Source organism: Vanessa cardui, chromosome 14 (genome assembly GCF_905220365.1).
Source record: "Vanessa cardui chromosome 14, ilVanCard2.1, whole genome shotgun sequence".
NCBI lineage: Eukaryota > Metazoa > Arthropoda > Insecta > Lepidoptera > Nymphalidae > Vanessa > Vanessa cardui.
Window position 1 is genome coordinate 1,960,094 of NC_061136.1, and position 144,179 is coordinate 2,104,272.

Genomic DNA, 144,179 nt, shown 5'->3' on the forward strand with positions numbered 1-144,179 from the left:
AATACATAACAAAGTCATTTTTAATTCGTATGTGTCTACCTTACAATAGCATTCGTTCTTATTATGATTGTTTTAGCGACCGTTCTATAGACACAATAATTTATTTAAAAAAATCTTTTAATTGTTTGACTAACGCTATTAAAAAAAACTGTAAGACTGGTCTCTGCTGTTGTCATGGATTAGACGCCAATTTGTGCTCAATATTAAACGCATGTCTACATCATAATAAATGTAATCATATGTGTTTTTTAATCGTTATTTTGATATAGATCTACTGAATATAAAAAAAAACAATTAAAAAAAGAAGTTCGAATTTCGAAGCGGATTGCTGTTGTCAAATTTTATATCATACATAGTAAATTGAACCCAAACACACATATATGTCATTTATGGAAATCAACAATCTTCACGCTTTTTATCATACTTTATTTTTTAATTATATTTAAGTTTTGGGCAAAGAAGTTGTCGTTACTACAAAATGAAAACTCAAGGTATGACATAAAATGTTTTTACGTTCTAGATCCGTAAAAATCTACAGCGGTCATGACTGTGATATGTTCTTTTAAATTGGGGAAAAAGATAAAAGTCGCTGGGGGCTAGGCTGAATGCAGTGGACGCTCCATTAATTCAAATGCCGGCTGACGTATAAACATGATTTTTTTTCCGGTCGTGTAGATGGCCAGAGCTATGATTCTTTTCGCTCTCTTTTTGTTTTAGCTTCTGAAAATTTGTTTTGCGCTATTCCAAATTCAAAAACTACAGATATCCATCCTTAAAAAAATACTTAGCAATTCAACTGGCATGATGATTGTGAATCTATGTATGTATATTTACTCGGTGGTAGGGCTTTGGGCTAGCCCATCTGCCCTAGGTACTCAGTATTTTTCCGGTATGAAGGGTTAGTAAGCCAGTGTAACTGTAGGAACAAGGGAAAGCTTATATATCACATTTCCAAACTTGGTAGCGCATTGCCGATGTAAGGAATCGTTAATAATTCTTACAGAACCGTTGTCTATGGTGGTGACCACTTAATATTAGGAGACTCATTTCTATCATAAAAAAAAGTTATTTCAATGATAAATCATGAGTTCATCAAAAAATCAGTACTCATAATTATAGCTTGTACATTTAAGTTACTCAAATGTTATTACCACCCGTACCATAAATTATTAATAGTTGGTATCGTAGGTTTCATAGATATTTGAATCAGTGTATACAGGCACGCAAATATCCAAAAGTAGCGTGGATGAAAGTAATGGTTATCTTGCAAAAACATATCACACATTTTTATAACTTGGTCACCTCCAGACGCATGGCAACAGACAGCAACTTACCCATTTGCCTGATCCATTTTAAAATCAAAATAGTCAATTTTACTCTCTAGGATTTCATAAGGTTTGTTATAAAGAAGTGTATATTTTTTCCGTATTTACTTTGTTTCTTTTTTTATGGAATAGCTTGGTGGACGAGCATATGGGCACCTGATGGTAAGTAGTCACCATCACCTATAGACAATGACGCTGTAAGAAATATTAACTATTTCTTACAGCGCCACCAACCTTGGGAACTAAGACGCTATGTCCCTTGTGCCTGTAGTTACACTGGCTCACTCAGCCTTCAAACCGGAAGAGAACAATACTGCCTACTGTTGTTTAGTGATAGAATATCTGATGAGTGGGTGGTACCTACCTAGGCGGGCTTTTACAAAGCCCTACCGCCAAGTAAAATTTTAATAAACACAATAAAAATTTTTGCATGCATCGATTTCATTCCTTTATATCATATTAACTACAAAAATTATTGAGAGGATATAATAAAAAAGAAGAAATATATAAAATGTTCTGTAGAATCAAAACGGCGTTAATCATCATAAACAAGTATAAAGATAAAGGCTTTTTATACTTGTGTTTTGTTATGTGAATATAGTTCGAAAGTTACTTCTTCACCCGAGTAAATTTCGGACAAATGCTGCCACAACTGTAATACATGTACCAAAACTTTGTAAAAGGGATTTATCTGTATCCAAAATATCTAAAGAAAAAGTAAAACAATGAACAGGAAATTCAGCTCGATTTATTTGTCACATGACATTAATTTTTCTTTTTATTTATTGCATTAAACTATGTAATTTATTAACCATTAACAAAAATATAAAAGTAAAGTAAAATAACAACCTGTGAATTACCCACTACTGGGCTAAGAGAGGGTTTGTAGAATGCACATGTGGCAGAATTTCGATGAAATTAGACACATGCAGGTTTCCTCACGATGTTTTTCCTTCACCGCCGCGCACGAGATGAACACATATAAACACAAATTAAGTACATATATATAGTGGTGCTTGCCTAGGCCTGAACCCGAAATCATCGGTTAAGATGCACACGTTCTAACCACTGGGCCGTCTCAGCTCTCCAACGTGGTACGATTACCCATAGTCTTTATCAAAATACGGAAATATTTATATGAGTTACGCATGAAAGATTGCGTCAAAGCATATAAACAAAAACATATAAAGAATTTAGATAATTTACACGATCACTACAAATTATAAAACGAAGTCTTCTAGCCGTATCTATCTGCCTACATGTTCGCGATAAACTCGAAAACCACTGAAAGGATTTACATGAAGTTGTTATTAATAGACAGAGACAATTAAGATTTTTGTGTGAATTAGTTGAAATAGAACGACAATTATTAAACATTTCGGAAAAAAAACAACAAAAAATATACATAAATAAAAGGTAAAAATATAAAAAAAATTAAGTCCACCCGTGCGAAGGGAAAGACCGCTAGTATAAATATAAAAGCATGAACAATATAAATAGAATATTAAATTGAATATAATAATGATTTAAATCACGACGATAATTTCCGAGGAAAACCGCTGCAACTATTGTGAGCGTAAACACGAGTAGCCTTTATTCCCTCACTCAGATAATCCGATAGAACTGAAAATCCAACACAACTGTATATAATTCAGAAGCAAGACTCACGGATTTACTTGCTTACTGAGACACGGGACTGTAAACGCTGCCAACTTGCAGACTTCTGGCTGATAATGGGAATTTCATGAAAGAAAATCGCAGTAGCTTCTTATTGGCTCAAACAGATATTTGAACGCAGAAAAATTTACCATTATATAAATAAATAAATATTCGACAACATCACATATTACTCTGATTCCAATGTAAGTAGCTAAAGCAATTGTGATATGGAAAATTAGAAGTAACGACGCTACTACAAACACACAGACCCAAGACAATATAGAAAATTTTTCTGCATCGACTTGGCCGAGAATCGAACCCGGTCGGAGTGGAGTACCCATGAGAACCGGTGTATACACTACTCGACCACGTCGGTAGTCAATATGAGGGACTAGTGCCATAATAAATAACAAAATTATAAATATAAATATTCTATCCCTAGCTCGGGTAAATTTTGTTAGTTTCAATAATTTATGTATAAATATAATATTATAAATCTGAAAGTTACTCTATCTGTTGCTCTTTCCCGACCACACCGCTGAACCGAATTTGATGTAATTTCGTATGGAGCAAATTTGAACTCCAAGAAAGACTTTTACTTAGGCAACTTTGTCTAACACATGATAACCAACACCCTAAGACACGAGCGAAGCCGGAACCGACTACTAGTTTAGTTATAAATAGCATAGGATTGGGGATTTCTTTAAAGAGTCTCAGTGAATAGCACTAACTAACGCCTACATGATTTTATGTATAAATTCCTACACAACAGCAACAGCAACAGCCTGTAAATTTCCACTGCTGGGCTATATACCTCCTCTCCCTTTGAGGAGAAGATTTGGAACATATTCCACCACGCTGTTCCAATGCGGGTTGTGGAATGCAAATGTGGCAGAATTTCAATGAAATTTGTCACATGCAGGTTTCCTCACGATGTTTTCCTTCACCGCTGAGCACGAGATGAATTATAAAGACAAATTAAGCACATGAAACAGCGGTGCTTGCCTGGGTTTGAACCCGCAATCATCGGTTAAGACGCACGCGTTCTAATCACTGGGCCATCTCGTCCTATGTATATGAAAAATTTATATGCATTCTTGCATAACCTTTATTATCCATTATTATTTCTGTTGCTATCATTTTCCTTCAACTTTTCTTGCATAATGTGCGCCTGAAGGCGACAATATTTCAGATTTGTCCTGACCTTAAAAGCTTCGGTCAACGATCTCTTAAAAGACCTCTTTGTTGTCCGACTGTTCATCTATATCCCGTCCTAACCATTTTTCTCAGGAACACGTAAAGGTATACAATTTAAATTATACCTTTATATAATTGTAGTCTGAGGTCGGTTTGATCCATGAAAAAATTAAACTCTGTGCATATAATTGAGAGATATGGCCATTATGTCGTATCTGCCATACATTCGCAAAATTAGTAAGATTCATAGTACGGGTTATATAAGAAGCTTTCTGTTGAACTAGAATCATGAAAGGCAAGAAGTTTTTACCATGTAGCACAAATATAGGATAAAAACATAAAACAGTTTTGATGTTACATCAGTGTATGTTTGTCTATCTTCCTGATGGTATGAATCTGTCAGTTTCGGAGTCCGAATCGCACTTGCCTGATTTTATTCTATTCAATGCAATTTTTATCTGAATAACCTATATTATTAAGTATATATATTTTAAAAGGGTAAAGGTTTAGAGAATACTTCGTATTTGGGTTACTTTGTATGGAGATTTTTTTTTTATTTATAGACAGTCCTTGAAAATATACTGTAGACATACATACAATATACATATTGTATTCTTAACTTTGAGCTGGATTTATCCATACAAAATGAAATCAAAGATTACCAATTTTGCCTCCTAACATTACGTTTAAAATATAAAAGGCAGACAATTTGATTTTCTCTTTACGGATATGATATTTGATTCATAACACCTAACATCACTGTTATTCTGGAAGAATTCAATCCGTATTCCACTTGTGAAATGTTGAAACCCACTTTGCATAGCTATTTCGATTCATGTCATAATTATTAAAGTCGATATCACATATCACTTTTATTCACAGTTATCTGCCAGTGAAAGTCCTGTCAAAATCGGTCCAGCCGTTCCAGAGATTAGCCGGAACAAACATACAGACAGACCGACAAAAATTGTAAAAAATGTTATTTTGGTATATCTACAATCCAACTTTATTATATGTATAGATTATTTGAGCGTGGTGTATAAGTCGTTTTGTGATACTTGAGTGACGCGCTGGACAGAAAGAAAGGCTTCTAAATTATTATTGGCTTCAATGATAACGGTAATCAATCCACGTTTAAAACAAATGAATTTTCCATTAGTCCGTAAACAGAGGTTATTTTCAGATATTAATTCAGAACGCAAAGAGTGTGGTATTTTTTCAATAAACGATGTATAATCGAGGCTCGATATCGGAAAGCATAAATTAACATTTTATTCAGTTTTAAACGAACGAAAAAAAAAACCTTAACAAAAGAAACCCGATCGACCCTTCATCAAATACCAGCAACATTTCAAATGCAAAATAAAATCGACAGATTTCCAATACAACTCGTTCATTTGGTGTACGTAACGAAAAATTTTGCACGATTAATTTAATTTCTCATTCGAAAACGGACGATAAATGGACGAAGTAGCACACGACCTGTTCTCCCATAAAAGCCGTTTAACGATTCATTTTGAACCACAAACGGTCATTTACAACGGACAATGCTGTTTAAAAATCACACGTTGGATGTTACGTTGAAATTATAACGTTCTTTTTTTAAAATTGATGGATAGTGTTGTTTGTTTTAGTTTTTTACTAAAAAAACAGCCTACTTTTTCATCTAGATAAGGTTTGTTAATGCTGTTATTATGCTTTTTGCTTTACACAACAGGAATAAATTGGTATTGGCATTATTATTTTTTATCACACACACACATGTACACATTAAGTGTTTGAGTAAAATCTATACACTACGTAAATATTTTAAATTTAGGTTTCCAAAAGTTGACCTATGGAAAACTGAGCTCTGATAATTGACGGGTTCATATTATAATCCCCATAAAACGATTCCGTCTTAATGTACATGACGCCTAACTCCTTACAGCTAAGCCATATTAATCAGCACTACAGTAGCAGATTCAGAAACATCATTAGCGTTGCATTTGAGCTAACATAACCTAGCTTAGTTATTACAAGCCAATTAATTCCCAGCTAATTATTTAGAGTTCGATATAACATAGCCTTTGTGATGATAATTAAAACTGATCATTCAACTGTTTACACGAGCTGCCTAAAATTATTCTGCCATCGACACGCACTATTAGTCTAGAAATGTTTGGTGAATTAATTTGTCATTAATTCAAGAATCTATATAATTATGAAACCATGAATATTTATCCATATTATTTTATTGAAATTTATTCATTAATTTATAAAATAAATCTTGTTATTTTGAGGGAAATTTTGCCACCAATTTTTAAACTTTAAGATAATGTCCTAGCGTGGGTATCTTTGCCTTTCACCAAACACGCGTATTGCTTGTAATTATTTACGCAGACTCAGATCTTGAATGCATTTTATCCTATTTAATAAAATATCAGAATGTCGCATTTCTTTATTTCGACCATCAAAAATTAAATAAAAATATAATTGACTCAAGCAATTCCAATTGCACTGTAAATTCCAACTAAAACATCGTCAACACATTCAGCAGTAGAAGCTCCTGAATTTCTACCACTTACACACTATACTCTACTTTTACCAATTAAAACATTTATGTATCTTGCCCGAAAATTAAGAACTTCTATTTAGTACTTTAGAATCATCTTTGTTCTATTTATATTATTCTCCATCCATCCATTAGGTATTATTTAATCTATCAATACATATATCATAAAATATTTAAGCATAAAGCTTAAACATTTTTAAATATTTAACACAAACAGAATATTTATATTTCATATAGGGTTATGCGGACCAAAAACTTCCTTCAAAATATTTTTATATGAAAATAATAAAAAAGCAAAAATACACCACACGTTTGGTAAAATGTGACATAGAAAAGCCATTTTTCAAATTGAAAGAAATGAAAACTAAAATTCATTTCGAGCGAATATTTGACTAGAAATTGAACGCTGGACCTGAACATAAATACCAATTCCTACCGCATCATATATAACTGATCGGTTTTGCTGAATAACTATTTGCTGATGACTGCAAATCTTGACTATCCAGATCTTGGATTAAAAAGGAGGTAAGAGACAAAATATACATTAGCAGAGCATTATATTACTGATATTAATTTTTATGATATAGTTTGAATGTCGAAATGAGGCACCTGATGGGAAGTCACCACCAGCGTTGGGACCAAGATAAAAAGTCCCTTGTAGTTTACTCACCCTTCAAACCGGAATACGAAATACTGCGTTCTGTTGTTTAGCGGTAGAATATCTGATGAGATGGTGGTACTTACCCAGACGAGCTTCCAAAAAAGTCCTGCTCCCAGTTACATATAAATAACATAATTTCAATTCAAAGGTATTTCTAAAAAAATAACGATTATTATCATTGTCACAATCATCTTAATCAAGTTAATTTATATTAATATGAGAACGTAAAACTATTTGTAAATTATAAAAACGTATAAAAGTATAACACGTTAATTATATTCAACAATTTTAACGGACGGGCTCTTACGTCGTTACACCGATAAGCAAATAGTTTGGCTTTGCAGCCGTGGGAACATTATTAACTTGGCTTGATTCTAATATTGCCTCTTGGGTAAGGCCAATAATTATTTTGTAATATACTAAACAACATAAAACTCTAAATTTGTTGTGTATACAATAACTCTAAGTGATAAATAACTCTTTCTTTGAATGTTCTTATATTAACCAATTCTAAAAACTTATTTTTTCTTCAAAGATTTTCTAAACCATTCGGAAAATAATGGAAGCAAAAATACGTTCTCGCAGACACCCTTATGAACAAAGTCGCTGAGCCCTCACGTAGGCGTACTTGGATTCCCCAAATTATGATGCTATCAACACAAGCAGCTATAATACCGGTCGCATTACACATACTGGAACAAAAATTTTACCATTTCTGTTCGTCAAAATAACCAACCAGAGTTAGTTTATACCCGAGCGAAATTACGCGGATAAGAGCTATATTGTCATAAAAATGTCCATAAAAACAACCAAAAACAAAAAATAAGTTTTTTTTGTGATAACTTTTGTAAACAAAACACTAATATTTAAAGCTAAGATTGACGTTCACCAATTGTATTCATGTGCTTAATTTATGTTTATAATTCATCTTGCTCATGTTCATCGTGTTTGCCAGTGAAGGGAGACATCCCGAGGAAACCACAAGATGAAATACTGGCACGTCACAACCAACATTGGAGCCAAGTAATGGAAGTTCCAAAATAGGGGAAAATTTACAGATGGTTAAAGAATGTATCGGCTTAACTATTTTATTATATACTAGTAATGCATTCAATGAAGCATGCCTTCACGTTTGTTTCAATCTATATTTCCATGTTATAAACGTCAAAGTAACTCTGTCTGTGGCTCTTTCATGACCAAACCGCTGAACACAATTTGATGAAATTCGGTATAGACCCAACTTCAACTCCAAGCAAGGACACAGGTTACTTTTTTGACTGACACATGACATCCATGATCCATTATTATAGACGATGCCATCAAAACATAGTCGTCTTCAACCGAAATATTCCAAGAGCCAATGATGGGCAGACTTACGGTACTGAACTGATAGAATATAGGTAGAATAATATATATAAATTTCAGCTTTGCTGAAATAATGTATCTTTTTGTCAAATTTAAGTAGCTTTGAAATTATAAAAAATATAGAAGCGTCCAGAGTAAGTGTCCGCCATTAAAGTTTTCTACATATATTTTTATATATTTTGAGGTATCAAAAGGGCAAACTCGCTGCGATTACGTTTTGAAAGTAAATTTTTATGCTTTTCGACTAAATGACTCAAAGGAACCCTTGATGGGAATAGTGACCCTCCATTTTACCAACAGCAGGTGAAGCAGTATACCTGGCAGTAATATGGAGCTTGCTACTAATAATACCGTAAGTCTGCCGTTTACTGGCTCTCAGTCCAACAGTATAATCAAAGCAATCGTCAAAATCTAAATAAAATCAACTGATGTGTAAGTGCAAAGTTGAAATATGAAAACGAGTTGTTTGCACGGAATGCAATAAATTTGGTGTGAGCGTTGCTAGCGAACTTTTAAATCGCATTTCCATCGTATACAGATGATGTTCATTTACAGTTCCAAATAACCGCTGTTTTCGAAACTTTTTTATTTCGACTTTTATGTGAATAATCAGTTTTAATGAGATTTATATTCTAGAAAACATTATTTTACTTTGAATGTGATCCAGTTTCTGGTTTTATTTAACTACGATTTCGAATGAAGTGTTTGTCCATAAAATAGTATAGAATAAATAATTGTACCCTCTGATCCAACAATAACAGCGTTTAAATTTCACACTGCTGGGCTAAGGCCTCCTCCCCCTTTTGAGAAGAATGAGAAGGAGAAGAACAGTTTGGAGCATATTCACCACGCAGTTTCAATGCAGGTCGGTGGAATCCACATGTGGCAGATTTTCAATGAAATTAGACACATGCAGGGTAGTGAGGACACTATGATTTCCTTCACCGCCGCGTTCAAGATAATTCAAATGAATATTCAGTGGTGCTTCCCGGGGTTTGAACCCGCAATTATTGGATAATATGCACGTGTTCTAACCACTGGGCCATCTTGCTCTGTATTCTTCGTCAAGTATATAAAAATACTGATGATCATTTTTCTAGATAGTATCACAATAACATAGATCACAACAACATAGCTCTCTTATAGCGTCATGCTGTCTCTCTTCCATTTCATTATTTGTTTGTGTGTGTATATTATGTAGGAGTAATAAAAGGTTAGTCACCTTAAGATCTATTTTCGTGTGCTCAGTATGAGCGATAATTTGCCTTACCGATAGAGAATGACATATTGCGTCGCAATGATTTGATGTTAAGTTCCAAAAGGTACTAAGAGTTTAAGGTTTTCTTATATAATAATAAATAAGATGAATATATATATATATATATATATATTTTGATTTACGTATATTTTCAATTTCATCTACTTTATCGAATTCTATATTTCATCTACCGGCCTTTCCGTGACACATACATTATTTTTAATAGGTTCTCTATTTATAGCCTTTTGAATACATTGCTATTTCGCATACAATTCTATTTCAAGTGTGTTTACAGTTTAGTCAACATTACCAATTTAAAGGCGTGCGTACTCACATTAGGTAATCCTGTATCCTGGGTAGCGATTTTATATTCAAATTCTATGTTTAAAAGCTTTTGCAACGAAGTAAAGAGGCTTAAATGATTAAATTTGTCTTCTAGTGTGCATTTTATTGGAAACTGGGTGGAACTGGATCAAACCGGTTTTAATGAGACTAGAGGAACATTAATTATTAGCTTATAACCGATGACGTAGGTTAGGTGAGAATACTTTTTGAATTTGGTAACTATTTCCTTACTGTTATTTGTACTTAGCCCTCTTGTTGACTGCGTCGTAGTTATGAAGCTGTAAATTTCAAGCCCATGGGGCAGAACCCTGTGTTAGTCTATTACAAAAAAAATGCCAAAGACCCTATATATCACGACAGATAACAAGCAATTAAAAAGTATAGAATAATGAATTTGATTTTGATTTATCTTATATATATGAGATAAAATAAATAACAACAATATTATGTACGTAAAAAAACCAAGTTAGAGATAAAATGGAGGACATAATGAACATCAAGATCGATTTAAAAACCAGGTTCACTATTTTCATGATATAAGTAATGCTTTATATTGTATCTTCAACAAAGAACATTGACCACAACATGTTCCAAAAAATATATATATATATATATTCTAAATTTGAACTTGATCGATAGTTTTAGTGTATCTGTCCGGGAAAAACAGAATTACTGGCATCCCTATTACACAAGGAATCCCGACACATTTGTAAGCTGTCATCTTGCCACGCACGTTGATTCCCTTACTTGGCACGAACTTGACACCATCTTGACATGCGTGGACTTACGCGCTCTCCCTTACATGACGTCTCTTCCTGACTTGACATTTATCAGATTAGCGGCGCTTGATACGGCCTTGTCAGTATTTGGTTTATATTAGTTAATATATAAGACCCCCAGGTGTTATCGTGTACTATCAAATGTTTTGAGAAAGGTCAAATGTAACTAGAACTGTCTGTTATAATTAAATGTTTATATTATATGATATTTATTTATATTCTAGTTATGTATATCTGATATTTAAATTAAAGTAAGTGCGTGGGTAAATTTGAAAGTAGCAAACTGAAAGGAAGCAGTTTATCGTGGCATGGAATATGGAAACGTAAATGTCGTATTGGAAGAATGTGAGGTGTAAATGTGGCTCAAAGTTGAAAGTACGAGTGATTGTATGAGAAATGACACGTGCAAGAAAGAAATGAGAATATGATAGTGAATGGAAATATATGGAAGAGACGATATACGCACTGTCAAACTCAAAGTTCAAAACTCAATATATTATAATCAAAATGATTTCCGATTGTTGATAATATACCGATAATAATAGGTGTGAAACTAAAAATAAATTTTAGGCATTATCATTAAATAAGGTTGTCTTTATATAGACCGAAAATCAGCAATAGACAAGAGATCCCATTTTTGAGTATTGAACCTTATACAATATGTAATTAAACTATAGTTTGGAACTTAGTTGTCAGTTCTTTCATCTTTGCTGCTATTGAATAAAAAATTGGGGTTATTTGTTGGATGAAATTAAAACACACAATTCGACATATAATTTGTATTAAATCAACAATATCCTTAGTCTTTACATTCTTTGGTATAATTATTAGCTCATTTAGGTACAGTTAACTATTTTTAATTTCCCCTTATCTCTTGACCAGAATTGAATACATCTATTTCATATCTATTTTAATATTTATAATAAGTGTTGCTTCAATCCAGTAAGGCGTATAGAATAAAGAAATAATAAATTTAAAACAACCAATCGGAACTGTATAATCAAGGTCATAGAACGAATAATAGAATCTTGTAATTTGATTGGTTGATTCGATTTTCTTTTTCGTTCTATTACACCTTATTGGAATGAAATAGCACTTGAGTACACGTATGATCATTATGCCTATGTATTGTTAGCCCACACAATAATGTGGAGCAGTAGGAGGATTTGGCACGCGTGCAGTTTGGCTCCAGAACCAGGCGACGTCACTGCAACAGAGAAAAAAAAATTGAATAAAATTGAAGTTGAATATGGAATGTAGCCGAATTCGCTTTGAAGTTGTACCGCATTCTGATCGTATCGATAGATTTTCTGCAGTACGAATAATTCATTCGAGTGTCGTTTTTAGAACAAACATAAAGCTGACTACTTAAAGACATCACATGATACATTAATATTTACTCATTAAAACTTTTAGCTTATTTGAACACCATGTAACATATATGGTTTAGTTGAGTTAAGATTACGTCTTAGGTCCTACTTACACTTAAAATAAATATTTATGTTACTGTATTTACATTTTTGAGGCTAGAATAAATATTTTGTCTGAAGGTTGAATATCCTAAAATAATATGAAAAAAATAAATGTATATATTTGCAACGTCACGTGACATTTTACAAATACAAAAAAAAATTGTTACAAAAAATGTGTATGATTTAATATTACTTTTTTTAATTTTAAAATAAATGACTAGAACAGTAGATAATGTATGAAATAATTCCCAGTTGAAAGCTAGTTATTTTGTTCGTTATTTCATTGTATTTATATTTAGTATATAGTTATTAAAGCTGTTTACCTATAATATTTACCAACTACACAAATACTACTATATAAAACTATACATATAATGTGGAATGCAATAATATAAACTAATCAACATATAAGTATTATTGTATAGCGATAAAAAGTCATTAACAAAGCAACATGGCGGCGTGATTTCGAAATTCTTGTTCCAAATAAAAATAAATATGGACGACTGGCTGAGTCCGTGACATTGTCTGCGACGATTGAAGAATATGACTCAAACCTTTGAAACACTTGCATTCACACCTAAAGTTTTACTTAATCAAAGTATAAAAAAAAAACGCCTACGTTCAAACTTGCTTCGAACCAAATATATTGGCAACCAATTCAGTAGTTTAGGAAAGACAGAAACAATTAGACAGTTCGTTTTGCATTTATATAATTAGTATAAAATAAAAATGACGGTATATTTAATGAAGATTCATAAAGAATTTTATTATTCAGCTTTGGTGTTAGGGCTTTGTGTCTGGGTAGGTACCACCCACTTATCAGTTATTCTACCGCCAAACAACAATACTCCATATTGTTGTTTTCCGGTTTAAAGGATGAGCCAGTGTAACTACAGGCACAAGGGACATAACATCTAGTTCCCAAGGTTGGTTGTATTGGCATTATAAGGATTAGTTAATATTTCTTACAGCGTCATTGTCTATGGGCAATGTTGACCTATTCCATAAAAAAAGTTATTATGAAACTCAGTCGAAGCTTACAATAGCTGCCCTGTTAATTCTTACAATGTAGTGACATGAGCCAAGTTAAAATCATTCCCTAACAGCGATACTTTGTACGCAGAGGAAATTGTCTTCGCAAATGAGGCGGGAGCAATAATTTACTGAGCCTCAATGACCTCTTTGCAACCAGTAATATTATTACTATGGCTTCCTGTTCATATATTTGCCATACCATTGAGAGACTTATTTATCTGATTATAAGTATCACTTTTCTGTATTCCTAAGTTATTTTCTTGATGGACGCCATAAACGAATATGGTCGCTAGTAATGTTACTTTGTAGAACGTAAGTGCCTATTACTGAATGTTAGATATTAATCGAATAGTACTTTATGATTCTGGAATGAATTGTCGTCTAACGGCCATATCGCCATCTTATATATGTATATTGTTTTTAATACGACTTATTATAAAAAATGTATTTTTAATTTGGAAGTATTATCTCCCATTATTATTTTGTAAAATTACATGATTTTTTTTTGTTCAAGTTAAGTGTTTAGTAATATATTGACGCCATAATTATTATATTTATTATATGATGCACATGTATTATTAAATTATATTGATCTATTTATGTTCTTCTAGGATTTGTTTTCTTCGTTTGTTCGATTGAAATCAATATATTGAAATCATACTTAAATAAATCATCTACAAACATAAAACATCATTAAAAATAATGACGATTATTTCCGTTTTATTCCAAAACTGATATTTCATTTGCTGACTACAACAGTGTAAAATTACACCATTAAATTGATTGAAAAGTACAACAAAAAAAAATGAGATTTTTTTTTTGCTTTTAGAGCCAAATTCTTTTCAAAACAACATCAAAACACTTGTTTCATAATAGGCTAAACAGTTTTAATAAAACTGAAGTTAAACAAGCGCATTTAAAGGTTATCTAGGTCAACACAGGATTTCTAGGTAGGTCTTAATTATGGCCTTCGTTTATAAGCATAATGCCTTTTAGTACTTAGTGCCTCTGTTGAAATTTAACAATAGTAATATTAAAATCGAAGCCAAAGCTTTTGTCTCCGATCTCTTTTGCTGGGACATAGAATGACCTTATAACTCTGGATTTACTACTTCAATTTTAATACTATAAATTTCTAAGAAATAGATATAAAAGGACAAAAGGAGAAAGTAATTTTATAGATAGGTGGATAATCCTTACTAATCATGATTGTTATAATATGCGACCCTATTATTTTTTGGTGTGTAGGAAACTATAATTTCGTATTTGAGCATCATATTTATTATTTTACATAACACTTTTAGCTATCTACGTTGAAAAAGAGTAACTACTGAGTTTCTTGCCGGTTCTTCTCGGTAAAATCTACTTTCCGAACCGGTGGTAGCTTCACTTAATTGTTAAATGACGATTCAAAGGTGCTTGTAAATGCCCACTTGAATAAAGTTTATTTTGATTTTGATTTTATCTCTTCTATTTCGTAAGGGTAGTATCAAATATCTTAATTCTAATTTACTTTATTCGAATAGGTTTTAATAAACGTAATTTTATAGAATTATATTGGAAGTTAAAGTACCACTGATTTAAAATGTATATACCGAGAAGAAACAGTAAGAAATTCTGTTCCAACATTTTAGATGCATTATATTAGTTTAATACAATTAAAATACATCTTTATAAGTGGAGGGTGACAGAAGGGCTGGGTCGTTTTTTATCCATAGGATCGGAATTGCGATTCAACGGGGAAATGCTGCTAGCATTCTTAACACGATTCCACGCTGTCAGGATTTATATAGTAAATAGTTTTAGTTAATATTTGTATGTATTTAAGCATTTAATGTTATTAATTTTTATGTTAGTAAGCTATGTTGTATATATTTATAAGATTTCAAATAAACATAGTTTTTTTAAAAAATAAATAAATCGTTATATGTGATATTTTTGTTCATGAGACAATATTATAAATATGAAACCTGATAAATAATCTCGTCTGGAAGTCAAAAATTTTGAATATATGTATTATGCGGATATAATTAGTAACAGCCTGTAAATTTCCCACTGTTGAAATAAGTCCTCCTCTTCCATTAAGGAGAGGGCTTGGAACATATTCCACTACGCTGTTCCAATCCGGGTTGGTAGAATGCACATGTGGCAGAATTTCGATGAAATTAGACACATGCAGGTTTCCTCACGATGTTTTCCTTGACCGCCGAGTACGAGATGAATTCTAAACCCAAACTAAGCACATATATATATAGTGGTGCTTGCCTGGGTTTGAACGCGTTCTAACCACTGGGCCATCTCGGCTCACATCTCGGATATAATTATTACATAAAAAAAAGAATTACCTCTCTCTATTTTGGGGTCACTGTTAGCTGAATACAGGGCAACGGCTGAGTTGTCCCGATATAGGTCCCCCACTTTGGCCTCGCACCTGAGGATCGGCGCCCCTCTCTCGTAATGCGCCGGCCATAACTGGATCTGGACATATAGCTCCGATCGGAATAGACCTTCCGGAGCTGGCTGTACTTGGTACATTCCTGGTGTTACCTGAGAACAAAGTTTTGAATTTAATAGATATTACATTACATGGAATAACCTTAACCCCGAAAGTGTATCAGTTTTTTTGGATTGTTTTGATGTTAACGGGTAATAATTTTCTATCATAAGTATTTTAAGCTGATGTAATTTTGTGATGATTTTGGTCGATGATTCATTCGACCGCTTGAATGTTAAGTAGGCGAACTTATTTTAATACAGAAAATATGTCATATAAAAAAATCGTCTGGCTACCCACTCAATCTGCCACCATATAGAACTACTTGGCGTTGTTGTGTTCCGATTTGAAAAGTGAGTGTCAGTTTAACTACATTACAAGGGAAATGACATCTTACTTCCTTAAACAATGACAATGCCCATGGGTTTTGTTGGCTCCTTATCATCAGCTGGTCATTAATATCACTTAGAACATTTTGATGTCCATTACCCATTTTACCCTTCGGGTGCCTGGTGGGTCTGACAGACCCGTCACTTCAAAAAATCAACGATAACTTTTAAATTTTTGGAGCAAACCCGCTGCACTCCCGAGTAGCTTCGCGATACAAACTAACGGCTATTTTGACAACTCTCCCGCTGTCCACAACGTACACCCATCCGAACAACACGCTTTTTATATGCGTTTGGGTCTCAGGGACCCGACCAGGCACGCGGCGTAACTTTTAATCTTTAAGCTATTATTTTTGTTTTGGCTCTTTAATTTATATTGGGTGGTAAATTATTTGTAGAAAAAATATGAATACAGTTATAACAGCTGGGCGATTAATAAATGATGAAATTCGCCAAGCTTTAGAGAGAAATTTTGAAGAAAATGAAGATGAGGATGTAAATTTTGATGAAAGTGAATGTGAGTCAGACACATGATTCTGATGATGACAACGAAGAAGTAAAAGTCTATAACGAACCAAATAACAGTGATATCATATACACAACCAAATGAAAGTGATTTATATGTCCCAGCCATTATGTAATTTTGGTCACAGATCAATATATAAACGTCTTGATTATTATTTCTGGATTCTCAACACTACTGGCATGAACAAAAAAGTTAGTAATATGTTAAACAATTCTGATACAATTACAATTAGAAGGAACTTTATAAAAAATGGGCGTGATATTGACTGCTCCACATCAGACTAAACGATGTAATAGTTGAAAGAAACAAAATCATACAAATACTTTACGTAACAGAATCAGCTCTCATTTAGGGGAACCCTCAGAGCCACCATCCAAAAGACATGATGCTGGTAGAAAAATGTCATGTTATGTCTCAAGTCTAAATACATTACATACATCTCTTGCACAAGTCATATTTGCTTGGAACACGCAATTTTCGTTTGCGAAAATTGTCACATAAATACTGATAAGTTATAAGCAATACCTTTGTTACTTTTAGATCAAAATATAATAGTTTGTAAGTTGATTAATTAGTGTCTTAAATTAATGTGAAGTCTGATTGTTGGTCACAATTAAAATGTTTAATATTGTTGATTTAAACATAAGTGTTTATTTTTATTACGTAAAATTAGAGTCTTTTTAATTTTTTTAATATGACTTTGTAGAAGAACTTTATTTCACTTTATTTTTAATTCATATAACTAAACAGCTCTAAAATAAATATAAACACATTATTTGGCGTTCTGACTAATACAATAAGTAAAAAACAAGCATTTTGTTACCGGGTCCCACAGACCCACCAGGCACGCCATGTAAGTTTTACCCACCAGGCACCCGAAGGGTTAATGCTTAATTACTTAACCGATAATCATGAAATTTTACATACAAACACAAAGAAAAGGACAGAGGATACCTTTTATCTCCCATCTCTTTCAATTGTTGACGTTGAAAGAGATGATAGGCTAATGCCTATATCCATTTAAGCTTAACAAAAAGTAAGCGTTGTATCATTTAATGTCAGGTTCTAAATAGAATGTTCATTGCATTATTCAAAAGTAAAACAGTTATTAGGTAGTCATATTTTTTTTTTTAGAAAAAAGGTTTTATATAAAAGAGGTTTAACGCGTAAAAGTGTTGAATAATATATAAAGCAAAAATTCTCATCCATAAAGAGATCACAGTGTAAATCCTCTCACGTACCTAATGCTAACAGCTGATTATCTAATGCCTTATATTTTCTCGGGAACTTTAAAAAATAGGTAAGGCTTGAATAAATATTTTGTCTAAAGGGTAGACTTCAAATTAATGTGAAAAAATTAAATGTAAATAAAAAGTAAATATATGTATTTGCTAACGTCACGTTACATATTACAAATTTAAAAAAAAATTGTTACAAAAAAATGTGCATGATTAAATATTACTTTTTTAAATAATACTATTTATGAAGTATATTAGTAATAATTAGTAAGTAATTGTAATTTTGAAGTTTAAAAGAAAGCGACTAGAACGGTGGATAATGTATGAAATAATTCCCAGTTGAAAGCTAGTTCAGTTAGTCAGCCGAGATGGCCCAGCGGTTAGAACGCGTGCATCTTAACCGATGAATGCGGGTTCAAACTCAAGCAAACACCGCTCAATTTTCTTGTTTTTAATTTGTCTTAATAACTCATATCGAGCTCGGCGGTGAAGGAAAACATAATGAGGAAACTTGCATGTGTATAATTTCAACGAAATTCTGCCACATGTAAATCCACCATTTAAGCAGCCCAGCTGTGAGAAATTAACAGGCTGTTATTATTATTTTGTTCATTCAGATGTCAATTTACGATCCTTGTTTAATTCCACAAGTTGTATCTGCTAAGAAATTTCTGTTCCAGAGCGCTGTTCAGCACTCGAAATCGTCGCTATTACATCATTACTTTTACGGGCGTATTCAGTAAGGAGCTTAAAGTTTCCTTTCAATGTTATTGCAATATTAAATTTCACCTAGAGCGTTATAAATAAATAAATGTAATTTTAAGCATTATATATTTATAAATGTAATATTTATTTATATTCCCGTACTTTTGTGCTTATATAAAATAAAAGGTTTTTGAAATGCCTTACTGAAAAGAATTACTAGACTATATATAGATACTTTTATCAGATGCAGCCTTTTCATGAAGATTTAAGTATATAACATTATTATGAAAGTAATACTTGATAATTTTGCTCGCATTCAAATTGTAAATTTAATATTTCTGTAATAAATGTCTTTTTGGACTTTTGTATTCAATAATGTTGATATAAATAGATAAAATAAAATTAAATGTATTTTGATAGAGGATAAAAACAATCTTATTATTTTATAATATACAATATATAAAGAAATTTAAAATGGCTTGTAAATGAACATAACTGGATATCTGAAGTTACAAGTCAAATCGTCGCTAGCTATTTCTTCGATATAAAATAAAAAAACTCATCTTAAGTATACATGATATTCATTATAAATTTGTAGATTTAAAAATCAAACACTAATATTATTTAATTTAAATAAATCGCACTTGTTTTTAGTGATATTTTAACGATTCATTTTGGGAGACATTTTTACTGGATGTTTTAATTACAAAGACGCTCTTTTTTAAAACGATATATGTTCCTACTAAGTCTAAGATAAATTCATTTTTTCGTAAAAACTGATATCTCTGCATATCACACTAGTACAAGAAGTAGAAGTATATTTTTATTATTTGTTGTTCCTGAATCATTTTTTCTACAGTAATCAAAGAATAGTTAGTTATGAAATATTATACACGTGTGTGCGAAAATATATACTTGTATGTGTCAATGATGTATTCTCACAACCTCATATATCGGTGAGGGAGCAATGCTATAAGATTAAAAGAGCAATCAGGCACGGGGTTAATGACTCTACTCTTAGAGAGCTACTGAAGATTTGATTTGATAGAATAAGTTAACAAAACTTGCTGATCAAACCAGAAATTCAAACCCAATACCTCGGGATCTGCACCCACATATGCTAATAAGGTATTGAAAAGAGACAATTTTATTTAAGTAATAAAACATCAAAAAGTTTGCGTTAATGAAAAAATATTGTTAAAATAAAACTCTCCTCCAGCAAATAGCATTTAATTTGACGTCCAAAGTCCAGAGCAACGGACTTTATTCATTAATTATGATAAACAGACTTCCTAAAGGTCGAATACACGTTCTCACTGAAAGCAACGTAATTTTGTGCTCGTGTATCGTGTCATAATTCTGTATTGAAAAAGCAAAATTAAAGCGATTCCATTTGGTCATTACGCTATTATGAAATTTTCGTAAACAGTCGTGAAATACCAATTTTTTTGTTATATATGAAATAAAAAGTATGAAATAAGTAAATATACGAATTTAAAGAATTGTTCAATATTCGTCAAAAATTAGACGATAATATTAAAGTCCAGTTTAGCTTAATGCTTCAATATTTCGTTTGTTTAGAGTTTGACTTTGTTTGGAAAGTTCTCTTTAAGTCGTTATTAGTGACATCTTCCAAGTTAGAATCATATTTTACTCTTAAATACATATTTATTTTGAAGTCTCTAAAGAGAATCATCTTATTTTGAGAGCGGATTTAATGTTGTTCTCAGAGGCCGTAGCACTGGTTATGCAACTCATTATCTATGATAAACATTTTGAAGGCGTTAAAATTCACCAGCTATCTTACTCATTTTAGATTTAGTCAAACTAGTTAACTCGTTCGTAGGAAGTAAACATTTTTTTGTATCTATAAAAACACAGACACTACATGTACATCAATGATTTATACACTCACACACACACACACACACACACACACACACACACACACACACACATACACGCACGCACGCACAGAGAGAGAGAGAGAGAGAGACATGCACTTTGTAATGTTTTAAAAGTTTGTTTATTCATTGGTTGCTTATATAACACAGCATGTTATGGAAGAGTGGGTGGGTCCTCTGACACGAGATGTATCATGCTCACTAGAGAGACCCAACCTTCAATATGCTATGTACACTGCGGTAAAGAATAAACAAATAAACAAAAAGAGTCATAGTCAAGTCAACGTCAAGAATCTTTATTCGATATCAAAAATCTACCACAGGTTCTGAATTTAACATACTTTTGTTATTTGAAACAGCCTCAAGGTGATCATCTTGTTTTCAAGGTGAGCAATCAACTAAAAAGTCATTAGTGTTGTAATATCCTTCAGCACACAAAAGCTATTTAACGTTTCCTGTGATCCTGTTACTAAAACGTATAATAGCTGGCAGTATGTATATATGTTCAATTATTAGTACATGACAAATCCTAAGCGAAAAAATTACGACAGTTACAATTACTCCTAAAACGTCAAATAAGACAATGTACTTGTGTGTTACTACTATTCTAAGACAATGACGAAAAGACGTAAGAACCACATATTCTGAAGGTAATTACATGTAATTTGTATGTAATTTATATCACGTTTTTCTATCGAGCTTAAACCTTGCCGGTTGAAGGTATAGCTGACCCTAACATCACGTTGGATCATTGCCAAGGACTCAGAGACAGAGAATTATGTTTCGTCTATTTATCTTTCATACGTGGTATATTCAACCTTTTACAAAAGAAACCTTTTCGTACTAGCACCACTTTGGCATAGGAACGTTATTTATGCTGAATATAACTCTTACTAATGATTAAACATTTGTAAGGCGAATGTATAAAAATATTGGTAAAAGGATATTAGATACGCTTTCGCCAAATCACAAGACGACTTTTAATGAAAAGAATATTTTAAGATAAAAAAAATATTTATTTTCTATTCTAGATTTATGTTGAAAAGGGATAATCAGTTCTTTATTGGTAATTCACAGTAGAATCTACGTACCGAAACCATGGTTGATTTGCCTTTAATACAAATCTAGAAGTGTGTAAAAGCTTACTAGAATAAGGTTTATATCGATTTTGAATACTACAATTAAGTTATTTTATCGCTATCATGAAAAAGGTTACCGAAGGTTTTGAAAACTTATAAATATCACCAGTATGAAAAAAAAAGGTTAGTCTGTAATATAATATAGAAAAGTAACTGTTGTTTAATTTATGTTAATCAATATTAATGACGAAGGTATTGTAAGGCTAACATAGTACGCTATTTTGAATATCTAAAGCGCAATTCACAAGCACTTAATTTGACGCTTACAGACCGTCCATTGCGGACGAAACTCATTATCCATGATAAACATAGCCTATACCAGCGTCGAAAATGTATCATCATTCAATCCTATGCTATAATCTTTGCCATATTCTGTAATTTATTTGACAATAGTTTCACGTGTTATTGAGTTATCAGCTATATATTTAAGGCAGATCAATTGATTTGCAACCTTGTCAAACGCAGTGTTTTTCAAAGCTGAAACTTTATTTAATTGTAAATGAAATGAAAAATATGAAAATATTTCGTAATGAATTTATAATAATTCCATTTAAATTTATTTAAGCAATAGCTAATGTAAAAAAAGTGTATTGATAAGGTTTGTGAAGTTTGACATTGCAAAAAATTAAAAAAAATCTTACTCTTATAGATGTTTGTTACATAATCACACCAAAACAGCTGAACAAATCGAAATGAAATTTGGCACAAAGATAGATTACATTTTGGAATATCATATAGGTTACTTTTACGCCGTAAAGATGTTCCAAACATCCGCATACTCTACCCCCCCCCCCCCTCTTCCGCTTATAAGCGGATGTGGTCGCAGATGGACTGTCAGTAAATACTCTGAACCCGTAACATTATAATATGAATGACTAAATCATAAGTGATGACACTAATTTTTAGTTTTAGTTTTCAATAAAAACACCTCAGCCAACAAATAAAACAGACGAGAGACCACAGTCTCAAGAGATTAGTGCTGAAATAATTATGTGTATTCCTTACGTGTCAGTTTTATATGCCTTGTTATTATATTCTCGTCTTCTAAACCATAAACATACTAAGCATTGCTATTTGGCGGTAGAATATTGCAGTCGGTAGTACCACCGAACTAACCAAAATTGGTCACAAAAATCCTGCCACCAAGTAAATTCAATATGATCACCAAGATATAGTTTCTCAATTGCGAATATAAATTATAGACTGAAAAGATTTACAAAACTTACATCACCCGTTTTAATGCATCTACTCGTGAAAGGACTGGTTTATTATTCGTCAACATAATTGGAATTACGATTCAACGGGGAAACGCTAGCAGTATTCATGTCACTCCACGCTATTCCTTGCGGTCACAATTTGCACTGTAACCATTTTCGATTTCGATCGGAATATCCTCAGTTTTATATTTATGTTTTGTTTCTCGTTACTTTTATAAGAGTAATCCTGTTAAGAATCTTAATTTGCTTATCGGTTTCACTGTACACTAAGTATTATTAACTCGAAACTTTTAAATGAAATCAAAGAGTCTTATAGTTCTTTTGAAATTAATGGAAGAGAGCACCAAGAACAGTTCACGTAAGTTCGTAACAAAGTCAACTGTTTACTCTTTCGCTGAGAAAGACCGAGGAACCGTCTCGGCTATTGTTTCTCTTTTAATTTCTAGTGGCATTCTCTCGAAATGTGTGGAAGTGTCGCTGAGAAACAGCGCTACAAATTCTAACCAGAACAATAAGCAAACTCGAGACCGAAACGTAAATCTCGGAGCCGCTGCAAAATATGCCACAAGCCAGCTCCGCTTGAATTAAAACTTGTATAGAAATTTAACCGTGCCGCGCTAAGGATTTACTTCGGGCATATGAATAAAGTGTTAATTAAATGTTGATGCTATAAGAAGTTATAGTGAATAAACTTTTCGCGAGCTAAATTGGATTTCAGCGAAATTATGCGATCGGTAAGGGAAAGCGCCTTCCGGAAACGCTGAATCGACAAGTTGCTACAAATTATATTTTAAACTTATTAACTGGGCACCCCTTTTATTTTTCGGTTCTTTGTTAATTATATTACTTCTATTAATGATAAATTCATTATTTTTGATTAATAAATTATATGGGTCGTTGGGATCAAATTAAATTTGATTAATGCCAATGCAATATTTAATTTAAGGTAAACTTATCTATAATTTATAAATAGAATTAAAACAAACATCTTCTTCTTCTAGATGACTAAACGTTTTTTTTTTTTTGGTATACGAAATAGCATCACATATATTATAACTGACGCTGGCTAAACCTTAGGCGATACTTTAAACTTTGTACTAAAAAAAGTCAGCATATATCTGCTCTTTAAGGTAAAGTCATGAGTACGGTTTTTATCTATGACAAAAATATTTAAAAAAATGTTATAGGCTAATATTTTTAAATCCACAATCTTTCGATATTTTTTATTAATGCACAGTAAAGTTTTTGTTGCTGACTATTTTTCGCCTGTGATTTCGTTCGCCTTTGAGTTACGTCTTAGACAAAAAAAGTATGACCTTTCTTGGAACCCCACAATAACGTGTAATAATAAAAATATTTCCCTTTACTTTTTAATAGAATAATAGCTTATTTATAAAGCAATTTTAAGCAATACAGCATTTATCATGATCCGATTAAGTATCTTAAATACATAGTGCATTTAACATAGATCATTATGGACCCATAAAGTACGTAATTTCAATGAATATTTTTGAAAATAATATGGATTTAAAACACAAAAACATGGCGGTTTGGATTGTCTAACGACTGAAAAATTGTGAACGTTGTAAAACATTCTGTAATCTGTAGTAAGTTTAGTATCAGCATTGGACCCGCGCGAAGCCGGGGTGGGTCCTTAGTATAATCTTAACATAAATTAAGGATGGATATTTCATATATGCTTGATTCACATATTCAAAACATTCAGGTATAAAGACTTAGTGGTATATATATTTGCTGGTATATATACTTACTGCTATATCATTAATGTAGAACGTAAGCTCAGAGGGGGGGCGGCCAGGTCCAGACGTGCAGTTGCCTCTCAGCACGTCGCCCGGCATGTAATAATGTTGGCTTGTGTGAATCGTTGGCGAGGATGGCGGTAGAACTACGAGAAAAGATTGAACAGAATAAGCAATTTATTTACTAACAATACGTTTATCTCTTACATATTCTTATCGGCGATTCAATCTGTGAATTAAATATATTTTATACTGTCATACTAACAAAAATAATATGACCAAATTCATGTACAAATTTTCACCCAAACCTTTAATAAAAATAATTAAAACATGTTGAATAATGATTATCATATAATTATATAACAACCAACCAAATAATGCCTAACACCTATTTTTATGTTAAGATAACATGTTCTTAGATGTAGAATAGAAAATTTGATTTTACCATAATATCTCAACTTATCATATTCAAAGCGCAACTTTTCATAATAAATCACCCTGCACGTAATACGTACATAAAAGTTGATGAATTTCTTAAAACTGAACAGCAGTCTATATTTTAAAATACTATTAAAATGTTTATATAAGTGAACATCAATAACATATCACATTGATACATAATTTTTTTATTAATATCAAAGTCAGATCAAACTTTATCAAGACCTGTTGCAGTTAGCATGTTAAGCGTAACTAGCCACTTTTGCATATGTCTATAATATCATTGATGATTTTGACGACCTCCATCGTCGAGTGGTGTGTACACCGGTTTTCATGGGTACGCTACTCTGAGGTCCCGGGTTCGATTCCCGGCCGAGTCGATATAGACTACCATTAGTTTTCTATGTTGTCTTGGGTCTGGGTGTTTGTGGTACCGTCGTTACTTCTGATTTCCATAACACAAGTGCTTCAGCTACTTTCATTGGGATCAGAGTAATGTATGTGATGTTGTCTCATGGTTATTTATTTATTTATTTATTATAGACATATTCAAAATATGTTATGATTTTATGATACATTGATGTATTGTCCTTATAGATTAAAGTAAAGTATGCATAGCATGCGGAAATGTTATTAAAATTATTTAATTCAGGACAGGTTTAAAGTTCAATGAACTCTAGACATCTTTGAATACCAAAACAAACTTGACCTCTCGGCTAAAACAGCCCTTTGACAAAGTTCAACACTTAGCTGAAGGTGAAAATATGAATAAGTTTTGTCGAAGTAAAAACAAAAAAATTTAATTTATTTTGCTTCAAAATTTCCCAACGGATATCATATAATTTTTTCACGAACAACTCTCAAGGGTCTTGTCAAATGTGCAAATATAACATGACAAAATACGATGAAAATATAAACGATTTGTATTCTAATTTCAAAAACATCACGACATAGTATAAAACAAAGTCGCTTTCTCTGTCCCTATGTTCTTAGTAAGCTTAAAAATTTAAAACTACACAACAGATTTTGATGCGGCTTTTTGGACGATATAGTAAAGAAACACTGGTAATTTTGGAAGTTTGTAAGGATGTCGTAAATAAACAAATTCTGTAGTATATTTAGTATCAGTGTTGTAGCGCGAAGACGGGGCGGGTCGCTAGTATACTTGGTAACTTACCCACAACATCCATTGTGTTTGACACGATCGACGTTGCGAAAGAAGGCGCGTCAGCTGTGACTTCGCAGCTGAAATTCCCGGAGAGACCGAAGCTGACTCGAGTTAGCACTACCTGACTCTGATTTGATCTGGCCAGCTGTGGACAAATATTGTTATCATTACATGGTATAAAACAAAGTCGCTTACCGCTGTCTGTCCCTAAGTATGCTTAGATCTTTAAAATTACAGGATTTTGATGCGGTTTTTTAAAATAGATAGATTCAAGACGAAGGTTTTTGTATATAATGCATGGACAATATAGTAAAGAAACGCTGATTATTCTAGAAATTTCTAATGTGGTACTTAAATGTATTGTTATAGTATGACCGAAACATTATAAATTGTAGCCAATATGTTATTCTAATATATAACCTTTATTACTGTAAAATTTCATGCAAATCCAAAGAAGTAAATATACATTCATTAAATCCTCACGAACTTTTACTTTATAATATTAGTAGAATTAGTAGGATTGAGTCCATTATAGTTCATATTAAGTTGTCTCAGCATTTGTATATCACAGTAAGATTTATTTATAAGCTTAAGGCAATATAAACAAATATGTACAATGTACTTTTAAAATAACGTTATATGTTTATAAAGCGTACCTTGAAAGTTACAGTGAATTAAGACATCCGGACAAATTTAGCACTAAATTAACTAAATACTAAAGTTTACGATTTTATGTTTTTATAAGGTAATTTTGAAATATGTGTTTTTTTATTAAATAGGTTGTCGGACGAGCATATGAGCCACCTGATGGTGAGTGGTCACCATCTCCCATAGACAATGACGCTGTAAGAAATATTAACTATTCCTTACATCGTCAATGCGCCACCAACCTTGGGAACTAAGATGCTATGTCATTGTGCCTGTAGTTACACTGGCTCACTCACCCTTCAAACCGAAACACAACAATACTGCGTACTGTTGTTAGCGGTAGAATATCTGATGAATGAGTGGTACCTACCCAGGTGGGCTTGCACAAAGCCCTACCACCAAGAAAAGTGTGTTTTCATTTTATTTTGATTCATTATTGAGTTAGTCTCCAAATAGCAATATAAATCATATTATATATGTTTAGGTTTGATTTTCAAGGTTGGTTAATTTGCCAGATTGCCTACCTGTTTAAAATAAGAGCAACATTATGTTTGTGATTAATCTCATTCAAAATGAAAATAGGTCTTAAGAATCCCAAATTCAATATTGTAATCACTTTAATACATAATGAATTCGACGACTTCCGTGGTCGAGTAGTGTGTTCACTGGTTTCAATGGGTACGTCACTGTGGTCCCGGGTTCGATTCCCGGCCGAGTCGATGTAGAAACAGTTCATTAATTTTCTATGTTGTCTTGGGTGTTTGTGGTACCGTGGTTACATTTGATTTTCCATAACTCAAGTGCGTTAGCTACTTACACTGGGATCAGAGAATTTGATGTTGTCCAAAATTTATGTAGTTATATTATAGTATTTTCGTACCAAAATTTGTTGTTAGATTTTTGTTTTTTTTTTTTTTTTTATATATAGTAAAACTATATTATAACGGATTAACCCGTTCGCTACAGTATAACAAAGGAAAATGACCCATCAAATTATTATAGCGTCTGAAATAAGAACTAGTAAAGGGTTAAATTTATGAACATCTGCCAGCATTTGGACGGGGAAATATGGCTTTACTCTTGTGAAAATTCTCGTATAGTCGTTTCGTAACACGCAAGCATGATCTAGGTGTTTTGTGCGAACTCTTTTGACATAACCCTTTAGTTATTGTACACGCGAGATTCTTTATAATCGCCCAGGTCTCTCAGACCCGTTTTAAAACCCGAATGCTCTTTTTACTTGAATCAAATGTAAAGCCGAAAAGTCCACCGTCATTACGGAAATGAGGTAAAATATACGATTCGTTTTATTTTTGATGCTGTCGTCAGTTCTCTTAATTGGACTTAATTAGATTAGGATTATGAAATAAAACATTTAAGATTATTTTAATTTAATACCAGTAGTGAGTTCGTTGGTAAAAAGGTGTCGTTACTGTTTGTATGTAAAAACCTAATGTGATGATGGGCGTACGTTAAATGTGAAGCAACGAAATACATAATATATACCAATAAATACTATACATTTTCCTTCATCTTTCATGTGACGACCTATGTGGTCGAGTAGTGTGTACACCGTTTTTCATTGGTACGCCACTCCGACGTCCAGGGTCCAATTCCCGGACGAGTCGATGTAGATTATTATTAGTTTTCTATGTTGTCTTGGGTCTGTGTGTTTGTGGTACCGTCGTTACTTCTGATTTTCCATAACACAAGTGCTATAGCTACTTAGATTGGGATGAGAGTAATGTATGTAATGTTGTCCAATATTTATTTATCTAATAATTTATCTTATAGTCTAAAAGTCATATAAGCAAGGTAACTTAGAGAGAGACAGCCTATTTCATTTGTGTAAGAGATCACATTTAAGATATCATTATTTATTCATTGATTTTATCCAAGAATGTTTATAATTTTGTAAGATAGTTGAAATATTTACCCTTCAAGTCCTAGCATATAAACATACTAACTATGTAATTCTTCTAAGCGTCGTGGTTGAATAAAGAAAAAATAATCTATTCAATTTTGCAAGTACAGTCGGGGTAAGAGGTTTGTCACCTTAAGATCTATTTTGGTGTGCACAGTATGAGCGATAATATACTTTAACGATCGAGAATGACATATTGCGTCGCAATGATTCGATGTTTAGATTCAAAAGGTGCTAAGAGTTTAAGACTTGATAAAGGAATTAATTTGAAAACCGACGAAGGTTTTCCTACTCTGACTGTACATTTATATGAGTAATACGATGAAAACATCCCCGCTCATTAATTTAAGCTAGCGTGCATGAGACGACTGCATTTAATGACACTATATAACCTGGACCAAGTTTTAACTAGACATTCATGAAATCTTAATAGAACTCAGTTATGTTTAGACATAAATTTAAATTTCGTTAGTGGATAATGGAAATACATTTGGATCGTTATGTGATATTTTTCTCATTAAATACAAATTTTACCTTAAAATTTATACTAATATTATAAATGTGGATGTAGCTCCGTCTGACTGTCTGTCTCTTTCACTACCATACATATATCGTACATTGCCATTTGCTATTTTTTATGGTATAGGTTGACGGACGAGCATATGGGCCACCTGATGGTAAGTGGTTATCATCAACCATAGACAATGACGCTGTAAGAAATGTTAAATATTCCTTACATCGTCAATGCGCCACCAACCTTGGGCACTAAGATGCTATGTCTCTTGTGCCTGTAGTTACACTGGCTCACTCACCCTTCAAGCCGGAAAACAATTATACTGCGTACTGTTGTTTAGCGGTAGAATATCTGATGAATGGTTGCTACTTACCCAGGCAGGCTTGCACAAAGCCCTACCAGAAAGAAAATTAAATTAATTCATTGTATATTACTTCATTCATGCATTTCTACCTTCAGTATATTGCTATATACTGAATTTAGAAATGCATGAATGCATGATATGCCAGTATCTCTCTAATTCAAAACTATAATATGATAATTTTATGTTATAATTGTAATGATTCTGTTAGAGTTAGTTGATCAATTAAAATATCACTCAAGGTTGAACATATAATTACGATATTAACTAGACTGCTAGGACTGCCTGAACCCAATAACATTTTTGGGGTTTCCCGACGATAAAATTCTCAGTAACGGTACAAAGCCTGGAAGAGTGTACAGTCTCATGCCTCCACTTGGATTCTTTTCAATCGTGTCGAATTTGCCCATTGGGTTATCAGTGTGATGGAATATATAGCGTATTTGCTCACACACATGTGGGACAAATATATTCTGCATAGTAAGATGGTCTCTCTTGAGGATATGATCGCACCGTGACCGAAATCATCGACGATATCATCATGACAATATTAGATCAGTTTTAGATGCGCCCCCTTAGAACCTATTCACATTATTGCTTTAGATTTGGTCCACGTTTGATATGCAGATACTTTGATTTATACTATTTTAGTATACGAGAGGACATACTACCCAGACTGAACCGAAGGATTTGCATATAAACAATGTTTAAGCAGCTTTGAGTCTTGACAGAGGGCTTGAATAAATTTAAGTGTATCATATCTGGAATTTCAATTAATTGTTTAATCCAAAATGTCAGTGCAACAAAGGATCTTAACAAAACAATTACGGTCTATTACTGAATATTGTTCAGACGCGTTGAAGCGAGGGTTCTTTGTGTATCTTGGAAAACGTTTCAAGAGACAAGAGTTAGCGCGCTTACAGAACACATGCCAGAAAATGAAAGTGCTACGAGTGAAAGTAACGAATAACCAGACGACGAAAAAGTACATTTCGCATTGCGCAGAAATTCGCACGTGTCTGTAATATGTTTTTAGTTTGTGGCGAATGCTTGCCTTGGCAATGATAAGTATTTGCAAAATGCCTTAAAACAATTATATCTAAAATTTAAGTACATACTGTAACACAACTAACTCATTTAATTGAAGATACAGGCGGGACGGGCTAAGCGGACAGCATCTGTTAGGAATGATTAATATTTCTTACGAAGCCAGTATCAATGGGCAGATTACTTACCATCAGGTGGTACCAACCTACCATTAACATATTAAATTACCATTAATGCACAAATTTTATATACTTTGCTTACACTGAATCATACTAAAAGGAACATAACATTAAATGATAAGTATTGTTGCTTGGTGGTATAATATATGATGAGTAGGTGGTACCTACCCAGACCGAATTGCAAAAAGTGAAGAAAATGCAAATAAACCCTACCATTTACAATTACTATATTTATTTGATCATGTATCTATTTCTTCTACCTATTACTTTTCTATATCATATGTTAGTTATAAGTATGTATTCCATGACCATTCAAAGCATGATAGCATTATTACTGTAAGGAAAAACAGCTTAGTCTCTTATGCCTTACACCGTTATGAGGAGTTCAACTAAGAATTTAATTATTTCAAAGAGAAATGTAGGTAAATGTTGTTAACAATAACGTAAATGATAAATGGTTACCTGCATCTGTTTTGGACAACACCAATTTTGTTCAACATTTTGTACCGAATAAACGCCAACCGAGAAATGTATTCTTAGTATGCATTTTAAAATAATTTTAGTCTAAAATGTGCGGTACTATAAACAGCCTGCAATGGGCTTAGCTTTAGTGCATAATTATTCTACTTATGATTTTAGTCTACATTTTTATAATATTATAATTTGAATTTTCTGCAAATTCTTTTGGTTGGTATAAATTATGAAAGCTCATTTCTATTTTTGTTATAAAATATTACATTATTCTATACATGTTTTTAAGAAAGTTCTGCTGAAAAATATAGTAGCTTTCAGTAATGAATTTTATTTTCATCGTTAGCCATAACAGACCGTAAATCTCTTCCTAGGTAAATGTATTTCTTGTACACATGTATTTCTATTTTAATATTAGCTTTATTTTTCGTGTATTTTTCGTGTATTGTAAATTTCTGCATGTATTTGACTTGAGTTTGCCTGGTGAATATATGTTTACTGCCAAGGGAGATTTTGCTGCAAATAAGACGCGTGGTTCATGAACAAGGATCACGCGTCCAATCATCCCAAGAATAAAACATTCTTGTTTTTAGTTTTCGTTTCTAATTAATTTCACCTAACAAACTACCAAAATTTGTCAGATTCAATACTTTCACATGTGGATCCATAAAAGCAAAGTGGTAAGTTAACTTTGTAAATTTATTCTAATATCATAAGAAATCAATGTCGTCAACGAGATAAAAATTTCCTATGACTTTCAGACAAAATTAATATAAATACAAAATTATATCTCAAAAATGTATTCTTACTAATTGAAAAAGGAACTATGAGGCGTTATATCGTCTGTTAATTTTTAAAAATTTAAGTTGAATTTTCTAATAAAAACAGTTGAGGACAAATTTGTGAATTACCCCAATAAAGGTTGAATGAAATTGAAGTTTCTTTTGAAGCACTCGTTCCAAATGATAAACGCGAGAACATATTTAGGAACTTAACTCACGTAAGGACCCTTCCAACCCTTTTAGAGTATTCAGTGATACCAACTTGACATCTTTCACAAAAGTGTAAGACAAATTGTACGTAACCTAAATGTTAGCTCCCGAGAGAAATGACACACCTAGTGGTTTTATCTTGAGAATATGAATATGTTACTGTTTCGATACTTTTATCAAAGTTTTCTGTTTTCGTATTATTGGTTTTGAATAAAGTTCTGAAATCTTATATTTTTAAATAATCTCATAAAGGGCTTTATTTAATTCAGATAATATATAGGGCCTTTTTCGTTAAAAACTGTTTTATAACGGATTAGAGCATGTTGAGCGGATTGCACCATTGAAATCATTAATTTTCATTATAATTTACGGAAAAAAATATGGGCACGAAAAAATGCAATTTTTCACTTTTTGCCGACTCAAATTTTATTCTGAATAGTTCGTCATTAAAAGATTATAGATCAGAGCATCTAAAAGAATTATTTCCTCATGGATTTAGGGAAAGTAGCTGTTTAAAAAGTTTGGTATTTGAGGAAAAAAATGTAATAAACCATTATTGATTGTTTGTGAACCCAATAATAAAGATTTAGAAAATAACATAGTATTAAATTAAGGGTAAGTAAGAAATATGCAATAATATTTTTGGATTATTCTCGTTTAAATTATGTAAAACTTCAAATTGTGTTTAAGTTTAAAGATAGTTCTAATCCGATCCATTGCTAAGTTAGATTGATTATTATATAAGTTTCAGGCTCTTACGAATAAATTAGTTGCAGTTAGCCGGCTGTAATAATTATGAAGTGTTAAAGTTAGTGTTTATGAGCTGAGATGGCCCAGTGGTTAGAACTCGTGCATCTTAACCGATGATTTCGGGTTCCACCACTATATACATGTCCTTAATTTGTGTTTATCAAATTCATCTCGTGGTCGACATGTGTCTAATTTCATTGAAATTCTGCAACATGTGCATTCCACTAACCGGCATTGGAACAGCGTGGTGGAATATGTTCCAAACCCTCTCCTTAATGGGAGAAGAGGCCTTAGCCCAGCAGTGATAAATATACAGGCTGTCACTTTACTTTACTAAAGTTAGTAGTTTGAGTATATTGACGTTACCCAAAAAAAGAGGAAGATTTTTGTTTTTAAAATTCATTGACTGTTGGTTTTGTTCAGTTTAACAAAAAATGAGTGAAATTTCAAGATGGAATTACAATGCGTTTGTATAAACAACGATGGAAAAAAAATAATTCCAACGCAAAAAGTTGTTTTGCTCTTGTGTATTGCTTGTATGCATTTTATTAGCTTTGGCTATCACGCTCTTCACTTTTAGCTAACAAAGTCAGCGTGTAAACAAATCTAGATAGCAAAAAATCGCAATTTTAAACCTTGCTAGTATTGAAATTTGAAATCGAAAACCAAGTCTATCGGATCGAATCAAACGGATGATCTGATGGACCTAAGGGTATTCGAACGGCCTATTGGCTGCTAGTACAGCACCGTTTTAACTACTATAGTTTGTTTTGATAATTCACAGCAATAGCACGTTTGTTTTTTTAATAAATAAATAAATATATGAGACAACATCACATACATTTCTGTGATCCTAATGTAAGTAGCTCAAGGACTTTTGTTATGGTAAATCAGAAGTAACGATGGTATCACAAACACCCGGTCTGACTGTTTGTGGTATCAAGACAACATAGAAAACTAATTGTGATGACTCGGCCGGGAATCGAACCCGGGACCGAGAGTGGCGTACCCATTGAAACCGGTGTACACACTACTCGACCACGGAGGTCGTCGAATTCATTATGTATGTATTACAGTGATTACAATATTGAATTGAGGATTCTTAATACCTATTTTCATTTTGAATGAGATTAATCACAAACATAATGTTACTCTTGTTCTAAATAGATAGGCAGTCTGGCAAATTAGCCTACCTTGAAAATCAAACCTTAAGACTATAATATGATTAATGTTGCTATTTGGAGACTAGCTCAATAATGAATCAAAGTAAAATAAAAACTTACATATTTCAAAATTACCTTATGGAAACGTGAAATCGTAAACTTTAGTATTTGGTTAATTTAGTGCTGAATTTGTGCAAATGTCTGAATTCACTATAACTTTCAGGGTACGCTTTGTAAACAAATAAAGTTATTTTAAAAGTACATTGTACATATTTTTTATATCGCTTTTCTAAATAAATAAATTTTGGACAACATCACGTATATATATTACTTAGATCCAAATGTAAGTAGCTAACGTACTTGTGTTATGGAAAATCAAAAGTAACGACGGTACCACAAACACCCAAAGATAATAGATCCAAGACAATATAGAAAATTAATGAACTGTTTCTACAACGACTCGGCCGGGTATCGAACCCGGGATCTCGGAGTGGCGTACCCATTAAAACTGGTGAACACACCACTCGACCACGGAGGTCGTCGTCGTTAAATTTATTGGAAATTAGATATTAAAACGAAATAAAATAATCACTTACGTCAACATTGATCCCAGCAAACGGAAATATTTTCGTAGCCGGTGTCTCCGTAGGTGAGTATCTGTAGAATTCGTGTCGCCCTCTGTACCACTTAACCGAGTACAATGGCGCATCCGTCAGCTCATAAAGGCAGGCTAACGTCACATCTGACCCTCTCTGGACTACCGGAGGTGATATCCTTAGGTCAATCGCTCGCAGACCGCCAATACCTGTTGGCAAAGAATATATTATAAGCAAATTGAAAATCGTAATTCAGATCTTATGTATAATTGTTATAAGTGCTTTTAAAAATGGTATACACGGTTCAAAAGGTCGTTTGTTACATAATCTTATTTTCTATTATTACAATTAAAACATTCGATTTAACAAATTATTGTGGAAATTTACCCAGATAATATTTGTTGCCAGATTAAACCCAATACTTAGTAAGTGGTATTAGTTCTGAATATTTTTATTTTTATTAAAGCCTTCTCTGGAAACTCAATTTCATCAAAAGCGTTTAATAAACATAACTATTTATTACAATAATTACTTGGTAGGGTTTTGGCAAGACCGTCTGCGTATTTAGGACTATTGTGTTCTGTTTTGAAAGGCGAGTGAGCCAGTGTAAATATAGGTACGATAAGAACACATCTTAGTTTCAACAGACGATGGCACGTTGGTAATTTAGATACAGTAACAGCCTGTAAATTTCCCACTGCTGGGCTAAGGTCTGCTCTCCCTTTAAGGAGAAGTTTTGGAACATATTGCAACACGCTGTTCTAATGCGGGTCGGTGGAATGCACATGTGGCAGAATTTCGAAGAAATTAGATACATGCAGGTTGATGATGTTTTCCTTTACCACCGAACACGAGACGAATTACAAACATCAATTAAGCACATGTATATGTATAGTGGTGCTTGCCTGGGTTTGAACCTGATATCATCGGCTAAGATGCACGCGCTCTAACCACCGGGCCATTTCAGCTCTGGCAATTTAGGTATTGGTTAATATTTTTTACAATTCTTAAGTCTATGGCATTGATGACCACTTATAAGTGGCGAACAAATATATAATAATACAAACAAATTGAACAAGTTATTAATTATTGTAGTTAATGTTGTTATTGGTGAAATGGAATAAATAGATGATATTTATTTATTATTTATTGCTTTAGAAATACCAACGGCATATTCACAAATCATATTTAGGACAACAAAAGAAACAACAAAAGAAAACTTGTACAGTGTGATACACCATTACAGGTTTTTATATTAATATACATACAAAATTTAATAGAGATATAGAAAATTTAATAGAGGTATAGGTTGGTGGACGAGCATATGGGCCACCTGATGGTAAGTGCTCACCATCACCCATAGACAATGACGCTGTAAGAAATATTAACTATTCCTTACATCGTCAATGTTCCACCAACCTTGGGAACTAAGATGTTATGTCCCTTGCGCCTGTTGTTACATTGGTACACTGGATGTCAAAAAATGTCAAATCGGAACACAATCCTGAGTACTGTTATTTAACTACTATACTGTTAATAACTAATGAATGGATGGTACCTACCCAGACGGGCTTGCACAAGGCCCTGTATATAATAGAAATCTGAATACAGAGAAATAAATGTAGCATACTATAAATTCATTCGAAACATGAAAACAAACAATAAATTTAAATATAAAAGTAAAAGAAACAAAGTAAACATCATAAAATAAACTCGACAAAACAATATTAAGTTAAGAAAAACATGTTAGTAACCTCAAATAGTCGCTAATCCCAAAACAACGTCTTATGTTCAAACTAAACTAAAAGCATCTCAAGATAGCGCATAAATTTGTTCAAGTAAGAAGTTATTTAGGACAAGGTCCCCTTTGCTAACCCCCCCTTTTTGTTAACAACGTAATGCAGAGAAGCGGGCAAGGATTCTCAAAGTTTATACGCAGTCGATTTCTTATAAAAATCTTTTAAAGTTTTTGAAGCTATGACAATGATTGTTGTTGAATGTAACCATAAATTAAATTTTAATTGTTGCTTTTGATAATTAGTAGAATTATAATTATATTTATCTTTTTATTCTGGATTTGTATTTTATTGATATAGACAATATATTAAAGCGTTCAATACGGAACGAGGTATAATATACCTCGTATATACATTGCAGAAAAGTGATTATTTATCACTTATTATATGATGCCTATTAAAACATCACATCACGTCGAGTTTTAGATTCTTATACGTTACGGGGTCTAATAAGCCCCGTTCCGGTATTATGATAGTTTTCATACGAGGTCTTAAACATATATGTAACAAACGTGATACAAAAAAAATCATAAACGTTTCACACTTTGCACATGACCTTGAAATACGACTATCATCGCTCACAAAAAAGTTTCACTTGAAAAACAGAATAGTAATATACCGTGAAAATGTTAGGTATGAAAAGAATGAATTCTTTTGTTATAAACTTTTAAGCGCCAATGCAAGGTTTGAAGACCCGAAGCAACGCCTGGAGCGTCGAGCGCAACACTACTTAATACAATAGCTAAAAGTGTTCTACAAGAAAAAGGATATTTAAAGTGGAAAGAATTTGTAAAAATAATTTAAGCTAATGCTAAAAGTTTTTGGGTCGATTGTTATTTAAATTATAAAGCATATTTTTGTTTAATCATGTTTAATACCTGTTGACTTCCAAGCAGGATACAATAATTGTATTTAATTAACATGACGTTGTATTTTTTAAAAAGAGAGAACCGGTGGTAGCTTCACTTAATTGTAAAATGACGATTCAAAAGTGCTTATAAAAACCTACTTGAATAAAGTTTATTTTGATTTTTGATCATACGAGTGTTTATAACGAGCTGTGCCCTCGACCTTGCACTCGTTTGAATTTAACAAAAAAAAATTATTATTGTTGCCTTAGTTACTCCTTATTATATCAGTTATCTGCCAGTGAAAGTTCCTTCAAAATCGATTCGACCATTCCAGAGATTAGCCGGAACAAACAGGCAGACAGACAAAAATTGCAAAAAAATGTTATTTTGGTATATGTACCGTGCATATGCATTGAGTAAAAATCTTTTAATATTACAAACAGACACTCCAATTTTATGATATGTATAGATCTGTAAATATATATTTTTAGTGTTTTTATTGTATTGTGTCATCAATTTTAGATTAGATGAAGAACATTTAATGATAAATATGCAACTTAGTTTACGTAGAAATTATTTCAAATGAATACAATATTATTGCTTTATTAAAGATATTACAGTCGTTCATTGTAAATTCATAAAACTCCATTTTGTATGTATTTACTAATTAATTTTTATTTACCAGTTCTTCTAATTACATTGTTTTAGTATTTATTTATTTCAAGGAGAAAAATGAGCAACTTGATGTGAAGTAATATTTACCTGTAGACGTTGTGTTAGGAATTGCAGTAAAGTAAAGTAAAGTAACGGCCTGTAAATTTCCCATTGCTGGGATAAGGCCTCCTCTTCCAATAATGAGATGGTTTAGAACATATTCCAGAACGCTGTTCCAATGCGGGTTGGTGGAATGCACATGTGGCAGATTTTCGATGAAATAAGACACATGTAGATTTCCTCACGACGTTTACTTCACCGCAGAGCACGAGATGAATTATAAACACCAATTAAGCACATATGTATATATATATAGTGGTGCTTGCCTGGGTTTGAACCCGCAATCATCGGTTAAGATGCACGCGTTCTAAACCACTGGGCCATCTCAGCTCGTTAGGCATTGTACGAAACATAAATCACTTTTTATCTCTTAAACTGGTTCACTTACCATTCCAACTGGAACACAATAGTATGAAACATTTACAGAACAGTATTTGACAAGGCGGTCTCTCCCATATAATTCATCTCGTGCTCGGCGGTGAAGGTACAAGATTATTCGTATATGTTAAATGAATTTATTTATTAATCCTCATTGAAGGAGCTTGGTGATAAAAGCTTATCAACTTCTCCTCAAAAGGAAAGAAATCCCCGTTTCCATCCGGAGAAGTCTGGAGAATCCCGGGGGTTTGAGATATTTACTAATTTTAGTATTTACTATACATTATATGTATAATTATATAGTTATTTTATGGAAATTATGTATATTTTAAAATTAATAAAAAAGATCCATTAATTGTACATACGTCTAACCCTTAAAGTTGTGAATTTCAAAACAACTAAAAAGAAAATCAGGACGCATTTAAATTAGCAAACAAAAAAAAGGAAAAAGCAATAAAAATACATTTTATCGCAAAGTTAAATGAAATGCAAAGAGTAATGTCCCTCAACGCCCCAAACCCGCTTGTAGTGTTAAAGATCACAGATGGCGAAATTATTGAGCCATTATCGTCTTTACGCCCTTCATAATAAGAATCTTAGGCAAAGAAAATTACCGATAGCGCCTGTGTTACAGGACACCCTGTATTTTTAATGGAATTCATTAGGTGATATTTCTTTGGGAGGAGAAAAGGTAGATTCACTTTGAGTTGTAAATGTAGGCTACAGCATTTCCGCATTTCGTGTTATCGTTATGTAAATGTCTCTCGGTTGTCAAAGAAAACCTTAGACCGTCTCTTGACAAAAGTTAGCGTTGTGTCCAAATGTACGAATAGTTTTTCCTGTCTGTTTTCTATAATGATTTGTGATAAACTTTGAGATTCATTGGGAACATTCCGACGAAAATAAAGATAATAATTCATTGATAAAGAGATTTGTGAAATATTCATACAAATTAAAAATTCTATGATTATAAATATTCCTTTGAACTACAAAACTTGCAGCGTATATTGCTGCTTCACTCCACATTTCACCTCGTCAGAAATATCATGAAAGATCAAAGCTTTGGGACAGATTTTAAAAATAGAACGTTTAAACTATTAAGATACAAATGTCGTATTTTTGGACGTGTGTAATAAACTTGAAAGACTTATTCAGTGTATTCATAATTCACTCCTAATTAGTACCGGTTCAGAAATCTCATTCCAAAATTATTTAGAGTATGAGTGTCATTCATTCTATTAACGTTGTTTTATAGAAATGGACCAAACAAAATCGTTTAAAGAAGTATGATTATGTATGTCTGTAGTATGTATGATGATACAGATTATGTTTGCTGTATCTACAAAAATACATTGTTGTTAAATAATTACATTGTTGCTTTTACATACTTGATAGTACTGCCCGTCTGGCAACAATTCACTCATCATGTATCCTACCGCCGAACAACAATGATGAATATTGATGTTCTCTAGTTTAAACCAATGTAACTATAGGCACAGGGGACATAAAATATCAGTTTCCAAGTCTAGCAGCGATGTAAGGTATGGTTGATTACTTTCTTACGACACCATTGTCTGTAGGCGATTATGGCCAGTCATTAGTTGTAAAAATGCCATGGGTTTATAAACGGTCATATTACAAGCCGAATAAAATGTTAAGCAAAAACAAATACTAGTAGAAGATCTACTGATATTCAGTAATAAAATAAAACTTTCAAAGGACAAAATGTAATACAGTGAAATGTAAAAAAGGCACGAACGACTGTGAGACCGTGGATGTTGCAAATTAAAATAAAGAATAAAAAATAGGTAAGTGGAAAGCTATACAGAGTATACCTCGTTGATCGAAACGCAGTCGTCTTAAGATTTGTCTCATCGACACCCCCTCAAGGAATAATGAAATACGTTATAATAGCTTGGCATAATTCCAAAAAGATTTGTTGTATGTTTCGGGTATTTGAATACGCTTATTAGAATAAAAACTCTCGACGAAGGATTGAATACATTTTTTAAATTAAGAGTTTTGTCAGATTCTACTTCAAGACATTTGGGATTGTTACACATTAATTGACAATCTTGACGTCTTCCCAATATCGGTTTTCTTTAGCGAAACAATATAATTCTCGGAAAATATTTTCATACTACATAATTTTAGTAACAGCCTGTATATTTTCCACTGTTGGGCTAAGGCCTTTTCTCCCATTAAGGTGAGAGTTTGGAATATATTCCACTACGCTGTTCCAATGCGGGTTGGTAGAAAGCACATGTGTCAGAATTTCAGAAGTTAGACACATGCAGGTTTCATTACGATGTTTTCCTTCCCTCCAATTATAAACACAAATTGATTGAACCCCAAATCATCAGTAAAAATACACGCGTTCTAACCACCGGGTTATCTCAGCTCATAATTTTAATTGATAAAAATGAATACCATAACAATAGCTATTAGGAATAGTATAGCGCCCAGCATGCTGCCTTGAGGGACTCCTGACGTCACAGAGAAGCATGAACTAAGATAATTATTATGACCAATACATTGCTGGTGTTTTATTAAACAGGCTCTAAAGAGTTCCAATAAAAAATTGAATAGGAGTCGACAAATCGAAAATTTTAATTACATAGATGTCATAGGAGTGACGGAAATTCCGATAGCTGATTAAAATACGTTAAATAAAGTATTGTCAGTTATTTCAATAAGTTTGTGAATATACTGTTATTAAATTCATCGTAATTAATTCTTTTAAGAAATATTGAAATTGTTGAAATGTTTTTCAATAGGTTTTTCATATTAAAAATGAAAACAGTTGCATCTGGAAATAAAATCAACAGTTAATTCTTTGAAGTAAGATAAACACAGAATGTGCAATAATATAGGCTGCATGTTCCGGCCTCGCACGACGTCAAATAGGGATTTTATACCACAATCTGTTTTTCAACGAATGAGAGATTAAGATTAAAAAATATTGAGAGAATTTATAAACTTAATATTTTAATAATAAAATAAGAATAAAATATGTGGATATCGACACCGAACCTTCAATGCATACCTAAGAAGTATCTACTCGGTGGTAGGGCATTGTAAGAGTCTGTTTGGATAGGTACCACCTACCACCATCATGTAGTCTACCACCAAGCCATGATGCTTAGAATTGGCGTGTTCCGGTTTAAATTGTTAATGAACCAGTGTAACAAGCCCAAGGGACATCAACTCTTGGTTTCCATCATTGGGGCGTTTTAGCGTTGTAAGGAATGGTTAGGATTTCTATCGGCACCAATGTCTATGGATAGTGGTGACCAACATTGGGTGTCCCATTTGCAATTTCACATACCAATTAAAAAAAGCAAATGACGCCATCACAGAACAAAAAAAATATATCAGAATCAAAGAAAGTGATAGAAACATTACAAAGTATTGTCAAACGTTAGCCGTTGTAGTGTGAATTGTTTCTCTACGAGACAACAATCAACATGCAAGCGTTAGAAATTGTAGCGAGCATATATTTCTTTTTACGTGGCTTACCACGTGCAAATAATGGTCTGTTGTTTGTGATAGCTCAGGTAATCGACCGAAGGGCGCGCTTTGTGTGAGCTAGCGTAAATGTTTATCCACGATTGAGTTAAGTGTTAAGTCAAATTTATGCCACATATTTTATTTTTATATGTAAACTTACACACATAAAAACACGTATAAATTAATTATTATATATGTATTTATTATGCATACTAATTAGCTTGTTTTCTCTGAAGATTCAACAAATATACGGTAGGTGCTTTTAATGATAATATTTCGTAGGTGTAACACTGTTTTCAATAGACAATTTAAAATGTACTACTAGTGATATTGGCGGATATTTATGTTTAGATGAAACAGACCTATTAAAAGAAGAGATTAATCACTTAAAATTAAACGAAAAAATATATACTAGAAGTAACCAATTAAAATTAAATATTAGGAAGATCATCATCATAATAAAAATTATAATATATTTTGATTAAAATTAATCGTAAATTTTATAATAATTAAATATCTTATTTCAAAAGACTGAAATTATAAATATTACACAACGATTTTAAATATACAACATATAAAATACATTTGAATTTATTTATTCGACTTAGTTATACGAATGAGTTTATGTATCTATATTAAGTGTTATCAACACTTAGTATTTCTTTATTTGTATGTATGTAATCACCTAAACATCTACAAAAAGCAGTTCTAAAAAAATCACTGTTAAAAATTTAAATTATTTCTGAGTGTTATAGGTATCGAGGAGCTGAGATGACCCAGGGGTTAGAACGCGTGCATGTGACGATTGCGGGTTCAAATCCAGGTAAGCGCCACTATATATAAGTGCTTAATTTGTGTTTATAATTCATCCCGTGCTCGACGCTGAAGGAAAACATCGTGACAAAAACCTGCATGTGTCTAATTTCATCGAAATTCTGCCACATGTGCATTCCATCAACCCGCATTGGAGCAGCGTGGTGGAATATGTTTCAAACTCTCTCCTTAATGGAAGAAGAAGCCTTAACCCAGCAGTGGGAAATTTACAGACTGTTACTTTACTTTACTTTACTATAGGTATCAATTGTAATTACATCATAAATATTTTTTACATATGATATATTTTTAGTATGCTAAACAATATAACAATTATTAACAAGTAATGTATACTACATACAACAATTGTATTGAATCAAATTCAGTCGCGCTATCTTGATTGAATATTATTCTGCTATGCTTGGAACACTATGACATAATATTATAATGGCATTGTCTGTGGATATAAGCAGGAAAGCGCTTTGCTTGCATTAGACTGACTGGCGGTTCTGCGCTTAAACTAAAATGAGAACCAGCGATTCTATTATCATAAACCAGAGCCGCTTAAGTTTTTCAGGTATGATTCATTATACCTTAAATTTTGATGCCTGTGTTATATTTCAATAAAGATATACTCGTACTTATAAAGAAACAAAGGAACCGTCCGTATATTTGACTATTGATCTAGGGCCTCCATTTCCTTTTTTAGAGGAAGGAGCCCTTCATTAGAAGGGCTAATTCCATGGTACTCGAATAGTGCTTGATTGACTTGTACACTTAATTTATCTTAGAGCGCATGAAAAGTCAGTGTTGGTTTTGTGGTTTTTTAAAATTAAAAACTATATTCATACATATAATAAAATTGGAGTATCTGTTTGTAATATTAAAATAGCCCTTTTTTACTCACTTACTTTTTTACTGTACACATACATATGTATTTATACACGGTACATATTCCAAAGTCTGTCTGTTTGTTTCGGCTAATCTCTGGAACGGCTAGACTGATTTTGATGGGACTTTTACTGGTCGAAAACTGATATAATAGGGAGTCACTTAGGCTTCAATATTTTTTTTGTTATATTCATAGACGTACAAGGTCGCGCACAGCTAGTTTATGGTAATCTTGTGTTGAGTAATACGATTTTTTTATTAAAATATTTATGCCAATGACTTTTTAAATTTATGGAGAGTCTATAATAACTTACAATTAGAGATAGAGCTGTTGATAATGAGAGTAACTATTCTAGAAAAACGATCACAAAGTTCAATAGCTACGATGTATGTAGATATATAGATACCAGCTGTATGACATCGCTAACGTACCTACACAATGGAGCAGTCAACGTAACACTTCAACGTGACACACGTGGCCTGATCACGCGACCTTTGACTGAGTTGAAACACATACCCAATTCAGAAAATATATTTCAATGTTTAGACATAAAATGAATTTAACTTGCCAGCTTTGTTTAGAATGTTCGAGAGGGATTACTGTACATTTAACATCGATATAAATCATTTTTTGAATGTGATATTTCTGTTCTAGATTTGCCATTAAGTTGCGAATTTTTCCAATTTAATAATAAAACTCAACTAGATAAAAATATGACTGTTTCTGTATGGGTATAGTTTTAAAAATTGAATTCAAAGTTTCTTAATTTTTTATTCTAAATTTATCGTTTTTTCTATTTTGATTTTTGATACAGATAGAGGGATGGGCAAATCGACCAACGAAAATAAACGATATAGTGGTCACAACCAGAGTAAAAATCTAGTTAACTGTATTTGTTTTGAACACAGCTTGCGTGGACGAGAAAATAGACCATTTTCATTGCATCGTTTTCTTATAAAATTATCGGTGCACATACACATAGTGTTACTCCACGCCATTTCTTGCGATCAGGATTTGCACTATAACCATTTTGATTAGTATATCATGTAATTAATTTAGTTTTTATACCGCTAATATCTTAAGAAAATTGTTAAACATTTTTCCACATCTGTTCAGCGTCAATTAAGTTGAGGATTCCTTGCATCTTATTATAAAGATCTTACCTTCGACTTTCAACACATCAAAATTACAAACGATACTCTTATCTGAATCAAAGTCTCGTAAAAATGTCATTACTGCGTCAATAAAGACGAGAATCGCGTGTACGAACCGTTAGTGCCTTTATCTGGCTGGAACTGAGCACTTATTCCCAAACTTATTGGTTTCGTACGCAAAACAAAGCCATAAATACAACCCGTACGAAACTTCCAATAGACGTTAGGTATATATAAAGCAATGGCATGGTGATCTCCTTTGTGTTTATGTACATTCTTTCTAGATAATAAACGTTGGTTTAGTTTGACAAATCCTTGGATTTAAGATCTTTTTTATATTTAGTCTCAAAAATTATTATGCGGTGAAATGCGAATGATACCCATAGTAAAGTTTATTTATTTGATAGCAAATCTTAGATTTAGAAAGATTCAAAATATATCGTCCACAAAAAAAACCATTATTCTATTAAAAAGATAATATGTATAATAGATAACAAGTAGGTATAACGTAAAAAAGTAGAGGCTTCATTTTTGCCAATTATTGTCTGTTTAGAGTTTTAAGAATAAAACTCAAATTCAACTAAGTTATTATTTTCTTCTTTACCATAATGTTCACCAGTTCATACACTACGTTAGAACAAATATGCCATTTTATGGCAAATGGAGACCTTTATCTATATCCATTGGCATAAATGTTCTACCGACCGTAGTATGCAACTTGTTGTATCCTTTATGCCAGTAATAGTCTACATTGTTGCTTGCTGCTAGAAAATTGGTTGAGCGTGACGTCATATATTCAGTTGACAATTTTAATAGAACGCGTGGATTTGAACTACAGAAGGTCATAAAACGTCTTGAGACTGTTTAGTTTAGTTTAGTTTTAGAAACGTGATGCAATAAATATATATCCTCATCTTAAGGAAAAAACGGAAAGTGTACGGACAAAAGCAAACATCATTAGGAGAATATGTTAGATGTCTAATTACTTGATAGAATAATTACGAACTGAGTAAATGCACTCAAAAAGAGACGCTTTGCCCATTAGTTGATTTACTTCCGTTTTTGCCTCAAAGGTAGTGAGTTTTTGAGATGAGTTTGATAACGTCCAGGTTAGGCAGATAAGAAGTCATCAAGGTTTTTCTTTCAAGAAATTCTCAAAAGCAGCTTGGATTCTGGAAATTGACTGTGTGTGTGTACACCCAGTCATTTACCACCCATTGCCAATTTCCAAATCAAGCTGCATTTGGAAATCTCTTAGAAGCTGTTTTTGAAAATTTCTCAAGTCATATTTTTACTTAAAACTGTTGGTCCTGCAATTGCATTATTTCGTTAGTGTCTGTTAGTATCTAGTCTACCATCGGATTACAAGAGTGAGGAATGGCATAGTCACCTATGTTTACGCACACACTTGTATATTATAATATGCCTCATAGTCTAGCTCTTCCTTCTTGAGAACCAATCAGGGACATAACAAAAAAATAATTATTCGAAAATATGAAATGGTTTAAAATTAAATCGCTTTGCAAAATGATTGAATATGACCCGACAAAATTAAAAAGGCCCATACCTGATTTCGATACGTAAAATTTTGTTGTAATTTTCATCTCGACGAGCAATTTTCCTTTTCATACGATTATCATTTATCTGCTATGATGCTATTACACAGAAATTACTCAATGAATTTTAATGGAATTTTGCATGATAGCTAATGATAATGCGACATCGTATACAAAACCCTGTATCATTTTCAAGATTTTTTTATTATAATTTCAAGAAATTTCTGTTTAAATATAGAAATAATTTTTTAGTCAATATATTTAAAGATCGTGTTAAAAGTCGTCATAAACGATGCATAAAGAAAATTATTTGCACGATAAGTCTTTTACTCTGTTAATTCATTTATTGAGTTACAACCATTAATAATTAATATATTAAATTAAGACAGTTAATTAAGTGTCCGTCTCAGGATATCCGAGGGAAGTGATATCTTAAAAGAATCGTCTGTCTGTCCGTCTGTAACACACGACTAGCGTTGTGGGTTAGAGCGAGAGAGCAGAAGTATGCCTATCTCTGTCGTATACGAACGAGGACGCATAACAGGCAGGCGTCGTAACGCGTTAAGTAACGAAAAAGTTTACCCTTCCATAAGAAGTTATCACTTTTAATATACATAATATTGAAGGACATAGATGGTTATTTATATATATTTGTTTAATATTATAGTAATAGTTCGATTGACATATAATCCACTAAGATACAGCTTAAGCTTGATCACTCGACTTTAAATCCGGAGAGCTCAACCGATTTATCTGAAGGTGGTCTGTGTTTATTCGTCTGATACAGCTGTGAAGGAAAACACACTAAGGAAACTTGCACGTGTCACGTGGAAATCTGCCACATGTTTATTCACGAAGACGCATCGGAGTAACTTGGTTGACCGAATCCTTCTCAAAGCATAGGTATCAGTGCTTCAATACTCAATTTGACATTTACAGGCTTGTTGTGCGTCCATTGGCGTTTATGGTAGTTCGGTATTTAGTTAAACGCTGTAACACGGCGTTCAAAAGTGCTTTTATGTGCCCATTTAAAAAAAAAAAAAATTTTTTAATTATGACGTATTAACTCTGGATAGTATAACTTACCAAATCATATTAATCAACGTTACCTTTACTTCAAAAGGACTCCATGATGATAAATCATCTTACCCATTGATATTGACTAGGTTAGAAATATTAACCATTACTTACATTGTCTATATATCACCAACTTTGGTTCAGTTACCAAAGTTGGTTGTATATAGACGCTTTAGAGCTTTCCTAAGTTTCCTTGTGCATGTTAAAATTAATATTATGTATTGGTGATTGGCGGTAGAAAATGTGGCGAGTTGATGGTACTCCAATGGGTTTGCACACTTTTAATTCTTACTAAAATTATGCGAAAATTTAGTGATTTTGATTTTGTTACTAAATCACGTCAGAACGATTGGATAGATTTTGGCCTAGAGATATATTGTAGTCAATAAAAGTACATACGTTACTTTTATCTCGGAAAAAAATTACCTGACTTCTACCAATTCCTAAACCTTAAAGTGACGCCATATGTGGAAACGTGTGATTCATATCTAAACGTCTTACAATAAAAGAATGATTATGATACTGGTAGCTTAAAGAAACAGCAACTGGAATCAAGAGCCTGTCAATGGAGGAAATAGCTTGTTCAGACAGCTTAATGGATGATCTCGATGTTGAGTATAACATTTTTGGAACCCTAATGTTTGACGAAAATATGTGACAAATTAATTTGAGGAAAAAAGTTTGAGAAACTATTCATGACACTTACATCTTATTCAGAAGACATATCGTTTTATAAGAGTTTTGTTATTGGTTATTTCAGAAATATTCATTGGTAAATGTTTTACTTTACAAACATTTTCATTCATATATTATTTGATGACTAATTAAAGCATTGGAACGATCGAAATTACTTGACTTTTTCAATAACTGTAACTAAACAAACGAAAGGACAATCTCTCAATACCTCTACTGAAACCAATCACTGAACTTAAATTCTTTTTTATCTGCAATATCAACCAATAACCGATAAGCTGGTATTTTAATGTAATTTGGTTGGTTAAAGCTAGGTTGGTTGGTTAAAGGTAGGTTAAAGCTACGTCTAAACTATGAAAACGCCCGTTTCCTTAATCGAATGTGTCACAGCAATATGTTCGCTAGTAGACTTGATAGCACCTTTGGTTTAACGGCCAAGTACCGAGACTTAGCCGAGAAAAATGGACTCCACGTGTTCGGAGAGATGAGAACCTATCTTACATGAAACTACCTTTATGCTATTGGTTGGCGGACGAGCATATGGGCCACCTCATCACAATGGCGCTTTAAGAAGCATTAACCAATCCTTTCATCGCCAATGCACCATTAACCTTAGGAACGAAGATGTTATGTCCCTTGCGCCTGTAGTTACATTAGCTGACTCATCCTTCAAATCGGAACACAAAAATACCCAGACGAGCTTGCACGGAGCCCTAAAACCAAGTAAAGTACCTCGGCGTAGAATGTAGTCGGAAAAGAGGAAGCACGAGCTCTTCCTATCGCATTGTGTTTAAATATATGAGTCAACGCGGGCACGCCCCTTTTACGCACGAGCGATGCTTTATTCTTACTCCACACATTTTATCTCACGAATGTGCCTCAGACATTTCAACTCCTTATATTTAATGTAAGAACTAACCGGTTTATACTAGATAATACCGGATAACGCATACTACTGTACTAACTAAATAAAATTTATTATTAAAGTGATAAAATTGGAGTCTGTTTGTAATATTAAAATAACCACTTTTTACAAAATGCATATATATGTATGTATACACGGTACATATAAAAAAATAATATTTTTTTCAATTTTCGTCTGTCTGTATGTCGGTCTGTTTAATTGGGATTTTGACGGGATTTTTACAAAAGAAACCTTATGTAAAAAGGATTAACTGAGGTTACAACACTAACTTTTTTGCTAAATTCAAACGCACACACAGCTAGTCAACAATATAACAGTTTTAAGTGAGTTTTATGAATTATTATTTTTTATTTATTTCAAATTAAAAAGTCTCAACTCGTATAGTCCATATACGTTATCTATAATCGAAACATTTTTAGCTTTCCATATAAAAATTTAATTACAAAATAGTTTATATACAACCCATTTTTCAATTTGCATATTTCCATTAATCTCTTAAATGAAAACAGAACGTCAATATCAAATACGTACTAAATTTATTTGCAAACAATATCTAAATCCAATCAAAATATTAAACTCCCACTAATTAATTATATTTCCGAAATTAATAACAAGTACAACAGCTTAAACAGTTCGCGCGGAACTTTGGTACACGTGTGAGTCCGAGCCTAGATGGTCCAGTGGTTAGAAGGCATGCATCTTAACCGATGATTGCGGGTTCAGACCCAGACAAGAACCAGTGAATATTCATGTGCTTAATTTGTAAATATTATATAATTCATCTCGTGCTCGGCGGTGAAGAAAAACATCGTGAAACCTGCATGTATCTAATTTCATTGCAATTGCCTGCCTGCCACATGTGTATTCCAAACCTCCTCGGAGGAAGAGGAGACCTTAGCCCAGCTGTGGGAAATTTTTTTTTTTTGTGAGTGCGTTAAATCTTATGTTAATTGGTTTGTATGTACTCACCGACAACGTCAAGTCTGGCTGTCGCTGTATAATGTGGAAATGTGTGTGCATTTTGTATGACTTCACAGCTGTAGTTTCCGCTCAGTCCAGGAGTTACCCGCATCAGAACAACATGCGTTTCGTTTGAGTTTAATCTCTGCAACAATTTAATTAATTTTAATTATCTTTATCATGAAATTATAATGACAGAATATGATATAATTTTATAAAAGACTAAATGATGACGATGGTGTAATAAAGTATTTTATATTCTTTAAATAATGCATTTATGTAAATTAGTTTAGCTATTGAATTTCGAACCGGTTAATCTAGTATAAAAGGAGACTTAGAACAGACTCTCGAAGAAACGAGGAAAGAAAAATTCGATTACATTCCATTTTCGAATAAACGTCGTTCAAAAGAAAATTAAATCATCTTTTTTAACAAAAGTTCTTATTCTAATATTTTAAAAGTAATACTAGGTGTGTTGCCAGCTATCTAAGACAAAATAGATATTTATGTTCCTAAAAAACGGACGAGCATATGGGCCACCTGATGATAAGTTGTCACTATCACCCATAGACAATAACGCTGTAAGAAATATTAACCATTCCTTACATCTCAACTTTGGGAACTAAGATATTATGTCCCTTGTGCCCTCAAAATTCAAATTCAACAATACTGAGTACTGTTACTTGGTGGTAGAATAACTGATGAGTGAGTGATTGCACAAATCTCTACTACCAAGTAAAGACTTCTAAGATGTTACTTATTAAAGAATTCAAAATTTACTTCTAGTAAAGCTGCAGGCTTAATTTTTTGAATGAAAGACAATTGCATGTAGTGGAGATGAGAATATTGATAGGAAGGAGTGGTGTTATGCGAATAGATAGACTAAAAAGTGAATACATAAGAGTAAGTTTGAAATTGGACTGATAGCCGAAAAGTATTGAGAAGCTGGCTATCTTGGTATAGGCATGATATGCGGTGGAATGAGGAACATACTGTGAGTAATGTCTTAAGCCTAAACGTGGATGGATGGATTGTGTGTAAGATGATATGGCTGGAAAGAATGTTAATTGTGAGATGCTCAAATAGGGAAGTGTGAATAAAGGCAGGTGGATGATGATGAAGGCTGCAGGGCTTAGATTAAGAGTAGTAAGAATAGGTTTGCCTAGTTCATAATAATAATGCACCATAATTTAAAACTATATTAATCTTTGCAAAACAATGAGAAACGGAATGGTTCACTTTGAATATTAAATATAAAAGTTGAAATACATCCTTATTACAGAATATATTATAAAACTTGTAAAGACTCCTTTCAGCTTTAATAATAGGATTACATTTTCGAAATATTATTTTGTTCGAATATATTCGAAAGTATTTAAGATAATATATTTTAATGAACGCATATTATTCTTTACTCATATATAATTTTAAAGAAGATCGTAGATATCCATTATTATATTCGATATGCTTACTATAGAAAGTAGTATTAATGATATATCTATATTTATCTAAACTTTTACATAAGAATACTATTATTTGTCCAATACTCGATATTCAGGCTAACTAAGGCTCAGTTTATTTGATGGATGCGCGTTAATTTTTAATTTCTCTTATGTTATAGCTAGGCGCGTATCCGATGGTAAGTGGTCACTTTCACCACATACTTAAAAGCTGTGAGATACATAAACTGTTTCTTAAAGTTGGTAACCAGGAAACATGACCCCTGTGTCTGTAGTTACACTGGCTTGCACGCCTTTCACTAGAGCATGACAATACTAAGCATTTCTGTTTGTCAGTAAAATAAATGACGAGTAGCTGCTGGTATGGTGAGTATGGTGGTGGTGGCCGTGACCTACGCACGGAGTGAATTTCGAGATTATTATCCTCGCGTCTCATAATCCGATTTGTGAGGACCTTAAATTGAATCTTGTGAATTGACGATTTGAAAAAAGATCTTTAAGGCATACTTCGATAAAGTAGGTATTCTATTAAGATGTTTCGGATTATGTTATATTCGGACAGAAATAAAAATTTAAATTTGAAAAAAAAAAAATAGTATTATGATTTCCTGGATATTCTCTACATTAGAAAATTGTGTATGGTAGTTAATTGCAACATTTTGGCAATCATGAACGACTTAACGTCATGTACCAAAGCTTGATGTTAACACTTTTTTACAAAAAAAATCTATCAAATTTATTGACGCAATCACACAAAATCGCTTGACGAAATAACCACAACGAGATTACCTGCCATAAAAAGACAGAAACTTATCATTCTCTATATGTTATTTATACAATCTGTTTTAATTAAGCCATCCCTTAATGAAAAATTAAAAGTAACATTAAAAAAATCCTTTCAGAATAATTTAAACTAGTAAAAACTAATTTGAAGACGAGAAAACAAAATGTAATGTTATATAAACGAGACTGGAGGATGAAAACATATATATATACGTATGTGTGGATATTACTATTTGTATTTGTGTGTAATGTGTGTAAGCATGTGTGGGTGTATGATAAATGAACTGATAAATAATTCTCACAGATATATATCTGTGTGTGTGTATACTTACATCAACTTTAATCCCACTAACTGGCATCACTCTTGTCGTAGGTGATTCTAGAGGGGAATATCTATAGAATTCTTGCGTTCCACGGAACCATTTAACAGAATATATTTCGCTCTGATGTATCTGGTATAGGCATGCCATCGTCACGTTCCTACCCCGCTGCACGACTCTGGGTATTATGTGAAGTTCTGTCGTACGTAGCCCGCCGGCTTCTGCGAACAAAGGACATAATGAATGATCATGTTTAATCTGTAAACACATAATGCCATACAGATATGTAAAGATAACAATCTATTGTATATGTAATTAAGATTATATGTCAGGATTAACTCGCTGTAGATACGGCTCAGCTTGCTTATAAATTATAATTAGATAAAACAATTTCAAGCATCGAATCAAGATGTATTTCGATAACTATAATGTTCTTTATTTAAAAATAGCCTTTGTTTCCATGCGTACAGAAAATAATAATAATAAACCATAACATAGATATATGTAAATGGGCCTTCTTCCGGGCTTTAATCCAATATATTTAAGGGTAAGTGGTTTTGAAGTCAAAACGCGAAGACGGCCAGTACAGTCAGGAACAATGTAGTCTAGTCTAACTAGTCGCCGTCGCTAGTTGGCCAGTAATATTTTTACAGTTCACTTACACCATCGAAGGAAACCTATTTCTAACATTGCCAATACGCTTCCAAATTTGTTACTCTAAGTCCTCGCGGTTCTTGATTAATATATCTTTATTTATTATACAACAGTTTTCCACTTAGCCATCAACATCAACTTCAATTGTTCTAAAGATTTGACAGCAATTTCATGTTTTCGTTAATCCGTAATGATTATCACAGACTATTCGAGCTGTCGACCAATAATGTCCCATCAAATTGACGTCAAATGTTGTTTAATTAACTTTTGTCCTTATGTGGTTGGAATAGATTTTTGAGGGCAAATAAATTATTTGATATGAACAATTGACAAGTGTAACTTTCGTAGTGGTCAGATAACATGGTCACTATTTAATAACAAAAATATATACAACACAGTCTGTAAATTTGCTATGGGCTAGGTTTGGAACATATTCTACCACGTTGCTCAAATGATGGATACACATGTGGCAGAATTTTGTTGAAATTGGACACATGCAGGATGTTTTGTTTCACCGCCGAGCAAGAGATGAATTATAAACACAAATCAAGCACATGAAAAATCAGTTCCTGACTGAGTATGAACCGGCAATCATCGGCTAAGATGCACGCGTTCTACTGGGAATACTCGACTCAAATACATTCCATCTCGACTCAAATAAATACATTGAAAACAAATTGATATTACAAAGGAAACAAGCGTGGATTCGTGTTAAGTTATCCATTTAAACAAGGAACGATAGCAAGATGGTTCTTTCCAGCAGATAAGGGAACACGCTGCTCCAATGTCGAATTCCCGATGTATTGGAATTGTGCCAGTTCGGATATTAGTCTTAAAAATTGGAAGATATTAGGATTATTGTAATTGTAACTACTGGTTTAAATTAAATAATAAAAAAAAAATATTACGATTTCATTGATTTGAATTTAGAATAAGTCACATGTTTGCGTAGAGTATAACATTACGATTTTGAAAATTTTATCAATGTTTCAAAAAAGTAACCAATTAATTTAAATTTAGAACCATAAAATTGGTCTCATATACTCGTAAGTATAGCGCAATCTACAATTCGATTTGTATTGTATGGACAAACAAAATTTTTTTTTTATTCTGTATATTTAGTTAGATACCAAATAAATATTAACTATGTATTTATAATTGAAACTACTAGCTTAAGGTGAATTATTTAAAAAAAAAACACAATTAATTGATTTGAATTTAGAATCATATTATTTGTATCACGTATTTGTACATGGTTAAACGCAATGTAATATTCGATTTTTGAATGTTATCAATATTCCAATAACGTAATAAAACACCATTTTCATTCTGTATCTGAACTTAGCTGCCAAATAGCTTTCAAATGACACGAGTGTCATCAACGTTGAACAATATCGAATCGAGGGTAGACGACTCAATAAAAAATACCATTGTCTCTTGGAATTTTGTATATTAAGTTAATATTTTTTGCAAGAATTTCATTACGACCTCCGATGTCGAGTATTTACACCGGTTTTCATGGGTACGCCATTCCGAGGTCCTAGGTTCGATTCCCGGCTGAGCCGATGTAGATTATCATTTATTTTCTATGTTGTACCGTCCTTACTTCTGATTTGCGATAACACAAGTGCTTTAGCTATTTACGTTGGGATCAGAGTAATGTATGTGATGTTGTCTCATATATATTATTATTTGTTTATTTAATTTAGTATAGAGCAAACGTGAACTCCTAGAAAGGAAACTACGTTTATTGCCAATTTCATGCCAACCAACATCTGAAAACGCGAGAGAAGCCACGGGGGACTTATAGTTAAATTATAAACAAAATTTAAATATAAACACATATACAAATCGAAATCAAAATACATCAGATCCAGTCGAGTAAGCAAACAAAAGAAAATAACGTTCGGTTTATTTTGATTCAGATCGTATTAGTGCACCTGTTGTCTCTATCCGATCTCTATCTGTCGAACCGGCTGTTAGCAATTAACTTACTTTTATTGTATGCTATAATGTTCGACTACTAATACAAATTAATTTGCTTGATATTTCAGCTGTATTGTAATTGAATTTGTATTTTGTTAAAGATTTGGACGATACACAAGTTCTAAGTTTGTTTAATTATAAACAGCTTCTAAGTTCTAATGAGATTAATAATGATAAAATAGATTATGTGTATATGTTGGCAATTCTGATACTAAATACAATATAGTGTCTCACAACGTTAACAGTTTTTTTGTCATTAGAAAATACAAACCAATTTTCAAATATTGTTTTGATCTATCTCTTAAGATTCAGCCGGCGTTTGCAATGTAAGCGCAAAAATTGTGTCATCTACGATATCATTTTAGTAACCTCTTAAATTAGCAATGTTTCTATGCTAAATAGTGAATATATCATACACATAAATCATGCTGTGGAATCAATCTATCTATTGAAAAGGTCGAATCAAAATACGTTGTCTAATTTTAAAAATCTACGCATACATTGGGACAAATAGCGGTAGTCGACTTTGTTTTATACTATGTAAAGAAGATACGATATACAAAATATTTTACGTAGAATATTGAACGCATGGGAATTTTATTTTCGTGGTTTATATTCATCGAATTTCACGTATCACGCACTGCGAATAAATGCGTTTTTCTGTGATTTCTATGCAATTCGCGGTTGAGAGGTGTGTCAATGGATGACAGAAACTACAGCGTAGTATAAAGTTTCATTAATACTAGACAAATAAAGACCAAGAAACTAATGTAAATCAAAATGTTATTAATTCAAGCAGGCTAGGCTCAGGTTTAGAACTCTTCCATCTCAATCGAGTATAATGGGTTCAAACGGTCTGCTTTAAGCGAGACTAGCTAGTTACACCGCACCAGTTACCAACCCGCATTGGAACAGCGTGATGAAATATGTTCCGAACCCTTTCCTTAATGGAAGAGGAGGCCTTATCTCAGCAGTGGGAAATTTCCAGGCTGTTGCTTTACTTTACTTTACTTTTGCCAGTTACACGGGACATATTTTTGTGCACAAGAGCGCGTGCGAACACAGAAGCACCTTCTATTCTCTCACTATAATAATTCGTTGGGACGACAAATCCGATACGAACGGAAATAATTCCTGCGCAGGACCTACGGATTAACGTATTTTCCTAGATATAGGAGAAGACTACATTCCAGACTACGAGCTGATACTGGGAATTCTTCGATATAAAAATTCAATAAATTTCAGTAAACCCGAGCCAGTCTAGTACAATATGAAGAATTGGTGAGCAGATTCACATATAATCTACTCCGATCACAAGAAGACAAAAGCCAATAAACAACCGTTTGATTTACGTCATCAATGTGATTAGCTAATTACTCAGCTATATTGTGTATTATTAACGGTTCTTGATTAATATGTAATTATTTGTAACACAACACTTTTCCACTTAACGAGTTTATCTACTTTAAATAGATATTAAAAGTCCATAATCAATATCGATAAGAACACGTCAAATAGTTGTAATTTTTTTGTTGTTTGGGATTTGTTTTCTTGTCGTTTGAATAAAGTGTAGGTGGTTTTGTATTGCTCTTCCACTGCTAAATAAATATGACAGAAATATGACATTTCAGTTCAAATAATGGTAACGTTCTTTTTTTAAATCCTAAAATTCATGACATCCAACACTTTGATTAAAATCTCGTGACGGCTGACGAGATTGCGAATGTATATAGCGCAGACATTTATCTCTTTTCAAAGCTTTTTGTTTTTGTACATTCATTTTGAAATGGAGTGATGGCTTCGATGTTCATTCAACTTGACTGTGAACTCGATGTTTCAAAATCCTATTTAAGTTTTGTTCAATGTGACTCAGTTTTCCGTTCTACAGCCCACTGAAAGTACCCAAACATATGTATGTAAATCCACTAAAAAAATTTGAATTTGTTTTCTTTTTTAGAATGTGTTCCAAAATCAAATAGCAATCATCAATGTATTATAAATTAGCGCAGAAATTAGGATTCTAGATTTCATTTTACTGATTTGTTACAATTTAAAATATAAATACTTAATATTAGAGAAGTACTTGGTCGAGAGATAAATTGCAAACACATATATGCACTACGTCATACTCCGACGGACCAGCAATATAATACCAACCAGTAAGATCACGTTGACAAAGATACCACTGGGCCAAATTGGCCCTGACCCTATGGGTAAAAGGGAAAATACGCGCTACTGGGAAGATCAGCCCAGAAAAGGAAGGTAACTTTGAGGCCGTACCCAAGTTGACCACTATCAAAGCAGGAAGGCCACTCTCTCTCACGTTGATAAAAAATCTGGCTGAAGTGTAAGGTTACAAAAATGTCATGGTCATAATTTAAATATCTTACGCATCTATCCATAAAGATTTATATCTCTCTAATAAATTAGAAACGGTAATTAAATAGCCTACTGCTGTACATAAACCTGGACAAGGGTAAGACGAAGTTTCCGTGAATTATAAAACAAATGAAGCACATGAAAATTAATAATTCTTGTCCGTATTTGAACTTACAATCTTTGTAATATAAATTGGAGATTACACAAATATAGGGAAATAAAAGAAGAAAAAAAAAATAATTACAAAAACAAAAACGAACTGGGTAAGTGGGGATCGAGAGAATTAATTAAAACTTTCGTAGCCTGTTAAGGAGGCACATTAAAAAAAAAAAAAGATTTATTTCCAAAGTTACAGAAAAGCTTATTACAAGGGAATTTCTTTCTAGAAATTTCGATCGAATATCATACAGATCAGATAATTAATGCTCAAAGCATATTAGCTATTGGTAATTACTGATGTACAATAGATAATTAACAAGTTGTGAAACCAAGCAGATGATACAGTTGTGTGGTCGTGCAATGGACGGAAAGTTATATGCGGTAACGCCATTGCTTGATAATTTAGTTTACAATATCAAATTGGTTGGTCTGCATAATGCACCTTACCACACCATAATAACATCGACTGAGAGTTCTGATATTACAAATTTGTCAAAACACGAATTATGAGAAAGAGCGGGAGTGCATGTATGTGTTGGTGCACACACTCATTGTATACAGTACATTATTGTATACAGGCAGATTTTTGTCTTTGATTGCAAAAAATATTTTTATAAACTCGCACAGCTCTCGATTGAGAATGATGATGGAATTTCTAGATTTATAGAGATCTCTGGACACAAACACCTATCTAATCAACCAACTCCATGGTCGAGCAGTGTGTTCACACTACGAAGCTCCGAGGTACCTGGTTCAATTCGCGGCCGAGTCGATGTCGAGTCGAGTCGAAAAAGTTCATTACTTTTCTATGCTATCTTTGTTCTGGGTACTGTCGTTACTTCTGATTTTTCATAACACATGTGCTTCAGCTACTTTAGTATCAGAGTAATGTATGTGATGTTGTCCAATACCCTTTCGAATGACAAAACTTAATCTACATATACACATATAGTGATAAACTACGACTTTTGAATCGTGGGCAACTTTGGTGAAAGATCTCTTTTATATTTTTGAGTCTTCCAGAACTGAGATATCAAATGTTCTTACGATGCGTTCATCATATAATAGTGTTTGCCGTTTTGTTTGCTTGGGCGGCATCCAGCGAGTTATTGCTTCATGATTTACATAAGAATACTCCACATAAGCCCTAAAGGCATTTTCTACTTTCAAAATTTCGAGAAATTTCTTTGGTTTCAATCCCAGAAGTGAAACTATTATTTATGACCAAAATTTGTCATTTGTGTTTTCACTGATAAGAACAATTCTACATAGCCAATAATAATACAATCAAGCTTCGATCTTGACTTTATAACTTATAAATAATTGACTTAATTGCCATGTCATCATCATCATCATCATCATCATGATAATACCACATTATTCTAGAAGACTCTTAAGTTATTTTGAATGTTAATTACCAGTATATCTATCATACTACGCACATAATAAATTGTTCTACCAATGAATCGTCCTTTTGTATGAATCTTAACAGCTGGTACTAAACAAAACGATTTAATCTGTGGTTTATTTAAGATAGCGTAAGCCCAAAATATTTTGGTAATGTTCAAAGCACAAGTTATAAATTACCCATCAAATGTTTAATTTTTTTCATGATAGTAGAAAATACTGTTTTCCTTATCAGAAACGAGTGGTACCAACCAGATCAACTCAAGGTCAAACCTCATATCCATTATTTAGTATAAATGTTTTATTCAAACAATAAATCTCATAGATAGCATTGTTAATTAACACAACAATATTAGGAGTACGCTTCTTATCCCTTAATTTAATTAATTAATTAATATTCTTACGTCTCCAAGAATACGTGATTGTATTCTGTAAAGTAATTTATTCAATTATAAATGTTTAAACTCAACTTTAATTTGCTGTTTTGGTACAATTTGCCGAGATGGCACAGTGGTTAGAACGCGTGCATCTTAACCGATGATTTCGGGTTCAAACCCAGGCAAGCACCACTATATATACTGCTTATATTTATGTTTATAATTCATCTCATGCTCGGCAGTGAAGGAAAACATCATGAAGAAACCTGCATGTGTCTAATTTAATTGAAATTCTGCCACATGTGCATTCCACCAACCCGCATTGGAACAGCGTGGTGGAATATGTTCCAAACCCTCTCCTCAATGAGAGAGAAAGCCTTAGCCCAGCAGTGGGTAATTTACAGGATGTTACTTTTTACTTTTGGTACAATTTAATATTTAATTCTTGGATAACGTGTAAGACATATTTTTGGGTTTCTACATAAAACATTTCGAACGCCACTAAAAGTAAATTAAATGATATTAATTTCCTTGCAACGATATTATCGAATATTACAAAAATAACTATCGACGTTAAGCCGTAACAAAATTAGCTATAATTAAATTGACACAAATAGAGTTATATTTATGTAAAAGGCATGAGCGTGGTTATTTTTTCCTACTCATTCGGAATAACGAATCAGAGAGCATTCTTGCTGCCATTCCAGACAGTGATGATTTATACAGCGGATATTTTTAACCGGTTCCAAAAAAGGGGAGGTTATTAATTCGGTTCTGGGATTTTTTTTTAATTTGTTATCTCAGGTCTTCGTCATTTAAGAATCGATTTGGAATATTTTCTCTTTGAGAGCGTGTCCCATTCAAATTTCAAGAGAAAATTAAAAGTTGGTTATTTTTTTGCCAATTGTTTTTATTACTTTTTTATCATACTCATATCTTTTATTCATGAGTATAATTTGTGTTTATATATGTTTATATTAAAGAGTAGTAGCATAGACCCAAATTAGTTAAGAAACTACTAATATTCATATTTCCCCCTCCTTTTAATCTTTAGGAGTGGGTACAACAATAGCCTAAAAGGTCGGGATCAGTTCTGTGACTTCATTACTAGGCAGCCCGTAAACCAATGCGCTAGTGACGGTTTCGTGATAATTTGTAGATATACATATTTATAAAAGTTAGATATATGTTTGAAATGTTAAATATAAAATAACAATTTATAAGAAGTTAAAAAGTTTTAAGCCTAACTGAGATTTAAATATCTTGAATAGACAATCAAAAATCAATTCAATAGTAGTTAACTAATTTCCAAACTTAGTCGATTCAAGATTTTGTTGAAATGCTCTCATTTAAATATTTAATATTCACATCAAATGAAATATTCTTTATTCAAGTAGTCTCACAAAAACACTTTTAAATCGTCTTGTTACACTGTTAAATTAAATATTCATTAAAAAAAATAGTCATTAAAAAATCCTCAAATAATTTAATTTTAGTTTTTAAAGCAATTGACAACGTCAAATTTGGAAATCTGACTGAAGACTGAACGCTCATTGGTTACTTATAGCGTCATCGGCAGTCACCGACCAATTAAATTTCAGATTTCATCTATACATAAAATAAAATTGTCTGTTTGTTATATTAAGGTATATATTAAGGTAACGGCTGAGAGCTAAACTGTAGTGTATCAAAATAACAACATTTTTTTCAATTTTTGTCCATCTGTCTGATTGTACCAAAATAAAGAAGGGTTTCATATACATAATATTGTATGTTGTTTATATAAATATTGTGTCCATATACGTAAATATATCGACGTGTTTGTTACATGGCAAGCTGGTAAGTAATACATCAGAGATAGTATATGATATATACGTATATGTATGTACTATAATATCGCTTGGCGCGTTCCAGCCGCGTTTACACGTCTCCGTAGTCAAAGCGATAGCTTTTGATCACGCATCCGTATATTCCTGCATAGTAGACGCTATTTAATATCAAATACAATGTACGCGAACATTTTTAAAATTTCACGTATTATTTACTGAACATTTTTTACGGTAACGAGTTCTTGTATGACTCTTGTGTACGTATTGTTTTTGTTTTTTTTTTTTTGTTTTTGTTCGTTCAAGTCTGGCTGTGTTTTGACGAACGAGGATGTATTTGTGTTCTCATTAACAATTCTCAACGTGCATCTGGCTGTTTTTATTTCACGTCTGTGTAACTCTAGTGAGTCCTTAAATACAAATTATATTATACCATGTACTTATTCTTTCATTTATAATATTACTAGTTGTAACCCGCGGCTTCGCTTACGTTTTATGTGGTTGTTTGTTATATCTTAGGCAAAAAAGTACCCTATGTCCTCTTCTTTGGAGTTCGAATTTGTTTCATACCAAATTTCATCAAATTTGCTTCGTTGGATTGGTCAATAAAGAGCGTCAGACAGAAAGAGTAACTTTCACATTTATAGCATTAATACAGATTTAATGATAACTCCCGTCGCAGTTCTTGGTGGTAGGGCTTTGTGCAAGCCCGTCTGGGTAGTTATTGCCGCCAAACAACAGTACTCAGTATTGCTGTGTTCCGGTTTCAAGGGTGAGTGAGCCATTACAACTACAGGCACAAGGGACATAGCATCTTAGTTCCCAAGGTTGGTGGCGCATTGACGATGTAAGGAATAGTTAATATTTCCTACAGCGTCATTGTCTATGGGGGATGGTGACCACTTACCATCAGGTGGCTCATTTGCTCGTACGCCTATTCTATAAAAAAAACCCTCTGGCAAAAGTATTAACTTAATAAATAAAATTTCAAAAGACAAAAGTAATTTTTGTAAGCAAATTTCACAAAATTCGCTTCATTGTTTTGGTCGTGAAAGATCAACAGACAGACAGACAAACAGAGTTACCTTCACATTTATAATATTTTAAACTAACATTCTCCGGTTGCTTCAGTGTTTCGAGTAATTTCATCTATTGGAAACTAACTAAACCGTTGGCAGCTTAGGACTTATCTATAAATTAAATCGAACTAACGAGTTTGTATCTGTGCTGGCAATAGGGCTGAGGTTACACAACATGAATATTGATATAAGGGGCTAACAATTATTCTTATATACAATTACGTAATTGGAAAATTTTGTATTATATTTTAGCAAGATGACCAAAGTAATCTATACTAATATTATAAATTTGAAATTAACTCTGTATGTCTGTCGCGCTTTCACGACCAAACTTTACCGAAACTGAACCGAATTTGATGAAATTTAGTATAAAGCAAACTTGAACTCCAAGACAAGGACAAGGCAATTTTCAACTGATGGCTTGACGACGCTGATCTGACGCGAGCGCAGCCATGAAAGATTTCTAGTAAAATATATGCTATAAAGCTTATATTGATTCAAATCAAAATATATACTTCATTCATATTAAAAACTCTCACACGAGCACTTCCGAATCATAATTTAAATATATTAATTTATTTTTTATTTATAGTAACAGTTATAGACCCCCATCGCCAATAGACGTTAGCGCTGTAAATATTAATGATTCCTTATATCCATCCACGACGCCACCAATGGGAGAGGAGGCCTTAGCCCAGCAGTGGGAAATTTACGGGTTGTTACTTTACTTCACTATATCTGATGAATGTTATCTCACCAAATATACTTACAAGCAACCACCAAGTTAAATGTATACACTTCGATAAAACAAACACAAATATCAATAATGTCATAAAAAGTTATTAAAAAATAAGAAAACGAAATACCGACCTATTGCTGGTAGCAATTTGTTAATGTAAAAGACAGTTAGGATTCCTGAGGGAGGCGTCCAGTGCAGAAACCTGAGTAATCAAGTTAAATATTTTAATTACTTTAATGTTTGTTAGCTAATCTCGAATGACCTGCGGTAACTTTACGAATACATTTGCTGTGGAGTTTGTTCTGTATCTTCAAAATTGGTTTATAAGAGTTTGGAAAATATCTTCAAATGAGGTTTTGTTTTTAAATAAAACCTTTTTTTTATCTAGAAGGTTTGGAATTTTTTTTTTATTGCATCTATTATTATTACCTTTTGAACGAAATTAACAGAGCAAAGGACATTCGTTTTTGCTGTCTTATAATTTGTTATACTTAAAATCATACTTGTTTATTAAGATTTCAAACTTCACTATGACTTAACTGCGAAATTCAGCTGAGACGTTAAATTAGAACTTACAAACTTATAATTGATTTAATGAATTTATTAAGGGCTTTTAATTCATAAATTTATAAAACAGGAGAATTTAAGTATACTACTAACAGATAGTCTGCTATGATATTTAAAAGCATTTGTACGGATTTAATGAATAATAAAAAGAGTTCCATGATCAGAATGTAATCTATATATACGATTTACTATTTTATTGTTATATTATGTTGTTAAATTTTCAATTATTGGGCTAGTACCAGATTTGCAAGGAATAATAATTCTTATTCAGATAATGATAAGTATTACCGATTCCGAAAGTAGATGAATGTTAATGTTGATAGATGAACATTTGCACCAATGTTTTTGTCTTTAGCTCATTAAAATATAATAAATAAATAAATAAATTTGAGACATCACATACATTACTCTTATCCCAATGTAAGTAGCTAAAGCACTTGTGTTATGGAAAATCAGAAGTAACGACGGTACCACAAATACCCAGACCCAAGACAACATAGAAAACTAATGATAATCTACATTGACTCGGCCATGAAACGAACCCGGGACCTCGGAGTGGCGTACCCATGAAAACCGGTGTACATACCACTGAACCACGGAGGTCGTCAAAATATGAATATAGGAATTTCGATTTCTGGTTCAGAATTCATCTAATACTGAAGTACTTTAAGGAGTCAAAACTAAATAAGTTAATCCCAAGTTTACAGCTTGGGAATTCCAACTAGCAACTAAATTCTCCCTACTTATCTTCTATGAATATTTTACACGATATTTTCTTTTGAAACTTGAAACTCCGAGTCTTATAAGCAGCTGTTATTGACAGTTCCGGCAGAAATATAGTTAAGGGAAAAGTTTTACGTACAAAATAGGTGAAAAAAATACTATTTCTTGGGTAAAGATCAGAAATACTGTGTTACGGAAGTTCGAAAATTACACCGTGTTTTCTTATAGAAATTGCTTCTCGGGATCTTTGATAGATTAAAATTGAAATCAGTGAAACTTGCATTTGTCAAAAGAGTTTCTAGCATTTAACATAATTATTCTTATTAACCAGTACCGAACAGGGTGTAGAATGAGCGTCTAATCCTTCATCAAAAGCAGACAAGTATTTTGCTTCACTAAGATGTTTACTATACGCTTGCATTGCTCATATACATCTCCAGTTTGTATTATACTGAAACTCCTTGGTGCCAAAATCTTCATGTACTTATTTATATTATTTGTATGTATTTGTACTTCCCATGTAAGTATGTATATATCAAATCTTGTTTTTGAGTTTTAAGTCAAAATTTCGCAGATTATTTTCAGGATGTCGTATTTTCTATGCTGGTTGTAGTTTTAGAATTGACATTTTAAATTTTATATAGCTGTTATTTAATGAAAGAATCGAAGTTAAATGAAATATAATAAGCACTTGTGAATCTGACTGGTACAGAAAAAAAATGATTTATATGCCACCAACATTACTATTTTGGAATAGGACCATAATGTATTTATTTATAGAAGCAATACAGTTCTTAAAATTGCTTAATTTGGGGGATGTTTGTATGTGTTTGTTTTTATATTTGTGTTTGTAAATGTTATATTCACATGTTCGAACAATATAAGCCCAATTGTCTGGGTTTGTGTCTATGTACACGAGACGTATCATTATATTAGCTAAAGTCAACAATCAGAGATTACTCATTAGCTACCTCAGATCTTGTTTGTTTATTAAAAGCTTTGATTAACTGTTGACAGAGGGATGCGTTTGTGATATGAGATTTCCTAATAACAGAGGCATACAATGCATCAGTGGTATCGTTTTGTTTGTGTCCTAGCTAAACAAAACTAATAAAATAAAATAAATTAAAACATTGTATCCAAGATATGCTATGTAAATGGAATATGTTCGAACAGATACTTTAAACCCAGATATTTATTTGTATTAGATCATTTTGACAGAGTTCTAATTTGGAAATAGTTTGACCAATTTCCAAAATTTCCAGTTTGTAAGTCATTTAGCAAAGACCTAATCAAAAAGACGTTCTAAAATCCTAAAGATTTAATCGTCATTTAAAGTGCGACATTAACAACAAAACACCGAAATAGCCTGTACAACTTATACTAAATTGTTCAATAAATAACTGGAATCTTTCAGCAACACAAGATTCCGTGGAAACACTTAAATTATTTCAGTAATTGTTTATTTGTTCGCTATTATGTGAAGAGTACCACCTTAGTCATCAAACGTGCCTCACTAATGTGTTTATATTTACTTCCACAAACACTACGCTAAGAATGCTTTAGAGTGATTTTTGAACTAAATTATGCTTGACACTTCGAATATTGAGGGCAACGAATGGTATTTCTACGGAAATAGTTTTAATTATGAATGTTTGTCACCATTTTAGACTAAATTAAGAAAAAATGAAATATATTTAGCGAATAATTGTGATTTATTTCAATAGATGTTATAGTAATAATCCAAAATCTGGATAAATTAACTTCTTATTTAACTTCTCTAGAGAATAAGGTTTACAGCTAATTATATCATGCTTCTTCAATATAGCGTATGCGAATCACTTTTTTGTCCAATACAGGCAGATATCCATACGAAGTTTTTCTTCACCTCCAAACACGAAATGATGAATGAATTTGATCCCGAAAATTTGGTTAAAATCACGCATTTAAGTCAGTAGGTCATTCCAGCTCTAAATCATTATTGTAATAATAATCTTAAAGCTCATCAAGTAATTGATAAATATTAATTTAATGTGTGCGGGTATGTGTACAAATGTAAAACAAAATGTTATTAAAATCAAAAACTGAAGCTATTACAAATAGCATTTAAATAAAACAAAAGAAAATTGAATTTGAAGTGACTGCTGTTAGTTTTGGTAATTTCTTCACAATAAATGTCAATTTAGATTGTATACGGTACGTAATGCTCTGATTAATGCTTGGAAATACAACTAGGATCATTGAAAGCAATTGCAGTTTGTGGTCCATTCGAACATGATTGTGAGCGGGAAATAAATCTGCAGCGATCGTGACCGCTGTTTGGTGATTGAGGTGATGTGATGCTTTAGTTATATTGTGGATTCGTTTAGTCGTATTTGGTTTGTTACATTTCGATGCTCAGTTTGAAAATTTAGCTGAACCAAATAATATTAATTTATGCGACCGTGCCATAGTTTACATTGTTGTACATTCGTTATGGGGATTGTTAATATTTTTAACACGCCAATGTTTGGTCGGATTATTTACCGATTGATGTTTCATTTGTTTATTGTGTGTTATATTGATTTTGTTTACTGATATTTATATTTATTTTGATATAAGATAAGTTTTTTTGGTTTTATTTTCTTTATTTGATGATCAGTGGTCACCATCGCTTTGAGACATTGGTATTACACATCCATTAGAATGTCAATGAGCCAAAATCATTTCTTGTGTCTACAACAACTTTATACACAAATATTTCTGATATTAAAAATTAAATTGTAGGTAATTAATAGATTTGGTTGAAGTGACAGGGCATTATTTTAAGTTGATACTGGATATTAAAAATTGTCTGTCTGACTGTTAGCTAATAAATGTTAATGATATAACCATACTTATTAATTCTATTAATATAACAAAAGTTATGATAGTACCTCTCTAACCCATTTTTGTCATGCCAGGCTCTCCCCAAGAATAACAATATATAGAAGTTATACTGTATATTATTTCACATTCTTAAAACAATTACTTGATGAAGATAGAAGAAGTTAGTCATCGAATGGAGAGCTTAGGTACACCTGTCTCGTCTGGATTCTGGATCTTTCACCTTGCATGTTAGTCACAAGGCCAATGATATTAAAATTCTGTAATGCTCATACATATTTATTAAGTTAATGAAAATTAACCATCCTATATTAAACAATTAGAACAATATATGTTTGAGATTTTTTATCGAAATTGCGTAATATGTTAGAATATCTGGAGTTATTGGACCAAAATTGCTAGAAATTTAAGGACGAGATACAAAACAAAATAGAAGTATTGTTTCAGATTAGTATTGGATATTAGACAAGATTATATAAGAATATAATGCTCTTCAAATATCCTCATATAAACGGCATTAAGGTTGGGCAATATTTCATATACAATACACATAAAGAATGAAACAAACCCAGTCCAAAAATATGCACCACCAATCATTGGGAACATTTTTTTAATCTTTTCAAAATATGTCGAAAATGCGACAAACCTTTTTCCATGGTTCAAATTACAGGCTTCCTGATTAATTTTATTTAATACCAGATATTCTACCGCTAAACAACAGTACGCAGTATTGTTGTGTTCCGGTTTGGAGGGTGAGTGAGCCAGTGTAACAACAGGCACAAGGGACATAACATCTTAGTTCCCAAGGTTGGTGGCACATTGGCGGTGTAAGGAATAGTTAATATTTCTTACATCTTCATTGTCTATGGGTGATGGTGACCACTTACTATATGCTCGTCTGCCAACTTATACCATAAAAAATCGGTGCTTTGAAAAATACATGAATTTCTCGAAATCTATATAATGTGAAAGAGACTTTGTCTGTTGTTGCTCTTTCACGACAAAACCGCTGAACCGGATTTGTTGAAATTAGTAATGCAAATAAGTTATGGCAAATTGAACTCCAAGAAAGAACATTGGTACAATTTTTTGCCTAAACACTCTAAACGCCAGCGAAGCCTCGGGCTACTAATGGTATTTTATATTCTTGATCCTTAATTCAGTGTTGGAAACTTGATAAGGTATCAACTCCCACGCTGATGTCTCGCATTGTATTATTTATTACGCCTAAGTACTTTACCCAACTAGAAATCTTAGACAGATATAACTCCAGAAATCTAATAATGCGTGGAAAATGTAATGGGTTGTCAGATTTTTTTTTTAATATTCGGTCATATTAAATTCCGTCTATCTGAATACGCTTTTTTCCTTTAACATAAGTACGTTTGAAAAAATCCAAACGTGAATCATTGAGAGGGAGTGAGGAATGCGTTAATAAGTCTCAAAGGCATGTCCGAACAAGGGTTGTCACACGTCAGGGTTTCATCAATTTGTTTCTTAAAATGCTTTTAATTTCCCGTACATTATTATAATGATAATCTCATCTTTCTTACTTTCTAGTCGCAACCTTGACTGGACAATCTTTCAATTCTGTTTGAATAAAAAAAATATTAGTTATACATCAACTAAGAAAAGAAATAAGTCAAGCAAGATATCCTGAAATTTTCAATAATTATCGAATTATTATTTTTGTTTACAACTTTACAAATATGGTTCCTGATGGCGACAACCCTACATCGAACTTCAGTCCCCCATTCAAATACACATGAACAAGTGGCTGCAGTATTTTTGACGATCAAAGGCCAATTTTATATTCGAAGTTCGATTTTCCAGTTATTAAATATCTTTAATAAAGGAATACCTATCTAATAGATACAAAATTGGTTTCGTTTGTACTTTGTCGCAACGTAATATATTTCGGTATAAACTGATGCGGAGCTAATTACTTTGATGTCGGACTTTTACATAATTGTCATTATTTTCAACCGACTTCCAAAAGGAGGAGGTTATCAATTCGTCTGTATTTTTTTTTTTTTTTTTTTTTTTTTTTTTTTTTTTATGTTTGTTACCTCATAACTTTTCACTGGGTGGACCGATTTTGATAATTTTTTTTTTGTTTGAAAGGTAGTGCTTCCCGTGGGGTCCCATTTTTTTTATTTTTTTTTCCGATGATGGTATCCATGTGAAAACGACATAAGTCTTAAATTTGCATTATGTATATGCGCGACAAATAGGTGAAAAACTGAAAATCACGTTAACCAATTTTGATAATTCTTTTTTTATTATAAAATATATACTTCAAGGGTAATTTCGTGAAAGTTTGGTAAGGTTCTGAGCACAGGATCCATGACAAAGTAACGGAACGGAAGGGAACGGAACAATTCTGAGGAGCACGTTAGCGATACTCGGTCGAATCTTTTATTTATAGGTTATTTGGATAATTATTTGAAGTCACCTTCCGTAATGTGGTTATGTTTATGTAATTATCATAGTCGAATATTATAATCAACTAGCTACCCACCCCGGCTTCGCACGGGTGCAATACTGATACTAAATATACTACAGAATTTGTTTATATACGACATCACATCGCAAACTTCTAAAATTATCAGTGTTTCTTTACTATATTGTTCATGTATTATATACACAAACCTTCCCCTTGAATCACACTATCTTTTAAAAAAACCGCATCAAAATCCGTTGCGTAGATTTAAAGATATAGGGACAGAGAAAGCGACTTTGTTTTATACTATGTAGTAATGGAACTCCTATACGGCTCGCAGTTAGGGTGCGATATGGGGCAGAATTTCTTACTATCTTTAATCAAATTTTGTGTATGTGATGTGATGTCATATGATGTACGAAATATAGTTGGTCTTTTTCAAAGTTTTTTTGCTGAGTTCGATTACAGCTCTTTCGAGGGATCCTTGTAGTTTACGCCGCGTGACGTATTAAATCCGCATTTTCGAAAGTCTATTTTTGCTTTATTCGCAAGTTTCCTTTGAAATTGTCCTCGAAGTAGTTTCTGACTCATATAAACGGAACGTTTAATCTATCCATATTAAAAAAAATTAGTTAGTCAACATCAGCTTCACTTAAAATCAAAAAATAAATAAAATTTTAACAAAAAGAAAAACCGACTTCAAACAAAACACTATTTTAAAACAAATGAATATGCACGAAAAAGTAATAAAAATAATTGCGTATACAACATATTTTTTAGAGTCTTCCTAAGTTAAATGAAATGAAAAATATTGGACTACTTAAAAGTCGATTAACGATTATATCATGTAGTTATAATTATTGTTATATTTGGAGTCGGTGTCAGCCAATAAAACCCTACAGTATATCTATCAAAAAACAATACGAGAATACTTTAACAAATATGTTTTTTACAAATTACCTTTTACACAATAATATACTGGATCAATCAAAGGGCTCGTATCTTCTTTTGATTGTTGGGGCAAGGGCACCGTGGCTGACACCGGCTCCAAATATACCAATAACTATAACTACATGATATAATCGTTAATCGACTTTTAAGTAGTCCAATATTTTTCATTTCATTTAACTTAGGAAGACTCTAAAAAATATGTTGTATACGCAATTATTTTTATTACTTTTTCGTGCATATTCATTTGTTTTAAAATAGTGTTTTGTTTGAAGTCGGTTTTTCTTTTTGTTAAAATTTTATTTTCGTATGTATTTACTGTGGAACGGAGATATATAATGCGAATAAGAGCTGAGAGAACTGAAAATAGTCACGGAAGGGAGAAGCAATAGGCTTCACTTTTGTAATAGAAAGAGATAAGAGACATATCTCCACCTCTTTCACGCACACTTTTATAACAAAAATATTTAAACTTCATTTCTGTATGATATAAAGTAAGAGAAACTTCGTTCCAACCAGTTATCCCACGAGACCGTTCTTTATTTAAATATTTATTTTGCTTAGTTTTTTGACATGTTATATCTTAATCAAGAAAGTACACAAACCACTCATAAAAAGATGACGAAAGTCATTTACGAGATGATAAAAAAGGCATTACATTAATACATTTATAAAGGTCAGATGTTTTCGAAAGAATCGTATAAATGAAGGAACTAAATAAGCATATAGAAATGAAAGTTAATAATAGCTTAATAAGCCATGACCACGTGAAATAATGCCAAGAACGCCAAGAGACTAGAGGCTGCTTTAAGTCGTCGTCAAATTAATACTTTATTATATGATGCTTTGAGATAATTCTCATGTTTCAATAATGAAGGTAAAAATAGTAAAAAAACAACGAGCGGAACAACAAAAGGAAGACTCACTGGAGTTGTATTAGTCGTTTGTTCTCTAGTTTGTAGTATATCATTGCCAACCGGTAGTAGATTATTACCAGTCAAAAAGCATTTGTAACGCTTCAGTATTGAACTGGTCATAGGTCAGCGAATAAACGCCCAAAAAGGAAATTTCAAAAAAAGAACATTGAAATTGACATGACGGATAATTCGTTTTTTGAAACATATTTATCCAAAGATTTGAATTTCGAACAAGCTAATTAAGTTGGAGTAAAAAATAGATATATTTAAAATATTACGATTTCAAGAGATCACATCGCAATTTTCAATTGAATTTCGGCACAAAAAGCTGCATTATACGAAATCGATATTGTGACAGCAACGATATAGCCTTTGTGACTGTTGGATATTCAATAACGGCAGCCTGCATTTTAACTGCCTGGTTATAGCCGAGTATTGTTTACGACTTGGCACTTAACTGGTCGCATAAAATATTTGTTACTGCTACAACTATTAATGGTTCAAAAACAACTGGCACATTTTGGCTGGTGATGTTTAATATGCTTCTTAATTTAAAAATATCTCTTGAACGTGAATTTTGATTGATTATTAAATTACTTATTTCATTGTTCGAAATTTTGACGTTGCATTACGATTATACATTATTTTGATGCTATTAATTTCGTATCGTATACATATAATGAAATTGGAGTGTCTGTTTGTAATATTAAAATAGCCCTTTTTTACTCCATGCATATGTATGTATACAAGGTATATGTACCAAAACATTTGCTACAATTTTTTGTCTGTCTGTCTGTCTGTTCTCTGGCTAATCTCTGGAACGACTGGACCGATTTTGACGGGACTTACACTGGCAGATAACCGATATAATAAGGAGTAACTTTAGCTACAATATTTTTTTTGTTAAATTCGAAAAAACCGCGTACAAGTTCGCGGGCACAGCTAGTACTATATAATTGTTTTGATATTACTACGTCGACTAAATTAATTAGTTCAACTATAAACAAACACAAACGCCTGCATTAAAACTATTTGCAATGATTCCTGTGTTAATTGATTTTATTGACGATAATATTTGAATAGTGATAGAATTATGCGTTTGTGTTATCATTCGATTCTCGTACAGCTCTAATGAAACATAAACAATATTATGATTGAAAATCATAATATGCTTAAACTTAGAATACCAACACACCTTTCAACTATTGAAACACATATAATGCTACCACACACACATATCCACATCTGTGTTAACATGGGTGTAAATATCAATGATACGCTAATCTCTTATAAGCCGAGTTGTACAAAACTTTTAATCATTTCAATCTATATTTGATATTATAAACGTGAAAGGAACTCTGTCTGCCAAGACAAAATCGCTGAACCGATTTTGATGAAATTTGATATACCGAAATGTAATGCGAAGCCGCTACTCCTACTTTATAATAAATTTGAAGTAATTTAATCAAAGTAAAAAAAAGTAAAGTAACAGCCTGTAAATTAGCCACAGCTGGACTAAGGCCTCCTCTCCCATTGAGGAGAGGGTTTGGAACATATTCCATCACGCTGTTCCAATGTGGGTTGGTGGAATGCACATGTGGCAGAATTTCGATAAAATTAGACACATGCAGGTTTCCTTAAGTTGTTTTCCTTCAAGGCCGAGCACGAGATGAATTATAAACACAAATTAAGCACATATATATAGTGGTACTTGCCTGAATTTGAACCCGATATCATCGGTTGAGATGCACGAGCTCCAATCACTGGGCCAACTCAGCTCTTAGTAAGTTAATGCTATGTATAAATTATATATACATGGAAAATCCGTTTCAAGGCTATCAAAAATCGCGATAGACATTTTATCAATGGGCTTATAATTTAATTCATTACACGACCTTTCTTTTTATCCTGTTTGTCACACATTTATAGCCTCCAACCCTCATCTCCTGATTCAAGTCGCGGATTACATGCCATCGGTTGAAATTAATCCAAAATCACTTGACGACGTACGTAATAATATTACGATTTCCCGGAATAATCCTTCATACTTCTTCTTCATCGTCTTCAGATATTATTAATATACGAGCTGTGCCCGCGGCTTCGCGCTTGAATTTAACTTAAAAGTTATTTTTCACTTTATAGATTTAACTGTATCTTTTGAATTCTGTATTAGGCATGTTTTTGTGATATTATGGCGATGGTAGGAGGCACTCGCCGTGACGGCTGGGTGGTTGTGAGGGCTACACGCAGTACTGGACATTTGGTATGATAAATCCCAAGAAACGATATATGTAAATCAATTTTTATATCAAACTATTGACGACCAACCCTCAAGACGCAAGCAAATCTAGCTAGTTAATTCACAAATAACAAATCTTATAAAATGATTTCGAATTATAATGATAAATGAATAACTTGTTACATTAGAAACTCATTGAGTTTTAACTTAATAAATACTGTACAAAGGTAAGTATTTGGAATATGAAGCCTTATGGATTTTGTAAATTGGTATACGTTTTTCAATACAGGTTTGAGACAACATCACATACATTACTCTGATCCCAATGGAAGTAGCTGAAGCACTTGTGTTATGGAAATCAGAAGTAACGACGGTACCACAAACACCCAGACCCAAGACAACATAGAAAATTAATGGTAATCTACATCGACTCGGCCGGGAATCGAACCCGGGACCTCAGAGTGGCGTACCCATGAAAACCGGTGTACACACCACTCGATCACGGAGGTCGTCAAAATTGTAAGTGAGATAGATAGAAAACACTTTAGCTCCAAAGGTTGGTAGCACATTGGCGATGTACGCAATGATTAATATTTCGATGATGACATACCATGACCTAGCCGATTAATCAGTTCACAAACCTATTATGAAAGAGGAAAGTCAAAACAAAAGGCAAAATAAATTTCCAAATAATATACGCAGACAAATCTACGCCCCATCCTTGTGTTATTCGTTTAGAGATCTATTAAAGCAATATTATCATGGAACACGAGTCCAATATAGAAACTGTTAATATAGTCGCCGCCATTGTGAGCAACATATTGAGACTTGATTATTGACTATCATACAAATGAAGGAATACATCCATACACAAATCTGAAATAATTTCAGCCATTTTACGTTGATATATTTTTTATGGACGAGCATATGGACCACCTGATGGTAAGTGGTTACCATCACCCATAGACAATGACGCTCTATGAAATATTAACTATTCCTTACGTCGTCAATGTGCCACCAACCTTGGGAACTAAGATGTTATGTCCTTGTGCCTGTAGTTACACTGGCTCAGTCATCCTTCAAACCGGAACATAACAATTGTGAATACTGTTATTTGGCGGTAGAATAACTGATGAGTGGGTGTTACCTACCCAGACGGGCTTGCACAAAGCCCTACCATCAAGTATATATAGTATATTTAAACGTTAAGTAATAATCAGATAAATATGTTTGCTTATAATACACAGAATATTGATTTATTATTTGATTAATTTTATATACATCGTATAACTGATGTTGAAATGAAATTAAAACTAACAAATCTCCCGTCCTTCGCCCGATATTTTTGCTTATTGGTAATTTGAACTCAAGGTGTAATATTGTGTTTTAAGAAAGAATTGTTTCATTGTAATTTTAAGTTCGAAATATGTCTCCGTAACTGAAAGAAGTAACTGGCAATTTATTGTAAATTTTAGGCAGCATCTAGAATACTGTTGCCGAATTACGCAAGAGCATATTAATAAATAATCATTAACACTCTTTTGCCGTGGTCGCGCGTGAATATAGGACGAAAATTCTCCTTTTTCAATTTCGAACGTGCTTGGAAGCAATCAGCGCTGTCACAATCGTTATCCAGTCAAATTTAATATTTCCTTTATGATCCTTATTGCATAAACATTAAGAACTATATTTGTGAGATTCTTTGACTTCGACATTAACGTGTGTAACAGCGTTTGAGATGATTTGAAGCGTTACTGATTTAGCGTTTTAAATTCGCTTTTGATCTTTCGATAAAAGCCTCGTCTTGTTTTGAACGTGACATTAATGTTTCCACTGTTAGCGATGTATCGATTTTTTTTTATCTGGAAATATCTTCCGTCTCTTGTACCTATAGTTACACTGTCTCACTCAACCTTTAAACCGGAACATGACAGTACTGAGCATCACTGTTTGGTTTAAAATATCCGATGAGTTGGTGGTAGCTACCCCGATGGGCTTGTACAAAGCCCAACACCAAGAAAATCTTATATGCTCGTATCTCATAAAAGTAAAATATTATCATGATTCATAGTCTCAAAATTTGTTTCTTTAAATAATATTAATTGAACATTTCTATACTAAAGTACTTAATAAAATTGCGTACATAGTTTGATCAATGTTAGCATTTGTTAAGTCAAACTGCTCGGCAAATGGTTTCTCTTATTCTAAAAGGAAGGAAAGCTGTTCCATTGCCGGTTCATATGATAGAATTTCATTAAACACAATATGATTTCTTATATATAACTTTTAATCATAAAATGGACCGTCTAAAAAAAAAGTACCAATACACAAATCCCTAATAAAAATTGTTAAGATTTAAAAGAGAAAATCGTTGTAATGGAATATCATCCATCATTTAAAAGGGTTATAGTTATTAAAAAATAGATTTAAAATCTTCCCACCCACAGACAATTGGTACGTTTCGACACCACACTGTCCAATTAAGTTTACCAATACTGAGAGGTTTAGTTACTTAAAAGCCAGATCTTCTATTCGCAGAGTAATCTCATGATTATACTTAAAGAACTACCCAGTTCCAGCCTTATATCCGGTGCGACGGGATAACGGACTGGAACCCAAAATTGGGCAGAGCGTCGAGATACCGAGTCTCCTACCTGTTGTGCAGCATACCTTCTGTGCTGTTCTCTATGCATCATTACAGTCGATCGTCAATCGTCAGTCAGTGATTTCTATTATGGTTCAAATCAACTGGACTCCTGGGTCCAAAATGGCGACAAATATTTAGCCCGGTACTAAGATGGTAAAGGCTAGCCCTGGTAGTACCAGGAAAATAATTTCCAATTCTGACTTAGTTCGCACAAAAGTATTACCTAATAAACTAACTCTGATCATATAAATACCATTTCATTTATGAATTATAAACCGTAATAGTCGAATTTAATAGTAGAAACGAATATAAATTCATCGTAGTATAATGTTAATCTCCTTCCCTCGAACGAATCAGTAAAAGATTTATCCGTAACCGATGAATTAAATGAAATTCGGTCGCGTAATCTTTTAGGTGATTTTTAGCATGAACTTATCTATTTTTCATGTTATTTTGGAGATCATGTTATTTGAAATTTTTGTCAAGAAATTATCCATATCAGCACGGAGTTTGGGATTGCTCATATACCCTAGATAGAACGTAATACTATTATGCGCCCGAACTTTATCAGGTCGTATTGGATTTCCGTCCAATCGGATAATGAGAACGATTAATGAAGTATGCGTATGCCTCTCGTTTTTGCTCACACACACTTTCCTAGCATTCGATAAGACAAACCTTGGTGACCAAAATGGGACGCCATATTTGTTATATAAAAATGATCGGAATATTTCTATAATACACTGAGACCACTAATATAATATGACATAAGTCATAAAGTTTATCTGGCAGCTTTTTTTGACAATAATATTTCAAGGACAAATTCAATTGTTATCCAGTCGTATTTAATTAAAAATAATAAATATTTTTATTATACAGGTGGGTTGGCTCAGCTGTTGGTAATAGGGCAATGCCACAGGACAACCCACCTTTGGAACTAAAATTTTACGTCGTGCCCGGGACATCACTCACCCTTCAAACCGGACGACAGAAATTGTATTATATATAGCTGTTTTGAGGTAGAATATCTAAGATGACTGGGTGATACCTATCCTAGCTGACTTGCACAAAGTTCTACAATGTAAATATAAATGGAATAATTATTAAATTAAAAAAAACGGTTTCATTTCGGACCTTAACAATGAAATGAATGGTTCCTATTGGAGTAGCTACTCATATCTAAAATGAGTTATCTCACCTTGTTTTATCTCGAACTGAATACCTCACTCTTAAGTGACTTTGGATTGAAATAAACTAACCAATAGCTTGTTGATTGTCTGTTCATGAAAAACATAATCATTAAAAACAAGAAGAAAAGAAAAGAAGAAGAAAATTTCAAGCAACATAAACAAAACAGACGAATAATTATTATTTCACCTTCAAAGCTTCTAAAGGGTTTTAATTAAAAATTAAATAATTACAATTGGTCGAGAGTAGACAAATATCAATTAGCATGGACAATAAAAATAACGGAATTGGAACATCCGTTTTTCAAAGAGCTGATAACTGTAATTTGAATGTAAAAATAATCTGTACTTATAATTCAATTCATGTTCCGTAGTGAAATCATGAACACACACATCTGTTAATTGATATATGTGCATGTATTAACCCACACTGGAGCGTGTGGAACAAGTGCCAACCGATCTCTTTTCCTTTCATAGTTATCCTTCATCCAGCACTAGAAGATTTACATGTGTTACTCAAAAGGTCGTTTCCAAATTTGAAAAATAAACACTTATTCACAAAAATGAATCAGACACATGAAACTTTCGAAGACAAAACAAAAAGTTACTCACTCTGATCTACTTACCAAATAATCTAAGCAAATAATAGAAAAAGAAAAAAATACAAAATCCCTAAATGTACCAAGATACGGAAACCTCATTACATGGAACTGAAATCTCTATTTTTATTTGATCAACCAATTTTTGATATGTTCAAGAGATACCGACGGCAGTCTGTTTACATACAGTGATTACGTTTACTCGCTGAATATATGTAATGCAAATATCATTTGGATGTTTACTCAATATTTCGAGTTACTTATCGATATTTCTATGTACTTATTTTTATTTGAAAACGAGTTTAATGGCTTATATCACGGAGTATATCAACATGTTCGAAAATTTTTGCTCGCTAAAATTTTAAAGGAATTTCTACAGGATTTGTTTGATTGAACGGCGAGACAGGGATAAAAAAAATACTGTTTTTTGTTGCTCTTTATATTGATACTAGCTGTCACCCGTCTTCGCTCGCATTTTAGTGGGTTTTTTATCATGTGTTAGTCAAAAAAGTAGCCCATGCCTTCCTTGGAGTTCAAATTTGCTTCATACTAAATTTCATCAAAATCGGTTCATTGGTTTGGAAGTGAAAGAACGACAGACAGACAAAGAGACAGAGTTACTTTTACATTTATAATATAAAGTATAGATAATATAATAAATTGATGAATCTAAAACACTATCATACATTATTTGTGGAAAAAAAACAAATCAAATTAAATTATTTAGAATAGACGGGCATTTCGTTTTTTCGGGCAAACAAATTTAAAATATTATTTGGAAATTTCATATACAATAACAAAACTGTAATATATTACTAAGTAAACTGCTACTTTGTATAATATTGCTTATTACAGAAAGTAACAATTTAATGAAAATATATCCACATCAGTACACTTATAACATGGATAGTACACAAGTTACTATACTAAAAGCAAGAATAAGTACACTTTCGAATTTACCTAATGGATAATGATAAAACCACAGATCCTAATAGTTCAAATCTCTGGTAAGGTCAATAAAAGTTATTACGTTCTTCCGCCGAAAATTTCTCTGTATCATCCAAAACTCTGGAACATGCCATTGTTTACACTCCTATACTGTAGACAACATGTAAAGTCTTTGGTCAGGTGCCTTAACTCGTCTTATTTGCCGACCCATTGGATTGTCGGCTTAAGGGAATGGAGTTGGCCTGTATTTATTCAAACACTTGTGCACTATAATATGTCTTGCGTAATTGGCTAGCCGCAATAACTGAAATCGGACAGGAGGAAACATTTTAATTAAAAGACGATCATTTACTTGTAAAGATATTAATAGTGAAGATAATATACCTGAAGGTGAGGATAATTAAAATGTATATATACTCTGTGACAACCATGAATATCCAAATCAGGAAAACGTGATAACAAATCACGGAATCATTAAAAGTTTCGATCTGAGTTAAAGTTGATTAGAAACAAAACAATGTTACATAAATAAGACGTTAGCTTAGAAATCAGAACAGATTTCTGTTTCATTTATATAAATACAATAATAGATAGACAACTATTGTATGTTTCGTTTCATAATTCAGATTTACAAAGTAAACAGCAGCTTCCTTTGACCTGATACAGCGAGGATGTAGCACGATTTATGTTTACATTGAAATATTCGACCAACAGTTATGAGCTGAAGTTAGCTAAGAAACGTTACGAGTGAAGTTAGCCGCGAGCTCTCACCAAAAACGTTTGTGAACACGCAAGTTCTCTTGGCGCGGCAAAACCGAGTTTCAAAGTCTTGGTAAAGCTGATATTAGGGGCCTGGTACACCAAAAGATAAGGAAACTCACTAATGTGATATTGATCTAATCTATTTACAACGAGGCTGAGCTTGAACTATGAATCAACACTCAGGGGCTTGTAGTTTTAGTATAACATTTGTGTAACAACAGAACTATTTCAACTCCATATAATGAAAAGCACATTCAAATCAGGTCAATAGCACTCGAGATGATCATGGACATTGAAGATATATTATTATCTCTCAAAACATCCATTGAGGATGTGTGTTTGTATCTTGAACATATTGTAAAAATAATATTTATTCATGAATTATGACATTATATCCAAATAAATAATCAAAGATTTTCCAATTACCATGAAAATAAAACGAAATAATTTATACGGACTATAAAGATGCCAAATGTAATTTTTTATAGATATGAGTAAACCATACTACAATGTACTCATTTTATATATACAGTACTAATGTACAGGTAATATGTAAGCGCTGTTTATATTTATGACTTAAAATCATTAAGCCATATTGCTATTCACTGAACTTTAAGCTGCTAATTCTTTGAATACTAATGAATAACTGATTCATAACCAGCAATATACGTTCAAAGTCCTATCACCAATAAAATCGTTTTATAACAAGATTCATTACGTTGCACGCATACATGCTCGTAGTATTCGTAGTGTACCTAGAACCTAAGTTGCCAAGTCAGGAGAAATTGCAAGGGCAATTTGTTATGATTTAAGGCAAAGACGCTCGAAGTTCGCAACTCGAGAGTGCAGCTGAAAACGACGACAGCTATTTATCGACTTCTTGGTCTAATTTAACAACTTTGATGTTGCTCATTCCGTGAGTACCTCGACTTGAATTGCTGAACTTAAATGTTTTTGTGTGTAATCATATTTTGGTATCGAACTAGCATTAATAGCATAATTGTATTATCATTGTCTATAAAACTGCTTTATTTTTTTAACGTATGCTATGTACATTTAACTTTATTGACATAATAATTAATACCAATTCATGCTTAAATAGATATAAATATGAATTTAAAATAGTTACTGTAACAATCTTGACCGCGTGGAACGTTGTATGTTTTAGCGGAAAGTAGCAATTCTTAATATATTGCATTCCATTCCGTTCCGGTATATAAAATGAATAAACTAGTGTAATTACAGGTACAAGGGACGAAACATCTTAGAATACCTTTGTTTAGGCATACTAACCTGGCACGTGTTTCTCGTGGCTTAGATAAGCGATAAATCAAGTATGTGATAATTGAGATGATTCTAATAATCTGTTCGTACTTTTGAAATAATGACGTCACTTTAAAATATATATGGTCGTCAAATATATCAATTGCCATTTTTTCAATCCACGCTGTAATTAAACTTGACTGTAGTTTTTGGTCTAGCAATTTTCAACGTGACTAGTTTTCAAGATTATCAAATAATATTTGAAACACATCTGGCGAAGCGCAGAACGAAACCATCTACTAATAATCAATTAACAAAATTTAATAAGCTGAACAACTACTACGTAACCGCAACACGCGTTGGCAAAGTTTACACTTTGCTCACTTCCTTAGGCATTCTAGGCGCTTGGACATTTTACATACAATCTCAAAATATTTACGAATATATGACTTTGTATGCACAGGAATTTCATTTATTAAAAAGCCTCCGTCTCCCGTCACTAGTGCAATAAGATTATATACACAATTTTTAGATAGAAGAAAAGATACAAACAGAAAAGTTTTTCTTTTATAATAACAAAAGCCTGTAAATTTCCCACTGCAGAGCTAAGGTCTCCTTTCCCTTTGAGTTCTCCTCAAGGTTTGGAGCATATTTCATCACGCTGGTCCATTGCGGGTTGGTTGATTGATATCTTGAATTATAGACACAAATTAAGCACTTGACAATTTAGTGGTGCTTGCCTGGGTTTTAATCTGAAATCGGTTAAGATGTACGCGTTCTAATCTCTGGGCAATCTTGTATAAGTTGGATATATTAAAGAAGAGAGAAGCTTGATAGATACATTTGCATTAAATTCGAGAATACCTAAAGATACATTATATACTATGTACTACATACGAGTGCTGATGCCTTCAATAGATGGAAGCAATTGAGAAAAATATTTGAATCAGATTTTACAACACGTTCGAAGATACGAATCTATTCTTCATTTCCGTGTGACACATTTTGAAAGACGGCATAGCATGAAAGTGCCACTTACAAGCAAAATTTAGCGCGAGAGAAACCGCTACGAAGTGCTTGTATATAATATGTAACTACTCAAATGTCAATAGCTAATCAAAAGCCACGCTACAAGTAAGTAATCAGGCTTGAGGCTACTAATGAGCAAGTTGAGCTGCGGTTTGGGTAGAGACCTATTTATTTTATACTTAAGAATCTAGCGTTGAAGAATCAATAGAAGTCAATTAAGTATTTCGTACATTTTATAAAGTACCCGAATACTTGAAACCGACGTCTCAGCCATGAGACAGAAAAGGAGTCTGAGCTTCAAATGTTAAGAACATTTTGAATGTGAAAAAAGGTGAAATCTTTTTAGCTTTAATAGGCTATCAAAATAATCGTGATTGAAATTTTATAATTTGACAATTTAATTTGACATAATCTTTCGCTAAGTTTGAGCTAATCTCATGTTTGTCAAAATCAGGTACACTAAATGCTGAGCAATGATTGGTCGTCTATGACGTCATCAATTACCATCGACCAATTACCATTATAAATTTTTCAGAAACGTGATAGAGAATAAAATTGAAAGTATTTATGATTGGAGCATTTTTTGTGCTGCAAACACATCGAATACATGAGAGGTTTACCATTCAGCAGTACTGTTATTGTATTCTGGCTCGAAGGAACTATAGGCACAAGAGATATAACATAGTTGCCAAGGTTGGTGTCGTATTGCCAATTACCAAAAGTTGGCTCAATTGCATTCCAAAACTGCTATAGAGCAAAAAACCACATAATATACTACCTCCTTTATTTCAACTGAACGATAATGTTATATGGAACTATTGACATCAAGTCCCACAAGCCAGGCCTCTTAATAGGAACATAAACGAAGTTTGCAGTTCCTTGGTACAGTGCTTTCACGCCGTAACAAGTTAGAACTCGACAGAAACTTGGTGAAAGTGTGAAAAACTATATCTGCGTTCCCCTTTGACAACTTCCATGGAATATAATGGGTTCTGTTCCTTTATTTAATCGAAATATTCGTTTGTTTCTGATTAATGTTGCTTCTCTCGTTCCTGGTTTTAGTTGATATCATTTGTCAAATATGTACATTTTATCAATATTTTCTGTAATTAATAAATTTGGGAATGAGATGATCGCCTCCAGGCTGTTTCGAATAACAAGAATATGTTTATTACTGTATATTGTAAATTGACATTATAAAAAAAAGGCCCCGCTGAGTTTCTTTCGCCGGTTCTTCTCAGGTCTGATGTATGTATTATATTCCGAACCGGTGGTACATTTTCGACAATTAATAAGAAAGTGTAAACACTTCTATTGTGAAAAAAAAATAATCAATAATTTATTAAAGTTTGGGTTTTTCGTGGAGTATAATTGGTATATAATCAGTTCCTCTTTTATTGAATAGTCATGTTTACATCTATACTTATAATAAATCTGTAGGGATGTCAATTCATGAAATATTTTTCCAAAATAACTATCAGAGGTTGAAAAGGGGTCGATACTGATGGCAAAAATGCAATCAGTAAAATTTTTGTCTGTCTGTCTGTCCGTATAACCGTTATAGAAACAAAAACTACTCGACGGATTTTAACGAAACTTGGTACAATTATTTTTCATACTCCTGAGCTAGGTTATAGTGTACTTTTCATCACACTACAATCAATAGGAGTAGAGCAGTGAAGGGAAATGTCGGGAAAACGGTAGAAGTTACTCCATATTTTAAACTTCAGTCGCGTGTACAACCTTATTGGTTAAAGCTACATAGAATTTTTGTATTACAGAAATGTTCTCCTTAAAATTATATAAAAAATATCCCATGACAGCCTTTGTATATCTTTTATGATTGACTCACAATAACACGTGTCACTCCCAATAGCTTAGTAGTTCGAAGCTTTCTGATTATATTTGTCTATTCCTGCGTTTATAACAATCTCAGTCATCCCAAATTAAAAAAGTTAACAGTATTAACTATTCCATAAAAATCAAGCATAGAAATCGGTATAGAAACACCAAAGTTATACATGGAATACGCTAATAATAAAGCTATCGCACGTGAATACTAAATCTATACTACTATAATCTCTATGTCTGTACACTTATTTTTGTCGTAATTCGTCATAGGTATTCTTTTTATGATTGACTGACATAATTTTTACCATTTTTGACAGTTTTGTCTGTCTGTATGTTCTGCTATAATTCGAGAAAGATGCACCGATCTTTATAAAAATTGGTATACAGGAAAACATGTGCTTGCGAAAATGTGTGTGTGTGGCATCGATAAACTCAGAAACTATTTGATCGATCATTAAGATTAAACGAATAAAGAGATTATGCTATCCCCATTGATGTAACTCGCCACCTGCGATATAAATATATCTACACCGTTCAACCGAATGTCATGAAAATGAGTACGTACATGTATTTTTTCACGGAGAAAGTGATTATTTCATCATTAAACAGATGGCACTTACGAGTATCACGATGCATTTCTATGCCAATCAACTGATAAGTATAAAATATGAAATAAAAAATGCAAATCATTGATCATTATTGAATCAATTAATTTATATAAATAGAAACCACCATGCCATTGAAGAAACAAAAGATCGGAATATCAACAATATATGCGCAGCGTCATCCAAAACAGCAACGGAAACAACACATTAACAAGAAATACTTTTAGAAACAAATAGAATCCGAATTTCTACTTTGAGAGTTGTCAAAACAGTCAACGTAATGATCAAGTTCCAGATCTTCGAACAAGCATCTTCATCAAGAGATACTGAAAAACCTGACGAGCGAGCCCAACGAATGAATGATCAACGATTAAAATAGACTAAGTCAAGAACTAGAACCAATCTCAATAAATCCCGATGTGATCATTGGTTCAATAAATGTAGTATGCCCATATTGTCACGCTATGATGTTTAAAATAAACTGCTGGTATAGTGCTACTCCACTGGCAAAATGTATTTACCACAACTGGCTGAACCACCAGAACCTCTTCGTATTTACGTTACGGGAACTACTGAGGAGTCTGAAGATTTCTTTCAGCATATTAGAAATTACAATTCTTGCTTTGAAATGACATCATTTGGAGCAACAAATATTGTACAATACAATAATTTCGGGTCTACGTTTAAAGTGTATCATAATACATATATGATTGGTTCACTTCTTTCGGTATCTAAATAATATCTCTAGTTTCTGGACATTTATTCCATGGACAACGTAGAAAAAGATTGATCTTCGATGCATGTTCAGTACCACAACTAATGGAGAAATCATCGCTAAATTTAGGATTATGCTTTATGAAAATAAATGTTTAATTAATTATAATTGATGAAACAATAAATGATTCAAAGTCATTATCGATGCAGATAGAACGCCATTGAATGCAAAGCATGAAAGGAGTTTTAATGGTACCGTAGCTCCTGAAGTCACAACTGTAGTTGTCGGTACAGAAATTACAAAACGAGGTATTGTTATCACTAAGCGACATAAAATAAATCAAGATAAAAACAATCAAGGTGTCGCTGAAACACATCAAACGTATGACAATTATTACGATTATCCAATTATGTTTATGCGAGCAGAAGATGGATATCATCTCGGACTGTATCAAAATATTCTCACGACAGGCTCTGTGACATCGAAGAGTTAGTTGTATGGATTTTTTGCGTATCGTATAATGATTAGTGATAATCAATCTAACCATATTCTGAAGTGTCGTCAACTGTTTTAACAATTCATTTTTGACATGTACGCTATGGTCGAGAACGAACGACTAAACTACATTCGATACAACCAATCAAATCTCTGAGCCAAAGAGTACATTTATTTACGAGATACAATATCGAATGATAAAGTAGCTGCTGATATTGGACAAAGATCTTCGTACAGTGGAAGTCCAAGACATATGCACGAATATGCAGAATCGGATTTAAAGGCCTGGAGGCCCTGGGGCCACTAAGCACTGGAGGCCCTAGACCAACAGGAGCGTGGAGATCCTAATAATTATATGACGGATTAGCTTAAACTTTTATTAATTTGAATCAGTAAGTATTTCTTGACTGGTATCGGTAACTTTTAAAATATTAAGTAGTAAGATTATTATAATTTGACTATATCTCGGTATTTGTTAACTCACTGAAAACTTTTGTGGCCCCCACTTATGTGGAGGCCCCAGGGTAGTTGCCCCGGTTGCCTTTCCCTAAATCCGGCCCTGCGAATATGCTCAGGATGCTTTGACGTACGTTCGCAAGTATTGACAAGGTTGTAAATGTAATAACATCGATATTCGATAGAACCGGATAAAAGAGGACGTGTTGGTTTGATTGCATCAACTTTTACAGACTATAGAAATATAATTAAAAATTTCATCGTACCTATATAACATCGTATCAGTTTATGGGTGTTATGACCAATCTGAAGCCTATCGAGAACGTCATTGAAGAAGATGAAATAGATGACGAATATTATATTTTTTTTTTAAGAAATTTTTAGATCTCGCATTTTTTTCTCTTTATTTGTTTCTTTATTATTTGTACATTGTTGATGATCAGTAATGAATTACAAAACAAAAAATTAAAAAAATATTTTTCTGCGACTAATGCCGAAGCGGGCGGGTATAGCTAGTAGTAAATAATAAAGTTGCTTCCTAAAAGTTGCACCCTATTTTTATAGTACTCATCAGATTTTATGCGATGTGTAAATATATTGATTCAAGGGAAAAGCTATGATTTTCAACTCTTTCTTTTTGTATCCGTTCTTCAATTTTGTATCGTAATTATGATGCCTCGACAAGTCGTTAGAGTCTAATAATAGAGGCCTTGTTTTATAAAAATATATATTAACCTTAATTTAACAAAGACAAGAATTATTACTTTTTTTTGTTTCCTGAGAAGTAATGAAAATTACTAATATTCCTATGGAACTCTCTAATTAAGTTTTTAGCTTTTACTAATGGTTGATAATACTTCTAGAAGGCAGGATCGAACCTGCGACTTTTAAATCGCAAGGCATCTAAATTACTGTATTGTGCTATTTCTCTTGCAGCTACTGAGATTTTCATTTTCAAATACCAAATAATTCTTTGACTCAACCCGGGAATGGAACTCAAGACTCGAGATTTGTCTCTTATAGACTACTAAACCTAGTAAGCAGTCAAATTATCAGCCAATTCGAAATAAAAGTATTTTTTTTAATGGTCGTATTAAAATTGAAAATTCAAGGAAAAAAATGCTCAGATCAGGGAACACGTGTAAGGCTTAAGCGTAATTTAATGAACGGGAATCTAAAAAAACGATCTAATTAGCTTCTGGACCCACGATTTGCCGCCGTCGCTTTTAATAAACGATTTCGTCTCACTGACAAACCTTCCGCAATTCCGAGACTGCTTTTTGTGATGTAACGGCAAATTAAAGGATTTTTAAAAGCTTTAGGAAAAAGTCTATTACATATTTGATAATTAGATTTGATTTTTTTGAGTGTTATTGTTTATTGACCTAATTTTTTAATCATATTTATTATTCGTTTAAAAATTATTATATTTTTTATAAAAAAAAGTATGACAGTTCCATGAAGGTTCACAAAAAATCTAACAAAAAAGAAATAAATACACATGTACGAAAGATACTGTAAGTATTTAATGTACGAAAAAAAATTTTTCTTCATGGTAAAATTCGATTTCGAAATAATAAGGTATTAAAGATTTCGGTTTCACCGATTTCGGATTTTCGGCATTTGTTGCCGAAAATGGCACATCTAATTATTATTCTAATATCAAGGGAGCAATTAAGGAAGACCTGACATCTACGCAGGACATATTATATCGTAGTGTGTCCAAACACAGGAGCACTCTTTATTGTCTCCCTCTCATCATCTGATGGGATGGCAAATCAGACACTACCGGAAAAAGTTTAGGTGCAGGATTTAAGGCCATCCAAGGCACAACAGGACTCAACAAAAATACACATCAAACTTCCAGACTCTGGGGATTGATAGTTTAGGCAGAAAACCCAAATCGCCACGCAAGATCTGCGGCCTTAAATCAAGCACTAAACCAACGAGGCATGAAGAATAATAAATAATATTAGACTTTCTAAGAATGATGAGATCTTTAAAGTTAATAAAAATCAAGTTACTTCAAATAAAATTTTCAGATTGCGTACATGTAGTTCGTTATTGGTGTATATCGTTGCCATTTCACAAAATTCAATACGAATTCAATAGAGCACTCGCGTTCAAAGACCTTCGATGTATTTCAAAGAATTAGTCGAGACATATCGTTTGACGAATAGTATTACAGGTTGTGCTAATATCGTTCGAAGGTTCGGAGTTTATTCCACAACGATTGTTTTATTCGGGAGATTTGCATCCATTACAGTCTTCTCAAGGCGTTTTTCTTCACCGCTGAATTAAATTATGAACAGAAATTAAGCATGGGAAAATTTAGTAGTGCAAAAAATATTCAACCGTCTACAATTAAAATGTTCTTATGTTTGTTGTATATGATCACTTACCATCGCAGGGAAGCAAAGCATAATAATATTTATTTATATCGGATACGATTCCGATTATGCACGATTACTTGTCGATTCGATTGTGATAAAGTGACAATTCTTTATCGAATTATTGTCCAGGTTCTTTGACTACGCCCGTCGCGAATGCGTTGGGTGTTCGTACAAATATTATATGAGCGGTCGAAGTAGCTGTCAGCCTATTAATTTGTTTTAAAGTTTTCGCACTCAAATTGTTTAAAAACGCCTTTATTATTATATTCTTTATTCAAGTAGGCTCTTTAAAACTGATATCAATCGTCATGTTAGAGTGTTTAATTAAATGTGAATCATCGCCCGTTCGTAAAGAAGATTCCTCTGAGAAGAACCGGCAAAAATCTTAAAAGTTACTATTCTCCAGAATTTTAAATACAGAATATATCAGTAAAGAACAAGTATTTTTTTATATATATACTGCCTTGAAATCAATAAATGCTAAGTCCACGCACGGATACACTTTAAAATGACGTTAAAGTTACAGCGTAGAAGGAAGGATATTCTTTACAAACTTTGCTTTTTTTATTCTATTGGTTATCGGGCGAGTGTATGGACCACCTGATGGTAAGTGGTCACCACCGATCACAGACAATGTTGTTGTAAGAAACATTAACCATTTCTTTCATCGCCACCAACCTTGAGAACTAAGATGATATGTCCCTTGCCTTATGCCTGATGTTATATTCACCCTTCAAACCGGAACACAACAATACCGAGTGACTGTTGTTTGACGATAGAATATCTGATGAGTGGCTGGTACCTAATCAGACGGGCTGCACAAAGCTCTACCACCATATCATTTGGCATTATATTCAAGTTAAAAGCAGTGGTTATAATAGTATACGCAAAGGTTACTCAAAATCAAAAATCAAAATAAACTTTATTCAAGTAGGCTTTTATAAGCACTTTTGAATCGTCATTTTACAATTAAGTGAAGCTACCACCGGTTCGGAAAGTAGATTCTACCGAGAAGAACCGGCAAGAAACTCAGTAGTTACTCTTTTTTAATATTTAAAAAATACAACGTCATGTTAATTAAATACAATTATTTCAATTAATGTATCCTGCTTGGAAGTCAACAGGTATTAACTCCACGCTTTTTTATCATCTACAAAATCTTGTATCGAATAGTATGCTTTTTCTACCAATGTATTTTTAACAAACGATTTGAATTTACTAAACGGCAAAGTTAAAAATTTCTGCGGAATTTTATTATAGAAACGGATACCTTGCCCCAAGAAGGATCCATTGACTTTGCGGAGTCGGAAACTTGGCGTTATAAGTTTATCCTTACTTCTAGTGCATATACAATGATTATCACTGATTTTATCAAAGTGATCAATGTTACTGTGAATATACATGATATTGTTGTAAATATATTGCGACGCAACAGTAAGTATTCCTATTCTGTTAAAAACATCCCGAAGAGAGTCTCTAGCTCCAAGATTATAAATAAACCGAATTGCTCTCTTTTGTAAAATAAAGACAGATTCAATATCTACAGCGTTACCCCAAAGTAATATGCCATATGACATAATACTGTGAAAATAACCAAAATAAACTAAACGAGCGGTATCAATATCAGTTAGTTGTCTAACTTTTCTAACCGCGTATGTTGCGGAGCTGAGTCTTCCTGTTAGGGATGATAAATGAGAGGTCCACTGAAGTCTGGAATCTAATTCTATTCCTAAAAACACCGTAGTATCAGCTACTTCAAGACGGTCACCATTTAAAGATATATTATAATTTTGCTTGCTAACATTAGGTAGGGTAAAAACTACACATTTTGTTTTTTGAGCATTCAAAACTAAATTATTTACTGTAAACCAATTGTGTATCTGTGATAATGCACCGTTCACATCGTCATAGTCATTTTTTTTCCTGTCAACCTTAAAAATCAGCGAAGTATCGTCAGCAAACAACACTATATCACAAATACCCTTAACATAGAAAGGAAGATCATTTATATATACTAGGAATAGAAAGGGACCCAAAATTGAACCTTGTGGAACTCCCATTTTTAACGTAGATCCAGAAGACTTTATTCCATTAATGAAAACTTGCTGGATTCTTTGACTTAAATATGAAGCGATGAGATCAAGAGCTTTACCTTTAACACCGTAATATTTGAGCTTATAAAGAAGCGTTTCGTGTTCTACACAATCGAATGCTTTAGATAAATCACAGAATACTCCAATAGCGTTCTGTGATTTCTCCCAAGCATCGTAAATATGTTTGAGAAGCGCAATTCCCGCATCAGTTGTCGAGCGACCTCTTCTAAAACCGAATTGCTCACCATGAAAAATAGCATTTGTACCGAAATGGACGAGAAGTTGATTTAAAATAATTTTTTCGAAAATTTTACTTAAAGATGGGAGTATTGAAATAGGCCTGTAATTACCGGGATCGCTTCTGTTTCCAGTTTTAAAAAGTGGTAAAACTTTACTACATTTTAACAAGTTAGGAAATGATCCCGTGTCCAAACTCTTGTTAAAAATTACTGCTATATACGGAGCAATATCGTATATGATGTTATTAAAAAATTTTACCGAAATGCCCCATATGTCGTTAGTTTTTTTAATATTTATAGTTTTAAATACTTTTATGACATCTATTGCAGAAACCGTTTCAAATGAAAAATCAATAACGCATTTAGAAACACTATTATTTAATAACCTAGCTGCATTTGATGTAGATGATTTTAAATGAAATGTTATTTTATGGGGTACTTTATCAAAAAATGATTCAAATAAATTAGCAACCTCTAACTCAGAACTCGTGTATCTACTACCTGTGTTCAATTCTATTGGTATCATTTCCTTTTTGTGTTTTCCACTAACACTACTAATAACATCCCATGTGGCTTTAATTCTATTATATTTAATTTAATTAAAAAAAAAAGTTAGGTATTAGTTTGTAAATTTCCCACTGCTGGGATAAGGCCTCCTCTTCCATTAAGGAGAAAACTTGGAACATATTCCACCACGCTGTTCTAATGCAGGTTGGTGGAATGCACATGTGGCAGAATGTCGATAAAATTAGACACATCAGGTTTTCTCAGGATGTTTTCCTTCACCGCCGAGCACGAGATGAATTATAAACACAAATTAAGCACATATACATATATATTGGTGCTTGCCTGTGTTTGAACTCTGCGTTCTAACGACTGGGCCATCTCAGCTCAATTTATTGTGCCTTCCCAAAAATATATATTTGAATGCAACTAAACACTGTTTATTATTTGGATCGCTTTAAACAGAATAAACCTTGTTCATAGTCAGTCAAAACTGGTGGGTGGTTGGTCCAAAGAAACTGAGTGCTCTATATATCAAGGTTAAAAAATAAATGAAAAGATTTAGAATAAATACAAATTCAACAAAAGCAGTTTTAGCGAATACGATTCCGAGAAAAATAACCTGTTTACTGAAGCAGTTGAGAAAATAAATTCAGTGAATGTGGAATTTAAAAGACTTGGCCAGAGAGAGACGTCGCTATACAAATCTAGTGAGCGTGAAAGAGATAATATACGAAGGCACTCGTAAGTTAAACTTACTGTAATGTAGGTATAAAAATAATTAAGATTAATATGATATAGTTTCGGGCTCACTTAAATTCTGATGAATTTAGTCCGAACTAGTCTATGAAAAGTTAGTCAAATTTATTTACCACTATTTATAGTACTAAAAGGGTACAAAAAATTAAACATTTCATTGATATTATACTGACATATTCAATCGGAATAGCACAAAAATATTACAGATATTTGAACACTTTACCTCATTATCTCTACTGGTGGGTTAAATGTTTACACTTAGAATTGTAATGGCAAACTCAAACGCCAGTTTTCTTGTAATCATTTCTCGCTGTCGTGATGTGTGCTATATAGTTTTGGTAGTCTTGATTTAGATGCAAAAAACTGCTTTGATCATCTGAAAATTTGTTAAAAATAGTAGCTCAAGAGCAATAATGGATTTTGACAATATGATCTTGTATATTGCTTCATCAACAAAATTTTGGACAGTCAATACAAATAAATCTTGTAAATTAGTAAAAGTTGCATTCTGCTTGGTTTATGCTTGGCTGATTCGGATTTCTTAGTTGGACCAAATATTTGGCTTATTCAAAAACAATGTATAGATGTCTTCCACGCATAGACTGGACCTGTACGCAATTCAAATATACCAAAGTCGCAACAGTAGTGGCCTTCTGATTGAACCAAGCGTGGCCAATACGAATGTTGGTCGTATTTTCACGCTTCACCCGTGTTAGTTACACGGGTGAAGCCAAATACCAAACCAACAACCAGACCAACATTCTTGAAAAGTAGATTGGATTTATGTTTTATTTTATCCAATGGTACCATTGGATAAAATATGGTGCTCGTAATGTAAACATGTAAACACGATTTCCAAAATGTCGTAATAACCATACGTGTTTGTATGTTGACTGTAACATTTAGCATTCAGCAGTTTCGCGAATCAGATAAAATAACTCTATCAAATAAAAACGTTGTAACCTACCGGACAATAGATATTCAAAATTTCAATCAGTTTTTTATATTTATCAACTATAAATATTAAAATTGGCCAACGGATTAACGATATTTAAACATTGTTAGCGAACGTGTTATATAAATTTTTATTTTTAGCGCAGTTTTCTGCAAGTTTGAGTTTTGCAAATGGTGTCTGTCATCCTACACGGAGAAATGTGGGTTATCTTTTATACGCAAAAGCCAGGCTCTTTGTGTACGCTAGACGCCAAGTGACTTCTATGGAGGACGCTTGTTTGGTTATAAAAGATCTTTTAATATTTGGCATCGTTGGAACTGCCGATTTAAAGTTTTCGTCGTCCACCACAACTTTTAACTTGTATTACTTTATTTTGTTTTGAATAAAAAGGATTTATTGCCTTTCATGATATACGTATATACTTCCTTTATCAGTTCTTTGCTTGTTTCTTTTCTTTTCAATTTCCTAAATATTTTGACATTAATTTACTTATGTATAAAGATTTAAAGTCACTTGATTGTAAATTCAATTTTTCGTCATAGCCTGTTTTGCATTTACTACATGTAACAGTTTCGCCTGTACATTCCAGTTTTAAGCGATAAAGTAATTAATGGCGCTTCGAACTTAAACCATAATTTCCCGCCAGGATATTCTATTTTAGGGATTTACAATCACAACGAATAGAAGTAAAGCCGTCTTGATATTTGACATTTAACATTATAATGTGAACTATTTTAGTCAACCTGTATTATACAAATGATGGTTTTGCTTGATTTATATTAATATTTGGTCTTAATTCCACTTTTTTTTTTCCCATCCTCATTCCATAAAACTGATATACTTCGATCGTATTTTTTGTTTGTATATAAATTTTATTCAATTTTTTCCATTTTAAGCGAAATATTTTCATGATTCATAAAACAAAATGAAATGCATTTTAATAAAAATGCAAAATAACTGAGACTGTCCCTTGAATCGCATCAAGCGATACACAATCTCGTTTAAGACATGGTCGGGTAATTTTTTTAAATAAAATATAAGAAACGACGAATAGAATATCAAATCGTTTTGGTTATAATTACTGTCGTATAAATTACTAAAGACCGAACCCGGCTTTGGAAGGGTGCAATTTGTTAAAAAGGAAAGGTATATTTTTTCTGTCAACTCGGACAGGACACAGAATTTTTGATTTTCCAGAAATACATTAAACAGTCTTCGTAAATAGGAGTGTGTTTTTTTTATTTTTGATAGAAGAATACAAACGAACTGATATTTTTTAATTACAAAAGTCATTTGCATTCTACACTGAGATATGGAATAAATTATTGCTTTAAATTTTCATTCTGTCTGAGGTATTTTCTAGTTGCTTTTATTAATATTTTCTTCTCGAGTTAGATGCGACTTTATTTATGGCAATGTCTATATTAAGTGATGCTATCTCTTGAAAATTAATTTAAAAGTATTATTTTAAACGTTAGTCGTAAAAAATAAACAAAAATCTCCGCAGGATATGTCTTCATACATTCATTAGGGCTTGATTCTGATTCGTCTATGTGATTACCGACTAACTATTTATTATATGACATAACACTAATACTTTGTTTAGATTGCTATACAATAATTAATATCTGTATTGTATTTACAGGCACAAAGGTCTAGTGAGTGAAGACAACAGATATGGATTATACTCCGATACCAATAAAGGGCCAATCACGTCAATGAAAGAGAACCGGAAAAATACAATAACAGCTCGTAACTTCTGAGCAAAATCCACTTTTCCTGTTAAGTAGGAACTTATTCTGACACACTGTTACACTTCAGGTTACTGGTATTACGAGCGGCTAAATGTTTACCCGTATGTAAAGCTTCAGGAAATTATAATTATAAGTTCAGTGTGTGATAATACATTACCGTTAGTTCAGATATTATCCTGTAATATATAGGCTAAGTGTTGTAACCTTCGTACTTAAATGAAGGCAAATTAAGTCAAAAATCTTACGTTTATTTTTACTTTTATTATAGTATAATTAAGGCAAATGGGCTACACCAACATCGCCGATAGACTGTGATGCTGTAAATATAAAGCGTTGCTTACATCGCCAATGTGTAATCAATCTCAGAGACTAAGATGTTATATCCCAATGCTTACAGCTAAACTGGCTTACCCTTCTTCACCAAAAACCTTAACCAGAGCACAAAAATACTAAGTATTGAAGACAAAGAAAGAAGCATCACCATTAATATAGTATTTGTATTCAAAACTTCCGCAGAAAGCACAATCAATGCTTTCACGTTCTTTATCTTAACATATGATGTAAAAAGTAACAAAGCCAAAATATATTATTGTAAAAACGTACGAGTATTCATATGTCCGTGTCATGCATCATGTTAAAACAGCACAAAGTGTTGTATTAAAACTCCCCATGATCACAGTTTATATTTAGTCAACAGTAGAACCAATCAAAAACTTATTCCATTTTCAAAATCTGAACAGTTTATCGAACGATAAAAACACAGCGCTGCAAAAAATTATTCTATAATATTCCAATATGACATAATACTGGATGAAAATAAAAATGTTCCAAACAAAGATTGCATAATACATCATCTAGATTCGATAAGCGATGGAAGCTATTCAATCCGGGAGGAGGAACAAAATATGACATGCAAAAGTTTCACGGAGCAGATGGCGCCAGGACTGTCATATAAATGTGGATGGGATCAAAAACTTAGGCACGTAATGCGGTTATGGTTATACCATCCAATATATTATATTTCAATAATAACAGGATACTTTGCTGGAGATTTATTCGTTTATTGAATAATTGCTGTTATTAAAAGCTCAGACAATATAAACCAGTCTTCTACTGATAGCGACAAATATACTTATTATGCGATAACTATATTAGTGCCTAATATGGACTGGATTGTTCTTTTTTAGCATATAAGATGGGAAGACGAGAAAATTTAGTAACGACACAGAGTCTGGACGTTGACACAACCATCCTATGACATGGAATTATTTGGGCTGCACCAAAATTCTTTTTAGTGTTGGATGTCACTTCTTATCTCCTTACTATCATTGAGCATACTAGCTACTCCATTATCATATTATTTCTTGCACAGTTGGCTAGAGTATTCTTTAATGTCTTATAGTCAGATGAAAAGAAGAAAATCTTTAACGCCAAAATGATACTCTTGGGAATTGAGATTTAAAATCAAAACTGTTAACTTCATTTTACAAAATTAGTCGTTGATAATTTACCTTTTTTTATGGTATAGGTTGGCCGGACGAGCATATGGGCCACCTGATGGTAAGTGGTCACCATCGCCCATAGACATTGACGCTGTAAGAAATATTAAGTATTCCTTAAATCGTCAATGCGCCACCAACCTTGGAAACTAAGATTTTATGTCCTTTGTGCCTGTAGTTACACTGGCTCACTCACCCTTCAGACCGGAACACAACAATACCGAGTATTGTTATTTGGCGGTAGAATAACTGATGAGTGGGTGGTACCTACCCAGAGGGGCTTGCACAAAGCCCTACCACCAAGTAAATTTTGTTCAGAAATAAATCAAATGAAAGTTGTACTGTATAATTATATATACTCTATTGCATATTATTTATTCCGAACAAGTCTATTTTTACGCAAGTTTAGAAATCGTGCCAATCCATAATAATATTGTAATTATTATGCATAAGTCTATATTTCAGGCTTAAATCGATGTACCGATTTAGATGAATTTGGTACGAAGATACTTTACGTATCGGCAAAAGTCATGGATTACTTATTTTAATTCACACTTCGAAGGACTAAAATGAGGAAGACGGTTTATTTGATATGGACTAGTTTTATAATTTTCCCACGAGTAAAGCCATAGGTACATCTAATCATCTTTATCATCATTACATCGTTTAAAACAAAGTCGCTTACCGCTGTCTGTCCCTATGTATGCTTAGATCTTTATTAATAAGATGCGGATTTTGATGCAGATTTTAACAAATCTCGGAGAGAAGGTTTTTTTTATATAATACATGCAAAATTATATGTCATAAATAAATACATTCTGTAATGAATAATATCGGCATTGCACCCGTGTGAAACCGGGGCGGCTCCCTAGTATTACAATATATGAACTATGTTAAATAACATTTCCTCGAACATTTTCTGCTTACAATTTTCAAATACAATTTATAGTATCTCCCCTTCTAATTACCGAGACTTAATAAATAATTCGTGTCATTAATATAAACTAAACAGTTACTATTAACTGGAAGGAAGAAATTATGTAAGATAATGGATAAATGGCTGCCGTAACCGTTCCGGTCTGTCTAATTAAGCTTCCTGTGGACTTGTTTCACAGTAAATGGCTGACAGGAATTTAAAACGCTCTCTAGCATATGAGTGTTGAAAACATTAAAATTAATTAGCTTGTTATTTATAACAAAACTTCCAAGAAATGCTGTTACGTTTTGTTTTGTTTTTCATCAGATAACTTAATTATGTTCACGAGAGAGACGAAGGATGTTCTTTCTCTGTCTGTGGATATCTACTAGCTGTTTTATATTTCAAAATCAAAATAAACTTTATTTAAGTAGGCTTCTACAAGCACTTTTGAATAGTCATTTAAGAATTAAGTGAAGCTACCACCGGTTCGGAAAGTAGATTTTGCCGAGAAAAACTGGCAAGAAACTCAAGTAGTAACGATTTTCAACATTTAAAAAATACAGTCATGTTAGTTACATACAATTATATATGTATGTATGTAAGGATATATATTACATATATATCCTTATCATCCATCAAATCTTGTATCGAATAACATGCCTTTTTACTAATGTATTTTTTACAAACGATTTAAATATACGAAACGGCAAAGTTAAAATGTCTGCGAAACGGACACCTTGCTCCAAGAAGGATTTATTGACAAATGATGTTTCTGTAAACATTAATTTACAGTCACATCAATTGACAATTAATAAATTTAAATGTCATGTTTAGCAAATACATTGAATAAGAGTATTAATGGATAAAATTATAAGTAGAAGATAAAAAAGCGAGTCAGCATTATCTGATTTTCATTGAAGATAAATCATAGTTCAATTGTATTTAATTAAAAAATGTAATTTTATCGTCGGAATTTTGTGCTGGTTTTTCTCGGTAGAATTTACCTTTCAAACCACCGGTAGCTTTAAATTTAAATTAATCTTGTAAAATGACGATTCAAAAGCGCCGACGAGAATAAAGTTATTTAAAGAGATATTCTTCAAATAATTAGGTAATTGATACCCACTGATATAACCTTAAAAAATAAAGATGGATGGATGGATGTATTGGTGTTGTTAATTGTTGTATTTTTAGTTGTATTTTTATTGCTAGTGATCCGCCTCGGCTTCGCACGGGTGCAATAGTGATACTAAATATACTACAGATTTTTTTGACATTTACATACTTCTAAAATTAGCAGTGTTTCTTTTCTAAATTGTCTACGTATAATGTACAAAAACCTTCCTCGCAATCACTCTATCTATTAAAAACAAACCGTATCAAAATCCGTTGCTTAGTTTTAAAGAATATAGGGACAGAGCGACTTTGTTTTATACTATGTAGTGATTTAAACAAGTGTCAATAGATCATTTTTTTGTGTTTCTAATGATTGTATACTTATTTTTTTAATTTTCTCTTTTTGTGACGAAGTCGTAAAACCTTTGGGACATAAAACATTAAACGATTACGTACTTATTGGATAATTAGTATGTGATATACTATAAGTAATAAAAAAACAATAATATTGTATCCCGTATTTTTATAACTCAATACATTTCTATTCTGCTGACGAGTACTTCTATACTATTGATAAGTTGGTTTACTTGGCGGTAGCGGTTTGTGCAAGCCCTAGTTAGGTATCACCCATTCTTCAAATATTCTACTACCAAACAGCGGAACTGAGAATTTTTGTGTTCCGATTTGAAGGGTAAGTGAGCCAATGTAACTACAGGCACAAATGACATAACATCTTAATACCCAAGGTTGGTGGCGCTTTGGCGATAAAGAGAATGGTTAAAATTTATTACAACACCAATGTCTACGGGTGATGGTGATCACTTACCATCAGATAGCCCATTTGATCGTCTGCCGTCTATATATTAAAAGAAAAGTTAGTAATATGGTCAGTGGTGTATATTTAACACAAGATACTAAGTTTATTTTTAAATCATCATCAAAAGTCTTACCAAATTTTTGTATACGCAATTGCAAATATCCGGTTCCATTATAAATTTAGTTATCGTCAACACGGAAACAAAATAATACTCGGAACTCTAAAACTGTAAACGAAATTTGAGCAAGAACGTTATGATAATGGGCGGGTTCGCCACAGACAGACGCTGCAGCCGGCTTTATTGTTTTCATTTTGCTTGTTTTGTTTACTAGTAATGATATTTTATGTAACACTTTCAGCTTATTTCGGTAGAATTTTATTTCTCTTCACTCGAGACGTTAAATATTTTCAATGGGTTAATTGTTTATAGTTTTTTCTAGCTAAACCTGAATCTTTGCTTACATAAAATTCTCCCTATGGGACATTAATTGTCACCCCTTTTTACCCCCTCGAGGGGTGAATTTAATGTAGCCTATGCCCATCTCTGGAATATGAACTATTTCCATATCTTTAATCTTAATCAATTGAAGAGATAACAGACAGAAGAGAAAGAACTCAAAATAAAAAAAGAGCTGAGATGTCCCAGTGGTTAGAACGCGTGCATCTTAACCGATGATTGCGAGTTCAAACCCAGGCAAACACCACTGTATATATGTGCTTAATTTATGTTTATAATTCATCTCGTGTTCGGCGGTGACGAAAAACATCGTGAGGAACCCTGCATGTGTCTAATTTCATCGAAATTCTGCCACATTTGCATTCCACCAACCCGCATTGGAACAGCGTGGCGGAATATGTTCCAAACCCTCTCCTTAATGGAAGAGGAGGCCTTATCCCAGCAGTGGGAAATTTACAGGTTGTTACTTTACTTTACTTTTACTCAAAATATTAGGTTTGATGCTTGATGTTTTGGTTGTGGAGCGTTTGACATACTATTTGTGATACAGATACCGCGGGACTAGTACTTACACAAATTCGAATATGTTCAGCATGCTATGAAGCGGAAAAAATATGTTCAGTACCCATTTAAATGACAAAAATAAAAATAGCTAGTACTAAATAGTACACAACAAACTAAGTTACTAGATTCGATCCATTGCCCAACGAGCTGACAATTTCCATTGCAATGAGGATTTTGTTTCATTCTAAATAAATACACTAAAAGTTTCAACTATATATTTGTCTGTAACTATGACGACCTCCGTGGTCGGTTTTCATGGGTACGCCAATCCGAGTTCCGAAAGTTCATCAGTTTTCTATCTTGTCTTGGGTCTTGGTGTTTGTGGTATCGTCGTTGTTTCTGATTTTCCATAACACAAGTGCTTTAACTACTTAAATTGGAATCAGAGTAATATATGTATATATACATATAGCTACGTAGATTTTGATTGAATTTAAAAGTACGGCAAATGAAACAATCAGACCTGAATAGAACGAGTGCAGATTATTATAAACAGAATGGCTTGAAGACGATAGTTCCCAAACTATGCTAATCAAGTATGTAATCTTGTATTATATAAATTTTATCGTTACACTCCGACAAGAAACATGAGAAGTTATTTCTGCGATACTAAAGTTAAGAAGCATAGCGTAACAATCGAAGTGCTGCTATTAGTTTAAAATTATTGGAAATAAAAGTTTTATATATGCATTAGTCCTGTAAACTTCAACAAGATATTATATATTTGTTAAAAATATCTACATTTGCTTGATATATTCTGCTTGATAATGGTACCAAGTTAGAAATAATGTAGTTGACTTCGAGGCAGGATATATTACATACATATATAATTGTATTTAACTAACATGACTTTGTGTTTTTAAATGTAGAAAACGAGTAATTACTGAGTTTTTTGCTGGTTCTTCTTGGTAGAACCTACATTTCGAACTGGTGGTAGCTTCACTTAATGTTCGATTAAAAATTGCTTGTAAAAGTCTACTTGAATAAAGTATAATTAGATTTGATTGTGTATCTTAAAATATTGAAGCAAAAGTGGCCTTCACAAACTACTCTAGTGTTCTGTGAAGAAATTTTGACAAAAGTCCACGCGAGTGTACTTCTTGATCGTCATAAAATAATATCTAAAGCTGATTCAATACGAACGAAAAGATTTCAATCATAAGGCCAATCGGAGCAGCTACATACTTTCAGAGATGGAATAATCACTAATTTGTATGCCAGCTTCTTAGAAATCCTTGCCGGAAAATCTTTTCAGCAGATATTCATGTTAATACCTTAGGACTATTTAGATACTAGACCAATGAAGAAGAAAGCGGATTAACATACGTACTAAACTTTTATAAAATGTAATTAAAATATCTGTTATTAGTCTTTCTATGTTTAGATTTATTTATACGACTTCAGTGTGACGTCGTATTTAAAAAAATATAATTTATTTTCACTATAAGTAAAAGCTGATGAAACTTATTCATAATTATTAAATTATGTATATCATGTTATATGTATTCGGATCACCACTACCCAAAGACAATGACGCCAAAATCAAATCGTCAATGCGCCACTAACCTTGGGAAGTAAGATGTTATGTCCCTTGTGCCTTTAGCTACACTGGCTCACTCACCCTTCAAACCGGAACACAGCAATACTAAGTACTGTTGATTGGCGGTACAATAACTGATGAGTGGGTGGCACCTACCCAGACGGGCTTGCACAAACAACTACCACCAAGTATATATTATATATATTTTTAATTATTATACTTGTAATACCCGAAAGTATACTTTAAAATACATTCATGGCGATTGCTCGAACTGTTTTGAAACTGATGTCATACAACGCCATCTAGCTGCGAAGTACAACAAACTATTAAAATATTAAAACCATAACATGTGTGTGTTAACTTTCATGGTAATCAGTCATCCTGTGAAAGTCTACTAATCTCAAATACCAACATATGTACTAATATTATAAATGCGAAAGTAAATTCTATTACCTCCTCACGCTTAAACGACTGAACAGATTTAGATAAAAAATTGTATGGTGATAGTTTGAGTTTCGAGGAAAGTATAGTGTGTTTTTTTTATTCGATATTTCGACATTATATACGAATGTCTTACGCAAGAGACTGAAGTTTGTGGGCAGATCTTGACGGCTTGTTTTGTGTTGTTAAATACTTGTGAGCATTTAATCAACTTACAATAAAACATACACATTTTCAATATTTCATAATATTTCGGTTCGGTTAGAGTTTCCAGAATCTAACAGAAATTTACTTCGATAGATTAAAATCTAACGAAAAATAATGCTTTATATTTAAGTTAACAATCCTTTAACAGTTCACCATCTCGCGAGATAGATTATAATCTAACTAGATATAATATATAGATTCAAAAGAAAACCAATTTAAAAAAAGCATTCTATATATAATAAAGTAATACGTTTCAATGAAAAGGGATGTTTGAATACAAGTTTACACATATATTTTATTTATATTATTCATTAAATTTTTCTTTATATCGTGTTTTAATGAGAAAGCTTCAACGCGGTTCCCGTTGAATATATGTCTCTGATTTTCTCGGGCTTCGTCACGATGTCTTTTCTCTCTTCCATCGTTGAATATTATGATACATTTTAATTAGGCACTTGATTTTTCAAGGCAACGTTCTCGTACTTATTATATTACGGAAATCTTGACCGTATTCTCATTAATCTTTATTATATCTATATAGATGGTTATATATATAACACTGCATTATATCATCTATCGTTTGTATAGAGCTTGTTATTCTAATATTATTTTATTTATGAAAATTCTTAAGGGCTAAAATTATCCAGTTGGTGGAAAACGTTGATCTTAACACAATAATGAAGGTTTGATTATAGCTTGAACGGAATTTTATGTCTAGTTTATTTATAAAGTACTAGCGACCTGCCCCGGCTTTACACGGGTGCAATGATCTTCTATTGTTTTCATCTACCTAAGGACTCGACCCGCGTTTCCAACGTAAGCGCAAAAATATGTTTTTATTTACAAAATCACTCTAGAAACCTATAAAACAATCAGTGTCTACTATATGCATGTATTATACATATAAACCTTCCTCTTGAATCAATCTATCTATTGAGAAAAAACCCAAATCCGTTGTTTTCAATGAAATTATAAAGATCTAAGCATACATAAGGACGGACTAGACTTAAGCGACTTTGTATTATACTATGTAATGATGACAATAATAACAATTATGCTATAAGTAAGTCGTTATTAGCGGTTAATGTTTGTCATAAAAACAACAAACACACGACATTTTGGATATAAGATATAAGTGAATACAAACAAAAAATACAAACACATCTTACAAAAACAATGAATCAGAATGAATTCTATCGGATCCTAAAATAACATCTGATTTTTTTTGCAAATGTTGAAAAAGAGTTACTACTGAGTTCCTTACCGATACTTCTCGGTAGAATCTACATTCCGTAACCGTCGTAGCTTTATTTATTAAACATAGTTGTAAAATAATGATTCAAAAGTACTTCTAAAAGCCTACTAGAATAAAGTATATTTTGATTATTTGTGTTATATTTTTCAAAGTTTATGTAAATAATTATCAAATGTGTTGGATAAAGGGGATGCTTCGTTCCAAGCGGTGATGAACGCGAATGGCACAATTAAGAAGGTACATGTTCCTAAACAACACAGTAAACTTTCCGAGGCATTCTTAAGCTCGAACATAGAATAGATTACACTTATGTTTTCAGATTACATTATGATAAAATGTAATCTTGAGAACAGATACAATTAATAGTATTCAATTCGAATTGTTCTGATTTCCGTGTTTTAATTATATTCATACTAGCGGCCCGGCTCGGTATTTTTTTCATATACCTTACATGTATATATTTTTTTGTTGCTTTTTGCCGACATGTTTAACAATTTTCGTTCTATTTCAACTTATTTACACAAAAAACTTATTAGTATATGACGAAAACCTTTTTTATGAATTTCTCTGTTTATTAGTGAAAAACGCATGAAAACTCGTTCAGTAGTTTTGGAGTCAATCACGAACATACGGACGGACAAACGCGCGCCGGAGGACATTGTTTTATAATATATAGCGATTAACTGTTTAGATCAGATGATAGTGGATCAAATATGTCTATATTTATTTTTATTTTCTTGTAGTTATATTTTATTTTGTAAAAATGTATCGTACAAAATATGTGTAGCTAAATATTTATTGCAAATTGTATCTATACTATGTACATATTTTTTAAGAAATATTGAAAAGTAGTTTTGTATCCGCGACTTTTCCGTACCTCAGGTAGGTAAGTTACCCCACAGTTTCAAATTCAAATTTGAAGAAATGCATATATATCTTTAATCATATATAGCTTATATAAAACCTCGTTCTACCTAAGGAGTCAATGGTTTGAGTAAATGTGCAAAATAGACATATAGAGTTAATTAGAATTTATAATATCACTAAGTATGTTATTCTTACGAATGCCACAGGAAGTGCTAGTTCATACATTTTGATTAAACCATATGACGTATAAATATTTAAAAAAAAGGTTGAGTATGTATATGTTTCTGTAAACATTAAAAGGAAAACGCTTCATCCCTTTGCGTTGATTTACATTCAGATTCCAATACATTCCGTATTTCTATCCCAAAGAAATGAAAGGGAAGTATTTATCCCCTTTCATCGCAAGAATCCAAGCGTCCTGATCGTTAAAGTTATTAAAACAAACAAAAAACGTTGAATTGAAAGATAACGACGAGCGAATACTTATGACTTGAAAGTATTTTATAAATACTCACCGTATATCATTGAGACGAAGTATAGAATCGCATTCAGGACGTACAAATGCCACTTTATCCTTTTCAATTCTGCAGCCATTTTCATTTATATTATAATTAATTATTTTATCAATATACACTTTTATATAATTATTATTATTTTCAATTTTTACACTCTTCTTCTCTTCATTGTCACTATATCTTTTAATTAACTAATTAATTTATTACGTCCTAATTAGTGAACCCTTCAATCAAATACCCATATAACTTTTCGGTAATGAGCAGAAACGACCGTGTCACAAATTATAAGTTTTAAAGCCCCTACCTGTTACCACTAAATCTGTCGACATTTATTTTAGTTCTTAATCAAGTCGTTGACAAATAACGAAGTGACACTTACGGCTGTTAAAATTAATGCCCTGTCATATATTATAAGCGCTTACTGGATGTCGTTCTGCTATTTTTATTTCGTTAAAGGCTCATTATACATAAATCGTATCAGAAGTTTAGTGCGATCGTGTGTTGGGATTACATCCGACATCATGCACTGAGGTTCAAGATTAAACTAAAAATATATTTTGTTTACGCGGATTAATATTTAATACTGGCGCGTAAGTTTTAAAAGAAAACGCTTAGCACCTTATATATTTTAAACACAATATAACGCAACACTTTACATCACTTTTGTTTCCCTTACTCATACAAGTATGCTGTATTCACAAAAAGTGTTAACTATGTAGCGCTCGACGAAATCATTGCTCGGCATTTTTCGATGTTGATTCACGTACGCGCCGGACGCGACTGCACCGCGCGACGGTTCAGAAAGCACTGACTTACATAAGGGACCTGTCCTGTGCCAGTAGAGTATCTGTCGGACAGAGAGAGGAGATAACACCGCGAGGGTTGTTAATAGTTTCGAGGGGGATAGAAGAGAAATTCACATCCAACGGCGGTCCATTGAAATACTGCTGAAAATCTTGTAGAAGAAGCAATTAAAATACATATAAATCCAAATGTAATTTATACCTCCGTATATTAATATACGTTTAATCAACTCGCAAATATAAAGGATCATCTATTTGTTATTACGACGAGAGTAAATCCTTTATAATTAACAACTTAAAAATTCATGAATTTTGATTACGTTTTAATAGAGCTCGCTCATTTGGCGAGCATACGTGCAATTAACTGAATGGAAAATGGCTGAATACAAATTGTTTATGCAAATTGAAAAATCATATGGAAATTGCTATAGAAAATTAGAGATTTTGGCACGATATAGAAACCAGAATATTTGTGATCTGATTTATGACACATTTCCAGTCAGCGATTGGATCAAAAGGTTTGCTAAATCGCGGTCAGGGTAATAGAGGTCGTGAATATAAACTCTAAATGATTCAATTTAGTCATTGTGCGATTTTGTTTCGTATGTTGATCATAAAATTACTTGTACTTTTGTGTTTTTTGAAATTTATAGAATTAGAGAGTCTGTTTGTAATATTAAAAAAAACCGCTTTTAACTAACGCATATGTATACGTTTTTACATTTTCAATTTTTGTCAGTCTGTCTGCTTGATTGTTCTGGCTAATTTCTGAAGTGGCTGGATCGATTTTGACAAGACTGTCACTAGCTAGGTAGCTGATGTAATAAAGAGTAACTTGGGCTAAAACAATATTTTTGTTTTTTTAAATTGAAACGTACACAACGTCGCAGCGTTAGCTAGTTTTTAATATTATTTTAGTACATAAGGACATTTGAAATTGAGATTTTTTGAAGCGTGTGACTTCATCGTCAGAGCAGTAAAGAACAAGAATATATTTAACAACCAGGAGCAAAGTATTAATTTTAACCCTTTAAGGGCTAAATTAAACAAAAGCAGTCAATATTCTTCCCCAAACTTCAAACCTATCTTATCTTACATACATAATTATATTTCTTTAATAAATTTCACCTAAATGGACTCAGCGGTTCAAGCGTGAAGGTAATAGACTCAGTTACTTTCGCGTTTGTAATATTAGTACGGAATATTTTGAGGGGTAAGTAACATATACGCATGAAGACCAATTAAACACATTCAATAATAATCAATTGAACGAGCTAAATTATTATTATCATTATCAATACAAGATTTTATAGATGATAAAAAAGCGTGGAGTTAATAACTGTTGACTTCCAAGCAGGATATATTAATTTAAATAATTGTATTTAATTAACATGACTTTGTATTTTTTAAATGTTAAAAATGAGTAACTACTGAGTTTCTTGCCGGTTTTTCTCGGTAGAATCTACTTTCCGAACCGGTGCTAGTTCACTTAATTGTAAAAGGACGATTAAAAAGTGCTTGTAAAAGCCTACTTGAATAAGGTAGTATATTTTGATTTGATTTGATCATTACGTAGTATAAAACAAAGTCGTTTGCCACTATCTGTTCTTATGTATGCTTAGATCTTTAAAATGCCGCAACGGATATTGATGCGGTTCTTTTTAATAGGTAGAGTGATTCGCAAGGAAGGTTTTTGTATATAATACATGGACGATATAGTAAAGAAACACTGATAATTTTGGAAGTTCCTAAGGTATTGTCATAAATAAATAAATTCTGTAGTGTATTTAGTATCAGTATTGCATCCGTGCGAAGCCGGGGCGTCGTTAGTTTGACAATAAATTACTCGATAAACGTATGGAATGTATGAACAATTATGAATTTTGCTACTTCAGGCTTCTAGCTGTGCCCGCGACTTCCTGCGTATTGGAATTTAACAGATAAGTTAAAGTTGCTCTAGCCTAAGTTACTCCTGATTACTTGGATTATTGCCTGTGAAATGTGTGGATTTTTGGTAAAGAATAATTTACACCTCTAATTAAAAATCAATTCTAAGACATCACGAACAAAAGTATATTGATAATTTGATCTCCATAAATAATATATAAAAATAATATATAATAAATAGTTATAGAAAATAGTTTTTAAACAAAAACAATGAAGCGAACTTTCCTCTGATTTATAGTATATAAATGAATCCTCCGTGGTCGAGTAGTGTGTACACAGGTTATCATGGGTATGCCACTTCGACGTCCCGGGTTCGATTCCCGGCCGAATCGATGCAGCAAAAGTTAATTAGTTTTCTATGTTGTCTTGGGTCTGGGTGTATGTGGGGTGCATGTCAGTCACCTCCTCGTGATGCACACTGGGCAACGGGGCCGGCTCGAGCTTGCTCGTCGGCCACGGCTAAGACTGGCGGGAGGGATGCCGCAGGGTTGCCCCTGGTACGTTCCTGGTTGGCGTCAGGGCGGACCATGAGACCATGACCATGACCTACTACCAAATAATAATTTATACTAATAATATAAATGAGAAAAACTGTTAGTCTGTTCCCTATGCAAGACCAAACTTCTGAACTGAAGGAAAGTTTAAGGTTTGTTTTTAAGGAAGGACATGCTTTAAACAGTGCATTTTTATGCCTAACACCTGACAAATAACCTCTAAAACACGAGTGAAGCCTCAGTCTGAAATTAGTTTTATATAAAAGAAAAAAAAATCATGAAAGACAATTTCTAGTAATATCGTTCTAGGTATATAAGAACATAAAATATTTATTCCATGTGATAATTATTATGAACAATTCACTTATCCTAAAAATATCTACAAAACGTTAAAAAACTTACAAAATAAAATAGAAAATAATATAATAGTCCCTGACCATGCAGCACAATATTTAAACAATAAACATGTCTCTTGTATGATACTACCGAAAAAGGATTAAAGAAGATTTGAGGTATAAAACTATCTATTTCATAAAGACTTCATGGGAAATATACGATCGTTTCTAGTTTTCAATTCTGTTTAAATTATACATATAAACTTTTCTCTTGATTCACTCTATCTATTAAAAAAAACAACCACAAATTCCGTTGCGCAATTTTAAAGATCTAAGCATGTACATGGACAGACAGACAACGGAAAGCGACTTTGTTTCATATTATGTACTTATAAAATATCAAGAGTTGGGGAGAAATTGTCATGAAATTCGACACGTCGAAATTACGAATACATCAGATATCCTACAGCACGTATTTACTAAAACTACTGAGACTGAACCGAAGAACCGATGGCACAGCAGTGCTTAGAACGCGTACATCAATGGATGATTGAGGGTTCAAACCCAGGCTGGCAACACTGAATATTCATGTGCTTAACTTGTGTTTATAACTCATCTCATACTCGGTGGTGAAGGAAAACATCGTTAGGACACCTACATGTGTCTAATTTCATACAAATTCTGCCACACGTGTATTCCACCAACCCGCATTGGAACAGCGTGGTGAAATATGTTTCAAACCTCCTCAAAGGGAGAGGAGGCCTTAGCCCAGCAGTGAGAAATTTACAGGCTGTTGTAATATTTAAAACTACTCGACTTGGCACATACATAAAATATGCATAACATTAAAACACGTATCGCATAATATAGATGTTTAAAACCAATGAATGAACAATATTTATAGAATATAGGTTTATATTAAGCTGCCCTTTGTTGAGAAATGATTAAATGGACCGACACTTTTGTTTCGCTGAGCCTTCGGATGCGAGGGGAATAATTTATATGAATTTTGTTTTAAACCATTTAAGTGGGGTTTAAATTATGACAGACGTGCTGTGCGCATGACTTCACTTGTTGGCCTTTTGCTTTAAAATCTGTGTTAATTGATAGCCTTTTAACACGTTCGATGCAGAGAGAGGTCTAACACACCTCGTTTGTGTCTAAGATGTGTCCCTTGTGTGCGGCTAAGAAAGACATAGATTTCTCGGTCTTACGGAGGCCTTAACATTTATTTGATATATTGTAAAAAAGTGGTAGTAGTAGATGGCCCAATGGTTAGAATGCGTGCATCTTAACCGATGATTTCGGATGCAAACCCAGGCTAGCATGTATACCACTTTATATATATGTGCTTAATTTGTGTTTATAATTCATCCCGTGCGCGGCGGTGAAGGAAAACACCGTGAGGCAGGTTTGCATGTGTCTAATTTCATTGAAATTCTGCCACATGCGCATTCCACAAACCCGCATAGGAACAGCGTAGTGGAATATGTTCCAAGCCCAGCAGTGGGAACTTTACAGACTGTTACTTTAAGGAAGTGATAAATATATTGATATGATGCCTATTGAAAACAGTACGCTGTGGTGGACCTTTGACCTAACGCACTGAAGAAATAAAGTTCGATCATAACATCATCACATTACATCGAGTTTTATTTTCTTAAACTTCACGGGGTCTAATAAGCCCCGTACCGGTATTGTGATTGTTTTAATACGAGTTCATAGTATAACTTTGCGATTAGGATTTTAACTTATTCTGTTAATCTGTGACGTAGGCCAGGTTCCCTGTCTTCTTGCAAAGTTAGTTTACGGCTCTTTTAGCCAATCAAATTTATGTGTACATTTAAATGACACGTGTAACTATTTCCATCTTTTTCCGCACAGATCCCGATTTGAATTGTTTATCCAAATTAATCAAATGAAAAAGTACCGGTGTTTGTTCGGTTTAGAACCCGAAATCATCTGTAAAGTTTCAAGTGATCACCAACAAACCATATCGCTCGCTTTAGCTGCAGAAGATCAAGTATTACACATATGCAGTTTCAATACCATATCGAGCTTAATAGATAGATTGCGTACACTGAAAAATAAATAAACATTTTATATTTCGTACAAAAAAAATATATGAACAGACATATCTTCGTTAAGGTTTATTTATATACATAGATATAGGTCGAGTATTGGATGTTGTATGTAACGGGTTAATTTAAAAAAATTGAAATGCCGACAGCGAGATATTCAAGGGTTCGTCATGCGGATACTTTTTATTAAGAAGCGTGAGCTCGATTTTTTTTTTTAATTTTTAAAATGTTTTTGTTGAATGTACATTTCTTTTCGGCCTACCTTTTTATTTTTGTGCAATTATACAACCTTATTTGATTTAATCTATTAATTAAGGGCGAATTGTTTTAAGCGATCTTATTATGAGTAATATTCTATTAAACGAGAATTAGGGTTTTACATAAAACTAATTAAGTATTACCTCTGTGGTGGATCCTCTTAAAATTAAAGGCAAATGTTTATACGGGTCGAAGGAACACCATTAATAATATTGATTTAGGTATTTAATATACGGTATGATGGCGTAATTGACATATTATGACACACTAGTCTAGTTAATCTCTTCTAATCTATAGTTTTATTATAATTGAGAAATTAACTTTGCCTTTTGTTTATGCTTACACGGCTAAATTTTTGAACGAATGTTGATGAAATTACGTACGAAGGCTGCGGTTTTAGCAATATCAGAAATGGTGAATATTTTCCACATCGCCAATGTTTTCTATCGTTGGTGACCAATGACCAATAGTTGGCCTAGTGTCCAATTCGGCATTTTGAAAATAACATTTTAAATTTAGAATTATATTTTAATTTTATAAGGTAAATATTATAATTAAAATATAATCTGATTCCAATCACAATAATCGTATTAGATATTTGTGATATTCAAAGCAATTATGTTAATATTGTTTGTATAGCATTTGAGTATTTTGTATAAACATCGAAATGTTTAAATCCTTTAAATTAACTATTTAAAAGATAAATTCGAAACTATGCAATGTTATATTAATTTCTCGTGGAAATTTTGACTCATAGCCTGTAACATATAGTTTGAAAAGTCAAATAATATATTAAAAGTAAATAATAATTTCCTTATATTTTTTACAGCTCAATAAATGTTTTAAGTTGGTTTTACCTTCAGCTTGTATGTGATTTGATTACACATGAGCAGGGCCGTCTTTAACTAAGATAAGGATAACTTTAATTAGTATAAGGGGGACCCTATGAGTTTGATAAAACACTATTTTGTTATAATAGATAAAGCAAGCAAATAAATAAAGTGAAAGATTAATTTTTATTAACAGCCAAACCCCTATCGGTTGCGGGGCCTTGGGCACTTGCCCAAAGCGCCCAATGAGAAAAAGGGGAATGCACATGAGGCTGAATTTCATTAGACACATGAACGCTCCTTGCGCTATTATAATTCAATTTGAAACACAAGCTAAACACATGAAAAGTGCTTGAATGGTTTTAAGAACGTCATTGAGAAGATTGTTTTTCTATTCATATCAGATCTATATTAAAGACCATGAAGGCTACCCTAAATTTGTTTTTTTTATTAAACAACATGATACCCAACTGCAGCTTCATATTATATTCAAAGATCAATCTAAACACACACTATAAAAACTTAAAATCTTTTAAGTACAGTTCACTGATGCACACAAAGTTTCTTTATAAGCTGTATTGTACGTTAAGAAAGCGATACATTTTTTTATTATATTATTATTTCATTACATAGTCAACGAAATTGCTAACTGACGTCTGTTCCTATGTATACTTAGATTTTCAAAATTACACAAAGGATTTTGATGCTTTTTTTTTATAGACAGAGTGATTCGAGAGGAAGGTTTTTGTATATAATACATGGACAAAATTGTAAAGAATCAACTTTTAATATTATAAAAGTTTCTAATGTGATGAATAAACAAATTCTGTAGTAAATATAAATAATATAAATATAAATATGAGACAACATCACATAGGTACATTACTCTGATCCCAATGTAAGTAGCTGAAGCACTTGTGTTATGGAAATCAGAAGTAACGACGGTACCACATACACCCAGACCCAAGACAACATAGAAAACTAATGGTAATCTACATTGACTCGGCCGGGAATCGAACCCGGGACCTCAGAGTGGCGTACCCATGAAAACGGGTGTACACACCACTCGACCATGGAGGTCGTCAATGTAGTATTAGTTTTACACCCTTGCGAAGCTATGGCCGGTCGCTAGTGATAAATAAAATCATTTCTTTCTATGTTGTATGAAATCTTTTGCGAGAACAAAAATATAAATTTCATATTCACACTCAAGAAAACATCTCGTTCGATAAACTAGATGGAATTTTACAGTCACTTTCGAATCTTTGTATTACAAAGTCATGTCAGTTTATTGAATGTAAATTTTGGAATTTACGAACATACAACGATCTCAGTAAATACTCTTTTGAATTCAATGTATGGAAATCCTATACTTTTCTTATCAATACTTCTTCGATGATAAATTTAAAAATATGTTTTTGAAATTCCTTTGTATATATAATTATATAATATCTTAGTAAGCTATTACAAGATATTATTACTTTTGAATCAAAATCTGGTTCAGAACCTTCTTTGTAGAATGACCGGCAAGAATCTCAATCGTTTACGGTTCTATATCAATTAAGTTTTATCAATTAAAACAATTATCATGTTCATAACTGAAGCACCACTGCTTATATTTTTATATGTTATACAAAAATATATCCTTGTTATAAATATGGCCAATAAACTTGCCGTGTTATAAATGTCTAAGGAATTTTATTATAGAAATAACAAAATGATATTTTAAACTCCATATTAAATTAAAATGTATATATAAAAAATAATCAATATCAATGAGAACAATAAATAAAAACATGCTCCAAGAAATGCAATCAATAAAAAAAACCTTTAATAGAGTAATAATTATTCATAAGTATTTTCCGCGTTCAGAAGAGTTCTTCTGTAAATAAAAACGGTCGTAAAATGTCAGCAACTAATATGCGACATTGACTCTTATAATTAGAACATTTAAAGGAAACGCGTATCAAAATAGCATCAACCTAAGTGGATTTCCAACATTTCACTTATCGAAGTGAGTTCTTATAGAAGAGCCCTGCAAGAGTCACGTCAAGATCGAAATTGAACGATAAATACTCCAAGTATTTATTCTTCTTAGAAATATATGGAACTGATATTTTACTACACAACTATGCTACTGACTGCCTCACAGTTTTAGTGGCATACAATATAAAATGCAGGTGATATGGTTCTGGATTCAAATCCTAAGTTTTTCTGACAAAATTTCATTACCAACAGGTTGGCTGAAAGATGGAAATATGGGCTCTCCCAAAACTCAAAACCCTTAAAGCTCATAAAGAAGTTCGTCCTGTGCCTGAATTCTTTCTAATCCCTGTATCATCGTATCGGAGCTGCCTTCCAATCGGCTTGTGGGATTTTCAGTCCTTGTGAAAGTCCATCTGGGTAGGTACCACCCATTTAGATATTCTACCGTCAAAGAACTGCACTTAACATTGTTTTGTTTCGATTTGAAGGGTGAGTGAGCCAGTGTAACTACAGGCTCAAGGAACATAACATCTTAGTTCCCAAGGTTGGTGGCGCATTGACGATGTAAGGAATAGTTAATGGTCCTTACAGCACCATTGTATATGGGCGGTGGTGACCACTTACCATCAGCTGGCCTATAAGAATACCAAGCATAAAATACTGATTGATATGCAGGTACTTGCGACCTCCGATTAGCACGGCAAATATGAACCATCCCTTATAACGCTAATGCCTTACCAACCTTGTGATCTATCTGCCTTTGCGGGCTCACTCACCCATCAAATTGGAACACGAAAGTACTAAACATTGCTGGAACGGTTCAAAAGTCGAATGTGTGATGAGCAACTCGTATACAAATTCGCTTGTGAAATGACTTAACCACCAAATTTAAATATGCATTTTTGTCATTTATTTATTTAATTTAACAACATCCACAGGCTCACAATTGCTCGTGCCTTCTTGTACATTCAACTTTACTATATTTGTCGTTTTACATTTCACAGTTTTATTGAACATCAGCAGCTCTTCGCTGGACTGAAAGCCGTCTTCTTGAAAGACAAATATCCAGTTCTAACCGGTTATGGTCGATCAAAGCAATCAGATCGAAAATAATATAAGTAAGTTAACGCTTACAGTCCAAAAATCACAAGGACAAATTAACCCTCTATCATTTGCTTACTGAAGGTATTATACGTCCAAATGTTCAAGGACTAAGGGATTTTCGGTTCACGAGACAAAACCGGACAAAGCAAAGTATTTTATTGGCGGAAGTAATACTCTCAAAACGCCTTTAAACACTGATTTGGATTTGATTTAGGATCGCTGCAGATAAAAGAACTGAATATATTTCAAATGTTCAAATGAATTTGAACTCTAATTGTCGTACCAGAGAGTTGATTTTAAGCTGCAGGGATATACAGGATTCACCCAAAAATAGTTCAGACAATACGAGGGAGACGAATTTATAATTAACTGCAATCAACACTGGTGTATAGAATTTCGAGCATTCCGGACTTTCGTGCACGAATGTACGATACAATGATTTTCATTTTATAAAATAAAAAAATATATTTTTCATAAATTTGACGAAAATATATTTTTTAAAAAAAAAGAAAAATTTCAATATTACTCAAACATTTATTTGTTTTATTTATTTCACAGTATTAAACCTTGATATAACTAAAAACAAAACAATTAATAAATAATAGTTCTTTGTAAATTTTCTACAAATAATTAAACCAGTAAATTAGAGATGACAGATAAAAAAAAAGTTAATAAGCCTCAAAACGTTATGCTAACGCCACAAAGGAATTCAATCAAAAAATTTTTTTTAAATATGGAATTAATAAATTCTATTCCAAATTTGAAATAATACGACTTAACCAAACAACAGTACCGCTCGTGCCGCGACAGATGTTAACATACGTTGTTTGTATTCTTACTTTGAGATGTTTATTTTTTTTCCAAGGCCTCCCCTCCATTTTTATTTATGTCAAGAGAAATTAACTGTCGCTTTCGCTTTCGAAGATTCCTTAATAGCTAGGGCGGTGTAGGGGTTTAGTTTGGGCTAGATAATGCATAGTGACGTTTTATTTAAGAACATTTGATGGTCATTTAGTTTTAATTATGATACTCGTGTCTATTAATGTTAAAAGAGGTTTTTAGTGACATTAATTGGGTTCGTTGTAAAAAGTATTAAGTACCTGTTCTATTAAATTTAGATATACATTTAAAAATTTTTCAAACCGCAACAGAGTTTTGAAGATGAAGCTACTAGAAAAAACCAGATAGCGTTCTATTTTTAAAATAATAAACTTGAAACGGTTTATTTAAAATGATATAAAATTTTCATAATTATCATTTTATTATGAAAAAAATATAAAAAGGATATAGTAAAGTAACATTATAATTAATTAATTAGGAACCGTAAAATCTGTCATTTGGCGATACAAAAAAAAAAAAATACGAGAACTTTTTAACAATTCAATAAAACCTTTTTGATATTATTTTTTGATCACTCTGTATATTAACATTTTTAAAACAAATAAAACGAAACATGAAATTTTCGACAAAGGCCTCCTCTATCCTTGAGCACAAGGCATATCACTTATTCCACGCATTCAAATATGGAACGATACACTTACAGCTAAATTAATCCAACACAAGTTTCCAATTCGAACACGAGAATAATAATAAAATCGAATCAATGGTTGAAACTGTCAATCATCAACCAATACTAAATAGTAAGATAACATTCCAAAATCAAAAAAGTTAAATCATTCGAATCAGTACCGTTCCTAATTCAATTATTATGACCGGAATAGTTTTCAAAGATATTTTGTTGTCAGAAGTTCGCAATCTATTTAAAGGATAAAAACGATCCATAAATCTTGATTAATGCGAAACATTCACTCCAGTGAGTTCAAGGGACATGGGGGACGTTTAAAAATGTCTTCATTTTATGCGACAACGGCTGCGTTCACACTGGAAGATGGGTGCGACGACAAAATTGTCGTAGAAATGAGAAATTGACTTTGTGCAAGCCCGCCTGAGTAGGTACCACCCACTCATCAGTTATTCTACCGCCAAGTAACAGTACTCAGTATTGTTGTGTTCCGGTTTAAAGGGTGACTGAGCCAGTGTAACTACAGGCATAAGGGACATAACATCTTAGTACCCAAGGTTGGTGGCACATTGACCATGTATGGAATAGTTAATATTTCTTACAGCGTCATTATCTATGGGTGATGGAGCACTTGCCACCATGTGGCCCATATGCTCGTCCGCCAACCTATACCTTAAAAAAAATTGTATTTGAATTCAATTGATTTATTAATATAGGTTATTTATTCGTTTAGACGCTTTATTGTAGAAAGGCGTGTATTTTTTTATAAATGATATATTCAACTATACTTAGTACTAGTTGTCATCCGCTGCTTTGCTCTCGTTTTAAGTGTTAGTCTTTAGGTGTAAGATAAAAAGCGTAGCGTCATAAGTGTATATTAAGTAATTTTAAATATGTCGTTTTCAAATTTGTTTAAATATAATATCATATGTACGAGTATATGATATTCCTTAGATATATAGAGGTAGATTCCTTTAAATATTTAGAATTTATATTTAGGAAATAATTAGTAAATTTCCTGCTAAATATTATTATTGTGAAGTATGATTTCAATGATGATAGCAGTTCTTACGTTTCAGTATGAAATTTTAGATAGTAATTACATTAAAGGTAGGTAGAGAAATTATTAACTTTAGTTTTATAAAAACATTAACTTTTATATGAACATAATATTATTTATTCTTATGAATGTGAAAATAAAAATAAATAATAGTTTATCTATAAATAAAGTACTGTATCTTTGTTATATTTTTCAAAATCTCCACGATACTAAACAATTAATATTGAAAGTACTTAATACATGTGATGTTTAGATGAAACCTCTTTGTCTTTTCATGATAAGTAGTTCAGAAGTAATAAGGAACGAATAATCTGTCATCTGTCAAACCTCTTTTTCGCTTCGCTTTTGTCAGGTAAATGCGCCATCTTGATTATAATTTTCAAATATGCAATCTCAGTATTAGTTTTAATTTATAAAATTTGCTGTGTAATTGGAAGCACATTTTAATAATTTTAATAATTACCTGTTGACTTTCAAGCAGGATATAATAATTTAAATAATTGTATTAACTAAAATGACTATGTATTTTTTAAATGTTGTAAAAGAGTAACTACTGAGTTTCTTGCCGGTTCTTCTCGGTAGAATCTACTTTAGCTTCACTTAATTGTAAAATGACGATTCAAACGTGCTTGTAAAAGCCTACTTGAATAAAATTTATTTTGATTTCGATTTTTTTGAATTTTAATATAGACAATTTTGTCTGAACATGAATAACGCTCGTGTAACTAGATCCTAATAATAAGCTCGTGTTATTTTAGTTACTGTTTGAACTCGGCTTAAGTAAAAATTTGTCTTTGCTCCTAACTATATATTTCGAGTGAAATACCTCAATTTGTCAGACAGCACGAATTTCCATTTCTCATTCCCAATATAACAGGCAGTGACTCGTAGTTCCCCTTTATTAATAATATTCGAAAGAAGTTTGTAATAAGATTTGGTTAGCGTTTTTTTTATTTTAACTTAAAATCAATTTCAATTGAGAGTCTGTGGTTGAAAATATGACTTTCACAAAGTACGTTTAATAAAAATCGAGTGTCTGTTTGTAATTATATAACCATTTTTTACTCAATGCATATTATGGATGTGTAGTATGTACAGGGTACATATACCAAGAAGTCATTTTTTTCTATGATTGTCTATCTGTATGTTTGTTCTGGCTAAGCCCTGGAACAGCTGCTCTGATTTTGACAGATTGATTTACAATGGCAGATAGCTGATGTAATAAGAAATAACTTACTATAACAATATTATTTTTGTTATGTATATCTAGTAATATGCTTATATGCCTAATTTCTTTCAAATCCGTTCAGCCAATATGGTGTGGTATAGCAAAATCGATCTTTATAAAATTTATGGTATTAGCTAGATAAAAGTTTAATTGTATAATACGATTAAAATAAGCATCTGATAAAAGAAAAATAATCAAGCTGTCATGATATATATATACATAAATAATTGTGTTACATTTGTTCATAATCATGAATCAGTATTGGTTGATCCATCCAGGACAAGTGATAATTTGATTGTATTCAATAGTTTCTCGTGAAAGCGTTACTACTGGGTTTCACGTCGGTTCTTCTCGGCGGAATTGACTTCCGAACTTAGTTATTTTGGATTTAGTTCATCTTATTAAATCACGATTCAAAAGCGCAAGTCAGAACCAAAACTTATGAAAAAATATTCACTTGATTATAATGAATCAAAAAAATCGTATTGAATTTGCATACTATCTATGTCTCACAAATATCTGTCCATATCACTATGTTTCCGCCGAAAACTACTCCAAAATTTATAAAATAAATTAACAAATGTTAGATTTACTTGGTGGTAGGGCGTTGTACAAGCCCGTCTGGGTAGGTACCAACCACTCATCAGTTATTCAACCGCCAAATAACACTACTAAGTGTTGTTGTGTTCCGGTTTGAAGGGTGAGTGAGCTATTGTAACTACAGGCACAAGGGACATAACACCTTAGTTCCCAAGGTTGGTGGCACATTGACGATGTAAGGAATAGTTAATATTTCTTACAGCGTCATTGTCTATGGGTGATGGTGACCACTTACCATCAGGTGGCCCATATGCTCGTCCGCCAATCTATACCATAAAAAAAGATAAGTAACCCTGAAAATGTACAAATTCAGAGGAAGACCTTTCCAATGGCACTAAAAAAGAACACATTAGTATGCTGAAGACAGACAGTATCCTTATCCTCTTAATAATGTACTAGGCGTATCAAGTCTGTCTTAGCCTTTATAACGCATGTCCTAGTATCTAAGGCTGATCTTATTTAGAAAAAGCGAATAGAATCTACATATATTAAAAGAATAAAATAGGTTTAAAAATTAGAGGCGGTGTAGAAAATCACCGTGGGGTAATCTGTCCGTGTTGGTTGAAATGTTACATACACCAACTAGCAATCAATGTGATGGAATATGTACCAAATCCTTATTTTAACTTAAAGAATAGATTTACTACTAGCGACCCGCCCCGGATTCGCTCGGCTGCAAAGCTGATATAAAATGTACTACAGATTTTTTTTTATTTTATTTACATAACATCAGAAACTTCTAAAATTATCACAGTTTCTTTAGTATATTTTCCACGTATTATATTCAAGAATCTTCGTCTCAAATCACTCTATCTATTTAAAAAAAACCGCAACAAAATAATTTACGTAGTTTTAAAGACTTAAGCATACAAAGCGAAATAGGGACAGAGAAAGCGACTTTGTTTTATACTATGTAGTGATAATATTCCTCAAACCCTTCTCATTGGTAAAAATAGATATAACATTACCTATTGGCGTTAATGTCTAAAAAGAATTAAGTCAACTGCATTACTAAGGTAATAAATAAAACGATTAATGTAGTCAAAAGGTTTCACAATAGAAATATAGGGCAAGACACGGAACCAGAAGCAACAGTCTCTTTTACAACTTTATTCATTGTCCGAAAAGAAAGGATTACAAAATAAAACGTACAATCGCTCTTAACGACCAAGAGAGTATTTATTATTGGAAACTATCTTAAATAGAACGTGTTAAACATTTATGAGCTTTTGATTTGTGTTGAGCATAAACATTTTCTTATGCTATCCTATATTGGACTTTATTCCAATCGTACAGAGTTGAAATTTGACAAATCGCTAAGAAACACAAATACAGATTCCGTGGAATTAGCAAATACAGTTATGTGCAAAATGGGTTTCGTTTTAAATAATAAATAAACAACGAATTAAATTCAACGTTCTTCCAGAGACGTATAACATCTTCCAAACAAATTTAAAACAATAATAGCTTATAAATGCTTATAAGTGTTGGGATAAGGTCCCGTCTTCTTTTGGGGAGAATGCTTGGAGCTTATTCCACCTCTCTATCTATCTTAATGCCAGATGGTGAATAAAAATTGTGGAAGAAACTTATTGAAATTTGATACATGCAGGTTTCTTTACAATGATTTTCTTCATCGCAAAGCTTTGATAAGCTATAAACACAAATTAAGTACATGAAAATTTAGTAGTTGTAATTTACAGCCGTCATAATATTTTATAAAAATTGGTTGAAATTGTTTAATAGCTTGCACTTTAAATACTACTTTATCGATTATCCTTAATGAGACGCGAGACAATCTAACAACATGGTAATACTACGTGTTCGCGCCTGCGATTTTTATTTTAATTATATCTATATTATATAAACATCTAAATTTATTTAATTTTAACTAACATTATTTTACCGTAAATAAAACCTTTTTTTACAACATTCTAAAAGAAAAATCTTCTTTCGTTTTTTGTTCGCTTACTAACTACTAATGACAACAACACAATGTATATTGCAATAATATCAAGAATAAACTACTTTTAAAGCAATTTTTTGTTTAATTCAGTTCAGATTGTTTGAGTTCGGATTCCAGTGTCAAGTAATATACACTATGTGACATATAACATAGTGCAAATATACTTCTTAACACGTAGGACATTCTGGTGCAGAATCAACTTACTACGTATTGAGTACATAATTTCTGACAATATTTACGACAACGCTTCACGAGCTTTTCTAACGTCGAATACATGATCTCTGTTAGTTTCGAAATCTAAGTTGAGATTGATATTTGACTAATGCTGCGATTAAATAAAGAACCTCAAGATATATTTTAAAATCCTACCCAAATCTACGCTATTAACGAAGCTGTCTAATTTACAATTTTGTTTACTTGGTGGTATCGCTTTGTACAAGCCTAACAAGGTATATACCATCCAGTCCTCAGGTATTCTATCATCAAGCAGTAATACTAAGTAACGTTGTATTCCAGTTAAAAGGTTGCGTGTTTCTGCGTAATTACAAAACAAGGAACACAATATCTTAGGTCCCAAGCTCGATAGAGCGGTGATCACCACTTACCATCTACCATAAAAGCTGACGCATTCGTTCAAACGTTCAACCAATTTAAAAAAAATATTTTTTTTTTTTCAAAACTCATGCATTTCCTATGTACCATTATATGAGGTAGTTGAATTTAGCCTTGACATTCGTTAAAGCTGATTTGATTAAATTTGAATTCTAAATTTGAATTAATGTCAATGCTTTCTCGTTGTATAAAATTTCTCTATTATATTAAAAAAGAATATTCCGAACTGTCATAGTCAGTTATGTCACACCTAAATGTCACTGTGAAAACTGCGAAAAAAATCCATTTTTCAACCGTGCAACTATTGAAATTTCAAATCAGTTATTGACTCTCCAACTATACAAGGTACGAATGACGTAAAAATACGAAAAAAAAACTCATCTCTGCAACGGTCATTTCCCATTCGACAATAAATTCATTGAAACCGAAGTTTTCTTGAACATTTAAGAACAATTTTTCTATAATTTTATCACAAAGAAAAAACATCTTAAGCCTTTTTGTTAGTGCAGATTAAACTTCTCCTTATAAACACACGGAATGGCTAACTCGAGTCTAATATTTCACAGAGCTTTATACGGCGTTAAGACATTATGTAATTGGCAACAAACAGCCCGGGGCCTCACCTTGTAAGGGAACCTTTGTTTATAAAACAATACGAATAGAAAGGAAAAAGTCTTAAACGAACGGATATCTCCGGGATATTTATTTTTCTCTTGGATGCATGTCTGTGCGACTGTTGATTTATTCCGCTTAGAGCTATCCCTAAATATTAATTAAACTTGTAATTTTATTTTACTCTATATATATTTTCTAATCTTTATAAGATCTTTATGAAAATACTTTATGAAAAAACGTTGAATACGATCTTTAAGCTAATTATAAATGCTAGTTTTTGAAATCTATTATAATTTGTCGTTCTTTGACCAGCAAACCGCTAAACCGAATTTGATGAAATTTGGTATGAAGCAAACTTGAAATCCAAGAAAGCACATAGTCTACTTTATTGCCTGACACACGACAACCAGAACCCTAAAACGCGAGCGAAGCCGTGGATGACTTCTAGTGACGTATATACTTTAAAGTAGATACAGAGGTTAGAACGCGTGCATCTTAACCGATGATTGCGGGTTTAAACACAGGCAAGCACCGCTGATTCACATGCTTAATATGTGTTTATAATTCATCTCGTGCTCAGCGGTGAAGGAAAACATCGTGAGGAAACCTGCATGTGACAAATTTCGTAGACATTCTGACACATGTGTATTCCACCAACCCACATTGGAACAGCGTGGTGGAACAGTTCCAAACCTCCTTCTCAAAGGGAGAGGAGGCCTTCAGCCCAACAGTGGGAATTTACAGGCTGTTGTTGTTGTTGTTTGTTGCGGTATATTTAGAGCTCAGAAGTTAAAAATCACAGATTGCTAATAATAATTACTAGATGAAATCTCGACTTCCCTATTGTAAACTAAATAAAGACCGTTTATCATTTAATTTTCATATAACATACGAGTATAACATCTATAACATCATCCGTAGACGTCAAATATGGCCGCCCGTTGAACTGTCATATCGTTAAATTTTATGGATTTAATATCGAAATATCTTGATCTATAGGTTTCCATCAATCGTAGACCTGGTGAAAATTTGTTTTTATTATTAGATACGGAAATGAAACAAATGCAAAAAGCATGTTAAAGTTGAACGAAGAACGCACAGTAATAAGCTTTTACCAAAAAAAAAAAAAAAATTAGTTAAATAAGAGATAGAAACCATAGAAATTGCAAATTACTTTAATTGTAAGTCTTCCAGGAGCACTTTTAGTACAACATACTATAAAAATAATAAATAAAAACATGTAATTTATGTAATTAATGATTCTAATCATTAATTTGTTTGGTTGAAAACGTTTCAAAGTTGAAATTTGCAAAATAACTCGTTACAAAGGCGCGCCTTATAATTACGATATAAATATTCCTCGAATATGTATTAATGTAATAAATAACGTTTGCCGAATTATTTATTTCATCTCGTCTTGTCTTGCATTATTAATTGCTTTGATACGGTAATTTAAGATTTAAAGTCATTCGAATTCGTTTTTGTCGAATTGCACGGTATTTATTTATTGATATTAGGAAAACTTTTGGAGTAAAATTCCATGGATTTTATGAAATTACGTGCTTTACCGCCAAGATGCAATGCTATTAATAGTAGTAGTATTGTTGTGTTCGATTCGAGGGGTGATTGAACAAGGATAAATACAGGCACAAGGGACATAACATCTAAGTTCCCAAGGTTAGTGATTGGCGATGTTAGGAATGGCTAATATTTTGTCAGTTTTTTTGATGATAGGGGTGGTGTTCATCTTTCAAACATTTTCAACTAAACCTGTTAATTATGCTTGGAATCATTAATTAAATAAACGATAAGTTATTATTTATAATTTTTTTTGGAATAGTTTAGTAATCGATCAGAACTTAAAGAGATACTTGGGCCCTAGCGGAACAAACCCTTGTAATTTCCAGTGCCAGTCCGTGCCTACCGACAGATGTTAACATACGCCTATGTTTTCTTTATTTAAGAGATCTGTTTGTTACTTTTTGTACGGATCCACGGCGCCTCCGGTCGCTCACTTATTATTTATGGCGGCAAATGTGCCGCGTTCAGATAATGGATCGACTGGATACGACATGTAACAATTTCGCTTTTAGTACATGGAATAATTCCATTATTCTGAAGATTATAATCAATCACCTCAAGGATTTCCAAATTCAAATAAAACAAAAACAAAAGAACATCGTTCGAAATTTTATATATCTTTTTTTATTAAGATTATATCAAAAATATTTTAAGCTATGTATGTATTTTCCTTGTAATACCTATGTTGATTTTTTATAATTTCGTATGGAATATCTTTTAAGTACAAGATTCCAATTGTTTTTATCTCTATTCGTTCGTTTTGGAGCATTAAGATATGAATATTGATATCATTAATGTATTTTGTGACGTCACATCCATAATATCTACGTCCGTCGTTTCCAGAATGTTCGTACCGTATCGGGCAAGTTTTCACATAACTCAAGCCACTCGATTTGGTAGCCGAGTTTATTATTTGCGCTCCCCGATACGTGTACATATTTCGTGTTTTATAGCGTTCCACTAAATCTTTGTTTCACTCCAAAGTCAATAGCACGCTGAGGGGAAAGAATTGGCTTCGTTCAGTCTGCGTTCTTTCAAAGTGTGTCATCCTTTGATATCTATACGAACTGAACGTTTGTTTTGTATCGGTCAAGTAAGTTTATTTCTTGGGGAGAAGCAGAAGTTTGAGAGAGAAAAAAACAAAACTGTGTCCGCTGAAAGTCAAGTTTCGTCCGCTAAAAACGTTACGCGAACTTCTTGAGGATTCTCGGCGCGAGTTCTTTAAGTGAATGCAATTTGATGAGGCTGCATTTAAAATTAATATTTCATAGATAACTATTTCATATAGCGTAGTGATATTTGAATTTCAATCAGGAATACATGAATTGCTAGAAGTACTAAATTATCATGTGCTTAATTTTCTTTGTAATTCGAGTAAACATGTGTCAGATGAAAATCTTCCACGTGTAATTTATCAAACAGCATTAGAGTAGAGTGTTCAATTCCACCGACAACAACAACAACAGCCTGTAAATTTCCCACTGCCAGGCTATGGCCTCCTCTCCCCTTGAGGAGAAGGTTTGGAACATATTGCACCACACTGTTCCAATGCGGGTTGATGGAATACACATGTGGCAAAATTTTTATGAAATTAGACACATGTAGATTTCCTCACGATTTTTTCCTTCACCGCCGAGCACAAGATGAATTGTAAACACAAATTAAGTACATAAATATTTATCGGTGCTTGCCTGGGTTTGAACCCGCAATCATCGGTTACGATGTACACGTTCTAACCACTGGACCATCTCGGCTCTCGAATTCACCGTTTTCCATCAACATTTTTGTCACATTATAAGGGTAAATAATCATTCGGAAGTCATTAAAAGACATTAATATAGAAAAATAATATTATCTGACAAAAAGCATTTTTATATCTTTTTAACAACTAAGAAGAAACTTCCCAGCATCTTTAAGCATCGGACTACATTTAAACGGCCATTTACAGAATTTATAGCTGAAGTGAGTTCGAGTTGGTATTTGTGAAGAAGACGATGACGTGAATTGAAATATTGTTGGATGGCTCAAGGAATTTCCATATCAGCTTAGGACGTCTGAGATTCTAATATCTTGGATGTCAATAAGTTCAAAAGTTATATCGGGATTTATTTATCTTACGTATAAAATATACGTAAGATATTTATCTTACGTATATTTTTTTCCAAAATAATTAAAAATCGCATTGATATATTTTTTATTATATGTCATATAGTTATTTGAAATCAAAATCAAAATAAAAAACATGCTTTATTCAAGTAGGCTTTACAAGCACTTTTGTTTTGTCATTTAACAAGTATTTTAAGTGAAGCTACCACCGGTTCGGAAAGTAGATTCCACAGAGAAGAACCGGCAAGAAACTCAGTAGTTACTCTTTTTCAACATTTAAATACAGTCATGTTAGCTAATTACTATTTATGGTTGATACTGGTGAAGTTATAATGGACACTTTGAAGACACATGTTTGAATATACACAGATCAAATTAAAAAAAAGTCATCACATACAGCTCAAGATTTCGGTTTGACAATAATAATATTTTTCGATGTGGAATCGATTTTTTTGTGGTTGATCGATTTAAAAGTAGACAGAAAATTACTCTTCAAAATGTGAGTGAGGGTTCATCCTGAGGGGAAGCCGGTTAGGGGGCTCGAGGTGTACCCGGGCTTTTGCAACGGTAGCGCATGGCTACCGGGTCATTGTATTTTAACCCGATGGATTAGGGTGCTGTGAACCCAGTGGTGGGGCCATCTGGTCCAGTGGTGGTGTCAAATCCTCCAACTGTCATCGTCCTACTCTTCGCTGTCCTCGATGCCTGCGATGTGGCAGGTCGTGCGATAGTAGGAGCTCCCGAGGCTGAGGACGCCCTTCTGGCGTGGCCCAAAATGTGAGGACTGTACACGTAATTAATATAGCTTACATTACTAGATGGCGTTATGTCAAATTACATAAATTTCTACATCGCGATGGCAAGATTCACAAACTATTGTATATAATGTTATGAATTATTAGTGACACCTATTAGTGTTACTATTAAAAAATAGTGTCGTGAAGAATCCTTAGTATTGAGAGATCTAAGCTGTTCAAGGACTTTGTTTATTTGTAACAAAAACATTTAAATGCACCTTGAAACTTAACACATTGATATAAAGTACTTATGAAATGATCAGCGGATTCTGTATAATACATATGAGCGTTTTACAGAGAGCTCTAATTTCTCTGCTCTAAGTCGAATACCATTTAAAATAAACAAATGTATTTTACGCGGTCCAAGCATTTGATCTTTGAAATTATGGAGCTTAATCAAAGCAAGAATAATTAAGACTATGATTAATTTTGACTCCGTATCATATTCACGTTGAAACTATATAATGTCCAAATAAATTTGTATTAATCATTAACAATCAATCATTGAAGATATGAAAAATTTTAGATTAGTTAAATATTATATATATTTTACTTGGTGGTAAGCGGTTTTCCAAGCCCGTCAGGGTAGGTACCACCCACATATCAGTTATTCTAACGCCAAATAACAGTATTCAGTATTGTTGTGTTCCGGTTTGAAGGGTGAGTGAGCCAGTGTAACTACATTCACAAAGGACATAACATCTTAATTTCCAAGGTAGGTGGCACATTGACGATGTAAGGAATAGTTAATATTTCTTACAGCTTCATTGTCTATGGGCAATGATGACCACTTACCATCAGGTGGCCCATATGCTCGTCCGCCAACCTATAACATAAAAAAATATACAGGGTTATTGGTAACTCAACGTATATCCGTTAGGAGGTGATAGAGGTAACTATTTGCAATAATTTTAATCCACATATGCATAATCCAAAAGTGAACCATTTTTGAGTTATCACGTTTTTTAGTTTTTTTGTTATATCTTTTTTATAACTTAGCTACAGAACTGAACTGTTTTCTAAATTTTATTTAAATTTGTATTAAGTATGTCAGTTTAGTAAGTAAGTAAGTTTTTTGTAATTTGTTTTTATTTTTATTATTTTTTTGAGAATTTTAAAGAGCGACCTTTAGTACGAATTCGTTCATGTTCGAATATGAATGTCACCAGCGTCCTTTCCGGTGATTTTATTTCGATTGATTTGAAATAATTACCTTCTTTTTATACATTTTTGGAAAGCTAAGAAAACGGTTATGTTTTTAAAATAATCTGCAGGCCAAGAGTCATAAAGATTATTTTAGTTCTTGAAATATTGAAATAAATTCGTTTTCCGTCGCGCATTTTTAAATTTTGGCTGATAATTATTATTTAAATATTAGCAAATATCCAGTGTTTAATCGTTTTTATAGTACAAAAGAAAAAATTGATTTTAATTAAAACTTTTTTTAAAATAAATTTTTGAAGTTGCATTTTTGACAAATTTTGAAAAAAACTAAAAAACGTGACAACTCAAAAATGGTTCACTTTTGGATTATGCATATGGGGTTTCAAATTATAGCAAACAGTTACCTCTATTACCTCCTAACGGATATACGTCGAGTTACCAATAACCCTGTATATAATTTTGTATCTGAGTGCCTAATTGCTACAACTATTATGTAAGAGAACCTTCAAAATTACCAAACAAAATTCGTACATTTAATTTATAATCTCTTTAAAAATCAGTAAGAATAAAGTAGCTTTTATTATAAACTAGTTTTGCCCACGACCAAGTACGCGCTTGAATTTAGCAAAAAATAATATTATAGCCTAAGTTACTCCTTACCTTAGTTATCTGCCAGTGAAAGTCTCGTCAAAATCGGTCCAGCCGTTCCAGAGATTAGCCGGAACAAATAGACAGACGAAAAATTGTAAAAAATGTTATTTTGGTATATGTACCGTTTATACATTCATATGCATTGAGTAAAAAGGGCTATTTTAATATTACAAACAGACAATATAATTTTATTATAAGTATAGATACAAGATCTTCTCCTATCTGAATGCCTTCTTACGACCTCCTTGCACATCCTGTTCATTTAGTTTAGAACATAAATCAAAACAATAACAAAAACGAGTTAAAATTTTTGATATTTTTATTGTAAATGATATGTTCCATTCCTTTTGAGATCTGAACAAATAAACGACCATAAAGCATTGTTCTCAATTCAGCATTTGTAATAAAAGTGTAACATTTACGAAATAAACGAGATGGAGTGAACTCAAGATTTTATTTCTTGCTGGAAGAACGTACAGTTACACAACTTAGATGTAGCATCGGCAAATTCAGTAAAACCGATTACCGCCGATTCACACAACCAATCGAAATAGCTCCCTATCGCACCATTCGACGCAAATCGTCGCTATAAATTCTCGCGCCAGTGTTGTGTAAAATTGACGAATATATTAGGTCATCATATGACATCATATTACAAGTTATTACGTTTGTGTAATGATCATATTCATTTAGAAATAAATATTGATAATTTGGGATAGTGATCGGTTTTACGAATTTTGCCGATGCTATATCTAAGTTGTGTCGTACTGTACCAAACTCAAGTTGAAAATTATGTAGTAAATTGCATATTGCGTGCTTCTCCGCCGAGTAAACTTAAATACAGGATACTTGATGCATTCCTATTTTAGTTGTTTGAAACACGTATATTTCTGAAGATGTCCCTGGGATGGTTTACTTGGACATAGATATAGAGATTCTAGTCAAAATCATAATTTCAATTTTTATTTTTAAATAACTTGTTGAATCGATTATTGATACAGTATAGAATACTTACACCATGTTAATCCTATTGATTGAATAAGGTACTGATCCAGCACAACTATAATGGGTAAAATATATCATAACCTATGGTTCTGTTTGTGTTTTGCAACGCTATCATCTTCCTTGGGTTGGGTTGGAAGTAAAGTTACTTCGTACAAAATTTTATTTAATATATCATAATATTCACACATGGTTCTGCTTGCGTTTTGCAACCCTATCTAAGGAAGATCTCTTTGGACTTTAAGCTTACTTCGTACAAAATTTTATTAAGTAATGTTCACTGTTTAGGCCGTGAACAGAGAGACAGAACTACTTTGAATTTATAGTATTATTATAGATATTTTATTAATTAAATGATTAAATTTAATGGGAATCTAACATCGTTTCGATGAGTAGACTTTACCGACAATAGCTGTCACGAAAGTAAGTACATTTCCACTATAATTTTTTTAATTTATCAATATATATACTGAAAATATTTAGACAAAGATTAAGAATTTGTTGAATATTTTATTTAACTCCTGATTTAGTTTTATTCTAAAACTCAAACGTTGAAAACAATTATTATACGAGAGGTTTTTAATTACCTACTTTTAAGTGAGATATAATTAGTTACGCTTAAAAAAATTTATGAACTTATCAAGAATACATTCTTGCCTATTTATGATTATACTAATGAATATAAAACTTTATTATATTATATTTGTAGTCTAAATGTGCCTCCCCAACTAAAGATAACAAACATATAATTTAAACATAGTGATCGTGGAAATGTAAATATCTTTAGTACAACCATTCCGATATAATTTCCGCAATAAACTTTGCTTACAAAGTGAATCATAAATTGGCATACTTCGATAATAAAATCAAGAACTACGCACAACTCCGAATAAACTTCGGAAAGAATATACATAAAATGAGGCAGGACTTGATTATAGAAAATATTCTCTATAGATTTATTCGGTCAAAACTTCATCCCTCCGTATTTTCCATTGACATTCGTCCAAATAAAATTACGACTTGGTAGTTCTCACAAAACGTCAATCAAGTCTTATTCAGAGTCCATGTAACTTGGGAGTCGACAAAGAATGTGTCAGTTTGACGCGGGCAAAAGAAATCTTTGGGCCTTCAGAATGTGCGTTTACTTCAGCGAATTGTATATGATTCGTTTTTTTCATCACCCAATACTATTTTTTGATGTTGTTAAAGTATAAGACGTCTGGGAGTAATTTTTAAGAGTATATTTTTGTTTCTGTGAGCTACAGATATATGTTACATATATATAACGGAGAAGCATGTCCGAGCCCGTTTTTAAAAACATGACGTTAGCATTGCTGACGTCGTGATTGTCATGGTTTCGTTCTTTAACCATTCTTCATAATCTTCTCTGATTTATTCCAATAGGTGGCCGTCCGACCGCTCCGTCGGCTCGACCAACCCTGTCGATACCGACGGGCGCTTGGTCTTTTATAACAAAAATAGGTGGGTAGACTTATTCACTCAACATAACACCTATTTACAAACACTAAAATATTTCAGACTAATTTAACGTTTCACAATTATTAAAATAATCATTTCTAGACACGTGTTTTTCTTAAATCGTGGTTTTGCATCGACATATATTATTTCTATATTTTTTTTTTATAGAATAAATACAAATAATATGATTTCCGTATTGGAAACGGTAATCTTCCGTAATCCACTAGGCCATATTATTTCACTCAAAGTTTAATGGAATACTAATAATCACGTTATTATAATTTTATCTTTTAATTCAAATTTCACGTCAATATTGTAATTACATTTACTCGTTGGTCACTCTGGATATTAATTTAATCAGAATATTTTAATTTTCTTTTAATACATAAAATATTGTTTTCTTTTTTATGTAGCGTTCGTATTTAATAATGCACATTTGATAAATTTTAGAACGCGTGCATCCTAACCGATGATTTCGAGTTCGAACCCAGGCAAGCACCACTATATATATGTGCTTAATTTGTGTTTATAATTCATCTCGTGCTCGGCGGTGAAGGAAAAACATTGCGAGGATACCTGCATGTGTCTAATTTCATCGAAATTCTGCCACATGTGCATTCCGCCAACCCTCATTGGAACAGCGTGGTGGAATATGTTCCAAACCCTCTCCACAATGGAAGAGGAGGCCTTATTTCAGCAGTGGGGAATGTAAAGGCTGTTACCTATTTGATAAATCATGAGATCTTACATGAGACTTAGGAGAGTGCTTACTTTTCATGATGCGAAAGCGGTCCCGTTAAGCCAGCGAAGTTTTCAAATAACAAAAATATATTTGTATTATTATTAAAATATATATATTGTGTATATAACATGATACGAAAGAAAAAAAGGAAAAAAAACAATTGATCCCGCTGAGTTTCTTTCGCCGGTTCTTCTCAGGTCTGAGGTGTTAAATTCCGAAACGGTGGTAGAGTTTTGACTATCAATAAGAAAATGTAATCACTTCTATTTTGAATAAAGATTTTTGACATTTACTTGATTTTGACTTTGAAGTTCCGTAGAAGGTACCGCTGGTCTTTCTAGTTTTTTTATCTTTGCCACCATTGAATCCCATATACATATATCCCCCTAACTTCATGTGTGGGAAACACACGCATTTTTCTAGTGAACCTTCATGTGTCTTATTTGTGGTAGAATGTGCTCCAAACATTCTCCACAAAGAGTGAGGAGGCCATAGCCTAACAGTGTAAAATTAATAGACTTTTCATGTAAAAAAAATATTAATATTTCTTTTAAATGTCTTAGTAAATGATAGATTGTATTACAATAATTAAATCAAGTACAGGGCAATAATACGAACCAAATGAGCGTTGACTTCAAACAATTTTAATTAAAGATCTTATGCTATGATAGTTTTTTCGTCGAACGTCGAAAAGCTTAAATCTATTATTCTCACTAACTTCTTTGATATAACTTATGAATTCTCATTAAACTTACCAAATATGTTCGTTTAAATCATAGCCTGAACACTGTGTTCGTGTAATGTTAGTTTAACGCCAAGCTATTACAGATGATATTTACGATCACTGGCAACATTTTGCAATGTCATTTTACATTTTATCACAAAACAGTGATATACTCAAAATATCTGCGTTACTGTCGACAAGGCGCTACCAACCTTGAGAACTAAAATGTTATTTCCTTTGTGCCTGTAGTTATACTGGCTCACTCACCCTTTAAACCGGAACACAACAATACTCAGTACTGTTGTTAAGAATATAAGATGAATGGGTGGTACCTACCCAGACGGGCGGCACAAAGCTGCATACTAGTGATTGGTGCCTGGAGTAAGTGTATCGTAATTATTAATAGAGTAGCTTATTATTACATATTTTTCTTTATTTCAATTTGTGTTGCTTGTTTGTATGCTAGGTGTGTGTTCTAATCCTTTGATCTGGGAAACTGAAATGGCTATCTGACATATAATTCACAGCCTAAGCAGGTGCGTCGAAGAGGATTTTGCGCGGGAATTCCTTGTATTACTACAATAAAACGGTGAACACACTACATTAATAAAATCGGACCGCATGGACATTGTTCGAGAGATGCCATGAAATTTATGTAGTACCGTGTAGTATACATATGTAAGGAACACACTCTACAAATTCTGTTCGAAGATTGAAAAAGTTGGAACAAAACTGATGAAAGCTTTACAAACGTTGGACGTACCTTGGACAAACTCTAGACAGATGGGATTACAGATGAAATGGACGTATTAATAGATTGTTATAATTATTCGAAATTAATAGATACCGTTTAGACATTTTTTGGCGGCCCACCGGGTAAACCATCTTACTCACGGAGGTACCACTGCACGCAAGTTATGACTCTCAACGTGAGAGCCGTCAGGGTGGATTATTTGTTACAGTCTGAATATAAAATCTCTTAGATCAAACAGTTATATGTCATACACATACTTATTATAATTCGACTCCGTGTTCGAGTTGCGTGTACACCGGTTTTCATGGGTACGCCATTACGAGGTCCCGGGTTCGATTCCCGGCCGGGTCGATTTAGAAAAAGTTCTTTAGTGTTCTATATTGTGTTGGGTCTGGGTGGTACCTTCGTTACTTCTGATTTTCTATAACACTTGGGGTTAACAACTATAACTAACAACATTATCTTGGAACTAACACATTGGAATTAGTTGATTGATGTAGTCCAATATTAGTTTATTTATACAGCAACAAACAACAGCCTGTAAATTCCCACTGCTGGGCTAAAGGCCTCCTCTCTCTTTGACGGGAAGGTTTGGAACATGTTCCACCACGCTGTTCCAATGCGGGTTGGTGGAATACACATGTGGCAGAATTTCTGTGAAATTTGTCATATGCAGGTTTCAGGCACATGAATGGTGCTTGCCTCGGTTTGAACCCGCAATCATCGGTTAAGATGCACGCGTAACCACAACCATCTCGACTCGAAATTTATTTATAATCACATTCGAATTGTTCTACCTCCATGTATTTTATTTTTGATTAAATTTGTTGACTAATTGAGTCTTCCTGACCTTTCTATCTACAAAAAACCGTTCTAACTTCCTGATTTATTTTAATCATGAAACATGGCACTCACGAGAACCTAATGAAATAAAAATATTTAGGGAAAATTCAAAAAAAAATTGTTCTATACATAAAATAAAATTGGGATGTCCGTTTGTAATATTAAAATAATTTCTTATAAATGCATATGACGTATACAAATAACGAAATAACATTTTTTACAATTTCTGTCTGTCTTTTTGATCTCTGTAATGGCTGAACCGATTTTGACAGGTCTTATACTGGCAGATAGCTGATGTGTTAGGATAAAGTTTGGCTGTTTTTATTTTTGACACAGTTTGAAAATAAATTCTCGCGTCCAATTTTAATATCAGAATATTAATGCTCAACAAGTCTAAATACTAAATCTCAAGCAAAACAGAGATATTAGCTTTTCAGACTTCAACGAAATATCTTAATTTATCACCAATACTTCGAGATAAAAAATCACCATTATCAAATTATCAAAGCTTTTATCATAACGACCAATATTTTACGTTCGTTAATAACAGGTGCGGTCTGCTCGGGGTCTAAATTGCTTCTTACTTTTTAGTCTAGACGTATAAGTTAATGATCTACTAATGGCTCTACGTGGTCTGTTATTTGTGCAGGTGTCTAGTGTTTTTTTCTTAAATATCTTAGCTCGTTTGAGCATTAATCATATCGTGCACTTATAAAATCATTAGCTTTTTCACGCTAATTGATAAATCGATAATTTTCACACGAGGCAAGTTTTTTATCATAATTATACTTAGTATCTTCTGGTAGTTGAGCTGAGATGGCGCAGTGGTTAGAACGCGTGCATCTTAACCGATGATTTCGGGTTCACCAAGCACCACTATGTATATGTGCTAAATTTGTGTTTATAATTCATCTCGTGCTCGGCGTTGAAGGAAAACACGGTGAGGAAACCTACATGTGTCTAATTTTATCGAAAATCTGCCACACGTGCATTCCACCAACCCGTATTGGAACAGCGTGGTGAAGTATGTTCCAAACCCTTTCCTTAATGTAGAGGAGGCCTTAGCCCAGCAGTGGGTAATTTACAGGCTGTTACTTTACTTTTATCTACTGGTAGTTTTATTCCCTTAGAATTATTGGTGCTTATGCTATTATGATTGATAGTTATTTACGTTCAAACAAAACAATATACATTACAATTTAAGGCAGTTTCAGGGAGATACAATGAAAACTAAACTTAATGGTCACAAAAGTGCTCTTAGAAAATGCGGTACCTTTCTATTCAAGTATACTCTCTTTCCAGAAGGTTTATTCCACCACAATTTTCCTCCAGTCTGTTAAATATACATGTCTTGGATTTCCATACAATATGAGTAGAGTTTTAGTCCAACAACAACATATGAGAGACTTTAGTCCAACTAGTTTCAGTTTGAACTACTAATCTTCTGCAATATACATATTCCAAGGCATTTTTTGTACAGATTTTGTAGGATTGTAACCTAAGAATAAAGGATCTTGTTTATAAAACGCAGTTGGGCTTTTACGGATGGGGCTCTTCATAAGGGGCAAAAGAGATCTAGCCCCCGTACTCCTCGTTAATATCTGTAACTGTGCAAGGCTATACCTGCCGTCAAACTTCATGCCATGTTAAAAAGTATACGCGATGACTCCACCTCTCGCTATCTGCTGCTGTCAAAGCCCTATGCCAACTTCGCTGTTCAAATATATAATAATAGTTCAAGGTCATTTAGAAATCAACCCTCGAAAATCTATATATTTTTATGATAATTCATATTTTGTTCCACCATTGTTGTAAATATATTTAAATAAAACAGATTTGTATATATCCAAATACATCTATTATTTTAAAAAGGATACACACTAACTGGAAGTAGAATAAAGCTCATTAAAAACTTAAGATTTCCTTCACTTAGTTAACTATTTCGTTAAAGGTTTTTTATTACTTGCTAACGTAACTTCGAAGTTACGTGCCATCGAGATATTTACTTAAGACTCTGTTTTTAATAAAGTACAATCTTGTTTGGCACTTAAAAAAAGACGCGCGTAATGCTTGAATTTATCGCCATTTTTGTTTAAATTACCGTTGTTACGACGGATCGAATTTTTGCTCTCAATAAAACATAAGGCGCTCGGTCTATATTAACACACTACTTGTATCTGCAACTATGGGTGCGCTTGGATCCAACAAAAATGTAATTGTGGTAACCAAAACTAAACTCCTTACATCAGCTTTCTGTCAAATGGAGTACTGTCAAAATTGCTCAAGCCATTCCAGACAGACAGATCAAAATAGAAAAAAAAAAGATTTGGTATATGTATAGTGTATTAATACCTATGCAATTATCAAAAAGCGGTTATTTTAATGAAAGCAACCTGCTCCGTTTTAGCACGAAAGCAATACTGATACTAAATATACTAAATAATTTGTTTATTACGATATCACATTACAAACTTTTAAGTCAGTGTTTCTATAATATTTTTAATACATATTTATGTATTTTTGTTTGTAAATAAAACGTCACAACTTAAAATGTCATCTATAACTTATATAATATGTATACTAACTTCTTATCAGAATAATAGTTGCGGTTTCAGTCTTGACTCCTTGCACTATTATCGCTTTCTGTTAGTTTGATAGACAAATAGGCTTAGTAGCTTGTATGTATTAGTTTCATAAGTGTATATATGCCACCACCAGGTATTACATCGATTATTTAATCAAATAATTGATTTATGGACCCATACTGTTAAAGTATGGACTGAGCATGTATAAATATGTATTATATTGTCATCCACTGTGGATTAGTTGACTTTTTTATTTCTTTAAAATTGGCGTGTAGACTGAAAAATAAAAATGTACAAAAAATTAATGCCAATACACCAATACACAACCAACATTTGGAAATAAGATAATATGTTCGTTGTACTGTAAGAAAATCTTTGCCCCAATGTTAGACTCTTGAAATATTAAATAAAATGGTCATGTCAGGGATTTCAGCTCAACCCTGGGAATCCCTCCTATGTGTTGGAGGCCCGCATAGGAGGGCCGACCGTCAGGGCGTCGCGGTAGCATGCATAAGCGATCCCGTGGCGACCGCCGAAAGACGGAGAGGGTACCGCTGGTTTTTTAGTAGATAATCCCAGTGGACCTGGGCGCACTCGGCGTCCAGGAAACCGAGGAGCCCCCCCCCCCCCTTTCCATCACGTGGGGGAAGCGCGTAGAGCGTTTTTCCAGCGATCTATCTATATCCTGGAGATCTATGGCTTTAGACCATCCATAGACCTACGAGGCAGAGTGAATCTAAAATGCATGAATATTTATTTAATTAATCTAGTTTTAACAGTGCAAATATTAAACACGGAACCTTTAAAATGTAAACATTGTTTCGTATAATTCTAACCGATAGAGGTTTGTGGCTGGAATATGCTGTCGTAGATTGGTTTTTGCTTCGTTCGGATGTCCAGCTCTGCAAATATAAAAGTATGATCTAAGTAACAATTCAGGTGAATGGATGCGGCATCATTGTTTCTAATTCTAATTTAACAACGCAATCTATACTAATACTAACATAATATAATATACTAATATGGTAATATTATCAATGTGAATGTACAGTACGACACAACGTAGATGTAGCATCGGTACAATTCGATGATCAGAAAATGCAATAAAACCGATCACATCCGAAATGAGTGTGCTATCCCAAATTATCAATATTTATTTCTTATGTGAATATGATCTTTACAAAAACGTAACAACTTTTAATATCATATGACGTAATATATTCGTCAATTTGACGCGATAATTTATAGCGACGAATAGCGTCGAATGGCACTTACTGTGCTTAATGCTTCACTAAATTATCCAAGCTCTGCCTAATATTTGTCTTTTAATATGATCTTATCATATTATTTTATATTTTTTTATTATTCGAAAATCGGATGGGTAGTTCTACTGTATTATTATTATTGTTTGTGTGTGCTTCTGATCTGTTACATTTATATTATTTTTAAATATACCACATCCAAGAAAAATATCGGTAATCTCACAATATAAGTGTTTGACCACTATTAACATTTTAATTAATAATTAACATTTACAAAGCAAAATTAATTTGAAATTAGCTCTAGAAGCAGATTCAATTATGGTAATTAGCTGATGGCTGTCTCTGCTGATTTGAATTCCATATTATATTTACATTAAATTTAAAGTTCACGGATTGACTATGACCATATGATTTATTGTAAAATAACCTCACAGGTTAGTAAAGTAAAGTAATAGTCTGGAAATTTCCCACAGCTGGGATAAAGCCCCCTCTTCCCTTGAGGTGAGGGTTAGGAACATATTCCACCACGCTGTTCCAATGCGGGTTGGTGGAATGCACAAGTGGCGGAATTTCGAAGAAATTAGGCACATGTTTTCCTTCGAGATGAATTATAAACACAAATTAAGCACAATTATATAGTGGTGTTTGCACGCTATCATCGGTTAAGATGCACGCTAACCTAACCACTGGGCCATCTCAGTGTTATTAATACCAAACTAAACAATAACTATTGCTCTGTAAATTATAAGAAAACCTGTTAAATTTCCCCAAATATTGTTTTTCAATTTATCTTCGAAGTATATATTGTCTTTTTATTATTACTACATAATTTATTGAGCTCACAATCTGTTGATGTTCTTTTACCTTTTTTTTATAAAATAGGTCAATGGCCAAAATAACAGCCTCATCTGATGGTAAGTGGTCAACAACGCCGTACAGGATTTATGTTATAATGTACGTGCTTACTAAAGCACACTTCCATTTAGAGACTCCTTCCAGTTACTTAGAACTTGAGCCCATTTGCGGTCCTATACCTAGTTACAAGACCTTCGAGGTTGACAAATGTGCAAAAACGGCTCAGGATATGGTATAATATCTTAGCAAATAAGAGAGTTTCCAACGTATACCAGATCGGTAATATGTCTTATCTGTGAGCTTGTAAACACCTATCTGATGAGTGATACTAAAAAAATATACGAAGAAATTTTCCGCTCAAATCTCAATTGGGCCAAGGTAAAAAATTAGTCAACCTCCAGTGCTGACAAATTAGCGGAGGCGACGATTCTAGAATTAAGTACAAGAACATTGAAACTGTATTAACGTAATGAATGTAATATACATCTTAAGTGCTTTTTATCGTATTTATAAAACAAAATATGGTCTTCATAAAAAACTAAGGAAAAAGAGCTTATGCGACGTGGGTGGATATTACATATTAAATCGGGATGTTCTCTTCAAAGCTAATCACGAATTAATTATAGATGAATAAACTGTCGTTTGTTGCTTAAATTTTATGTATCAGTTTGTCTTGGTATGAACCCCATTTATTAAATATTTTACCACTAAACAGTATCACCTCTGTATAGTGCCATGTTGAAAGTTCTGGAGGCCAAAAGAATGGACACCCTAGAGCTACAGAGAAACGGGGTCTACCCTGAATATTATTATACATAATTAATTTGAATATTTCCATTTCAGTCAGATTTGACAATAATACGTTAACTCTTTTCTTCAGATCAATTTAAAAAGAAAATAGTAATAATTCGCCAGTCCTGTTACCTGAACTTGGCTTGACAAACAACCGCGTGTCTAGATTTTTGAATATATCTAGATATCTGAATATATTAAAATAGATACCTCATCAGAATCTATATTTTACAGGACTTCCACTGACAGATAGCTAATGCAATGAAGATTAGCCTAAGGGCTACAGCAATATTTTTTCGTTGAATTCAATGGCGCACGAAGCAATGGCACAGCCAGTACATTTTGTATTTATTACTTTACTTACTTACTACATACTTACTTTACTTAGTTTTTATATCTTACGCTTGTCATATTTTGCGGTGAGTTTCGAGCTTATTCACCAACACCTCAAGTAATATGTTTGTAATCATAACATAGTTTGATTAATTAGATGAGAAATAATTCGTCTTGACGCTAGAACCTACAGTACACAGGTGTCTGCTAACTTGAATTTATCTTGTAAAGAGATTACTTTTATCATGTATTTATTATTCGTTTCATATGAGAACTGTAAGAAATATAATTACATTTATTAATATAATTATAATGAATTAAATATTTTAATGTGCTACAATAGAACAATAAAAAAAAAACTTCAGTTTGATATTTGATATATTTTTATTTACTGAATTAATGATAATAGTATATATGACGACCTCCGTGGTCGGGTGGTGTGTACACCGGTTTTCATGGGTACGCCACTCCGAGGTCCCGGGTTCGATTCCCGGCCGAGTTGATGTAGATTATCATTAGTTTTCCATGTTGTCTTGGCTTTGGGTGTTTGTGGTACCGTCGTTACTTCTGATTTTCCATAACACAAGTGCCTTAGCTACTTACTTTGGGATCAGAGTAATGTATGTGATGTTGTCTCATATTTATTTATTATATGGTATCTGTATCTGAACGTTCAACACAAAAGCAATAAATATTAGTGTAGTTAATAAATTATTAATGCGTAGTAAGAGGTGGGTTGCAATGAAATGTCTCTACCGCTTTTCGGCCGATGGAAGATACGCATTTTTTGGAACTTTCGATATAAACATTTATTTTTTTCATAATGGTAAGTGGTTACCACCGCATAGATAATAGCGCTGATCACCATTCCTTACATCACCAATGCATCACCAACCTTGGGGACTAAGATTAGATGTCATGTCATCTTGTGTCCATTTGACCTGTTGACTTCCAATGAGGATATATTAATTTAAATAATTGTATTTAACTAACTCGACTTTGAATTTTTTAAATGTTGAAAACGAGTAACTACTGATTTTCTTGCCGGTTCTTCTCGGTAGAATCTACTTTCCGAACCGGTGATAGCTTCACTTAATTCTAAAATGACGATTCACAAGTGCTTGTAAAAGCCTACTTGAATAAAGTTTATTTTGATTTGATTTCATTTGGACATCATCTGCAGTACAATTTTATTTAACAAATGTCGCAGTGTAATGTAATAAAAAACTACTACTTAACTTCATGCAAAATAGATGAGGTAATTACTTCGACTTTCAAACTTGACGTAGAAGACAAGAAAAAGTTTTCCAACGTCACTCTATAAATAGTTATTTATTTCCACTGGGAAGTTTATTGACATGAATGAAACCTATCTCAGTTTGATGCCAATTTATTTCTAACTTTTATATTGTTTTTGACCAAACAAAAGAATTGAATATAAATAAATAAAATTTTAACAAAAAGAAAAACCGACTTCAAACAAAACACTATTTTAAAACAAATAAAATGCACTAAAAAGTCATAAAAATAATTGCATATTTAACATATTTCTTAGAGTCCTCCTAGGTAAAATGAAATGAAAAATATTAGACTACTTAGAAGTCGATTTACGAGTATATAATGTAGTTATAGTTATTGTTATATTTGGAGCCGGTGTCAGCCACGGGTACACGCCTCAACAATCAAAAGAAAGAAGCGATATGAGCCCCTTGATTCACCCAGTATATTATCGTACAAAAGGTAATTTGTAAAAAGCATATTTCTTAATGTATTCTCGTATTGTTTTTTAATAGATATACTATAGGGTTTTCTTGGCTGACATTGACTTGGCTGATTCAAGGGGAAGGTTTTTGTTTTTGAAGTTTGCATTGTGATGTCGTAAATAAACAAATTCTGTAGTATATTTAGCATCAGTATTGCACCCGTGCGAAGCCGGGGTGGGTAGCTAGTTGATTATAATATTCGACTATGATAATTACATAAACATAACCACATTACGGAAGGTGACTCAAATATCCAAATAACCCATAAATATAAGATTCGACCGAGTATCGCTAACGTGCTCCTCAGAATTGTTCCGTTCCCTTCCGTTCCGTTACTTTGCCATGGATCCGATGCTCAGAACCTTACCAAACTTTCACCAAACTACCCTTGAAGTATATATTTTATAATAAAAAAAGAATCATCAAAATTGGTTAACGTGATTTTCAGTTATTCACCTATTTGTCGCGCATATACATAATGCAAATTTAATTTAATTCCGTTTTCATACGGATACCATCATCGGAAAAAAATAAAATTAAAATGGGACCCCACGGGAAGCACTACCTTTTAAACAAAAAAAAATTATCAAAATCGGTCCACCCAGTGAAAAGTTATGAGGTAACAAACATAAAAAAAAAAATACCGACGAATTGATAACCTCCTCCTTTTTGAAGACGGTTGAAAATCTGTAGCTATTCTTAGACATTATTTATGTCTAAGAGTAGCTAAAGACTTAAACATTTGTCTTTAACCAAAAAAGCAGCCATTTGATGATATGACATTACCGCTATGAGATATATTAGTCATTCCTTATTTTTTCGATGATCCGCTAATTAAACTAAAGTCTAATGTCCCTTGTGCCTGTATCTCTGGCTCACACTTCATGCCAGAACACAACAATACTAAAAATTGCTATTTGGCGATGGAGTATACGTTGAGTGCGAGATCATTTTTTTTATGGTATAGGTTGGCGGACGAGCATATGGGCCACCTGATGGTAAGTGGTCACCATCACCCATAGAAAATGACGCTGTAAGATATAGAATATTAACTATTCCTTACATCGTCAATGTGCCACCAACCTTGGGAACTAAGATGTCCTCCTGATGATGTGCCTGCACAAGGGACATCTTAGTTACACTGGATGACTCACCCTTCAAACCGGAACACAACAATAATGAGTACTGTTATTTGGCGGTAGAATAACTGCTGAGTGAGTATTGCACAATCTCCGCTACCCATACATATAATTATAATACAATGTCTAATATTTGAGCGCTCGACAGAAAAACTGATACATTATTAAAGTAATCTATGATTACAATTAAGT

At 32.7% G+C, this 144,179-nt stretch overlaps 1 protein-coding gene across 1 annotated transcript; it reads right to left on the minus strand.

The window, feature by feature from the left end:
* Positions 1-11,907: 11,907 nt before the first annotated feature.
* On the minus strand, positions 11,908-106,763 carry LOC124535444. The gene is made up of 9 exons (XM_047111660.1): positions 106,593-106,763; positions 105,975-106,154; positions 53,228-53,436; positions 50,662-50,797; positions 35,274-35,482; positions 26,638-26,773; positions 25,035-25,168; positions 15,996-16,197; positions 11,908-12,350 (listed from the first exon to the last, which is right to left on the minus strand). Exons 2-9 carry the CDS (start codon positions 106,057-106,059, stop codon positions 12,265-12,267), a joined length of 1,197 nt encoding a protein of 398 aa, XP_046967616.1. The 5' UTR covers positions 106,060-106,154; positions 106,593-106,763; the 3' UTR covers positions 11,908-12,264.
* Positions 106,764-144,179: the final 37,416 nt, after the last annotated feature.

Bases quoted from the DNA above. Each gene is read 5' to 3' on its own strand.
- LOC124535444 (XM_047111660.1), bottom strand. From the start codon at position 106,059: ATGAAAATGGCTGCAGAATTGAAAAGGATAAAGTGGCATTTGTACGTC. The intron at 26,774-35,273 runs GTAAGTGATTAT...ATTTGTCCACAG, and splicing joins TTGCTGGGATCAATGTTGAC to CTGGCCAGATCAAATCAGAG. The intron at 12,351-15,995 runs GTAATTCTTTTT...TCTCTGTTGCAG, and splicing joins TGACCCCAAAATAGAGAGAG to TGACGTCGCCTGGTTCTGGA.